Source organism: Patella vulgata, chromosome 4 (genome assembly GCF_932274485.2).
Source record: "Patella vulgata chromosome 4, xgPatVulg1.2, whole genome shotgun sequence".
Classification (NCBI taxonomy): domain Eukaryota; kingdom Metazoa; phylum Mollusca; class Gastropoda; family Patellidae; genus Patella; species Patella vulgata.
In genome coordinates, this window is record NC_065882.2 from 46,168,313 (window position 1) to 46,312,491 (window position 144,179).

Sequence of the window (144,179 nt, forward strand, 5' to 3'; positions counted from 1 at the left end):
AAAGTATTTTTCATCATTATATTATAATTATTTATTAAATTGTCATACTGTCAAATTTTGTTTCAGTAGTTAGCTGTACCACTGACAAGGAGAAATCACGTCGGACCAGGATCAAACCCCGGACTTCCTGGTTAATGAGCCAGCGCATTACTCACCGGGTCACCGCGACCCCTTGAACTCATGAAAAAGGACACTTGCATTGAAAACAGGAATATTAGCTGTACATGCAAAATTTCACACCCAACAGCATAATGCATTGTGTATGATCATCTTCATTATACGAGTCGGTGCGAAATAGTGAGACATTAAACCCCATTTGATTTCTTTTCCCTTCATTACAATATTGTCACTCCCATTATAATATTATTTAGTGTTTGCCACATGGATTTACAAAATGTCCTTTATATTTTGTATAATTGGATACGAATACCCATGTGATCACGCTTCAAGTTTGATTTGTAATTAATAACGCTGTAAAATGACCAATGTAATTACATTGGAAGGTGTATAATGATCAAATAAAGTCTCGTTTGCAATAAAAATGACGGAAAGTGGTAGAACTAGTGAGTATTGTGAGACGATATTATTAGTAATACTAGTCAAGCAGTAGTAAGAAATTTTATTTTAATCCCTTCAAGTGCCTGTGGTTTGCAAATACTATTTCAAATATAAGCTAAACAGCATTTGTTCATTTTTAAAGAAAAGTGTAGGATTTGGATACTTTTGGTCTATATTATTTTACTGCTCTAAAGATATGTCCCTTTACACCATCCGAACGATTGACCACTGTCCGTGTCAGATCCCCGTTCTGTATCAATAACAAGGGAGGGAGAACCACGCCAGAAGATATCTGTTAGAGAGAGAGAGAGAGAGAGAGAGAGAGAGTGTGTGTGTGTTTAACGTCCACTCGACACAAACTAGGTCATTTGGGGACTAACATATGGTTTAATCTTATTTCAATAATTCGCTTGCGCGTAGGGTCTTTAGCAGTGGGAGGAAACCGGAGAACCCGAAGACAACCCACGAGGTTTGACAGGCGACCCTACTCCTTGTCACGTACAACCGGGGATTCGAAACCACGCCAAACCTTATGATACAGCGCCACACGTGCTAACCATTCGGCCATCCAACGCCCCGATATCGGTTATATCATAGAATTTTTTTTCTATGGGTTATATATAACATCGTCAGCTAGTATACATGTACACACTGGCAAAACTAAGCTTTATAATATTTCTGACATTATTAGCTCCGTCCTTGTGATTTGCGAAGGCTGCTGTTATTTTAGGCAGGGGGCAGTGTCTACAGGGCTGGTTGACAGTTAAGAGGGGGGGGGGGCAGAATCCGAAATGCCCGAAAAAAAAAATTGAAAATTTAACTAACGCAAATGCGTTTTTCTGCTTCTCTAGCCCGCGAATTAAGCAACTCTAAAGTTCTTAAATGGTTTTGTAACCGAAATCCCACTCTATGCCGACCTGAATTCCAACCATCCAATCACACTATTGCAGCTGCATTCACAAATAATAATCGATTCCTGAAAAATGTCGCACAAAGTAGTGTGGCTCCAGACAAAATATTTTAATCCACAGTCAATTCAGTACCAATTCGTGGTATTCAATTAAAAGAAAAGTAAAATTAGTGTTTTATTAGATTTCGGACACTTTATTTTGTTTTGTCAACTAGATGAAATAATACTTTTTTTTTCACTTTATCCGTCTTCCCAAAAGTCAGATTTCCGAAAGTTTTAAAACAGGAGTTATCTCCCTTTAGCTGAGAATGAATATCATTAACCCTTTAAACTTGTACATCGGTCTCCATTAAAGGCTGTTTCGTCCCAACAATATTGTATTTCTAAATGTATATCTTTAAACCGTTTCAAGAAAAATTTTATCATTATAAAGTGACAGAAGTAATAGAATACAGATCAACAGCATATAAATATTAATATTGGCTTAACTGTGTAAAAAAAAAAAAAAATGTTGTTTAGCTTATATTTGAAATAGTTTTGCCTACCATATCACGTTCGATGTTGTTTTCCATTTAAGCATCGTTTTCCCGTGACAAGGAGTATGGTCGCCTGTCCATCCTCGTGGGTTTTCTCCGGGTCCTCCGGTTTCCTCCCATTGCTAGAGAATTATTGAAATAAAATTGAACCATAATATGTTAGTCCCGAAATGACCTAGTTTGTGTCAAGTGATCGTTAAAGCATAAGGGAAGAAGACGTTTTTCGTCTAAATAATAGAAATAAGATGAAATAGAATTAAATTTACACTGAACAAATAAAGAAGTTGGACTATATATTGTCTTAATTTAAAAATTACATGAATAGAAGTTAGAAATTTTATGAGTAGAAACTAGGCGATAGCATATTTGAATTTTGAATCTAATATACCGCCATAGTCTTATTAAAATTACATGAACAGAAGTTAGAAATTCGACGATAGCGCGTTAGAGTTTTGAATCTAATACACGCCATATAGGACAACTATTTCAGATAGCAAAACACCAAGTGTTCGAGATTATTCTCAGTGTGTCTCTGCCTTATTTGAATCCGCAGTCTTTGATCAGTTGCAAATGAAGAGTTAGTCTTAGTTTCAGCATACAATGTAGTTAATTTAATATTTGAAATTGGAGTCGACAGCGGAAATAACTGTGGTCTGAAACGCCCTTGAATAAACTAGTAGTTTCCCTTGGACTTGACTCGTCGCATAGAATTAAGTTTATTTTTATACGCCCACATTGAAATGTGGTCGTATATTGACGTCGCTCCCGTCCGTCCGTTGGTCCGTCCGTCCGTCGGTCGGTCCGGCGTCCACAATTGCTTGTGGACGCTCTTGGGGCTAAAACTAATATTCGATTGACTTTGAATTTATACACAGTGTTTAAGGTCATAAGGCGAAGAACCCTATTGATTTTCAGCGATTTCCGATAATTACTGCCAGAGTTATGGCCCTTGATCACTTTGGAAATTTTTGTGGATGCTCTAGAGGCTAAAGTTAATATCCGATTGACTTTAAATTTATACACAGTGTTTAAGGTCATCAGACGAAAATTTCTGATAATTACTTCCAGAGTTATGGCCCTTAATCACTTTGAAAAATCTTGTGGATGCTTTAGATACCATAGTTATCATCCGATTGATTTTATATTTATACACTGTGTTTACGCCTATATATAATCGTTTGACTGACTTTAGATTGATACACAGAGTTTAAGGTCTTGCGACGAACAAGTATATTGATTTTAAATGATTTTTGATAACTTGAACGGCTAAAACCGTGATATCAAGTGTTTTGTATACTAAACGTTAGCATGGGCCAAACAAATTCTAATGATTTTCTGATAATTACTTAATGAGTTGTTACTCTTAATCAGATGTTTCAAGACCAACAAAAGTATGTTTCGTTGCCTGCCAACCTATCTTTCTTATTGCTCCACTCTAGAAGATATATTATTTGATATTATTAAGGAAAAATACATATGATTAACCCAGTACACTTTTAACAAACATCAGACAACATGAACTCTAGCTACATCCAGTATCTGATAGATAATGGGGCCAATTTGGGTGCGCAAGACTCAGCCCCCCCCCCCCCTATGTAGGCCCAATAAGTGAAGTTCCGAACTAGTCCGAGGTGAGACGATGAGCAAACATCACGTTTCCCTCTTGTACTGCATTATCGGGTGAACCTCACGATCAGACTAAATCACGCCATGCCACCCGGGAAAACATGCGTCCTTATTAACTCCTTAAAAACGAAGAGTTGGGATGACCCTGGCCAGCGCAGTTGTGCAGAAATTCTTCATCTTAGGCTGCAGTGTAAACTGACATATAGAGACCAGAGGCCATTTTGTTTTGACTCGTTGACGAGACTTTATTTGATCATTATACACATTCCAATGTAATTAAATTGGTCATTTTACAGCGTTATTTATTACAAATCAAACTTGAAGCGTGATCACTTGGCTATTCGTATCTTCGACGGACCGGAAGTAAGGTCAGGGACCCAAGTGCCCTACCAGATCAGGTTAATTCCGCCCTGATTACATCAAATTATTTCGTTTGGGCATTAATATATCAACGAGATTTGGACAAACATAATTCTTTCAATTTTCTAAATGGATCACCGTGGATTAAGATTACACCTAGGATCAAAGACAGTTAATCGCAGTTATTAAATATAGGGGTTATGAATATTTGTTCTGCAACATAAAACTGCATGTTTTGTATTCTAACCCTTGTTGGCAATTCTTACTGTACGACTGTACAGAGGCACGGGCGAGGGCCACGTAACTAGTGAGAATTCGTGAGTATTGCGACTGCTTAACGAAATGTAGGGCGGGAGACTTTCGACCCCACCTATAGTTGGGCAACTGTTTCTCACCTTAATGCTAGGTTCCCACTATCACGATTCGTGCTACGATTAAAATCGTGGTTTTAATCGTGAGTAATCGTGGTGATCCTATCAGGTCTTACCATATATTGAGGTCAGTCGTAGCAATCGTGTTGATCATATTTGAACGTATCCAAACGTATCTGCACGTACCAGGTCGTGGACTCAATAGGGACAATCCTATCATAACGCATCCACGACAGTTGGAACCCATCCTCGGTTTCCCCAGTGGTCTCATTCCGTTCTACTCCACTATACCCTGGGTTAATCCATAGGGTTTCCACGATTTCAAATTATCTGCCCTGGCCTAGATTGTAGCTACAGTCTACGAACCAATCAGAAAACAGTTTACAAACCAATCGTTTCGCCATCGTTTTTATAAGGGTAGATAACCATATCCATGTCCATTTACTCAATGATTTATGTAAATAATGTATATATTTCTAATTTATTTACATTGAATTGTATTATCAAAATCTGTTGTATGTGTTGCTGATTTCAAATATGTATAACATCTATATGTTTGACTTTTGTTATAAATATTACTATTCGTTCTTTGTCTGAAATATGTCATTCTGTTATTTTCATTATTATTGAACTTATACTTGGCAGTTTGATACACAATAACTTGTCTACGATATCACGTGGACATAAAAGTTACTTCCCTTTGCCAACTTCCTTTTTCAAATAACAATTTATGGGATTGGTCGATAAAAATAGCACAATCATCAAGGGCGGATAACTTGAAAACGTGTCTCCGCCATAGATTAACCCAGGGGTTAGTGGAGTAGAACGGAATGAAACCATTGCGGATGGTGGGAACCTAGCATTATCATTATATATACTGATAGAGAACCGGTTTCAGACGAATTATTTGATAATCAAACTTAAACGAACATGTATGTAAAAGATTTCAGATATTAGAGACTTTTGGCAAGCGTAAATTCCTGGTCCGTATCGCGTATCCGTATCGATTTTGCGTGTAACGTCATCAATGTGTGTGTATTTCTCATACGTGTCACGGCACATGGATACGGCAGCACGTACCGATCAGCTTTCATACGGAAAAGGCCCGTATAACATCGTCGCCTTTTTACCGTATTTTTTGCCACTTTTGTGAATCTATCATTTTAACCATTATTAAGACTGGAATTTAATAATTATTTTTGATGAGTTTTTCTTGGAGTTTTCATATTTTTCCTGTCCGCCTGTCGGCATGCTGGTTGATCTATGTGCTAAGTTTAGGGAGCGCACCTTGCAAATGATAAACGATGTGATTCTATGGTAAAGGGGTATAAACTTTCTGAAATGATACATTAGTGAAACCAAAAATTGATGTCGAGCGACTTCACTCCCTCCAGTAATTTGTAGGCTAGGCACTTGACTAGTACTGATGGTGATCATGCTGTAATAGAACTAAGTGCAGCTCGGTTACTCGTACGTTCGCGGCGCGAAAATCTGCCAAAACTTTAAAACTACATTAACGCAACGTATCACGTGGCGATACGGATACGTGATACGGATGGGAAAAATTCCGCTTGCCAAAAGTCTCTACCGTACTTAGGCACAGCGTAATGTTTTTTTTTGAAAGAGATTTTCTACGTTACAAGCGCCTGTGATTTCATTTGCAACTACAACAATTTAAGTCGGGCATCTGGTATTTGGAAACAAACTCCTAACCCACTGACCCGTTTGTGTACGGTTCACATTATGTACGACTTAACCCAGGGTAAGAATTAATTAGAATCATATCAGGCAAAGTAGCACAATTACAGTAATGAGTGTAATTTTCGTAATGCGTGGTAATAATGAAATAATTAGAAACACTTTTATCAATGGAAATATATATTAATGTTTTCTATTTAAGTTAACTCGTTTAATTAATTTGTTATTTTCCTGAAAATACAATAAAGCGTTACACATATGATCTTTATTAAGTCAATTAGAACGGATAGATAAATTAATTGTGAGAAACGGGACTACATAAGAAATATTAATGCCATGCCATTTTGAAATATTGGACAGCGTTTACCCTATGAACAGTTGGTGTGTCTTGAATATCATTATAAAATTTAGGTTGTTTTTTTTGTTTTGGTTTTTTTTTTCGAACGAAATCACATTATCAAGAACACGTTCCACATAACATTTGTAGCAAATCGTAGCATTTCGAATGTATTATTATTGTTAGTATTATTATTTATTGGGATCGGTGGTGATTGTAAAAGTAACACTATCTACTTGAAAGGGAAGTTTTGTAATTAGTTTTGAAGAAGATTTTTGTAGCTACACACGAAATTTTGATCTTGGAAATCCGCTTGCTTTGTCATGATCATATAATCGCTTAGCCACAACGTAATCATTAAAACGCAGGTAAAAATCTCAGTTTGAGGAAATGTTAATTGTATACACGATTACAAAGGTTTTGGGCCATGTATAATTAACCAAGCCTGTTGAAGAAATATTGAAACCAAATTTTATTTTCCTCCTTAATGTGCACACACGGTTTTCACGACAAAGTCAATCACCCGGGTTTCCATGTGCGCGTTTTTGTGGCGTTTCCGCCCGCATTTTTGCCCTTGAAAAAGTCGGTCAATGTAACCGACGTACAAAGCCGGTCCATGTAACCGACGTAAACGCGCGCCGAAACGCCTCAAAAACGCGTACATGGAAAACTGACTTTATATTATAAAGAATTAAGTGATACCTTTTCACTGTAACAAGTTGTATGGGCTTTGAAACCGGGGTATAAATAATTCGGACCTGGTCTTCTTATTTAATCACTCGTTTTCTGCAACTTTCTTCTTCAACACTTACAAAGTTGAAGAGGCGAGAACAATTGAACCAATTTTCGATGGGATAAATCATTTGTAACTTGCCTCAAACATTAACTTTAGGGGGGTGCACAAGACTACTGGGACAACTCTGTAAATAGGCCTATCCTTATGTTGATACGATTATAGGATGTAAGTTTCGAAAAACTTCATTATGGGGCAAAGTATTATCATGACATCTTTACCTATTTTAAGTACACACCCTTTAATTAACATCAATAGACCTACTATAAACCTGTTTCTGATTATAATAATGAGTAATTTATAAGCTAGGATTATTTATCTGTCAGCTTACAATGTTTATACAGATGTTCATTTTTTCTCTATAAAACTATTAAATTACTTACAAGTATATAGCTTCTGTAATTTCCATTTCTTAATATCTTTGTCGAACAGTAAATTTATTAGTTTAATATTTCGTTAATATAATCATAATATTATTATACATAATTAAAGATTATTATTCTTCAATGACAAACTTCGGTTGGGCGGTTAAAAGGCAAAATCGGATGTAATTCATTCTCTTCGATTCAACAAGCCATTTACGCTATATATCTATATCTATAGGGGGGGGGGGGGGGTTGGATGGCTGAATGGTTAGTGTGCGCGCGCTGTATCATAAAGTCTGTCATTGAGTCGACTGGCGTGGTTTCGAATCCCCGGTTGTACGTGGCAAGGAGTAGGGTCGCCTGTCCAACCTCGTGGGTTTTCTCCGGGTCCTCCGGTTTCCTCCCACTGCTAAAGACCCCTACGCGCAAGCGAATTATGTAAATAAAATTAAACCATATGTTAGTCCCGAAATGACCTAGTTTGTGTCGAGTGGACGTTAAACCCCATTTCTCTCTCTCTCTCTCTATATCTATAGGCTAACATGCTAAATCCCCGATAAAACTTGTGCTTAAAAGAATTCCGATAGTTCTGAAAATTTAACAGGGATGTATTTGAGAAATAAACGGATTTGGCCTAGTACGTTGACCCGGCTACTTTTGACTTCCACTACTAACCCTGACCCTAACCCTAACCCAAATGTACTTATGAGCTCACTTACAGTAAACTGTCATATGTTACATATACACAGTTTTTACCGAATTATTCTGTAGCAATTACATTTATCTCTCATCTCACAAGCAAACGAAAGTGATCTTGTTGTGTTTCTTTTTTTTAATTTAAAACAATTACTATTTTAACTTCTTTAATCTTGTAGAGGACAATTGTCAGATATCCTCTCATCGTCTCATATAACAACTTTTCATCTTCAACGGAATTATCAGTGAAATGAAATTCGATCGTTTGTCTGTTACCGCTCGTTACTTCAGTCAGTTATATAGAAGGACAATTCCTGTTTGTCATGTTTGACGTCACTTCCCGTTTCTTCACGTGCTTGTTACACAACTCCCGTAGCAAAGATCTCTGTGTTAAAATTATATTTGGGATGTATTTAACGAGCTCTATCACATATTTTATAATGACTGACACCAATATTGTCCTTTAAATAATTTATGTTACCAAAAGTTATTAGAACCTTTAAGCGTAGTAACAACTTTGTCAGGCAATTACTACACCCCCAATTATCGAAGAGGTAACAGAAGATTTCAACAAGAATTCTAAGATCCCGACTGACCTTGATATCATTTTCAAGGTTCCAATGACAGGGGCAATAACCCCACTTAAAAATTTATTTGGGGAAAGGGTTCCTCCTTACTTTTTGCTGAAGAAAAGTAGTCAGACATATAGGGGTGTTGAACCCCCACCAGAATAATGTTGGCTATAAATTTTATCCGCCCACCACACACCACACACCACACATGCACACAAAACAACACATGCATACATGCATGTCATATAACCGATCAATATTATTTCTTATATACGAATCCAAACATCCTGTGAATCCTGCAATAATAGACCACCTAAACTAAACTTGGCATGTGCCAAAGGTCTTGTATTTTGATGCCCCAACTAAAGTTCATCTAAATTCATTCACAATTAATTGAGATATCTACACTCAAAATAGTTTATATGGCCTTGATCATAAAAAATTTAAATTTTCCATACTTTATGTCATCACATAATTGTCCTTTAAGTTCGACTAATTTTTAATCCAGGTGCGTTATACAGAACAGAACTGTATGGCGTTAAACCCCATTTCATTTCATTTCATTTTGTAAAGCACCTTAGAGTATCCATGGGCTGGAATTTGTTGCGCTGTATAAACGATTAAATTATTATTATTATTACATAGAATATAAGTATAGCGGTTTTTGTTTAAATTTTATTTAGAACATTATGGATTATATACAAACCTGGTCCACCATTTTTGTAAAGATTCGTTCGTTAGATGTCTATTAAACGACATGGCACTGTGTTCTTTTTCTTCCTTGAAACTTCCACAACTCACAACCACACACGTGGTATTTCTATTAACGCGTTTTTAACTAACAATCAGACAGGCAACAACCAGGAACAACTTAAATAAGTATGACCCTTGACGTTCCATACATTTAGTAATCTTTTTTGTTATTTTTCTATTTAGAACTTTACGCACGCCTTCTCCTTGCGTTTTATTGTAACTGTTTACGAGAATAATGTAGTTCTGTTAATTTCAACGATACATAATATATTAATCATCACCGACTGTTCGGGGCATTAAGATTGTTTAAAATACAGATGTGACGTCACCCTTTGATGTGGCGTACCATTATTTGAAATAATCGTACGGGCAACTTGCCAATCGTACATTATTTATACTAATGAAATATTGGACTCGTGTGACGTATTTCACTGTAAAAGCACGTGCGTGGCGTCTCTATTTTAAGTCGTTTAATGGTCTCGGGCTTAAGACATTGCGTAATATATTGTAAAAACACTCGGGCCTCACGGCCCTCTTGTTGTTACAATATATTACTTAATGTCTCGCTCTCGACCATTGAACAATACTGAATGGATAATAAAGTTCAATCTGTAGATCATCAAGCAAGTGTGTTTAGTGAACCCTGTCAGATTAAAATGAGGTTTATAACTCATAAACATAAACATACTTTATGAAAGAGCTAAATCTGCCTATTGCAGGTCTTTCTTTAGGCCTAAATGTTTTCTAAATGATTAATTAGACATTAATTAACTTATCAACTCTCGATAGCATCGGATTTCTCCGATATTAAATAGATTAGAACAGTTCGGCCATATTTTGATTTAAGCTAAAAGTGGAGGAGCGAGACTTAGCTTCGAACAACGAGTATGGTGGTTGAAATTATTGCACACGTCTTGTCAAACCTGTGAAGGCTAATATCTTCGCTCACAACAGAGTAATTTTAATGAAATTATTCACTGTACATTATCTATTTTCGAACTATTATAGCAACACTGGCTAGCTCTTTGTCTAAATCTTACATAATGTATCTTTAATTGATAGCTATAGGACAGTCAACATTTTATAGAACCGTGGTGTGAATAAACATTGGCCAATTTTATTGGTAATGTATATTAGATGACTATTTGGTTCCATTTGTGTGTGTAGTGATTGTGACGTCACAACCATCTCATGTAGTCGAAACAATAGAAAGTGATTTTTTAGCGTGTAACGCGTAAACGGTATGTCGGATAATTTCAGTCATATTTTTGTGGAATGGGCGTTACATTCCACGTTTATGAGTTGTTTTTATGAGCACACCAAACGTCATTCAAATAATTTGTAAATTAACAAAACATTATTTTTTGTTGACTCTTTGGTCTAGAAGCGAAGACGAGTGTTTGAATTTGCATCTTCTGCCAGGTTTTGATAAATATTCATGATTTGGGGAATGAAGGATTCGGGGTGTTACTACTTAAAGATTCCCTTTACCGAGAGCAGAAAAAGTCGAAATGATCAACCCACTTCAATGATTGTGACATGTTGCGCTCTTTGTGGTTATTATGATTAAGCCATCGGAAAATTAAACCAGCGGCTGTCAGGCAGTATACGCCCACATTTTGCAAGAGATGGATAGAGAACAAGCTAAACAAAAAGCGATTTTTCGTACAACTGGGGCCATAATTCAGGCAGTTACCGTCCAATATGGGCAAATATCGAAAGGAACCAAGATCTATGGGTTATAAACTTACATTTCAAGTTTCATCAAAATCAGAAGAAAATTGTGACCTTGATATACAACCTTGATATACCATATTTTTACGCTATTTGAGTACTCGGGGCGGCCATTTTGTCTGTCAGTTTTGGTCCGATTTTCACGAAATTCAAACTCAACCATCCTTAGGGTGTAAAGATAATATATATAAAAACGTTTTCTTTTAAATTGGATAATAATTGGGATCTCTAGAAGGACCTCAAGCTAAAAACGCGATTTTTCGTACAATCAGGGGCCATAATTTAGGAAGTTACGGTCCGATATGCGCGAATATCGAAAGGAACCGAGATTTTTGGAGATAAACCTATATTTCAAGTGTGGACGGACGGACGGAGGGATGTCCAGACGGACAGGGGCGACGGCAATACACTTCCACATGAAAATGTGGGCGTATAAAAAACTGTGTTATCTGGTATAGAGTGACTTCTATTTAATACTATAACAGTGAAGTCAATGAGGAAAAATGACCAGGGGAGACAAGGTGGATCAGTGAGCAAGGCGCATTAGCAGTTGGAATCGAAATAAGAGTAGGCCATAGCATTATCTCGGTTACTGCGAAAGACGCCCCATTTCATTTAATTTCATTCATTTGTCTGAGACGATAAACACTTCTTAATTGTCTCCCTTTTCACTGGTTAGACGATCACTTGAGTTTTTATGTAATTGATCACACATTAACATGACGTCGACACTGCCAATATGGCGGCTGTCCAAATAGAATTAATTCGGAATTAAGAACACATGGTACTTAACATTGAATTAGCAGATCTATTAATCACAGACAAAATATTTTCACAAAGTGATCGTCAAAGTACAAAACTTGGTGTATTAACTTTTTAAATAAACGCATTCTTTTCACACAGATGCCGTGAATATACGAGTCTCTGTCACATTTATTGAATTATTTGGCAACAATGACGTTATACCCTAACACAGAAGGATTGTCTACTAAATGTTATTGACTGGTCGTACTCGTAATTGGTCAATTTGTCAACCTGTAGAAAATTAATAACTGGAAGGGTTAAAGAATATTTTCGCTAATACATTTTGTTTTTAAACACAGCATAATAATCTAGATAATATTGTTCCGATCTTTTTTCTTGTTTCTAAATATACTGTAATATAAATTATTTTTTAATCGTTTATTCACATTACAAGCCCACAATCAACCCTCTAGACCACCGGATAGCCGAGATATTGAGTCGATTAGAAGACCCGCGTAAATTTTATTGTAATTCAACGTTAAAATGGATTATCGTAGCAATGGTACGTGTACTTGACAATCGATACTAATTACGTTATATTTGTCAAAACTGCAAACACTCATTAATTCGCTCAGAGTAAAGTAGTTTGGCTTTTTGTCTATAAATCAAGGTTTTTGTGTATAAATTAACGTTTTTGTGTGCAAATTAACGTTTTTGTGCTTAAATCGACGTTTTTGCGTGGAGTGTTAATGAAAACATTCATATCGATCATTGTTCATTGTTTATTTTAACATTCATTGGCATTTGAAATATGTGTAGGTGTATGAACAATAAGTTGAAAAGTGAAACGGTATTGTAGCAGTGTAAATTTTCGATAAGACTGGAACTATCCTTGAGACTATTTATTACCGGAAAACATTTAACATCATATATGGAGAACAGCACGTCCGACAAGCAGTGTAACTGTCCTGGGAACGGGATGAAACCCAGATCTATATAAGTAGTAGTAGTAGTATCCTGGTGTTTTACGTCTGCTTCCACATAAGTGATATCGCAGACAAGAAATAGGAGAGCCGAAACTGCTTCCTGTTTTTAGAATATGATTTTCCAATCTTTCCATTTTCGGCCTTAGGCCATGGATTTGGGTTTTGTGGGAAGTTCTTCCCTTTATTTAGTAAAAAAACATATCGTTTGGTAGATGTTTTCTTCTGCTTCTGGATTGGTAGATGTCTTCGTTGTGGGATTAGTGTTTAGGTGTCAGGCCCATCTTATCGTGACCTCCCCCCCCCCTTACTCCACAATCCCACTCTATGGATTTGGTATCTGTTTCTTTTGCGGAATAGTGTTTAGGTCCCGAGTCCGTCTGACCGTAACTCCCCTTACTCCACTATCCTGCTAGCTTGGTAGATGTCGTCTTTGTGGGATTTGTGTTTAGGTGCCAGGCCCGTCTTATCGTGACCTCCCCTTACTCCGCTATCCCACTCTGTAGGATTGATGTCTATTTTTTGCCGGAATAGTGTTTAGATGCCGAGTCCGTCTGATCGTGACTCTCCCTTACTCCACTATCCTGCCAGTTTGGTATAGTGTTTAGTGTTTAGATGCCGAGCCCGTCTAACCGTGGCCCCCTCTTACTTCACTATTCTACTTAGTCCAACTGTGTCCATTAAGGCGTGGGTTTGTTCGAAGATTTGCAGTTTCAGATCTGGTCTCGGGAAGAATAAGTTCTTAGTGTTGAATGGTATGTTGTTAGTCTCCATCATTCTCACTAGTTCCCTTCTCTCCTCCTTGTATACCTCGCAGTCTACCAGGTGACTTGGTGTTTGTAGTCTTGCAGCCGCTCTTTCACCCTTAGTTTCGATATAAGTCTGCATGTATCTCTTCTAGGGTGATTGATCGCTGTCTTCGTGTAGATTTTGTCATCCAGTCGGAATCTGTATGTCAAGTTCAACGAGTTTTAATTCCCAGAATGAATTGACCTGTCTTTTAACCATACTGTAGATTTCCGTGGTGCTGTAGTTTATGGCGCGGAGTGGTGCTGTGTCCTTGAGACCTTCGTTGGCGAGTCGATCTGCCTCCTCGTTTCCTATAATGTTGACATGTGATGGAATCCACACGAGCTGCCTGATTTCCAAAATGACTTCTGGTCTTGAGTCCGAGTTGTCATTTTGGATTGAAATCAGACTGCTCAGAGAGTCGCTTGGAATGACGAACTTACTAGTCTTTTGATGGGAGATCCATGATATAGCGTCACGAATGGCCACAAGCTCTGCAGTGTACACCGAACAGTTATTGGGCAGTTTCCTGCTTATTCCCTGTTCCCCGTTTGGCAGATATATTCCAAACGAGCTTGTGCCCCTTTCAGGGTTGCGTGAGCCATCCGTGTACACATGGTCCCAGTCATCAGACGGCCAGTTGTCTTCCAGGTGTTCTAGAGAGAAAGCACGTGCAGCAGTGGGGTTGTTTTTCTTGTCGGTTTTCTGTAGTAGATCTAGATTGGCCGGCGGTATAGGGAGCGTCCAAGGGGCGATTGCTGGGGGGTCTTGTTCATTTATCACGAGCTCCCCCAGACGCAGTTCCTTGATTGTTTCCCTGATACCCTGGCCGAAGCTTTTCTTTCTAGGATCTCTCACATATCTTGTCTTTTGTAGACTGACAAAAGTAGGGGATCTTTCGCCCAGTTGCGAGATCTTGGCCCAATACCTTGTCGCTAGTTCTTTTCTTCTGAGAGATAGGGGCAACTCCCCGGCTTCCTGTAGTAATGCCTCTCCCCTAGTCCCAAGCCCTACGCCAGTCGCAATACACAGAGCTTTGTATTGGATGGTGTCAAGCTTACTTAAGAGTTTTGGCGCGCAGTTCATGAAGGCCAAAGAACCGTAGTCTAATACAGAGCGTATTAGAGCACGATACACCATCATTAATGTAACTCTATTGGCACCCCACGTGCTACCCGTTATTTTTCTCATTTGGAGCAGCTATCTACAGTCAAGACGATGTGCGGTTTCCAGGTCAGCCTTCGGTCAAAGATTACGCCAAGGAACTTGGTTTGGTCTTTAAACTCGATGGTTTTCAGAGTCATACACAGAGTCATTCTGCTTATCCCACTATCCCTGCTCACAAGCATACCGACCGTTTTCTTCTCTGAGACTTTAAATCCCCAGTCGTTTGCCCATGTCATGAATTTGTCTAAGGCCTTTTGCATGTTCTTTTGAAGTTTGAAAAGCTCCTCCCTTTCCTCCATACGGTACTGTCATCAGCAAATTTAGCTAAGTCAGTTCTGGCATCGAGGTAGGACGATTTCTGTATGTCATTGATCATGATATTGAAGATTGTTTGCTCGGCACTCAGGAATCTGCCAACATTCACCTGTATCCTTCTATCGCTAAGGAAGCTTTTTATCCACCGAAACATTAGGCCCGTTATACCGATACGCCCCAACTTAAAAAGCAGCCCGTCTAACCAAACCAAATCGAAAGCCTTGGTCAGATCTACAAACACGGCACATAACAGGCACCCCGAGAGGAGTGCCTGCGACATAACTTGTTGTAGTCCAGCCAGGTGGTCCATTGTTGATCGTCCTTTCCTGAACCCGCTTTGATTTTCGTCGATCAGTCGGTTACTCTCCAGAGAGGTTTTGCATAGTGTGGATGTCAAGCTTACTGGTCGATAGGACTCTGCCTTTGTCCTCTCTTTTCCCGGTTTCAGTAGAGGGATGGCGTTTGCTTTCCGCCATTCTTTAGGTACCTCTCCTGACAGCCAAAATGTGTTGAAGAAGTTTAGCAGTGTCGTTTTGGCGTTTCTAGGCAGATGTTTGAGCATTGAGTACTTTACTTTATCCTCCCCAGCCGCACTATCCTTCTTGAGGGAAAGAGCCTTATTTAACTCTTCCTCAGAGAAGGGTAGGTTGATTGGGTTAGCCTCTGCATTAGATTCAATTACTAATGAAGGGTGCTGCGAGTAAAAGATTTCCTTCCTCTTCAGAAACTCTGGTGATTGGTTTTCATCTCTGCTTGCGTCTGCAAATGTTTTAGCAAGTAGATCTGCCTTTTCCATGCCGTTGGTAACGTACTGATCTCCATCTTCAAGGTTTGGTATGTTGAATGATCTGCGGTTCCCTTCATGTCGTTCAGCTTCTTCCAGACGACACCCGTTTGCGTGTTTTTATTCAACGTATTACAGAATGTCATCCAGTGCCCACTCTGTGCCTTCTGGATGGTGTCTCTTGCAGCGTATTTCAACTTCAGGTAGTTTTGGTGGTTGACTTCATTGTAGTGGCGTTTCCGTAGGCGAAGTGCCTTCTTTCTTTCGTTAACAGCCTTCTGACATTCTGGTGACCACCAAGGTTTTCTATTCCTTGGTTTTCCACCAGAAGTCTTGGGAATGGAGTCGTTTGTGGCACCTATAATAGAACTCGTGATGTTGGCAGCGTACACGTCAATGTTGGCATCGATGATATCTTCTTCCTTCCAACCAAGGCAGCCTACACAGAAGTTGGCCCAATCGGCTTCTTTCATTTTCCAATTGGGTCTCCCGTTATAGACTTCCCTGGTTGCTTCAGCCTGAATGCAGAGTTCTATCAGTAGATGGTCACTGCCAAGTGTTTCATCTTCGTGTACTTGCCAGTCGCAGCGGTTTGCCATACCAAGCGTACAGAACGTGAGATCTAGGTGCGAAGGTGGGGCATCCGTTGTTCAGTACGCATAGGTCGTTCTCTTCTAATATTGAGCATAGGCTTATCCCCCAACAGTCATTCCTCGGTGACCCCCACAGGACGTGTTTTGCGTTGAAATCCCCGCAAAACACAAATTCGCCCTGCGGAAGCTGGTCGAGAAGTGACTGGAAGTCAACTGGTTTTCTCGTGACATCTGGGGTACATAGACATTCACTATTGCTCAATGTGATGGCTATGCTCATTGCTTCTAGAGGGTCCTCTACGTCCAGCGAAACAGAAATATAATTTAAGTTATCACTGACGTAGATGGCAAGACCGCCGCCACGTGTCGTGCTGCCCGGTCTGTCCCTTCTCTGACAAGTGTATCCGGGCAAGTAGATGTCGTTCTTGGTTGGTAGTAGCTTGGTTTCTTGGAGGCATATTACATCTTTGGGGTTGCGGGTGATGTATTTTCTCAGCTCAGCACATCTGGGGGCCAGTCCATTAACGTTTAGTTGTAGAACTTTTACCTGGCCCGCCATGATGACTGTCCGGATGGATGCCTCTCTGTCTTGTCTATTTATTGGTCAATTGGCGTTTCACATTCCATAGGAGGTACCTCATCAGTGTTCGTCTTTGGTGTTAAAACCGGCAAGCAACTGGGCATATCGCCAGTGCTGTAGTGACGAACATGAGATATCCTTCTACGGAGTGCGAGGTTTGCCGTTTGATCGCCTTTTGTGGTTTCTTCGTCGTCGTCTTCTTCTCTTGATATTTTTTTTACCGTGTTGATTGAATTAATCATGACGCACAGGACATCGGGGTAGTTTGGTCCTCATTGGACACGGCCACCCTGAGGAACTCGATCATGAAGTTCATGAAGCCACTTTCCGTTTTAAATTTAGGAATGAACTGTGATTCATGAACATTCGTTTTCGGTTCCTCTTCCTTCTTGGATTTGGTCTTGTTCTTTGGTGTTGGTTTGTCTTTTTGTTTGGGTGCCGTGGTGGTTTTTTTCGGCGTTGTTTGGGATGTCGATGGAATCGGCTCCGGAGTTGGTTTTGCAACCGGAGCCCTATTCCTGACATCTTTTGTCTTCCCCTCCTTCTTTTTCAGCATCAATGAGGCTTCGTTGAAACTTACTTTCTCTTTTACCTGGATCTTTAGAGTTTCCTTGGTGTTCTGGATTTTCGGGCATTCGGGAGAGTTTGCTGCGTGACCGCCTTTGCTGTTCGAACACATTGTTTTTGAATGCCCGCCCTGCAGTCGGTCGCCGCATGACTCCCTCCACACTGTGTGCCCCAGCTTCTGACAGTTGGCGCACTGCCTTACCCTCTGTACATAGGGGTGAGTACGTCGGTTGAGGTAGACGGTTTTAAGTGCCTCGGGCGCTGTACCTTTCTTGAAGGTTAGGGCGACGCTTCCCTGGTCCTTCCCCTCGGCCACTTTAAACCGATATACCCCGGTTGCTTGGCACCCCCGCTCTATTAGATCCTCCAGAATTTCGGTACAAATCGATATTTATAATAAAAAAGTATCTAAGAAATTGACAATATACACCAACTATACTAATAACCATTAAAGAAGAAGGATTAACATATAACAGACTTTGCGATAAACTTAAACAATAAGGTAGTAGTTAAACTCATTAATATGTCAGCTGTCAACCGTCTGTCAATAGATTAGTAGCTTAACGTCTAATTAAAATGAGGGATTAACAGAAATATAAGAATAATAGAAATGTTTAATTCAATGGATGAAAAATGAACGAAGGAATTATTGAAAGAAACAGTTTATAAATTTATCACTATTATAGTATCCTTGGGCTTTCAACGCATTACCGATGATGCGCCAAGGATGAATGGGGCATTTGAGAAATATGGAAGTCTCTTTAGTGTCAGGTAATCAACACATCGGGCTTTTTAGTGTTTGATGCACGCCCTGTAGAAATAGTAATTTAGTGCTGTGGTTAATACATGAACACATGTCAAAGCTTTACTATAACATACATGGAATGAGGTATAGACTAAATTAGCTACGAAATGAAAGAACCAAATACACAAAATAAGAAAAAATCTTGCTTGTTTATTAACGACACTGCGTTCAAACCCATTATATTGGCATCATACTCGATTGTTGTTTGAAGGGCCGAATTGACGACCTCAATCTAGTTCAAATACTCCAGACTGAGATGGCTGAATTGATCTTTTTCAGGGAAAACAAAATAAAGACGAAAATAACACAGCACGGTTGATATAACTTTTGCCAATTTCCCATCCAAATTCTTGACGTCGAACACACTAGATAAAAATTGTATTATAATTTTTGTAGGGTTTTTCTCGACAAAACGCAGCGCTTATTTAGAGCATAAAAAGCATTAGAATAGTCTTGTTGAAATTCAGAAATGTTTGAAGAGCGTCTTTCAGTCATTAGAAATAGAAGTATATGTCAAACACATGCATAAACGATCATTTTCTTCCGGAACCGAAGAACGATGATATTTGCCTTGAATTATATTACAGACGATGAAATTTATAACTATTTATGTTTCCGAGAAATTTGACGAATATGCACACTTTCCTGTAGTTTTACATTAACTGCTTCTCAAACGTTTTTGTTTTTATAAAACTTTTGTTAATTCTGATACATCTTAAACATCGATTTCTCTGGTAACCCTTTAATGCTTCATTTTGCAACTGTAGTGCTGATTATAATATACGAATATGCACACTTTCCTGTAGTTTTACATTAACTGCTTCTCAAACGTTTTTGTTTTTATAAAACTTTTGTTAATTCTGATACATCTTAAACATCGATTTCTCTGGTAACCCTTTAATGCTTCATTTTGCAACTGTAGTGCTGATTATAATATACAATTCCGATGCCACTTTTGAAAAGATAAAAAAAGAAAAAGGTTAGATTTTATTTGTCATAAACAATATTTTTATTCAGAAAATAGCCCAATTTTTGATGCGATTTAAAACATCGTTGATGGTAGCAGCACTTGCCTCTGGGTCTTCAATTTTTAGGTATAGATCATCAGCAAATAATCTCAGTTTTGAATTTATTGTTCACAATTTTATTTATATATATATTAAATATAATAGAGGTCCTAGTACAGATCCCCGTGCAACACCAGCGGGGATGCTTCAAGGGCCCGGGGAGGTGTGATTTATTATTACACATTGTTGTTTATTTTTTAAATAGGGGGTCACAGTGGCTAAGTGGGTAAGACGCTGGCTCGCTAGCCTGGAGGTCGGGTGTTCGATCCCTGCATTGGCCGAGAAAGTTCATCCAGATTTTTCCGGCGTGGTTCCCCCTTGTCAGTGATGCAGGACGGAGGGCCTGACAAGGACAGCTGTCTAGTCGTTCGGATGGGACGAAAAACCAAGGTCCCGTGTACACATAGGCCTGCACGTAAAAGATCCCTTGACAGTTGGAATTCGATATAAGAGTAGGCCGTAGTGCCGCTGCTCGGGCAGGAGGACGTTAAACTTCATTCCATTTATTTTTTAAATAATCTTCGAACCAGTGCTTCTCCTCGAACCCCAGCAGCATCCAGTTTATGACAGAGTCCGGCATACCAAACCCTTCACAAAAGCCTTGCTGATATCACAGAAGACTATTCTGGTATATGGATGTTGATCAATGGCTCGAAAGAAGAACTGTGTTGGAATATAGTAGAATCACCAGGAAGAAAACCACTCTGGGCTGGTGTTAGTATGGAATTACCTCTAAGGAACTTAAAGACACGTTTATGGATAATTTTTTCTAAATTTTGTGTATTAGGCCTATACTTAAGAGAGAGATTGGTCTATAATTACTACAATCGTTTAAGAGCCTTTTTTATATAAAGTGACCACGTTATTAAATTACCAGAATGTTGGTAAGTGTGTAGAGCTAATAATGGTTTGAAAAGTTGGCGAAGTGGATGGATGACTAATTTCTTCTGAGATATATTTTAAAATTTGGGTATTTATTTCGTCCAGTCCTGAGGCTTTTGTGGTATCTAGGCTATCTATTATGTCTTTAACTTCCTCTCGATTTGGTACAATCCTATCAATGCTGTTAGCGTGGTAGAGATTTATTAGTGTCATCTATATTGTGATTGTTTGATAAAAATTAGATTCAAAAGGTCAAATCGTTAAAAAAAACGCATTCAGGAATATTTATCCATGTTTTTAATTAGATATTGGATACTTATCTTATTTAACACACCAAATGTATGCAATTTAATTTAAAAGCAAAACGCAGATATTTGTAAAATTGTTTTATATTGAAATTTTAAAGAAATTTATATCCAGACGGTTTTATGTAAGATGATAAAGCATGTCGTATCCTATAATTTATGCTATTTATTCTGTAAAGTTATTGAATAAAATATTATTTACATCATATCGCCGACTGTCTATGCTGAAATATTCATGTAGGCTCATTTGTATTATTCCGTGCATAGTGTGTCTCCAGGAAATATTATATATTTATAATTTTGGTCTCTACTAAACCAAATGCATTACCGAAATGAGATTCCAAATAAAATGGAAATTTTATATTATATTAAAATATTACTATTCTATGGGCCCCCATATTTGTATTAATATAAATAAAATCAAAACTAAAGTATCGAACTTAGAAAAAGTGGAATGACAAAACACCATATATTATGTACCTACACCCCCACCCCCGCGCCCCCATGCGTTGCTTTAATATAATGACACTTTTTTTATGATTTAATTTTATATAAATTTTAACAATAATAAATGCCATTATCTTGGGGTATTTTTTGATTTACACAAAAATTGAAAATCGGTGAAAGCATCTTAACTTTAAGGGGAATGGAAGAATGGGCATTTTCTATGGTCCATAATTTAGATAGATTCTTATTTGAAGGGCGCATTAATGGGTTAAGACAAACGTCTTGGCGCGAAAAAGAAAATGAATGCATTGAAAATAGCATGGCAACAACTATATTAAAGATGCAGAATTTAAGATTTTGATAAAGAGCTGGTCTTTCTTGCTATAATATATAGTTCAATAATAGAAAATGAAAAATGAATAGATTGAAAATTTCATTAAAATTGGTTTATTCTGAGCGAAATTATTGGTGTAGGAAGATGTCGCGGAGATTGTTTATTATCGCTAGCAACAACACTGGACAATAGAGACTTGGTCTCGCTTGTTCATTTTATCTTTATTTTTTTTAAATTTCACGGGAGTCCTAATCCATTTAAATCTCTTGTCACCCGATGATCTAGAGAGTTGATTATGGACTTGCCATGTTAATAAATATCTAAATAATAATTTATATAACATTTGAAGTCAAAATAAAGACACGCAATAGGAAGGTATAGCACTTACATAATGCATGGTTAAATATGTGACTCTTTTTGAACATTCTGATGATCTAAGATTAAAATCTTTATAACTACAAAAAGCTTCACGTATCATATATATTAAAGGGGTAGACCGTTTCTAGTTTTTTTTTCTACGCGCTACTGAAGGAATCTTTTGACTGAGACATCTTTTTTTGGAAGGTGATTACCCTAATTCATGTCGATTTCCATCCATATCCTTCCTCCTCAAAATCTTAAATATTCACAAAAAGCTAACAGAAATTTGTGAATGTGAATTCAAACACCCTTCTTCGATTCTAGACATTCTATGATATCTATAGCATTGACGGGTTTCTTATTCGAGATACACATTTCTTCAGGACCATTAATTTTGGTCAAAATTTGCAATATGGCATATAAGTTTTATTCCACCGATTTCATCTGATCAAAGGTCAAATTCCGTAAAAAGGCACCACCACGTGTCCCTTAATCCAACTAACATAAAGATAAAATCAGGGTTAAATTTAGACTTTAGTTAACTGGAGGCATGGGCTAGCCAGAAAGCGAAAGCTGTTTAAGATGCACCGGGAAACAAATTACATGTAAAACTAATCAGTACAATTGCCGTTCTCATTGTTTATAAAAGTAATACACTATCTGATAATTTAAATATTTCTGAAAGACATCAATTATTACTGTATTTCGTTTCGTTTTTATGGTGCGGATTTTCTACACTGCATAAGACGCGAAGAACGCTAGATCATATATTCAAAGAGTCTGTATTATGCGCTAGACTGCAGTGAGTTTACAAATAGAACATTAAGTACAATAATTAATATTTTCTTTTCAAGATGATATATTTGGACTAAAAACATAGTCGAACTTATTTTCAAATCCCTCTCAGAATTTAATCGGAAGAAAACTATCCCATGCCGCGAGAGTCTTTTTTTTATTAGCTATTGTTTATCACGTGACTAGATTAAGGGATAACCCATTTTAGAATTTTCTTCTGCCAACTTCTTTTTCCGTCGTTTAATCGCAGAGTCAACTAGGCCATTGTGAGTTATTTACGGTTAAATGACGGTAAACATTTTGATTCCAGCCAGTATTAATATTACAGAAACCAGTCTCGGAAAATACTATTTATTTGCGCATAGAAAAATAGCTATAATCGTCCTTCAATGGACTTGATCGACAAGGCGCGACCTCGTAGCCTTGGTTTATGTTGTGGCATTAGTACAAGATTTGTAATTATTGTAATTATGTAAATCATCACGACCAATGTTAGAGAACTATTGTCACACCATTAACAAGTATAATGGTTTCCAGTATAAAACCGTTTTGAGTACTCAAGGAATAATGGCCACGATTCCGACGTCAGATTGTTCCGCCTGAAACTCGTCCGTTTTATATCTGCATAAAATAGAAAGATACATTTATTACACCTAGTTTAATCCACGGTCCGTGAAGTTAAATCTTATCGGGCAATATTTGGTATATATCCTCAAGGCGTGTATAAGCCCTAAATTTAAATCAAGGATAAATGGAAGCCTCTCAAATTTAGACACAACCTGTCATGAAATGAAATGGAGTTTAAGGTGCACTGCTCTGTTCCGACGGGGCTAACGAAGACGGTCATACGCCATGCGTTGTGGTATGAGGAAAATTTTGCCCGGACAGCGGCGCTATGGCCTACTCTTACATCGAATTCCAACGTCTAAGGGTTCTTTTACGTGCACGCCAATGTGTGTGTACACGGGACCTCGGTTTTTCGTCCCATCCTAACGACTCCAGGTTAGCAAGCCAACGCCCTACTCATTGAGCCACCGTGGCTCCCAATAACCTGTCATGAAATAAACGAAATTGTTGAAACTCTTAAAAATGCAACCCTATATGTACTGTCGTCCTAAGTTAGCAATACGTAGTTCAGCATATTGTGCAAGAGGTTGGGTATGCGTCTTTGTAGATCATCGAATATCACTTCCGGTTTCAATATTCAATACATTCTCCTTCAGAATGTTTAATTTGTATTGTCTATGCAGTATTCCCGTACTATTTACTAATGTTCAGTCGTTTTCATGCAAAGCCTATTAATTATGTTTTATTATGATTCCATTGCAAATTCGTCATTCATACTTATTGAACAAGAAGAAAAATAAACATTGAGATTGAATATGTATTCCATTCAAAATATTTAACTGTTTTCATTTAATAATCAGCAATTAAAGATCATATGTTTCTGTTTCGCGTCCAACGATTTTGATGATATCCCTGCACTAATTTCACCGGCAATTACAAAAACTAAGATCTGGAATTCTACTTCATCTTAATTAGTGAGTCTCAATATATCAAGCATAGTTCAAAACACTTTTGCCACCCTCTTACGTTCAAAGCAAAAAGCTCTTAAGATATATTTTCATTGAAGATCTAATTACGTCATGAAAGATAGTCGCTACGTACTGTAAGCAGGAGTTTAATCAAAAAGGTGGAATCCACGGGTACTGAAGTTTAATGTTACCGTAGTCACAAGTTATGTTATTTATTATTTTATCGTAATTGATAACCTTGTGAAATGTTAAAATAGTGTCTGTTTATATACACATAATGTTATACAACTCTACACCCGAGATGTTCTATGACAAAAATAATATTATAATACCCTTTTTTATTATTGGCCTATGTTTGTAAGTTTTTTTTTAAAAATTTTGTTGTGTCCGAATAAAGGTTTAGCCATCACGATTGGCATAACTAATCGAGTTTGCAAGATGACCATAGACTATTCAGCAAACCTCAACAGCTTACAAGTTCGACATCCCACGCCCAATTGAATAACGTCAGACGTTTCTTAATTGATCTCATTCAAGCTAAAACGTGCTTGTTCTTTCCGTATACTCTGCGACTCCGCACCTCATCATTAAGGTGTACACCATGCAAAATAATAATTACTGCTTATGTGTTTCTGGTTGGATGTTTCACACGTATGCAATTTTAAAGGGTTCTCTGGTTTTGTTGTAACACATGAAACTTGATGTTTGGAGTTGTATGGACCTTCCGAATGGACACCGTCTCGGTTCTAAGCTTGACTATACTGATATTGACGGCATTTGTACCACACCGATAATATTTCGTGCCGGGACAGTGGCTACTGGTGAATTAAACGATATCATTATATTGCTGAAACCAAATGGCGTTATTTTTTGTAAATACAAAAATATAAAACTGAAATTGGTCATGCTACTAAGCACAAGGGTCAGTAAGACTGAGAAAGCATATCAATGAAATAGGCTCATTATAGGTTCAACTGATCACACACAATAGTATGCTTACAATAGAACATATTATTATACATACCCTACGATTCTTAGAGTAATGACTTTCAATTCAAAAAGTCGGTTGTCGTTCTTTGAGAAGCTAAATTTCCAAAAACTCATGGAATGTCAGGATGCTTCCACGCCAAAATCACCATACATCATACATGTGTTTTTGTAGACGAATGATTGGTACTCTATTAGGGGTTATAGAAACATTACACAGTGTATGCATACATCATCTGGCTAAACGATAAATACCATTCATGAAAAAATGATGATGATATTTATTCTCAATTAAGAGTTTGTACAGACAATGCTCATGGTGCTATAGAGTGCAAAGTAATAGAGAACCATTCTGTTAACTTTGACATCATGTTATTGTTATCATAAAAGTCAGAGCGTGAAACGGCAGATTTTTGCGTCTGCTTTACAATAAAATACCGACAGTAACGAAATTGTATACGCAAGATATACGCAACTTATCCTTAAAAGTTATGGCTTATCATTTTAAGAAACACCAGATGAAATATAATTTTAATATTGGATATGGTTTAAAAGACAGTGGGCAGTAGGTATGAAAAAGACTTGCCTTGCATTAAAGCAGGGGGTCCAAGAATGAAACCGGTTAATTTTGTATTTAAACACTCCGGAACGTGCAACTGTCGTTTTCGTGTATTTCAAGAATAACGAATAACCAATTTTCGGGAGTTTGGTGGAACGTTTTCAATGTGGCAGCTGTAGTAGTGTCTGGATAATCTTTTCTATAAACTCGCCATAGTGTTGTTTTCCCTAATTTTCGTTGGGTAGAACGCTTTCTACCACAGATGGAGCCACATGTGACAACCTCTTGCCCAAAAGCACGTACGAGGTTCTTCATGAAAAACTTGATATACACAAGCTGGAAGTAGAGACAAGTAAGCATGCAATTTTCGGCCCTACATTTCAACCTAACCAACCTCTCAACTCTTGTATCCTTCCGCCTCAAAATTATGAATATTCACCAAAACCTGGCAGAAAATGTATTTTCAAACCCTTTTCTTCGATTCTACACCAAAAACTCAACAAAAATCGCCGAAAAGGTAGAGAAAGCTTGAATTTGAGCACAATCGCTACTTTCACTCCAGAGTTATGGCTCTTTAATTAGCGTAATTGTGGTTGTCCGCTCTCTGGGGAGCACATTTTTTGACGAATCTTTTTTTAAACCTTAGGATAATGATTCTTATAGGTAGACGACAATTGGAATTGAATTTGAGCGCAATTGCTATTTTCGTTCGGAGTTATGGCCCTTCAATTTAATCTTGGTTGTCCCTCTCCAGATGTCACAATTTTTTACGAATCTTCTTCAAACCTTAGTGTCTCTGAATATACACGAAGGATGCCATTGGTGTCAAATTGTGTCCAGAAAATGCTTTATTCGCCTTTTAGTTCATACAATATTATCTGTCTGCTTTGCAATATCTGCAATGAGTATCGTAACACTATATGCACAACATGCCTGTTAGCTAGTATGAGTGCCATGCTAGATCGTTCAGGCAGCTGGTTTGGCAATATCTACAACCAGGTATGAGCTTTACAGCTTGCTGATATTAGCATGTCAAATTAATCCTGTCTTAGTTAGGTACATAATGTTATTTGGTACCTACATGCTATATATATGTAATAGAGCATGGTTAAACAACGTGTTAATTACATATAGGTAATTGATTATAGTTTGACCATAATTATATCAAAAAAATCCTAAAATGTGATAGTGCGTACGTGTAGGAATACACTGTATGTTTAGTGTATTGGGTGTCATCACCTACATAATTCCATAAGGCTAAACTTGGCATGGTGATGATATAATGCTATACATATAGACAATTATTGCTCTCATGCATTTGGAAGGTCTGCCTGGCTCGCAAATGAAATTTTGGTTTAATTAGGTATCCTAAAAATAAACTGGCTCTGTGACGTCAAATGCCTGGAAATCTGCCCTCCCATCCCATCTAATCCTTATAGAAATGAGCGCGCAGTTTTCATGTTTGTACATTATGTTTGCAGAGTGACCAATCAGTGGGCTCCTATTCCTCAGACGCCATTTCGCTAAAAGCTTGGACAGACATCATATTGCGTTTCAGAAGTCAGGTCTGAGTTCAAGACTATAATTTGGAAGACCTTAGGTTGAATCTTGCCAATTTAAGCGGGTGACCGTAACAATGTAGATGGCTAATGTTTAGACTTAAAAGCTTTCAAGTGTGTTTAACTAGTAAAAAACATGTATTGAACATCCAACATTACGGGTTTCCATAGCCTCATTACATTAAAAGTCCATAGTGAAGTCAATCATTTGGCTGTCGGGTAACAAGATAGTCTTATTATAAATATTTTATTATAACCACAGCAAAAGTTGTTTAGTTATCTCGATATCTAGTGTCGTGGTCTGACACTGGATGGATATCTATGCAACATCGGCTATCATCAAGGGCGTGGATTTGTCAAAACTTTTTTTCGGGGGGGGGGGGGGCGGACGAACCCTGACCCTGGAACATTCCATTTCCAAACGAAATAAATAATTACGAACAGTTTACTGTACCAGTGGTATTTCGATGAAGGCTGTAATAGGGGTAATATGACGACAATATGGAAAAATTGACTACCTACATCAAAGCTGCATAAATATTAATTGTTCATGAAATTAAGTGAATCGTCCAAAGACGTTCGTTTTACGATCAGGACTGTTCTCTTTGAATATCTTGGCGACATGAAGGGGGCCATTATGCACCGCACACGCCATCAAGCGGTTCAGTCGGTTTTGCGTCATGCGCAGCCAAGTTTTGATACGGCGCAGAGTGCTGAAGGATCGCTCGCTGAGCAGGAACTAGCATGGGTTCAGCAGTGTGAGATGAGAAGAGCTTCGACAGAAGGGAACATCTGCCTCACTTCAGGTGACATAATGAGGAACGCTTCGTGCACAAGTGAAATAGATTTGGCCGAAAACTGGCACTTGAAGAATGGCAATTCTTGTTCCAAGTCCCTATACAGTTCCAGATACGTAGAAACAAGCTCACCATCATGTGGATATAAACCTGAAAATCTGTCCTGGCGATCAAAATCATCGGGGGGGGGGGGGCAGAAACCTATTCGTCCCCCCCCCCTCTTCCGATTCTAAGGGGGGGGGGACGTGCCCCCGCCCCCCCTAAATCCACGCCCATGGCTATCATTACCCTTTTACAATAAAGAGGCCACGTCACACCCCGTCCCCATTCATTGTGAACAAGTAAAAAAAATCGAGATTTCACAGGGGCGGCTCCAGCCATTTCAAAATGTGTGTGTTTATATTTAATACATGAAGAATATATGCATGAATGATTGAATGGATGGATGAATGACATTGCGCGGTTAACGTTTTACTTTTCTGCACCAAGCGGGCTAATGAAGACTGGCATTTTGCTGTCAAGGGTTCTATTATGTGCAAGCCAACGTTTTGTGTGGTTATTGGCATAAATCTTGTCACTGATGTTTATATTTTGTTCGAACTGGTTAAAATTGTTTGGTATATATAATAATGATGAACCATCTTGCATTGCATGTCAACCGCTGGTTTCACATTTTAATGCATTCTGTGGTTTTATTGTAAAACGTGGACATGGATTTTTGAGGTTGTAAGAACCTTTCATATGGAAACATTGACTTCTTTAGCGAAAGCTTTAGTCCCAACCTCAGATTATTGAAAGTCGGATCCGTCGCGCTGGTGTAATAAGCGATATCAGCATTACTGCTTAAACCAACCGGCGTTAATGTTTATATAAACTATAAAACTATATAGATACATGTACACAGCTGAAAGACTAATAACTGGGAAAGCTTATCAAGAAAAGAAAAAATATTGCTTCGGTGGTTAAAAAGCTGGGTCAGTTAATTTTGACGCATTTTGTTTAAAACTTGCTCTAATAGCCATGGGAATAAAACCTATTGAAATTACGAGTCGAGCATCAGTTCATCCTGAAATTAACATTCCTATCACTGATTACAATTTTCTACAGGTCATGAGATGCTTGATTTCTTCTGAAATTCTGATTCGTTCGGGTTTCTATTATTTGCCCCGTTTTTATTATCCTTTAACAAGTTATTTACTTATAATTAAATTAGCATGGTCATGGGTGATGTTTGTTTTAGAGCCATTTCATGAAAGCCCATAATGTTTAAGATGAATATGTTAACACTTTCTAATTATATCAAGAGATGTCTAGCCAACTTATTATTATATACATTCATCAACACTTATCTTAACACCAGTCTAATTAACTTCATCTCAAAACAGTTAAACAATCTTATATATTTCACTTATTAGCATTCTCATCAATTCGTTGTTTTGGCAAATTTTAATCGCAGTAGTGATACGACAGACATGGGTGAAAAATGAAAGTGTCGATTAAATAAATTTAGTTTTAATTTGTTTTAAAATTAAATTAAGCTAATTGTTTGTTTAATGTTTGACAGTTCATTTGAAAAACGAAATTTAGTAAATTGATATACACGTATTCCGTTTATTCTGCTGAAATGAAAATGTAACCGAATGGCGTGTTCTCCATAATAACTGACTGGAACACAATTACTGCTAGAACGTGCAAACTTAATGTAGCTAGATGTTCTTCGCAGGATAAACAAAGGTAAATCATTTGATTTGGAATACCATAACTTTGATCTAACTGAGTGACACAATAGCTTCATTACATTGAAGATACATTTTGGGGGATTATAAAGAGCTGATAGTTCTCAATATAAAAGATAAAAACTAGATAATGTAAAGGGAATTTGCTCAAAATTTCAGTAAATTCGATCCACTAAAGAACCGAGAACTTAGGGATTGAATTTTAGGCCTAGCCTCGATCATCATTACTAAAGTCGGTACGATAAAAAAACATAGTCTCGATTATCCATTTTTTGATTTAATCATCAATGAGCGTTGAGCAGCAGATCGGATTCCAATCCAGTAAATATTGTAGGCTAGCGATGACATGGAGAGTTGATTATGGTCTGGATAAGTTAATTAATGTCTAATTAATAATTTAGGTAACATTCCAGACCTAAAGAAAGACCTGCAAATGTGGATTTAGCTCATGCATAATGTATGTTTAATAGCATGACTAAGTATAATTATGTGCATGATAAACACTTTCTGCTTAAGGTAAAGAGAGATACACAGATTTGTCGATGCTTTTGTACACTAAAACGTTGATTCTGCGAGTGATGAAACATCAGTACCATAACTATGTTCGATGATAAGCAAGTAGATTGGGCAAGACTTTGGAACAAAATATCTTTGATTCTAATTGAGCGATAGTCGCGAAACGTGGTGCAATGTCTCATTACATCAATACCTGAACATTTCCTAAAAAAGGTTAAGTAGCGTGATGAGCTATTAGATTGGTGAAGACTTTGGAACAACATATCATTGATTCTAATAGAGTGAGAATCGACTTCGTTTGATGATGAGTATTGTTTGCATAGGGTTAAATAAGTTAGTTGGCCTAGAAGTTGGAAAACAATAACCTTGCTTCTAATTGTGATAGAATGTTCAAACTTGGTGTAGATGTCTATTATGAGAATATCTTGACCGAATTTGATGATTTGCATTTTCCGCTACGACTATAAGCAGAGATATGCAATTTGATTGTAAATATCTGCTATTGTTAAAACTATATACACGCATTTGATTATACTTTAATCAACTTTTTTACATCCCTTTTGTATACATATGTTTGTTTTCTGTACTACTGTATAATGTATTGCCGTGTTATATTATCCAAGTCCTTATTATTATGTTACACGTGTGAGTGTCTGAGTGAATAAACTTACTTATATACGATTATTAAAATGGACAGACTAGAAAAAATAGTAATCATGATAAATTAAATCAAGCTATGCTAGTAAGAATGATTAAAACTCTTAAACACGATTGACGGTTAATAATTTAATTAAAAAAATGAATAACCGAGACTATAAACTAAGATTATTTATTTGATTCTTTTTATTTTCTCGAATGTATTTTAACAATTCTACTGAATAAAACTATATATATGTACTAGATGCGTCTTTATTTATTAAAGATGCAGTATGTAAGATTTAGAGATGACAGTTCTCGCTATAAAAAAAATAGATAACGAAAAGGGAATATGTTAAAAATTTCAGTGAAATTACTTCATTCTGGGCGGAGTTATAGTCGTTTGAAGAACAGTTTAGTCTAGATTTTCATTGCTACCGTTGTTACGATAATAAACAGTCTCGGTTATTCATTTTTTTAATTAAATTATTAACCGTCAATCGTGTTTAAGAGTTTTAATCATTCTTACTAGCATAGCTTGATTTAATTTATCATGATTACTATTTTTTCTAGTCTGTCCATTTTAATAATCGTATATAAGTAAGTTTATTCACTCAGACACTCACACGTGTAACATAATAATAAGGACTTGGATAATATAACACGGCAATACATTATACAGTAGTACAGAAAGCTATTAACGATTAAAGTTACAATTTCATATTTTCTAAGAAAATCAAAACATAATTATTTTTATGTCTTTTGCTCAATAGGTTGTCAACTCACTATTATACGATCATAGGTGTCATTCTCACACTTAAAACTCATTTACACCGGAAATAATAACACAATTACCTCCCAATTACCTCCCTTGTTTTCTATTCTCCACCATGGAGTAGCTTTCTTCAAACGTTTCAATTTGAAGAGGAAAATGATATTTTTGCCAATTTCTCAACTGGCAATAGTGAATTATAGGATTAATAGGATTGTTCTTTAACAAGGTAGGACTGTTTATAGATACCATCTATTTTAAGGCTTTTATTTAATAAATTTTAAAAATATAACTTAAAAATATGAAATTGCAACATTAAAATTAACGACTTGGCAACAGTGTTAAAACTTAAAAAATGTCACTATGGATGATCTATGAAATCAGTCAATCCAGGGACCGAACAGAATGCTCTTCAGTCCACGAAAGATGAGCTAGTAGTTTACTTCAGAATCCCGGTGATTTTAAACTATGAGAGAGTAGCGTTCACATGGGGAATACTTTATTTAATGATGGGTTTCCACCTGTGACACGGAACGTAGATCAAGTAATTAGATAATTTATCCGAACATTATCCCACATTATCCATCGCCCAAGTTGGTGCAGAACTTGTTTCCAAGATGTAGACATCGAAAACTTTTAACCAGTCTAAAAAATTTATTCCTTTGAGAAACATAAAGTTGGTATGATTTGTTTTCTATTGTTACAAATATATCATAATTGTTTCTTGCCCGATTATAATCTCACCTGTTGTAGTTCAACTTGTATCATTATTTTACCAAATGTGAAGGTTTCTGGAATATTGAAATTACAAAGGGAGATAATATAATAGAAGGGATTGTTTTCCAAAGTTAAATTCTGTTACCTTTGCATTTGTGGATAATTCTTACGCACAAGCTCACTCGACTGTTTTTGTCTATAAACAAAGCCAAACAGGGCTAGACTATTTTTCTTTTTATGTGCCACAGTGTATATTTCAATATTAACGCATAACAGATCAGCCATTTTGATAATATCACCCCCGATCTAGAAATGAGCAATGCACATGATTTAATATCGTTCTGGAGTAATATTCAGGGATAACTCTCCTAACGAATAATTATCGTTCTGTTTGTAAATATGATATAATTAATTATGCGTACATATAATTTATCGGTACATATATTTTCACCCGATGATAAAAAGCGCACACAAGTTGACAATTTTTAAGACAACTCATTCAAAAGCTACCCCGGGAGCCAGTTTAGCTGGGGTTTTAAAACTAAATTAACTATAGAGCAATGGTTTGACAGAGTCATGGCAGCTGTTTAATGTAGATCTCAGTAACTTGGTTTAAAACAAGGTATCAGCTGACGTCTGCTAAGGAACGGCATAACCAATGATATAATAAAATGATTGGAATAATTACGCCATTGCCCTCCGAGCTTACCTTTTATCCATTTTCTTGAAATACTTTAAATAAAGTGAGATATTGACGGATAAATATGTTACAGAAATACGTTGGTAATGGGGCTAAACACCCGTGAACTTGGCACAAGATTCAGTCTGTAAAATGTCATTGATGGAAATGATGTACCTGTATATAATGCACTTATACGAGATAATTTAATGTCTGATTAACAGCGTTTAACACTCCTGACAAACGTCTGTCTGTTTCTTAAATTTACCATGGTGTTTAGCTCTTTAGTGAGTGTTTAATGTCTCTTCTATGACTCTTTATGCTTATCGGCGATATAATAGCCAATAAAGTATTTTTGCACGATAAATGAACTGAATAAATGGTGTACATGTTTCACTCCTTCAAGAAGAATATTCAGGGATTTCCGCTCATATGGAAGGGTATCGCTGCCAATATTAAATGCTCTGCTACAATGTCTTTTCCATTGATTATATGTAAAAAGTACAATGTACAAAGTCCTAATACCGGTAATGATAAACGCAAAATACCCCTAAGGCAAGAGCTAAATGTAAAACATCAAATGTTAAGTGTTAAATGACAAATGTTTTGTGGGAAAATGCTTTTTTTGAAGTATCTACATTTTACATTTCTCTCATTACATTTTCCATTTGCGCTCTGCCACATCCCATTTGTCCTTGACGCTTTCTACATAGCATCTTTCGCACAGCATCATCTTTCATATGCAAATGTAGGATATCACGTGACTCATTAACATATACGGAAACCTGGCACACTATAAGCCAGAACAAGGATATTCACGACACTATAACAGGAAATCAGCCTAGCGCACAATAAGAAGTTTACTTACCTTGACACTTTGGATGGTACTTTACCATGATTACGGGGGGTGGGGGTGGGGGCTATGCAATGTCCAAATACGAAAATCCAGGTATCATGTTACATATTAGTGAAAAGCACGCTCATTTCTATTTGTAAATATGTAAATAGTTTTCTGGTATAATCGTGCTTTCATAATTCAAATCCAAAAAATATCACACTATTAAAGGGGTATTCAAGAAAAAAAAATACTGGCCTAAATACGAAATTCCAGATACCATGTTGCGTATCACTGATTGCTCTTTTCAAATACGCAAATAATTTTCTGGCACATTCATATTTGCTGAACTTTACAAAATAAGATTAAAGTTGAAGTGAGGGGCGGGGGTGCGGTGGCTAAACTAAACTAGAATAAAGATACGGGGCTTTAAAATGTGAAAATGGGCGTAAAAAATGGTTGTACAGAGTCCCCAAAATTTTAAAATAACTTTAAACCATGAAATACAGAAACAAAAAAGACTTCCCATTCTAGTTGATTGATGCTTTTAAAAATAAATTTGAAGAAAATGATTTGAAACCCTGCCTTTAATTCTCTTTCCTATAATATTTGTCCGTTAAAATTTTCCCTGAGTAGATTAAATAAATGCAATACTCAATTTCGTCTCATCCAATTTTCAGAATATTTATTAAAAATATATTGAGATTATATTTAGTGAAGCCATTAAATGTTTCTCTAATCAAAATTAAAGTAACGACCCTTTAATTGTACTTCATTAAATTACGCCATCATGTCGAATAGAAGTGGATGAACTATTCTTAGATAAACAATTTTATAATAAGATGTTCTATCATTAAAATTTACATACCACATTATCTTCAAGTGCTATACAATCATAAACATCTCTAAAATTAGAATTAGCAGCATTGAAGGTTCTACGATGGACCTACAATTTTGGGCCCCTAAACGGGATTTAGGAAACCACTGTTATCTTCCTTCTCCAATGAGGTTAATCCATGACAGAAGAAGAAAAAAAACCTCTTGAAATTGATACAAAATCCTATACACTTGTCCAGTAGCTATTCACAACTAACCATCACTATTCTGTATAGTAACGCCCCCCCCCCCCCCCACTACAAAATGATTTTAAGCAATGTAGATTCGGGATCAAGTGTACTAAAGCTAGAGATATTAGTCCCATCCATCCCTGTGTGTTTACAGTTATTTGTTCGGGGAGGTCGAATGAGAATCGAGGTAGTATTTTAATTAATTATCAACTGCAAAAATACAAACAAAATTTCACATATCTGTTTTTTTCTACCAGAAGTTGAAGAACTTGAATTTTGCCATTTATATGAAAATGACATTCAGTAAAATGTTCCGTCTGCACAGATATGGTTGTGTCAAACTCGTGAATTCAGTTTCATATATTTTTGTGGCCCTCACAAGATGGTATGGTGTAAATATTTTGAACTATTGATATCTTTTATTAATCTGATTAAATACAGATCTATATTTCGTTTTGTTTTTTTATACTTTCGATGGCCCTCATTACATGAAGATCTGCCGGGTTGTAGTGGGAGGCCGCGTCAAGTGTCATACGAGTACTCGGCTGTTGCAAGTTCTGTTTTCTCTATCGTGTTGTGATGTCTACAAACATTTCCGCATTCCAGGCAACAAGAACTCGAATCGACAGACCATTTGATTGGGTAATCCCTCATATCAACTAGAACACGGGTTGTTTAATAACTCTTCCAGCTCCCGGTGTATTGAAGCCAAGTAAATTGAAATTTTAAACTATAAAAAAACAAAACGAAATAGGATCTATGTTTTAATCAGATTGATCTGTTATAGATTAAAAATGTTTTACGCCTTTAGAGGGGCTAATTTATAAACGATCTACTTCGATTTCCCCAAACGCTCCATTGATTACACAGTTGTTAATGAACAGAATTTAGAAACAAGATACCATCATTAAACATTAAACTTTATCGGAGAGTGGGGGTTGGATGGCCGAATGGTTAACACGTGCGCGCTGAATCATAGGGTCTGTCATTGAGTCGCCTGTCCAACCTCGTGGGTTTTCTCCGGGCCCCCCGGTTTCCTCCCACTGCTAAAGACCCCTAGGCGCAAGCGAATTATTGAAATAAAATAGCCCGAAATGACCTAGTTTGTGTTGAGTAGATGTTAAACCCCATTTCTCTCCCTCTCTCTATGTCGGAGAGCGAAACTAATAAATCAAATATAAAAAAATAAAAAGAAGTTATATTTGTAATGCCACAGCTGTAAATATGCCTGGTCTTAAATTAGAACTAGAATTTTTTTTATCCAGTTTCAATAAATTATCAACATTCCTTGAAGTCTAAAAGGCTACGCGGCTTTATTTACACATCAGTGTCCGTATTCAAAAGATATCTTAAGTCTAAGATAGTCACTTAACTACTAAATTTCGCTTAAATATACGGAATTTCCTGTAAGTTAAAGCTAAGTTGTATTCAAAGGCAATGTTAAGTATAAGATTTTCCCTTAAGTTAAGCTGGCTTAACTTTTAAGTGTTTAGTATTTTAGTGGTATTCAAAGGCCAGTTTAAGTGAGAAAAATCCACTTAACTTTAAGTGACCTATGGGGGTACCTTAAAGTTAAGTGAGAATATAAAGACTTATTTTAACTGGAGTACACAGTGTAGTAGCAGACCTGTAATGACGATTTAAAAAAATTAGGGAATTGATATTGAAACAAAGACAATGTCGACGAGCGTAGCTGGCCTCGGATTTTTTTTTTCATCGTCAGCTTTGATGTTGTAATGCCATAATATTGTATAAGATTACTACCACCGAGATGGTCAAGGATTTGTTGCTATTTCGATCAGTTTTGTCCTTTTCGTATTGCTTATTCATGTTTTCCACGACTATCTTATAATAACGTAAACTGTGTTAAATTCATTTGTAAAATTTGACACTGTTGATATTCCATTGTAGATTTCGACAAACATCTATACTACCATGAGAAACAAGGCATGATTTATTTTTTTTGCAATTTATTCCCCAGTGGTATTTTTTGTAACATGTTCTTGTCTTTGTATATAAATTTACAAATATATGATGATGATTGGTGGCCGCAGGGGCAACCAATGTTTTACAATTATTTTTTTGTATTACTTATTGCGTTTTAAACATACGTTATGCAAGAGCTAAATCTGCCTATTGCAAGTCTTTATTTGGGTTTCAGATGTTATAGAAATTATTAATTAGACCTTTATTTACACAACAAGCTCAAAATCAACTCTGTAGACCCACGGATGGCTTGGATACAGTTTGGATTTAAACAGTCGCCCATTTAACATTAAATCAATAAAAATGGCGGACCAAGCTAACGTTTACCGTTAGTCGCTGATGTCAGTACCGGAAACTGGTGATAAAAGGCCTGCCAAGCGAGGCTAACATAGTCATTGAGCATGTTACTGGATAATCGAGAATATGTGGGTGGAGTTATCGCCTGTCAATCAACCGATCGCAAATTCTCATAGACGGTGAGGACACAATTGATGCCTATTTCTAGTCCAAACTTCGAACAGTGCCAATCCCGTTCAGTACTAAGTAATTTGACTGAAATTTTCAACATTTTCTTTTTTTATCATCTATTTTTGATTTATTATAGCAAGAATGGCCAACTCTTTATAAAACTCTTAACTAATGTATCTTTAATTGGTAGTGTAGAAAATAACGTCACGTGCATCTTTCATATACACAGGATGCGTACATGATTTTCTATAAAAATCTACGAAAACAACAGGATGCATACTATTATAATTTATAGTCATACTATTTTCATATAGTATTTCGACAAACATTTTCCTAGTAATAACAACTATGATTTTAATAGATTATAGTCCATTCTGCACACAGACAACTATCTTCGTCGAGAATAGCTCTGTCTACTAAATTGCCGCCCTGTCCCAAACCGTTTCATATCTGCCATGCACACAATGACTAACCAAACCTTTTCAATGATATTAAATTGAAGCGGAATAAATATTTCTTAAAATTATTGAAGTATACTTCGAGTTTTCGACTAAAATCGTCCATGTAGGAATTAAAATGTCGGCCAACTAGCTTAGTGTCTAGCGGGAACTAATTGTAGACAAACGCTAGTTAAGTACGAGTATAGTGGTGTTCTTAAGGGGACATAACTTGAGTGCGAAGCTAGAAATTCGTGATTTTGGCAATGACGGATATTCCATAATTATTCAAGTATACACTGTAACAAAAAAATCCGTGAAAAAATGTAAAAAAAATCCGGAAACAAAAATTTACCAGGACAATTTTATCCGTATTTGTTTTTCCTGTAATTTACAGAAATTCCTTCAATTAAGACAACGGAATATCCTAATCGGGATACCAGAGCAAGGTATCACAAACCGCTACTGGACCGTTAGAGGCTTTCAGAGATAATTTGCGGTACTATCAATTTGCAGGTATGTAAACTCTGCCATAGAGACAAACCGGCTTACACTGGCCAATCGGTTATACTATCCGGATTTAAGCGTGTTTGATTATAACCAGTTAATACATCCTATACACACAGAGCGTTAAAACATATTTTTATACATTTATAAAAATACTTACAATCTGAATAACGTATGATGAATAGCAATACACTTTATAGATCTTATAAATAATGGAAATTAGATATACATGACATGTTATATACCAAAGTTTACAAAATATGATTTTTCATATTATGGTTAATAAATCCTATAACATGATAATTACTAGGAATGATTATATATGTATACGATTACTTATCGTTGCATTTGCAAACAGAAATAATCCGTAAATTCCTGGTCATTCCACCGTTCATCCCGTAAAATAACAGAATTAAGTCCATTATAGAATGGAATAAAATATTTTATCCTTAAATTTCACGGAAATTCCCGGTTATTCCACCGTTTATTCCGTAAAATAACAGAATTAAGTCCATTATAGAAGGGAATAAAACATTTTATTCCAAAATTTCACGGAAATTTCCTGTTTGATACTGAATATTCCATAGAAATACATAAAACACGTAATTTCAAGAAATAATTCACACTTTTAACACAATTTCTCCCCCAAAAAAGGCCATCGATTAACAGAAAAAAATTGTTAAACTACGGAATTCGGCCACATGAAAATTGGATATTTTTACAGTGTACAGCCAAGTGTATGTAAAATAGAGCCTTTGAATACCGATTTAAGGTAAGACACTTAGTTAAGCGGAAAAATTAAGTATTTTTACTCAACTTTAAGGAAACCTTTGAATACGGACCCTATTTATACAAAGACACTACTCACTGAGTTACCGGCCCTTGCCGTAAGAGACAAATGTCCCAACTGTTACTTTGTCTGAACACTTGAGTAGTCAAGTCAAGTTCGCGCACAAGTTCACGATCTGTTGAAATGTCGCAAACAGCGTGGAACGGGAAAGTAAACCCTTTGCAAATACATTTCTGAAGGGGTTAAGAGGAAATGGTTCATCTCGAAGATATTGACCAATATTGTACCTGGTGTAAATAACGAAACTTTTAATGCAATACATGTAGATCGAAAAAGGTTTGCGACTGACATAAACTTTGATAATGAACGGGCCAGAGAAAATCTTGGATGCTAGAATGGAGGATTATCTGGCATTAGTCCTCGGCTATTAAAGTGTTCGACATGAAAGTATCTGAATCTGAATCTAGAAGGTATAGTAATAGCATATTATATGTATATCAGTATTTGAAGAAAAACGTTGATATGGGTCACACACGTGCATGCGTCACGCGTGACTTGTGTTTAGCTGTGGTCGATTGATTAGGATGTATTAAATGTCTGTTTGTCTTTATTAATAATTTTGGGTGAGCCTGTTCGGCTTTGTTGTTCCGCAATATAATTATAACATAGAGCATCCACCAAAGGTTGTCTTATTTATTTCTACTGTGCAGACAAAGTAATGAATGTTTTCTTCAATAATTTGGGCGAGTCGTGCTCAACCTTGTTGTTTCGCGATCTAACATGGAGCACAAAATAAGGTTGTCTTAATTTATTTCAACTGTGTCGGCAAGAAGTAAAGCAAATGTTTTCTTTAATAATTAGGGTGAAACTGTTCAGCCTTGTTGTTCCGCAGTCTAACATGGGACATACAATAAGATTGTTTTAATTTATTTCTACTGTGTCGGCAAGAAGTAAACTGAATGTTTTTCTTTAATAATTTTAGGAGAGACTGTTCAGCCTTGTTGTTCCCCAATCTAACAGGGAACATACGCTAAGGTTGACCTCTTTTTTAGTATTTAAAAGGGCTTTACCTGTGTGCAGGCAAGTAGTAAAGCTAATGTTTTCTTGAATAATTTTGGGTGAACCTGTTCAGCCTTGTTGTTTCGCAATCTAACATGGACAGAAACTAAGGTTGTTTTAATTTAATTTAGAGTGAAACTGTTCAACCTTGTTGTTCCGCAATCTAACATAGGAATACACTAAGGTTGTTTTAATTTATTTATACTGTGTCCACAAGTAGTAAAGTGAATGTTTTTCTTTAATAACTTTGAGTGAGGCTGTTCAGCCTTATTATTCCACAATCTAACATGGAACATACGCTAAGAGGGCTTATCTCTGCGCAAGCAAAGTTAAGAGGTATACCTGTGTGGAAGCAAATTAAGGGGGCTTACCTGTGTGAAAGCAAATTAAGGGGGCTTACCTGTGTGGAAGAAAATTAAAGGGGGCTTACCTGTGTGAAAGTTGTGGAAACAAAGTTTAGATGGCTTGAGTGGAAGCAATTTAAGGGGAGCATTGTTTAGATGGCTGACCTGTGTGGAAGCAAATTAAATGGGGCTTACCTGTGTGGAAGCGAATTAAAAGGCTTATCTGTGTGGAAGCATAGTTTAGATGGCTTCCCTGTCACGTTGAGGCAAAGTAAGTGGGCTTACCTGTGTGGAAGCATAGTTTAGTTGGCTTACCTGTGTGGAAGCAAAAGGAGGCTTTGTGTGGAAGCAAAAGGAGGCTTACCTGTATGGAAGCAAAATTAGGCTTACCTGTGTGGAAGCAGATTGGAAGTATAGATTAGTTGGCTTACTTGTGTGGGAGGGGGCTTACCTGTGTAGAAGCAGATTAAGGGGCTTACCTGTGTGGAAGCATAGTTTTTAAGGGGGCTTACCTGTGTGAAATAAAAGAAAGGTTGCAAAGCAATTTGGGATTTGGGTAGCCATGTATAATAGCCATTATAACCTTTTTAATCTGGGGCATTAAATTTAGCTAGAATCATAGGGGTTAAATTATCGGGACTGAAACCACGAAGATATTCAAAAAAGGGAACAGAATGTATAAAAGTTCAAAGCCTTATGTACGGAATAATTGACCGAGATTACCAAAAATGGGTTAAACGGGAAAAATATGTGGTGGGATGGAGTGTGTTGTGGGGCGAAGTGTGTTGTGGGGTGAAGTGTGTTATGGGGCGAAGTGAGTTGTGAGTTGAGTTAGTATTGGATGTTCATATTGTTTTTATTGTCTTAGTTTTGATATTCGTAAAATGATTCCGGAGCAGAAGCACTGTGCCTGCAATACTTAAATCTATAGGCAAGACGGTAATTCAGTGGAAAGTATATTAATCTAAGTATTAAACTATTAAGAGTATAACATATATTTTATAATCTAAATGCTTGATAATAAAAACATTGTAGAGGATGATGACCTCTTGTATATTACTTGGAAATGAAGCCATTTGATGACTTTAAAAGGAAACGGATAAGTTTTATCAGAAAAGTTTTCAATTTTCAGTATGGATATGAATATCAAGAACAGTTGCCTTTTGGATTGTATTAGAAATTGTAATTAAGCTTAAAGCGCGACATTTCGTACACTCAGAGGTAATAACCCATGAAGTAACTGTCAGATACTTGCAATATCGACAAGATCTTTGGGATATAAACATGTATTTTAAGTTTCGTCACAATCTGATAATAATTAATGTGACCCGGGGCGGACAGACGCGACGACATAATATGTAAATATATACATGTTACAGTCAATGTCTACAATCAGGCAATGTGTACAATGCCTTTGTAACCCTAACCCCCCACCCCTACCCTTACCCTAAGCCTAACCCGGCAATGTACACATTGACTGGTATATTTCAGGCATTGTACACATTGCCTGATTGTAGACATTAACTGTCACATACACAAGCATAAAAGATTCCCCTTTCTTGTTGGACACAGTGTTTTTAAAGGTTATCCGATTGACATTTTGAAATATCAAGCTATGCCCGAGTTACGGAGTGGTATTGTAAGGACATCACACATAATTTAGCAGAAAATTGCAGATTTCTTTTCTCCGAGCTTAAACCACACATTTATAACCTACATCCCAGTAACAAACAATATTCCCGTTACCCTGCCCCCCCCCACCCCGGTGAGTGTATTGTTATTAAGATTACGCGCCACAGTGTAAGAAGCGCTTCCTGATATAACAAGCATCGGAAACGCTTGGTTAATAGTCCCAATCAATTTAAAAAAACCCCCCAAAAACGCGAAAACCCAAAGCAGAAAAAAAAACAGTCTTTGGCAACATTTTTAAAATAAATGTTTTTTGAAGTTGCTCTGGAGATATTGATGAAAATATCAATTATGTGAAATCGAACTCGAAATGTGCAATGATATACAATTACTATTTTCGCTGCATTAATATAAAACTTAAATGATTTATTCCAATCGCGTTGCTCACAGCTGTTGCTAGTTTTTCTTTCAACGTATTCTGTAAGCGATAATAGATTCCGGGTTAATTACATTAGAATTAGACTCAAGGATTGTTATATTTATCGTTTAATGGTTCTACTTGTATTTTCAGCTTTAACTGCAGTAGGTCCAGATAGTAATCTATACAATCTACGCTTTATACACATGTTATTGATAAATTCCTGTCTATTTTTTGGGTTCCGAGCAATATATCAATTCTGTAATGTGTGTTGTTTGGTTTTATAGTTTGTAAGCTTTTGTGAGAAGCAATTTATCAACGAGTCCAATAATTGTACGAACGATCGTTCTGTTATACGATCGTATACTAGCATATATATATATATACACATGCGTTATTGTAAATCAACGAGTCAGGTCTGGAGTTACTGTTAATATTGGCCAACTGGTAGCTGGCAGTGAAGAAATTGCCGCTAGTATTGTCATCGAGCACTCAAGTGTAGTATAGGAGAGCCATTGAGCATCGAGTGCCGCGTCGGTTAACATCCGAGACTCACTACTGTTTGATTATGGAGTCAGTTGTCGCAGCACAGGATTTCTTTTACAACAAATTTATGATAATTAACGATAATTTGTACACAGAAAACCTTTCGCCAATTGTCTGATGAAAATGTCACACTTCGAATTTCAAATGATCGGTAGCCCAAGCCGTCTTTGTGCGTAATCCCTAAGTAGAATATTACCAGAGACAAAAAAATCGCAGTGGATTACGCTACGTGAGAGTCGTTGGCAATGGTTATTAATAATATTATATAAATTACACCAGTAGAATTGATACATGATGAAAATCAGGAAGAAACGTCTACTTCTAAACATAGTTTTTTTTTCAAGTGATAGGAGGTTTTCTTATTTAGTCGCAAAATAATTTTCCATAAAATGTTGATATTAAATCGAACTAATCTTCAATCGGATTAAGATTAATGAAATAGACGTTATCTTGGATCATAATGCACAGTTAAAAGTGGATACTACTTTATTATTATTGTGATATATAGGGCCTAGTGAACAGAACGTTACTAAAATGGAATTACCTCAATATATGAAATTAAGTTTTCAAAGTTTATCGACACTTGCCATATTCATATTTACATTACGAACGGGTAAGTTTATGTTTTTTATGCTTGCTTTATATTTATCTGTAAATTGTTCATAAAAATATGCAATTATCCCAATTTATGCATATATTCAAATTATATAATTAGAACATACATTCATTAGTCTACATTTCATGGTTTATTCTAAGCGTATTGCCCTACATAATATTTGGTGTCACAAACGACTTATTTCTTTAAATTCTAAGTCTAAAAAGGACAGTAGTAATAAATTGTGTATAAAAAGGTACAACGAACAAAAAGCAGCAAACTTTCCTAAGCAGGTGAAAAAATTGATTTCAATGATAATGAATGATTTAATCGAGACACCAAACTTCGAAAAACAAGTTTAAACTATAGTTTAATTGTATTCAAATACACAAAAAGAAATGGTGTTTAATTTTATACACCTTGTAAACGAAACGAAAAATTGTCCTATCCGTACCAATTGGTCGAGAATTTATAACTCAACTCCCAAAACCTTCTAGATTTCTCCTCCATAGAGTTTATAGGAATTCATTGTCATGACATTACAGTGGAATGGGGCAGACGAATGTCCATGCTTTTTAAAAGTTTGATTCAAGATACGAAGTGGTTCTAACGAGTGTATTTTATTTTCTCTGAGTGAAATTATGCTTGCCACTCGCCTCGAATAATTTGCACAATATCTTTCTAGATCAAAATGCGATATTCATTTTTAAGTCTATCTATATATGTACGATATAAAATATGGTAAGTATATGGATTTTGATGTGGACAGAACTCAAGAAAAGAAAAAGCAAGCAAAAGAAAGTGTAAGGACGCTTTTGGTTGTCAATGATCCGAATCTAGGATCTTTATCCAGTATCGGATCATAATCAAGCAGTGTCACGAATCTGGATTTGATTATATGGAAGCCTGTGAATATCAACCATTTTAAAGAGTCCTTAAATAACAAAGTGGATTCTGAATCTGTAAACAATTTAGATCCGGATTCGTGGCAATGAAACACGCCCGTAAAGAAACAAGTACACAGTTGTCCATAAATCTGGAAAAAAGTCGTGACAGCATAATATTTTAATTTTCAATTTTGAAATATACATTCTTTTCTTAAAATGTAACTGGATTAAGCGGGTTCTTTGAGAGGTGGAACTCAGAGATTTGCTCTGAATGAAAGCCTTACGTATTATTGCAAGTAAATACATAAAAAAACCCCAACAAGTATAGATTTCCATTCAATGTAAAGAAAGCAAACAGAAAAACAAATTGTATATATAAATTAGTATAGATTTTAGATATAAGTAAATCACAACACCGGATATTCGTGTATTAAAGTGACACTGGTTGATTATAGATATACATGTCAAACAATAGGTAAATTGAACATTCTCTATTATGTATACATTGACAAAATTAATGTCGCCACTCCTGACCGGTTCACATCTGCTAATGAACTCTCTTCAAGATTAAATTTGTCCAATGACGCCACTAAATTTGTAACGCGATAGATTTTTAAAAATAGATATGATATCCTTTTCATCCCTGTCGACAATTCTGAAGATCCAATACTGTGATATTCTAGTGTCGTCTCTTTGAATTTTCCCCCGCATGCTCGATGTCCAATTGTTTTAGGCAGCAAAGAATTTATACCATTTAGAGGATAATAAAATAGAAATTGACATCGTAATAGTGAAGTGGTACCATGTGTTAAATCATAGGTGTAGAAGTGTCGTTGACTGGAATAAAGTTGGTATAATCCTCTCCAATTTGTTGAGATTCGTGTTTATTTATTATGACTTACAGTATTTGAGATCTTTCTCAACCCTTTTTGTACGAAATGATTTTGTTCTTTCCGTCTTTGAGATATTGAGGTTACTATGTTATTATATTCAGTACAAAACACCATAAAATACTTTATAAATGAACTACACTAACATATGAGAAGTTGCATTAAATATTCTGGAAGAGATAGGTATAAAACGATGCTTCAAACGACTACAGTCACTGCTTATAACTACATGGTAACCTCAAGATAGTGATAATCACCCAAATTCACCAGATGAGTGGTTTAGGTACAAAAGCACAGCATAGTGCTCAGTCACATATACCACATTCTAAACTCCCACTTTATCATACCACAGTAATAACTGTACCGTTTGTACAATGGTGGGATTTACCGTCAATATTTAGTCGAAATTATGCCGTTGGTTGTTATTGCAAGTCGCTTTTCAATGGCTTGAATCAATAGGTCAGGTCAGTAAGTGACTTGTTTAAGATGTCAATCATTTTGGAAAATTCAGCCAAAGATTCAATTTCTGCTTTTGGGTACAGTCTATGAACAAAATTCGATCAAATGTGTATATTATTATGAGACAATTGGTATATTCTACCAGCCATTAATGAAAAAATATCTGAATGGGTTGTAGTAATAACCAAACTTTATACATTCATGTATTAATACACTTTCAACAACTGGGAGTGGATAATTAAATGCGTTCACCTGAAACATTTTAATTAAAAACACTGGTATAGATATATACAACGGCTCATTTCATATAAAATTCTCGGAATTTGGCCGTCCTAAATTGAGTACGCTTATTAATTAAGACACAACAGTGTGTCCTAGAGTAAGTTTTTACCGTGCTTTCATCATCCCATTCCAGAATAGATTGACACGACGGGATTTCCATCGGGGTCTACGATTATTCTTTGCCATCTGTAGGCGGATTTCTGGTCGTCATTTTTCTGTTAGATATTTTAAGAAACCTACTGTGATGGGTTTATGCAAAATAATAAAAGCTCCCATTTAAAATCTACTAATATACATTCCTCTATTTTGTCGAATTTTGACACTGCTTAAGATCGACCGTCCTTGATCATAGCTATAAATTTATATTTGCCGAATTCGTCCATTGGACATTATTAACTTCTGACCATTGGTTAGGGTCGATTTTTTTTATTATATCTATCACACCAATCAATATGAACCTTTGTTTAGGTCGAGATACCCTGTTAGCGACAAATTCATGATCTTTATCTGAAAATGAATTTGACTTTCTAACACATGACTGGCGGAATAAACGTGGACTCTCTGTGGTGAGAAGGGTGTTTCTACCAATACGTGCAAAGTTTTATCAAAAATATTCCCCACCCTAGCCTATCCTTATCGGATACTTGTCCCATCCACACAACATACCAGGATTGATTTTTATGTTTAGATAAATCTGGTAATTGATAGTATCAGGCAGATATATATATATATATATACGTGAAGATTCTGAACGATCGCCCATTTTCTGCCTAGTATTTAAATGGCTAAGCTGTGACTAACAGCACATCTCTGTGTAATACTTCATGGAATAAAATAGCACTTATAGACGCGCAATTAAAGAATATCATTTATATCAATTTATCTGAACCGCGAAATCCTCTGTTGAGTAAGATCTGTCACGATTTCTTGAGTCGTCTTTTGAAACGTTTATCGTTTTTTAAAAATTATATAACGTTTATCGAGGACTTTAGAAATGCACTATTCACAAATTTCACCCCGAAAATTTTGGGATTTATTTTTCTTCTACAGTATGTTTCGATCTTCAATATCCTGGAGTCCAGCCACACCAAATATAATTATATTACTACGCGCATATAGATGATATATAATAACGGTATACTACTTCCTTTCATCTGCGTAGTACTATTGTAGCCAGGCTCGTAACTAAGGGGGGGGGGGGGCACAGGGAGGGCGAAGTCTACCCTACTGACAATCTTTTTATGATGAAAATAGTGTTTAATTCATTTCTGTTGGATTCCTGTGCATCTGTGCATATAGCAGAAAACATTATATTAAATGATAACAATTGAAAATGTCAATTAAGTGATCTGTTATTGATACAGTACACATTGTTACATCAAGACTTATTAGATATTGTACATTGCATTCCATTTTTTCAAAAAAAAAAAATAAAAAAAATAAATAAAATGCATTTCATTCCCATTATGTATTTTCATTGACTTTATACAATACATTCAAATGTGGCATTCATTTTATTGATCACAATTCAATTTCTGCATGTCATGCATTTTATTGCATTTCTACCTATGGTGTAGTTTATTGATATTTCTGGCTCCTATTCTGATTCTGGTGTAGTCTATCCTTATGTTAATTCTGACCGTGATGCAGTTTATTCTGATTGTGGTGCAGCTTATTCTTTGCAATATGACTGCCTGCCCCCATACTCCAGGCAGTGTTTCGTTTGATTAGAACTAATCCCACTAAACACTGCTTTAATGGAAGCAAATTTCTGCTCCATATTATGACTAGTCAATAGTCCGATTAACAACCAATAGCTAACTGCGTAACAATTGGATTACGCTTTAAAGCTAGAATTTCATATTTTCTAAGAAAGTCAAAACATAATTATTTCTATGTCTTTTGCTCAATAGGTTATCAACTCACTATTATACGATCATAGGTGTCATTCTCACACTTAAAACTCATTTACACACGAAATAACAACACAATTACCTCCCTTGTTTTCCTATTGAAAACAATGGTCAGCCATTTCCTCAACGTTGGAATTTGAAGTTGAAAATGATATTTTTGCCAATTTCTCAGCTGGCAATAGTAAATTATAGGATTAATAGGATTATTCTTTAACAAGGTAGGACTGTTTATGGATACCATCTATTTTAAGGCTTTACTTTAATAAATTTTAAAAATATAACTTAAAAATTTGAAATTTCCGCTTTAAATATAGCTCCACATTGGACCAAATATGTTTACATAACGTTACGTCATGACTCACGATATTATTATGCCCAATTAACCAGTGCATAGCAGAATACTGCAAAAAAATTAATTCCGTGACAAACGAGGCTATCAACATTGATACAATGTACACAATACTGTATGGAGACGAACAAGACTTTCACCGTTTTTAATCACTGCCCAAAGTTTAGGGAAGACCCCAGATAAAACGAAGAGGTGTCATGTTGCTGTACTTGGGATAGATTTGATTGAACGGGAAGAATAGACACACTCCCTCAAAAGCTCAAGTATCAGAAGCCAATCCAGCAATGGCCAGAGAGGGATTTCTCGGGCCATTGCTTCAGGAATATGGCCTGTCCCATGCAGTACAAGATTCATAGTCGTGTAATTCCTAGTCACCCCCCCCCCCACCACCACCACCACACACGCACACAAATTGAAAAATGTAAACCGCATCCCCTTTCCTGTAATTTGGTTATATGCTCATGTTGGCTGACGATGTCCTTTAAGATTGGTTACATCCGATATGTGTGTTTATAGACAAATCATAAATATTAACCCCCCCCCCACTCCCAATTTTATATTGGGTAGAAAACATGCCTATTATACGATCATAGGTGTCATTCTCACACTTAAAACTCATTTACACACGAAATAACAACACAATTACCTCCCTTGTTTTCCTATTGAAAACAATGGTCAGCCATTTCCTCAACGTTGGAATTTGAAGTTGAAAATGATATTTTTGCCAATTTCTCAGCTGGCAATAGTAAATTATAGGATTAATAGGATTATTCTTTAACAAGGTAGGACTGTTTATGGATACCATCTATTTTAAGGCTTTACTTTAATAAATTTTAAAAATATAACTTAAAAATTTGAAATTTCCGCTTTAAATATAGCTCCACATTGGACCAAATATGTTTACATAACGTTACGTCATGACTCACGATATTATTATGCCCAATTAACCAGTGCATAGCAGAATACTGCAGAAAAATTAATTCCGTGACAAACGAGGCTATCAACATTGATACAATGTACACAATACTGTATGGAGACGAACAAGACTTTCACCGTTTTTAATCACTGCCCAAAGTTTAGGGAAGACCCCAGATAAAACGAAGAGGTGTCATGTTGCTGTACTTGGGATAGATTTGATTGAACGGGAAGAATAGACACACTCCCTCAAAAGCTCAAGTATCAGAAGCCAATCCAGCAATGGCCAGAGAGGGATTTCTCGGGCCATTGCTTCAGGAATATGGCCTGTCCCATGCAGTACAAGATTCATAGTCGTGTAATTCCTAGTCACCCCCCCCCCCACCACCACCACCACACACGCACACAAATTGAAAAATGTAAACCGCACCCCCTTTCCTGTAATTTGGTTATATGCTCATGTTGGCTGACGATGTCCTTTAAGATTGGTTACATCCGATATGTGTGTTTATAGACAAATCATAAATATTATACCCCCCCCCACTCCCAATTTTATATTGGGTAGAAAACATGCCTTACAGCGATATCACAATAGCCAAAGCAGTAGTAGTAGTAGTAGAAATCCAGACAAATTTAACAGCTTTCATTTGATATGTTTGAAGTATAAGTCTGTACACTCCTTTTTTTGGGTATCTTTTCAACTTCTTTAATGAGTATATTAAATCAATAACATGTGATTAATAAAACACAACCTGTTATGTTGAATTACACGGTTACAGTTGTGTCTGTAAGGGAATAATATTCCCAGGTGGTCCCAAGCGTGTATCCGAACATAATTATAAGTGTTAATAATTGAACATTAGAGCTATTGAGTGTAAGTGTGTAATAAATCTTTATATTGATTTTACTGTTATCTTTATTTGATAGGCTGATTCATCTGTCTTTTAATATTGTTTATGATATTTATATCAGTGAACTTTAGGTATTTATTGATTTTCATAATTGTTGTTTGTAAAATATATAAATAAGAAAGATGTCTCTAAAGATTAACATTATAAAAAAGTCCTTAATACAAACATGTATAATTAATGGCAGTTCTTTGTTTGAAATTCTTGAGGTGCTCACAGCTACATGGTTTTGATACCATTATGAAGGAAAGTAAAAACCTATACATTGCTTTGACTTCTATAATTGCCCATAGACAGATATGTTAAAATTTTATTAATAAAAACAAGGAGAAAAGCTTTCTAATAATAGCAGAAAAACTTATTTAGTAAAATAACTGACAATATATCTGAAATTATTCTGGAGGAAGGCTCAATTTTTTTTCGAATTTCAAAGGAAGCAAAATAACCAGGAATAAATATAGTGGCAACAGCCCTTTTAACCATAGATTACACAGACATATTAAAATGTTATTAAAAGAGCGAAATCTCTTTTTTTGGCACCTAGAAATAGGCACAGTTATGTTCGGCGAAATAAGCGAAGAGTCCAAATTGAGTGGCAGTCTTTAGCGTCTGGTTATTCCAGTCTACACCGGCAGTATTCTCCTGTGGGATATGTGTAGCCTCGTTCATCGAGTTGCATCATTACAAATGGCGCTCGAAAGCATTCTGGCACCCGATTCGTGTGCCAATTTTGAATTTTTCAATTTGTCTTAAATATTGCATATAAGAAATCTATCTTTCACGGTAAGATAACAACATCAATGTTGATTTAAATTGACCAATAAGTCGTGTTTGCCTTGTTTAAGACTGTGGATGATATTGAGTTAGCAACTTGTGATCTTTAACGTACTGTCAATAGTATAAACGGGGCCTCGGTTTTTCGTGCCACCCGAATGACCGATTGTTGCTCCTTGCAAGATCCTCTTTCCGGCACAACTGACAAAGGGCAAGTCAGTCAGGGAAGGGACTTTGTGCACCAATACCCATTCTCGCGAATCCAAGATGGCCCAGCCAGTTACCAGCTGCTTCGTAGGACACACGATGCCACATTAATTGATAGTATATATATTAAATTCAGACTCGCCCTTCAATTTTATGCGGAATTATTACCCCGGACCGTACTCTTGCCACCTTTTAAATTGCATTTGGCGGGTGTTTATTTGTTGCTTATAACTCTTTATTATTTATACAAATGTTACAAACGCTGTGTTTAAAAGTTGGCAATTTGTAAAGTGTCAGTCATTATACCCCTTATTGGTTTCTCTGAGATGTGCGCCAAGATATTGCCTGTTTAATCGTTGAATGAAGGAACATGTTTCACCGAGAAATGATAGAATTAAATATATCAAGGAAATACATCGAGAAGAACATTTGTACACGTTGGCAAGATTATCATGTAATCGAGATATATTTCTAATAGCAGAAGGTCTATCAACGAGTCAGACGGGTATTCTTTATGGAATTTAAATTCAATATTGATTAATCAATAAGGAAATTTTAGATATTATTAGAATATAAACAGATTTTAGTCTATTGGTGTTGTAATTTGAGTTAATATGTCGACATTGATTCCAGTTTTGACGAATACGTGAAGTCTGTGGGGATAAAAAGCAGTTGGGTTTGTATTATCAAATTTCTTCCACACAGACAGGGATATCGATTTAACCGATATTTGAGAGTTTTAAAATGTGCAAATGAGAGTATATGCTATCCTTTCTAAATTTTACGCATGATGCCTTTGCAACCTCTTTTTTTCGGCACTTTATGGCAATGTAAACAGATATACATATTTAGTTTCTAGATTGATAAATATCGCCAAAGACACGCGTTTATTTAACTCAGAATTAGTTCTGACATATTGGTATGGTGGATTCAAATCCTGTCTTGTATCTCTTGATTAACCTAAATTACAACTATCTTTTGGCTTTAGCAGTTTTGTAAAAACTATTTTATTCAGATAACTGTTCTTATTCCAGGACATACTTTATAGTCTACATAAAACATCTTATCCGGTAAAATTAAACTTTACCAAACATTGCAATGGAAATATATGTCTGGTGCTGCTTACAAAAGTTCGGAACATCACCTTCCATTCATTTATCTCTTCACGTAAGAGTTATTTCTTTCCTCATGTATGTTCTTCAAAAGACAAATTTTGCAAGTCCAGTTCCATTGGGGAACACAGAGGAAAATAACCCATGACGGAGAGTAGGCTGAACAATTCTCCTCCTTCACATTGCACACGTGACCATAAACGAAATAAAACCCATATGTTAGTCTCAAAATGACTGAAGTATTGTGTTCACGAGACGTTCCTTAACTGTCAAAACTAAACTTAAAATCCATTTTGACCTTGAGAACGGCAGAACCTATTCTTCTAATGAGCATGTGTATACGGTGTTTTGAAAAACACGTTTACCTAATGACCCATTAGATGGTTTACTTCCAGAAAGCAAGATTTTATATTGGCCCGAATATGTATGTACATTATGAAGATATGTTTAAATGAACGAACGTTACAAGTTAATTCAATTAAGTCTGTATGATAAACTAGTTACTAAGAAATGAAGAAAAAGATTTACCAGCTGTTAAATACGGGATGTTTAAGTATTTAAGTGGCAATGACTTTAAAATCTTAATAGTAAAATAGGCATAATCTTTATTACGATTTAGCTAATATGCAGTTTGTAGCGACAACTTCGGCTTTTTAGCGATTTGGTGTTTAAACCATAACATAAATATATGCTTCCGCCACTTCTTGTATAATATAAAATCAAAAAGGCATTCATTGGTTAGAACAAAATGCCGATATGAATGAATACCTTTGACCTATGGCCAGTAGCTACCTTCTGTCTAAAAGTATCAATGACTTCCTAAAGTAGTCAATGTCGTGACAGTACGTCTTTATCCAATGAGCTCTCAGATCAATATTGTGTAGCCTTGACTTATGACCTGGCGCAAATCAGCAGAGAGGAGCAGAACATAATAAATCCCTATATTCGTGTACCGAAAATCCGAGGAATCACAAATAGCATCGGTACCTGTAGGATTCAACATCGAACTGTGAAACCTTAAAATTGTACACACATACACATTTCTATACCTAAATCAATCGTCCACAAATTTTAGCCGGTGGCTAAAGAACAATTTTTAGTTATCTATATATATAGTATTGCGTTTCGTTCTTTTTCCGCGTCGTATTTTAGCGGAAATTGAATCAATTATTAGATAGGTATCTGAATCCGACTGATGTATAATCCGTTTGAGTGAGATCATCTCAAAATAAATGATGGCAATCAGGCTTGTTTACGGTGGGCTTCCTGCGTACGGTCTATTATTGACACGCACATATACTTACTTAGTTCTTTATTGACATTTGTTTATTTATTGGTTTATTTATAGGTATCAACATGTACTTATTTATGTGAATAATACATGAAACATACATATTTCATAATGATTTTACATGCCAGAAGCTATATTCTTACTATCACGGAGGCATGTACATTTTTTTACCCACAAAATTTTCCGTATGTGAATTTGATTCAGTAACTCAGTAACTGTGTTAGCGCCTACATTTTAATTAATATGGTTGTATATTGTAATTGCCCTGTCCATCGGTGCCTACATACGCTAGTTCATACCTTGTGAACAATGTTCGGGGTACTAAATCATGAGATTTTTTCGATTTTGTTTTATAAGGTGATCAGCTATTGACAAGGAAGACCCCTATTGATTTGGAGCTAGAGATACCCCTCCTCACAATATACACACACTCCCTAAGGGGTACTTCCTAATGCTCTAACGAATAATCTCTGCACAATCTAAATATCTGATGGCTAACTGTCCAGTATTGCGATCACCAGATTATATGAATTTAAACGTAAACGGGAACGTCCGAGATGTGGGGGTGGGAATTCGGCGAAAAACTGTCGGTGGGTGTGTGTGTTAGGGGGGGGGGGGTACAACATAAGATTAAATTTTATTGTATCATTTCATCCACCAAGGACAGCATACAAAGTTTACAGTTGAAACAAAAGTTGATCATGCAATTATAAGACAACATTTGGGGTGATCATTAAATGTTCGCATTATATATGGTCGCATAAAAACGTGTACATTCTGCAAGTTTGTATATTTTGAACAGTAATTAGAATCGAAAGAGGTAGAGGAGCCAATTTGTCATTTTACAGGACTTTGGATCTGCAAGGTCACAATAGCAATAGACTAAGAAAGAAATAATATATTCCGCTTATTGCATTATTTTGTTAGCGGTATGTTTATTTATATACATTTGTCTACAGGTCAGAAAAATACATTCTACGTTTATCCAGATGTAGAAATGGACGTACATCATACTAAATGACAGTACCCGACAAAGAATCAACAGACGGATGTCGTTTCTGATATTGGATGAGGCTGAAATTACTACACGAATCGCTTCCAAGTCCAAAATAGCCATCATAAATATGATATGGCAATATTTCAGATCACATTTCAAAAGGTTTAAAGAGCATGGATTAATAATTTTTATTACCACCTACACAGAAAGCTCTTTAAGACGTGTAGTTAATTGCTGTGAGAAGTCGTAAATCGCTAATTGCTTAGTTTGCGTTCTGTTTTTCTATTCTATATGGGTATGTTATATCTACATTATATATATATATATATATATATATATATATATATATGTTTTTCCGTTGGGAATACATAGCAACATGTAGGCATTCATCATAACGGTTTCTGATTAACTTAATGAAGACGGAAATGGATGATGTCCAAGTCAGTATTGAGTCACGTGGTTGCATTTTCGATCCATGTGTTTGGGGAAAAATCTAGCCAATGTATATGTAACAGTTGTAAATCGCAAAATATTTATTTAGTATACGACAAAAATAACAGTATAGCAAAGATTTGTTAGACATATCACAGGAATCAGGAGTGTAAACCCATGTTTCGTGTAAATAGTTTCTGACGACATTTAGTTCAATAATAATAAAAAATGGAATCATAAAATCTGCTGTATTGTATGTAGAACTGCAGTTCAATGTCGTCCACAATAATCTCTCAAACGTGTATAGTCGACATTTGTAATTAATTGAACATAGTCGTCAGAAAATTGAAATGAATGAAAGTTGAGAAATTAGTTTAATAATCCGGTTATTGAAAGTTGAGAAATTAGTTTAATAATCCGGTTATTACACAAAGAATGGCCAGGATACGACTAAATTCACAGGACTCTTTTGATTCCAGCCTATGGTTATCAGTGTTTTTTTTTTGTTGTTTGGCGGTCTTGTCGCCTTGTGGTAACCCTTGGTCTACCAGTTCGGGGGCGATCATTCGTGGTGTTGGTGGCCCGAAAGCGTTGTTGAAGCCTGTAGATGGTCTGAACATTGACCTGGAAGTAATTGGCAACGGCTTGGGCAGTGTGGCCAGCGTCGAGTCTTCCAAGTGCCTGGTTCCTTTGAGGTGTCGTGAGTCGTGGCATGCTGCTGACGTTGTAGTGTGAATGATTCAACCAGGTATGGATGTGCATTTTATAGGGCTGGTCCCGGTGAACAGCACGTGCAGAATGAGTTACATGAATATCATGGAGAACACATTACCATCTCAGAAGTCGGGTTACGTTTTTGAGAACATTTCCTGGGTTCAATTATATGTTTGGGAAGGAGCCTTTATTGCTCAGGTAAAGTTGGAGATGTGGGCACAAATATACAATAAAACATTTGGCAAGTTTTATGCAATGCGTCTATTCAGAGTAACATACCAACCTGGCGTTTCTTTTGCTGCTTAGTATATTTATTTTTATAACACGGGGTCAAACTCAAACTTTCTTGATACGGGCAGAACGTTGAAATTCTTGTGAACAAATGATATTAAATATTAAGGACAACAGTTGATGACGGTGTACAACTGACACAGATAGTAATTATGAGACTGGATTTAGGACTGTATACTAAAGTAATATCAGGATATATAAATGCCAAAAGATATATTGTTTTTGCCCAACATGTTTGGAATCTGAGAGCAATATAAATCTCTACTCTTATCTATTTTTTGAGTAAAAAAAAGAGTACGAAAGATCCTTAGTTTTGATAACGAAGGGACTACGTATATTGTTTAAAGAATGATGGCATATTAAAAATGTCTAATGTCTATAGATTCTGATTTAATCATTTGAGAATTATTTCCTGCAAATTTTTCAACATCTGGGTGGCAGATTCTACAAATATGCTACTATCGTAAAGTCCAATTTCAGTAGTGAATTAACCTTGCAAAACATAACCATTCCCGAAATCCATCAGATGGACCAACACACTTAATCATAATCAATTTACGACAAAGCGTACCACTACCGGAAGCTCACTCCCAACCAGCCCAGTTCTTATACTAGAACCCCATGAAATTCCCGATTGGCCATCCATAGATACATGAATAAATTACAAATGCGGACGTAGTTGCGTGTTTATCTCGTGTTCATACCATAAATTGTACTAGAAATGAAATGGGGTTAACGTCCTACTTCTTTGCACTAGAGCCCTGTGCACTAGAACCCTATGGAATTCTTTATGGGCCAAACTTTATTTATTTCGGGCATAATTTCGTTTTTCTCTCGTGTAAATTGTATAATCGGATGTATTTGATTTACCTTTTAGTTTGTATAAATAATTAGAAAGATTCACCGTCAATATAGACGAATTACCTTTAATTAATGTTTTCTTTGCTTTAGCTGGTACTTCCTCTTTAAGATAGTTATTGGGTATGCTTACAAGTATGATTATTTTGCACCCGTCTTGATTACTTCTGATAGTCTTGAAGTCTTGTTAGAAGGCGTGGGGCTCAGGAATAATGTAAGCTTGGCATTATTTAGTTTAGGTTTTCAGCTCTCTTGATATTTTCTTATCGTGCACCTTATGTATTTTAAAGCTATGGGCTAATATTATACCAGACTCAAGCATCTAATTTGAAATTGATCGCTATAACCGAGATAGTCTGATACATATCTACTGATGTTGCCCAGCTGTAATGGAGAATGGAACGAATGCAGTCAGGCCTACGACTGTTCATTTCAATTTAAATACAAAACACACCTCGTTCAAATGTATTTTTTTTTAGCTTTTAATCAAGGTACGACCAGGCCTGTATTTGAATTAGTTTCTAAACCTCACAGATTATTATCATTTTGCAGAAACCATTTCATCTGATACGATTTCTTTGAAACTTTACAGTTAGAGTTATACAGACTATAAAAGAATTTAGCAATACATTTCTTTGACTTCGAAGTCTGTTTCCTGTGGTAGATAAGTCAATAAAATAGTTATCCATTACATAATAAATTATCTGATACGTCAGCCATTAATTCTGGTAATAAAAATGAATGAATGAAATATTGTTTAATGGCACGTCACCTCAAACCGGGCTATATTGCGTCAAACATATGGGGATGTTACTCGAGACAAACTATAAACAAATAATCACAATAAATATCTATATATACATAAATAAAAACAAATATCACAGCAAATATCAAATAAAAACAAATATCACAGTATATCAAATAAAAATAAATATTACAAACTTTGTGTATATATATTTAAAATATGAAATAGAAAATAAAATATATACAATTAGCGCTTTACAATATAATAATAATAATAATAATAATTTATTCTTATATAGCGCATTACAATATACAAATAATATATCAACGCGCTGTACAGTGTTGTGGATAGAAGTTGAAGTAAATTATTTCAACATTACTAAACATTTAGAACTGATTGTAATATTCTTTAAACAAGAATGCTTTTAACGACGATTTAAAGGAGTCACATTTTTCAATATTTCTAATTGTAACAGGTAATTCATTCCAAGCCTTTGGCGCACTCTGCATAAATGCTCTATCCCCATATGTTTTGTTGGACTTCATAGTTGGCAAGTTGAGTCAGATAGCTTCTGAAGATCTTGTTAAACGTTTCGGTGTTTGTATGCAGATAAGTTCTTTTAAATACACAGGTGCGGAAGGATCGAAAATTAATTTAAAGGTTAAACATAGAATTTTAAAGCGACATCTTTGTACAATGGGAAGCCAATGAAGGTCTCGAAGAATGGGGTTGATATGTTCACGGAGACGTGTCCGAGTCACAAGCCGGGCTGCAGAATTTTGAATTCTTTGTAGTTTCTTCAGTGTTGTGTTAGGGAGGCCATGTAATAGACTATTGCAGAAATCTAACTTAGAGGTCACGAAAGCATGAACCAATTTCTCAGCAGTAGACTGATCCAATAGTTTTCGAATTCTCCCTATTCGCCATAAACCAAACGAGGCCGCACTACACATACTGGAAACTTGTGACGCCATCATTCCATCTGTATCAAACATCACTCCTAGGTCACGCACGGAGTCTGAGGGACTGACCTCTGTTGCACCAATTCGTAGTCGTACATCTGTATTCGCTCGCATCCAACCCCGAATTTCGTCTACACAGGTCTCAATAGAAGCTTGAACAGTGTGATCCACCCTAGTTTCACAGCAGATGTACAATTGGGTGTCATTGGCAAACATCATGGTACCAAGACCATGCCTGACAATTATATCCTCGAGTGGGGAATCATACAATGAGAACAGCTCAGGCCCGAGAACTGAACCTTGGGGTACACCGTAGTCCAGACTTGCCTCATCGGATAGATTCAGATTTATACTATCTCTCTGTGTGCGACCCCGAATGAACGAGTTTATCCAATCCAGAACTGCTCCCCCAAATCCAAAACGTGTTTGCAAACGTTGGCTAAAAATATCATGATCAATTGTGTCTAACGCCGCTGACAGATCTAACAGCACAAGAATGACGTCACGTTGATTATTGAGCGCTAGCATAACGTCGTTTTGCACTCGTAAGAGGGCAGTTTCAACACTATGTCCACGCCTGTACGCAGACTGAAATTTACCAAACAGACAGTTTTCTGAAAGATAGTCATTGAACTGTGCTGAAGCTGCTTTTTCTAAAAGCTTATCCAGAAATGAACAGTTTAATACCGGTCTATAATTTTTCATAATATTTCTATCAAGACAAGGGTTTTTTAACAATGGGCGTACAATTGCAGCCTTGCAAGCGCCTGGGAAAATACCATCATTGAAGGACGAATTGATTATGTTTGTAAGAGTAGATGCCAATTCGCCAATACATTCTTTCACTAAAGATTTGGGTAAAGTATCTAGAGAACATGTCACTGCCCCAGCATCACCACAAAGCTCATCACGAATTTTTTGGATCTTACTGCCGAAAAACCCAATGAACATATTTGGTAGGGATTCCAATTCAAAAATCTGGAAGGACATTTGCAATTGACCTTATGGAACCAGCTATTTCATCTATAATGGCAAATAGTTGTTTAGAATCAGAGTGTTGAATACGATTCCTAAAAAACAACTTCTTTGTGAAAGCCAGATTATTCTGATACCCAGATTTTGCCGAAACAAAAATTTGATGATCAATTTCTAGACCGGAAATTAGCCATTTTCTTTCTAGCCTCCTGAGTTGTTTACGCTTCTCTAGCAATTCCGGTGAATACCATTCTGCGCGAACCTTGACCACCATTGATTTCATGCGAACTGGTGCAAGTTCAAGTGTATTACTGAGTGACGAATTGTAGGCATCAGCCAGTTCATCCACTGTTCCTATTGAGTTCAATGGACCAAGGGCTTCGGACAATTTGGCTTTCAATTCATCTTTGTCGATTTTTGAAATAGATCCGGTTGGGCAAACAACTAACGTAGTGACTGTGACTGGTAACAGTAATATTTCGATCTCATGCACTCAATTAAAATGCGTTTAACCGTCAAAGGAACACGACCGGTAGAGGCTCTGGCTTTAAGATGAAAATATGAGTTAAGAAGGTATGACCTATGCCAGAGCGACACAAAACAACACCATGGCCGAGTGGTTAGCACGTGCGCGCTGTATCATAAGGTCTGTCTGTATCATAAGGTGGCTTCGATTGCCCGGTTGTACGTGATAAGTAGTAGGGTCGCCTGTCCAACCTCGTGGGTTTTCTCTGGGTCCTCCGGTTTAATCCCTCTGCTAAAGCCCCTATGCGCAAGTGAATTATTTAAATAAAACTCAACGATATGTTAGTCCCGCAATGACCTAGTTTGTGTCGAGTGGACGTTAAACCCCATTTCTCTCTCTCCTGTTGGTTCTATAGGAGTTTGGCCAGTCTACTAAGAGAGGCTTAATGTGATGAAGTTTGTTTGTGCCTACATGATCCCAAGACTGTTGCCAGCGGACATACATTAATGTATTTTTAATTGACTTAAAATCCTTAAAAGGAATGTAAAAATCGTATATGGCAGCTGAGTCTGCTTGATCAATCCCTTTGATATCCATATGAATGGGGAGCCAGCAAAGAACAATGTCCTTTCCTAGTCTGGTAATAACACGAAAGGTTTGTGGAGGAACAAATGTTGCGGAATGTTGTATTAATGAATTTACTATGGAAACTGTTATGGGACGCGAATGGGAAATATTTTATTTATAAAATGATTTCTTCTGTTCATCAATATTATTACGCAGCTGAAGAAGAGGCGTCAAAACTAATACTATGAAGACGAGTGTGTTTTGTTCTAAAAAACAACTGACCTTTATAAAATAAATATGTTAAATCTGGCAGTTATCATCAGTGTAACAGTCGGCCGATTAGAGATATCGACTAGAATGTCATGGTTTCGAATCCCGTCGTGGGCCCAGAAGAACCTATGCTCATTCTTTTGAACTAACGAAAACTCTGTTTTTCGGAATTCGTGTTTAGTATGTTAGTCTCAAAATGACTGAAGTATTGTGTTGACAAGGCGGTAAAGTTAGAAACCATTTGATATTTCGTTAAACTCTGTTATAGTATTTGTGTAATTCCCCCGTCTTCATTAGCTCGGTTGGTGCAGAAATATAGGACGTTAACCCCCTTTTCATATCATTCCGTGTATATCCTAAACTTCTTACTAAATTTGCTATTCAAACAAATGCGCTAAAAACATGCACCTCAATTGAAAGTATTCAAACGAATACACAATTTGCTTTTAAAAAGATTTCTTAATCTGAAAAAAAACCCCAAAACAACCCAGCACTGGTGGTATCTATGTATTTCAGAATTTATTTCTGCTTACCACCTGCAAAATGGATGAATATATCACTGACACTCTGTTTTTGGATTCCAGATTGACACTCGACACTTGGATTCTTATTATAGCTTTAATATCCATTAGTTCTAGTATTTAGAACAAACATTATGTGCATGTGATAACAGGCGCGTGTTGGACTCATTTTACAAATAAGCGTTTAGGTTGTATAAAAATATCATGGTAATGAGCAATTCTTTGATTATTTTGAATCCCTGAAGCCAGATAGCATTTTTAGTACCGTGCAGATTCGCTATCATACTCTCATAGCAGATAATTTCAGATATCTCGTTTGAACGAATTAATTATCTCGCTTGAACGAATTAATTATCTCGTTTGAACGAATTAATTATCACGTGCGAACGAGTTACTATATCGTTTGTACAAGTTACTATCTCGTTTGAACGATTTGGTATCTCGTTTGAACGAGTTGGTATCTCGTTTGAACGAATTAATATCTCGTTTGAACGAATTAATTATCTCGTTTGAACAAGTTAGTATCTCATTTGAACGAGTTAGTATCTCGTTTGAACGAATTAATTATCTCGTTTGAACGAATTAATTATCTCATTTGAACGAATTAGGGTCCCATGTGGCAAAGCGACGCTGCTGTTGGTCGACTTGCTCGAGAAAACAGGGGACGTGAAACTGAGAGCCGCAGAGGGGAACGATGGCTTAAGGTGAACCAAGAGGGGAAGGCCTCCGTCTCGGCTTTCACCGGTAATCAAACGTAGGGCGGCCAGAACAGCCGTTCCTCGCTTGAGCCAGCGTTTCCCACTTCAACCCTCGGCTTCAAGTCCTCTGTCCTATCGAGGAAGTCGGCCAACGGCAGCGTCGCTTCTCCGCGCGGTTCCCTAGTGGGAGGGATGCGACGTGCAATGCGATAAATTTTGCGGTACTACTACTCTTGCTTCGTTTTGCATGCTGCATGCGCAAATTGGTTATTTCTTTTAACACTCCCACCCCCACCCCTCTATCTTAGAAACTCATCCAAATCCTCTTCCAAGGCAATCAACACTGGAAATAAGTTCATCTGGCAACAATAACATTAATCCTTAATGTGTAAATATAGCTGACAAGCAATCGTATACATCTACCTGTAGTTCTGTTCACTGAGCTAGTGGAAGTTTAGCTAAGGCACAATCTACCATTTTATTTCTTAGTTGGGTGCATTTCAAATCCACGTCATACATATACCTGTCCTAATGCCTGTTTAAGCATATACATGTCATAAAACAGTGACTTCAATACAATGTTGTGGTTAACCCAGGCTAACATTAAATAAATTGGATAATTTCCAAGGTATTCTATACTAATTCCTTTTTTCACAATCCAACCTCGTGGGTTTTCTCCGGATCCTCCGGTTTCCTCCCATTGCTAAAGACCCCTATGCGCAAGCGAATTATTGAAATGAAATTGAACCATGTCGAGTAGACGTTAAACCCAATTTCTCTCTCTCTCTCTCGCCCCCTTTTCACAAGTGTAGTTTCTTTCTACTGACGCTAACGCTAGAAATAGTAAAGAACCTACGCGATTTTAAATCATATTATCTTTACTTGAAACACAATTTCTGCATGTCCCTTCCATGCTTCTGTACAATCGAAATCTTAATTCGTTCCAACAAGATAATTAATTCGTTCCAACGAGATACTAATTCGTTCAAACGAGATACTAATTCGTTCAAACGAGATACTAACTCGTTCAAACGGATTAATATATTTTTTTTTGGCACTAATGGGCCTTCGTACTGGTCTGACTGGCGAAGAATCAGTTCTTAAATGAATGAGATATTGGACTATTTTTTCTAAGAATAAATACTGAAACCATTCATAAGATCACGCCTTAAAATTTATTCTGATATTGAAAAGATCCTAGAATAAACTCGAAAGGAACATGAACGCAATCAATAACAAACGTATTGTCGTTTGGCAAGTGAGCCTTCTGTCGTTCATTTTTCAAGACAATTTTTATGTTTTCTTTGTTCTGGGATGTTTTCGTAATCTATCTGACGAGGGTGCAATATTGACGGTTTATTTAGCCTCAGGCTTTCTTCGAACGTTTTTACTTCTCTCCGGTATACAAATACTCCAGAGTTGAAGTAGTTCTGTAATCGATTATTATCAAACATAGACATAATGTGTTTATTAATGCATTATATGTATATAATTGCATGCATATATATTATTTTGAGGTGAGCTTTTATCTATGCACATCAAAGAGTCTTAATTAACAGCATAGCAGACGAACAGGAGAAGACCTAGTTAAGCTCTTCGAATTGTTTCTCAGTATTAGTGGGATCCGGAAATACGTTTTGTAAACGTCTTTAATTGATTTTATGGTATAATAAGTAATCGTTATTCAATTTTTGCTCTGAACGAAAGCACAAAACATGGCGACTGTGCTGCATATGGTGGCCATTGAATCCGAAATTATCTTTTGTCCAGTAGTGTTGGCTTCTGAAATCCAGGTCCAAACTATGGTTCAATTTTGTACACGAGAAGGATGTGCTTACCCTCCTAGAAAATCTGATACCGATTCCCATTTGACGCCACTTTCCATTTGTAATTAAAATTTAATAAGTAAATACATTAAGTGTAAATCTATATCGATATTCAGCATCCGGTGAGCTTTCGTTTGGAGTTTTTGCTCATTTTCGAGAAAAAATTGTGAACGCGATAGAGGCTATAGATTTTAACGATTTTTTCAAATTTGGTACGAAGCATTCGGGCCATGAGAGGACGAACCTTGTCGATATTCAGCGTTGCACAATCTTCCGTTCCCGAGTTAACGTCATGACAGGCGATAGGGTCTACAGGTTTTTAAAAGATTTTTTTTTCAAGCTTGTCAGATTTCTTGAAAGCATTTTTATCACGTTTTCTTTGGATAAACTGCTATCTATGAATATATTTTTTTCGAGACATAGCCAAATAAGGCCAAGAAATTTAACAAATTTCTTACCAATTTGCATAGAAAAGATAACATACATCAAATAACCTTGTTGAACACACTTTGAAAATATTGCTGTTTATAAGTCAAATTTAGGCATACAAGTAGGTCTTATTAAAGTGTGATTAATTCAATACATTACTCCGTAGGAAGCATTTAACGTGTATAGTATCATCCCTGTGGCACATGCATAGTATTGGATTATTTTCTAGGGATATTCAACAGATTGAGCCCGTCACTTCGAAATTAACATGAAACTTTAATCGAATTCCAATTGACAAAGTTGCTTTCAAGTGCATTACCAGTCTGTATAATTGCTGTTTATAAGTCAAATTTAGGCATACAAGTAGGTCTTATTAAAGTGTGATTAATTCAATACATTACTCCGTAGGAAGCATTTAACGTGTATAGTATCATCCCTGTGGCACATGCATAGTATTGGATTATTTTCTAGGGATATTCAACAGATTGAGCCCGTCACTTCGAAATTAACATGAAACTTTAATCGAATTCCAATTGACAAAGTTGCTTTCAAGTGCATTACCAGTCTGTATAATGCGACACAAATAAGTTAAATACATAATCAACATAATTATATTTTAATGTATATATACACATTTAAGTTCATAAAATAGAATAAATTCTACCCTTTGATCAATAATCATGTTTTTGGGGTGTAATTTTTTTTTTCTGGTGGTAATCATAAACAAATTGCTTATATGTTAATGGCAAAACAAACCGCAACAAATTTATTATATTAAATAATTTCTATAAAGAAACGAAAGCAAAAAAAAAATGACTGTATAATAAAACGTACCGTTTAACTCAAGATACTGCCTACACAAACTATTTGGTGTATTCTGTTAATGGCATAAAATACACACGGACGTACGTATATTATAATATGTGCATTATTTTCCAGAAATTGTTTAAATTGGCCACGGGCGCAGTACAAATTTAAACAAATGTAATTAGGGTTTTGAGATCCATAGTCTAAAACGAAGAGTTGCAATTTGTAACCATGGCAAACTCACCCCACCCCCAAATGTTTCATACATGTATTTATTTTTTTACTTATTTATTTAATGTAATCACTCAACCAAAGACTAGTATTAGTATCTTATATATGTGTGCTGTATATTATTTATTGAAATTAGGTCAAATATTGTATGGGTTTATGATAATTAATCTTATAGCTGATAATGGCTATTGTGTTTTTTATTTATCTATAGTCACATATGTTGTTATATACCGTAATTTAAATGTATAACCAGAATTTATCGAACATATTTATTACAATTTAATCCCAACAGAATGTGTAATAATCAATACTAGTATGTGAATATGAATATATTAACGCCAAAATGTATAACTGTTAGCCACTAGGACCTTCGTCGCCCTGTGGATGTTGGTCTAGAAATGGCCAGCAGGAACCAGGCGCAAGTGACGCAAAAACAGGCTTTGGCGATTTTTTATGCCCTTCTCTTGAGTTTTTGACAATAACTTTCATCGGATCGCCATTACTTCATAATTATATTACTCAAACATACACCGTGGTTATATTCCACAAATTGACCCTTTTCCGCAAAGCCCAAAATTCCAAGGCGCCAGTGGGAGAAATCCGCTGGTATCTTGTCCCTCATACCAAATCAATGATCACCACGGCCCTGATGGCCAGTGTTACCGAGGTCCCGTGTACACATTGGCGTGCATGTAAACGATCCCCTTGACAGCTGGAATTCGATTTAAGAGTAGGCCGTAGTGCCGCTGTCCGGGCAATATTTCCCTCATAGCAAACACTATGGCGTATGCCCGTCTTCATTAGCCCAGTTCGGAGCAGAACAGAAGGACGTTAAACCCCATTTCATTTCATTTTGTGGATGCAACAATTCTCCAAAAGGGATAAGTGTATAAAAATTTACGCGTAGATTTAAAGAGAAAACGCAAATCATAGAGTTATATTTCCACAAGAACACTGTACATCATTGGGACCACTAATCATGTTTAAAGGGCAATGCGGTGCAACTTTCATCAATTTCCAAACTTAATGGGTTCTTCAAACGATTCGTCGTTGATTGATGAAATGCCAACAGATCCATAAAGAATGAAGCCTCATATATGAATAATAATATTTTACTCCATTGATAATTTTCTACATGCTGGTTATTTTAATGTAAATGTGCAACGCTCTGTCTATCATGTTGTTTCATCGTTAATTCATGAAATGTTATATTGCCGCTTACACTAGGTATGGACTGTTTTCTGTGTTTATTTTATCGTCTATAAATAACATTGCTAAGAAATAATAGACAGGGGGGGGGGGGCAGGTTCCAGCAGATTTTCAGAGCTGAACTTACAATAGAAAGCTTTTTATAATATAAACCTTGCACGATCAAAAGTAATTGAAACCCAAAAATTTCGTTGTATAGAAAAGTGCAATCACTCAAAAGGGCAGGAGCAATTTGATAGAATGATAATTTTGTTATAACACAATTAAAACTTATGCCCATATTAATCATGTCTACCAAAGATTTCTATTTATCTTCTTAATTTTCTAACCCAACTAATGGGCTAATAAAGACGGACATACGTATGCAGTGTGCTATTAGAGAAGTTTTTCCCGGACAGCGGCATTTCCCCACACTCATCGAATCGAATTCAATCTATCTGTTGGGTTAACGTCTGCTTCCACAAGTATGATAGATCGGACAACCAAATTTTAGCTTCCAAGGTTTTTTTTTACCTGAATACAATCAAACGGCGTTCCTTGCGAAGCCCGCCGTCCTGGACCACTGGCAAGGGGAAATAAGATATAGGAAAATACTGAGGAACTTTTTTGGCCAATACCCGTACCGAACCCGTCTTCAATAGTCCGGTTGTTGCAGAAACGGGGAATGTTCATCATATTTGCAGCGATTAGTTTATAAATACTAAAATCTGCCTATTGCAGGTGGTTCTTTTGACTTGAAATTTTATACAAATTATTAAGTAGACACTAACCTACCAAGACCATAAAATGGATAATCGTAAAGTAGTAATGCCAATCGAGGATAGACTATAATTGCATCTAGGCTCAGAGTGAAGTAATTTGACTGAACTTTTTAGCTTATACTCTTTTCATTATTATAGCGAGAACTGTCAGCTCTTTTTTTTTTTATCTAATCTCACCTAATTGACCTGTAATTGACAAGAATGTATACGTCCGGCATTATAAGATACACAAAATATATATTTCCGGTGTGACCTGCACTCTCCATTCGCATAAATCGAGAAAATAAATGTTATTTTACGTTTGACTGACTGTGTATAATGACACGTCTGAACAAATCTATTAACTTGTTGCTGTGTGATTTAATTTAAGGATGGGATTCGCAGACGTTTATTTAGTACTGTTATATACACAAGCGAAAACCAACTGTCTTCAGTTATATGATGCGATCCATACATCTTTCTGCAAGTCTTTATATTTTCTTTCAACAAGCTCAGTGTTACGAATGGCTGGGCTGACAAGACAAGCATTAGATAAGTCAAAGATAGTAATATACGTAGAGAATAATAACACCCTACTTGAAAGGTTTAAGCCTCATATACGTTGAGTGATGGCAGGTTTATAGTTCAATTATTGACGATTTGGCTATTTTCGGAATACATTTAATACTGAGAGGTGCATATCAAATAAATAATGAATAGGTCTTTTGCCAAAAATCGTTTATTTATCTTCCATGACAGGCATACGTCAATCACGCATCCTCATATAAATATCATTGATCAAAAGGTCGTAAGCTTGCATTTAATAATACACTTTCTGATGGACAATTTAAAGTTAACGATTTTACGTTTTTCGCTTCAGGTGCTGGCATCCCGAATCCAGAAATCAGGGTCATTGAACCCGAGTTCCGTCCTGTTCCTGAAAATGTAACCCACAAAGGAGGTGATATGGCCAGGTTATTCTGTACGGTAGATAACCTTGGTGATAGAACGGTTAGTAGATAGTATAATGTATAACATCCTTCATTACCCATAACAAGTGCTGAAATTCTCTGTTGGTTTAAACCTTTACATTATAAGTATTGGCGTAAGTTATACATGACCCTTGCACTAGGACTGACGAAATAATTTAAGAAATAGACAGGGACAATGAAATTTGTACAGTCAGTGGCCCTGTAAGTACTGGACTTTTATACTATCATCGCGCCTAAAGGACAATCGCAATTCAAAATCCATAAATTAAAATGAGATATTTTTGTAATAGTGCGTCAACATTTCAACACGCCAAAACGTTTGACGGCCAGATAGCCAAGTGTGCAGTGAACGACAATTAACATTCTTAAGATTTATAAATGTGGGCTCGATCTTTAATTATCTAAAATATTATCATTTGAGACATAGGTATCAATTAGAAGATTGGTGATGTCACAATTATTCGCAATGTAACAACATTGCAAACGAAAATTGGGGTTGAGCCTAATTGGACATTTAACGTCTAAATTCGCTGTTTGGGTGTTGTCTGTCAAATTTAAATGGCATATAACGACCAGTCTGTCCGTCCGCATTGTCCGCTTTGTGTCTGGAGTACTGCTTGGAGTTAAATGATTGTTCACCAGTTGAAGGTGTGTCGCAAATCATGTTGGAATCTCTAGCTTGAAGGTCAGTGGCATATAATCTTAATTAATTGTGGAAGACCCTAGGTCCAGACTGTTTGCATGAGAGCTCACCACGATGCCCACTACTGTTCGCAATTTAACGGCAAAACAATGGTACATGTAAATGTTGAAAAAAATACTATACGCTGCTGCAAAATAATACGTGTTTTTTTGTGCCGTAGAAGACTACGTAGACGTATCCAGTGTTTATGTAATAAAACTGCCATACTGATTCCTTTTCTACAGAAAAAATGTTATTCCTTTTATAAAGATATTATTGGTGATAATGTTACAAGTCATTCAGTGCAATTCAACATCTCAACATGGATTGTGAATCCCCAATCTCGCCCTCTTCAACGCTACCAATCCCAGGTAGATATTAAAATAATTTCAAATTATCAAAAGTCACAAGCATTACAATAATAGGTTGATGTGTGTATAAAGTTTCATAAGATATGCTCGGAGACTAACTAGGACGGAAGGGTGGGCGGAGAGCCCATTTCAGTCTCGGTGCGAGATAATAGAAAGATAGCGCTGCGACCCAATTAGCAGACGTCGTGCCTTTCCGTGGATTTTGAATTCCACTGCGAACCATTTTTTTTTGATGATGCTGTAAATGCATGAACGCCAAATTACTGTTATATATAACTGATTTACGCGAAGAGAGCCAGATTAAATGCAGTAGTACATTCCTGCTCTATTTAATTGATGTTTTCTGAACCCTTCACACGTCCCTGTAAGGAAGTTAATATTTAAAATTGAAATATGTGAGAATGACATTAGTGAATAACATTAAAGCCAAAAGCTAACGGATGTACATCATTGTAATAATTACTTTAAAACATGTTCTATAAGGTTAAACTAGTATTATTATGTGATTGCCGACCATATCAATTCCGTAACATCATTGACGTCTTTAAATATGACCACAATTGTCAAACGTTACTGGTAATGAAAGGTAACGTAACAAATTGTGACGAGCGGCCTTGGTATTTATTGTAACATGAAATCTAATTAATGTTCTCGAAGAGTGGTGACCCAACTTCTTGTTTTCTAAACGTGTAGGCTACACCTTTTGACGAGGATGAAGTCGATTAAACAAACAATTATATTGGGAGTCAGTCCTTGTTTTCTTACTCATCAGACAAAAGACACTTACAACATTTTAATGATGCTGAAACTGTCCTGTATATGGTCCACATTATATTGACTTAGGTTTTTGATGGCTGTAAGTAATAAAAGTCAAGGATAATTCACACATGAAAGAGTGACAGTGATCAGACATAAAGGATATATTTGCAAACAATATGTCTGTAGACACCATCATCTCATATTATCAGTCTTCTAGAAATGGCTGAAAAAGAAAACTAAATGACAATATTATGGATGTGTAAAACGTTAACGGTAATTTTAATAGCAATTAATCGATAAATCTGTAATAATTCTCAAGACAATATGACTCTTAACTAAGTTAGTGATTCCAATAACTTTTAATTTTCTCAAGTTGAGCACAAGATTTGATTATTAAACTAGAATATGGAATACTGCACCACTGACGAGGTGGGACCCATATCAAACTAGAATTGCAGAAAGATTGCAGATTTGTATAATAAGTTTTCATTACAATATTAAATAACCAAAAAACATTTCTTAAGGACTAGTCTCGTTAAATGATGAACTAGCTGATTGGGTCTAAAACTGTAACGTCTTTCAAGATTCCTAATATGAAGAGTTGATAATAAAAGTCGATTGTTTTAACTCTAAAGTTTTATATTTTCTTTTGATCTATGGCAATAATGTAAAGTTGCAGTGTTGTGTCTGTCAATATTGCAACAGTTCCCACATGCATGAAAAGGATGTCACTAGATTCGACTTTTAAAAAGAATTATGAAAGGAGAAATAAATTTGAATCAGGAATTGCGATCTTGTCATTTTTATCTAGCGATGGTCGATAAATATGGACAATAATTAATTTCTACTTACATATCGGAAATAATCATAACGAAAATATACTAATATATATTATTGAATTCTCTAGTGCAATCAAAATGCGTGTAACAGCCCATTAAACATGGATGGAGAGCTGTGGGGACTATATAGAAATCATCTTTCTAATTACACTTCAGAGATATTATGTTGCTTTCGTTGAAACCTAACAAGGCATGTTATAGCCTCACACAGTTTCCATTAAGGGAGAACTGAAACGATGAGGGATTTTTTTCTCTTAGCTTAATTACCACTAACGTAATAATACAAATGTGTAACGAAACAATTTTCCGTTGATTACTTTTGCAGTTAGACCCCGAGGTTTGGCAATACAAAGAAGAAATAAACACTATTTTGTTTTGCCAAGTTTACAGTTGTATAAATAAAAGAGCTTTTATGATGCTATTTACTAAAGAGTATTATAATAATTGACGTTAGGAATTCGAGCAGCACAGAAAATACTACTAAAAGCATATAGCAGTAACTACCATATGTTATTGGTGAGAAAAATACACTTTTGTGTGTATTGGTGAATATTTTTGGGAATAGTTGATGAAAGACTCATTTGTAATTCTGTTAATACTAAGTATTGCGTCAACATCAGACAATCCTATTAGAAATAACAGATTTTCACCCACTCAAAGTACAGCTTTCACGTTAAACACACCATATTATGCTAACCACCAGACAGTATATTACATCCCAGACTACCGATCCTCACCAGTGCTGAAAATGAATGAACAATTTCTCCTACAATCAGATATCATGAATGGTATAATTGGTGTTCCAGATAAATTATGCCCCCCCCCCCCGCCCCGCCCCGCCCCGCCCCATGCCACTGGAACTTTCAGGGGGTATTATTTGTTTGTTTTTTTCGTTATCCATTATAAAAGAAACAAGCCAACAGTGATGCTGATGCCCCCCGCCGAAATCCTGGAATAAATAGAGACAATTAATTAATTGCACATTTCTCTTTTCAAAAGTATCGAGAAAACTGATTATCAACTATACGCGAAGTTTCATCACTCTCTATACTCGGAGTTTCATAGCTCTCATTTAATTATAACCACAGATATCGTGCCCAAAAGCATCAACTAATCAAATTGCGCATCTCTGCACCGTAAGGTGACAACTCCATCAAAGCATTCGTCTAATGAACGCCTACACCAAATTTGAACATTCTACCTCAATTAGAAGGAGAATTATTGTGTTTCAAGGTCTCGACCAATCAAATTGCTTATCGCTCTGCTTACCCTGAACAGAAAATGTTCATTATCGAACTTAGTCAAGGTATTCATACCTCAAGAATACATCACTGCGCTAAATGCCGTCCATTTAAAACGCTCACGTGATCATTTTGGGACGGGACTTATCGACTTTACGGCCAATGACTTATATATACTGCTTTTTATAACCGACTTCTGCTATTCCAGTAAAAGCGATATATTATAATATATGCCAATGGGTGATATTGCAATACAGTCTTTATCATTGTAAACTGCCTTTAGAGTTTCAATCTGTTTATCTTTCAAAAGAACGTTACATACTCCTAAATTTGTCTTCGCAAACAAAGTCGCTTCTGTGAACGTATCTTTCATGGGCGCCGCCATATTGAATAATTAGTGGACTACTTCGTGCTTCCGCTCTAATCCGTTTGACATCTTTCATACACACAACGGCTAAATAAACATATTAAATTTCATTCAATATGAAAATAGAAGAGAAAAAAATACTTCTAAAAATTTCTAATGGCATAATCAATGTTTTGACTAAAATCGTCGATGTAGGAATTAAAATGTCGGTTAATTAGGTTAGGTCCTGTTCTCAGGCGGAGCTAACTGTAGACAGGCAGTCTAAGTTTGGGATGCTTTCTTAATCAGCACCAGGATCATTGTAAATAAACATACTATATATTGAGAAGATGATGGCCGACATCACGACATTTTAACCCGACATTGCAACATTTTAAATGTCGTGGTGTCGGGTGATATGTCATGGTGTCGGGTTAAAATGTCGTGATGTCGGTTTGTTGGGTTGTCGCCTTATGAAGGGCGACATCACGACATGATACCAATCAGCCACCATATGTATATTTTTCTTATAGCGGCGGACTAGTATACCCGCGGACCAGTCAGCATCCCCCAGATAGACAAACTGGAACTAGAGACAAGTAAACATGCAACTTTCTGCCCTACATTTCAACCTAACCAACCTCTTAACTCTCGGATCCTTCCGCCTCAAAATCATGAGTATTCACCAAAACCTGGCTGAAAATGTATATTCAAACCCATTTCCTCGATTCTACACCAAAATGACAACAGAGATCGCCATGCAAAAGTGGGAAAGGGAGAGAAAGACTAAAAATAACTTTGGCCCTTGTTTTGTTGGTTACCAGCGTAGGAATAATTGGTGACCCGTGTCAGTATAATGTGTCTCAATGAATTACTCCAAGTTTTAGAAAATTCCACTAAGAACTTTATCATGTTTCGCATTCATAAGCTTTACAGGTCAAAATCTGACAGGAAAGACGATTCCAAAAAACGCGTTCGAAATTTAAAGTTTGATCAGTGAAAATGTAAATGAAAATAACTAGAATGGTATGCTCCAGTAAACAACACGGGCTATTTAAATGTCCAATCAAGAATGTTGGCTTGTATCGCATTCAAGATATTACGGCAAAGATAACTTCGAAATTTACGAATCGAAAATTTTGAAATTCGATAGAATTGTACCTTACGATCAAGCTCACTAACCCACTAAAAAACAACTACTACTTAAAAAAACGTCTATCGTGGACTTTGACCTACTGAATGTATATAGGCGTATACACCTTTAATTAAATTCGTATCTTGATTCCTAATAAAATAGGCTATAAATATTTTCAAATTTCTGATAACATAGGGATTAATTATCTGACATGAACACAAAAACCTGGTTATTGTTTATATGAAATTGAAAGCCAGCTCATTTGTTAGGAGAATGAATTGCGTCATTATAAAATGTTTTCATATTACATTATTATTTGTCTTTGGTAAGAGAAAACAATATAAAATGCACTTACACAGGACATAATGTGGTCTGAAATTTTATTTATATTGCTAATATTAGGTGTATAGATAAATAATTTTGGTTAGACAAAATAAAATGTTTAATATATTATCATCACAGAAAATCGTACCATTTCCATTAAAACAGCAACGAAGTGGCGATGAAAGTAAAATAGGTAAAAAATGAGCACATTCCTTTCGTTATTTAGAAAAATTGTTCTGCCATGCTAAGCCAAAATATGGCAAATAGTTAAAGGTGTAAATTAATGATACGCCTCAATTTAAGAAAACGGTTAAACAACAACATCATCATAGCTGGAAGTGTGTCTATTTGGTTTGACGATATTGGGTTATTTCCAGTTTGACTCAATTTTTGATGGCCCAGGGTCTTCATTCTGACAAGTTCTTCTATTTGGATAAGTGTAGAATTGTAGCTTGTAGCAATATACACAGTGATGATAGTTTATTGTTAAAACAAAGTCATCTATCAGTGAAGTACCAATAACCATAACATCTGGAACAAATAGACATAGTAACAACATTTCACTTCAATTATGTCAATACTTAATTAATGCCAGCTCAGCTAATGGTAGTCCTGATATTAAAAATCCAATGTACTAATTACTTACTGTAATAAAATGACTGTAAAAATATTTGTTGGAAAAGTCGTCGCCCGTGGCATGGAATAATAAAATACGGTTATATCGTTCTGTTAATCAACTTTTGGTGGTTTATAATCGAGTTCTAAAAAGTAATATTGCACCCGAGAGGTGAGGCCGTGCACTTTACGCGGTGTTTCATCTTTTTCCCCTCTGATCGCATCTGAGCAATTAATCTGTCTATTAACAAATGGCATTTCCGGACCGCTGTATTAAAAGAGCATGACTAGTTTTTATGGTATATATTATATAGACATTAACGATATTTATCGATCGATATTCTTTGATGTTTTTATTATACTTAAACAGACATTATGCAAGAGCTAAATCTGCCTATTGCAGGTCTTTCTTTTGGCCTCAAATGTTTTATAAATTATTAATTAGACATTAATTAACTTACAAAGACCATAATCATCGCTCGATGCCAATCGGATGCCTCCGATATTAAGTAGATTTAAATACGTTTTGACGTTGATGCGGTTACCGTAAAAATGGATAATCGGGACTTTGTTTATTATCGTAAGAACGGTAGCAATACATCTAGGCTAGACTATAATAATGTATCGCCGATAGCTAGGCTCGGAGGGAAGTAATTTGTATCATAAGGTCTGTCATTGAGTCAACTGGCGTAGTTTCGATTCCCCGGTTGTACGTGACAAGGTGTAGGGTCGCCTGTTTAATCTCGTGGGTTTTCTCCGGGTCCTCCGGTTTCCTCATACCGCTAAAGACCCCTACGCGCAAGTGAATTATTGAAATAAAATTGAACCATATGTTAGTCCCGAAATGACCTGGTTTGTGTCGAGTTGACGTTAAACCCCCACAACTGGGTAATAAAAAGAAAGAAAAGTCACATGGTTTCAAATTGGCTGACAGTAAATTTACAGCCCTAGTTTATTTATTTTAGTTTTATACAAGTAACGTCCTTCGGCCCATATGTCAATTATAATTTCCGCAGATGTAGAGGACCAAGGACATTTGACCCAATCAAAAACACCGAGCCCGACCCCGGATCACAGTAAGCACTTACTAGACCGGAAACTTGTTCTGCTAATATGTATTATCACCATGAGTGTTTGAGAGTTTAATCCACGCAAATGTGGTTGTATACATGTATTGTCGTTGCCTCCGTCCGCCCGTCGTCTCCTATTTCTCGTGAACACTCCACAGATTACATTCATTATCCAATCTTTTTGAAATTTGTATAATATATGTTGTTAACATTTAATTTTAAATAGATAGGCATTATTTAAATTAGTAAAACGAAGAATCCTATTGAATTTCAGCAATTTCCGTTAACTACTTCTAGAGTTATGGCCCTTGTTTTACTCTGTTGAACATTGTGAAGGCTCTAACTTATAAACCGATCTGGTATAACCTTTGTTTCATTTTGTTGAACCTTGTGAATGCACTAACGAAAAATGTCCGATCTATATTAAATTTATAAAACGAAATAGCCTATTGAATTTAAGCAACCTCCGACGTCTAGAGTTATGGCATTATTATTTGCCTTTGTTGAACCTTGTTAGATTTCTAACCAAAAAAATTTATTATCCGATCTGTATAAAATTGATATCGGTGCCTTGTGATTACCTACAAAAGAATAAATATGCGACAACCCCTACCGACTGCACGGACTATTTACCTGTTATGTTGCCTGGAATCTATCTTTTTTTTAATTCCGGCGAACTGGGGATTGAAATTAAGTTAGTGACCCGTAGTCTAGACGTCAAAGTTATATTGTAATACTAATTGACCTAATTATCGAAACATAATATTTATAACGAGATTATTTGTTTAAAAATGACCAACAAGACAAAACAATGCTCAGTGTCATAACAAAACAACTAATTAGATGTAACACGAAGTGTAAATATTTTGGCAGACTGAGAAGGATGATACTCCATAGATAATTATCGTAAATTTCCAATGACAATGAGGAACACAAGCTTAAAAACTCATGAAATCTAGTATCGTGGTGGTAATGTGGCGTAAAGTTGTATACATATCATACATGCCTTAAGTGTAATTTTAATCTCATTAAGCCAACTGCAAATACACTTCTACGTTTTAAGAAATATTTAACCAGATGACGATAGTCCCAGTTTAGGATTCGTGACGGAAGTCGTGCCAAGTTAGAATCAATTATTCGACCAATGAATAACACTCTGCGCTTGTGTACACATTGGCGTGCACGTAAAAGATCCCTTGGCAGTTGGAATTCGATATACGAGTAGGCCATAGTGCCGCTGCCCGGGCAAAATTTCCCTCATAGCACACTGTATGGCGTATAGCCCGTCTTCATTAGCCCAGTTTAGGAACAGAACAGTAGGACGTTAAACCCCATTTCATTTCATTTCATTTGTTTTTTGTTTTTTTTGAAAGGTAATATGGAGAAAATTACCGGAAATTAGTCCTTTAACAATAGGAACAGACACATGGGCAGACGATTCCAGAATACATGTCGAGCACGTGACAAAAGATAACCAATGGAATCTTCTTATCGATGACGTAACTCGGCTTGATTCAGGCACATACGAATGTCAAGTCAGTACCCACCAAAGAAAGATGAGAAATCGTGTACGATTAAAAGTTATAGGTAAATTTGCCATTGTCATTTCTCATTAGCATTGCAAGATTGATAGTTTGACATTCTATTTAGCATCAACATAGATCCCTACAAATCTCAATAACAAAGACTCCACTGCTCTATAGACGTTTATTGTCACTTACTTATCACAAACACTGTTTGAAACATACATTGTACAAGAGCTAAATCTGCATATTGCAGGTCTTTCTTTAGGCCTGAAATGTTTTCTAAATTATTAATTAAACATTAATTAACTTGTCCAGGCCATAATCAACTCTCCATGGCATCGGATTTCTCCGATATTAAATAGATTAAAACAGTTCAGCCATATTTTGATTTAAGCTAAAAAATGGAGGAGCGTTTGTACAAAATTTCCCCGTGTATCATGGAGTGCGTGTACAAGGCGCCGCCCTGGCAGTTTGAATTCGATGGACGAAGAGTAGGCGGTAACGCAACTAACTGGGCGACATTCTCGTCCCTAGCACGTGGCCATAGAAAATCAGATCTTAATCTGAAAATGACCGAAGTATTTTATTGACAAGACGTTAAACTCCACCCCATTCTTTTCCTCTGCTAGTTTTTTCTGTATTTTTTTGTATTTATGGAGCTATTCGTCTTCCATACACCATGCTAAAAAAATAGTTTCAAATGTCACATAAATGTACCAATTGTGTGATGGCCACATTATTGATGACCAAACAGTATTATGGCTATTTTTATTTATTTATGTTGTCAAAGGGTATCTTTAAATCTTATTTAAAAAAGGTGAAATTTTGTTGGCATTTGAGCTATGGCTTTATAATAGTGTTTCAATGTTTTCGAATATATTTTTGTAGTTCATGGTATTGAATGCGTGATGTAATATATATCATGCCAACTATGCTAATCTCTTACGCATTTATATTTTTATTTTCAACGAATTCTTTTTATTTGAGTGAAGTTTGTGTAGACAGAATTTTCGTGTGGGTTGATGTATTTATAACTGAAAAAAGAATCCCAACAACTAATGTTAATAAATGAAACTTAGTATGAAAAGAAACCATATGTTTTTATCTTTCCTTCTCTATTCTTCAGATGACCCAGTGAAAAGAAATCCAGGTAAGACGTGTTTCCTTTTCACTCATTGTACTGGTTTTTACTTTCAACCTTCTCCATAGCAGTTTTCTTCTTTGAACAATTATCCAATTAGGTGAGCGCCGAAGGGAACGGAGAAGTATGGCGCCTCTTACAAGAATTACAATCATAGTCAAATGTTTTATGCAATTCGTTTGCATTATTTAGCGACACGTTTACACTGGCACAGATTTATCTTTGAAGCTAATTGCCTTCGGGGTAGTTGCCCAAACTCCCGAATTTAAATTTCCCGCAGCTGTTAGCACAAATCCAAAAATCGAAGGGTTATCATACGTCCAGAAAGGAAACATACCCTACATTGTGTACCCTAAAGGCGCAAAATTGAAACATGAAGAAAAATGGACTGAAATATAATCTTTCCAACTGATGTAAGTGTTTCTGTTTTAATTTTACAGTTATGCAAGTCAGTGGTACGCAGTTTTTGGAAAAATATTCAAATATGCAAATTTACTGTAAAACGTCAACTATATATAACGGACAATCTAACGTCGTTTGGTTTAAAGATGGCGATACATTATCCCCGGCTTCGGACAATAGAATAAAAATAGAAACTTATTCTTCCATACAAGATAATACAGTTACCAGTTTATTAAAGATAGACCAAGTAACGCAAAGTGATAGTGGTCTTTATGTTTGTCGTAATTCTAACAGAAAGGATATGACAACAGTTCAAGTATTTGTTATCAATGGTAAGTATTTTTCGATAGTTGTTGACCCCCGAAGTGTCATAGGATACATTTGCTCAACCAGTATTCAAAACCTTTAATCAATTATCAAAGTATGCCATGTAATATTTTGTTATGTCGTTCAAAAGGAGTGTAAGATATGGTTTCATTTTGACTATAAGATCCCAAGATTCCTCTAGGCAATTAAGAAGGTCGGCAAGGGAAGAACACTGGTTGGTCAGAGTGAAACATTATAAATCATTATCCAATGTCCATCTAAAGAGGTTATTAATATTAAAATAACAGTGAACACTTTCTTTTTCTAACCACTTTAACGTAAAATATACACGCACTATAGAATTAAATTAATAGCTTTGAAGGATTATAGGGCAAGCGCTCAATCTAGTTTGTGGGGATGCACCTCCACGTAGCATAGCGTTGCGTTGGCTAGGTAGATTGAAATTGTACTCCATGCATAACACATGTATTTCTTATCTATATTTATTGTTGGATTTTTTTGTCTTTTAGAAAAACGGTTATTTCATTTATATAAATATATAAATATTATTTTATTCTGCTTATTAACTAAACATACCTTTCTTCTTATTTAAGGTGGATCTAATAATGTAAAAAGAGGTAAGAAGAATCTCGCTTATTTGGATTATTATAAGTATGGGGGGAACTTATGTCTATAGTATAAATCTACTATGACATATAATGTAATTTCTACATAAACCACTCTTACTTACTTATTACCAATATCTCTACAGCTAATATACACCCCCCTCTTATATTTACTCATTGGCGCCACTTTTCATTAACCTTTTTTTCTGTCTTGGATTAAAGATACATTATTCAAGAGTTAAATTTGCAGTTCTTTCTATAGGCCTTAAATGTTATATAAATTATTAATTATTAATGTATTACCATAAGAAGGTCATAATCAACCCCATGATGCCATCGGATGCTCGAGATTTTAACTAGATTAAGACGTTTCGGCCATTTTATGATTTGATTTAAAAATTGAGAAGCAAGGCTAAGGCTCGAATATTTTAGTACCGTGGTTACGATAATAAAAATCAATGTACTTATCATGGTTCAGAATAAAGTAATTTGAATGGAATATTCGATATATTCCTTTTGCATTATCTATTTTTGAACTATTACATCAAGAACGACCAACTCTTTATCTAAATCTTACATAAAGTATCTTTAACTCTATCTACATTTCATGTACTTTACTAAAATGAATCACTAAAGAAACGCCGCTGGTTACTTAATGTGCGTGTGTTAGTTGTATTTTACGCCCGTTCCACCGATATCTTTTTATTCAGTTGATTATTACCTCAAAAATGGGCGTGGGATTGACAATCTTGCTTGAGAAATAACGACTTTCTCTCAACTCTATGCGTAGAACTTTAGAAGTATCTTTGCAATTTACACAAACAAGCGATTTGTTATCAGAGTAGAGTATCTGCTAAGGTGCTGATCAATTTGGGGCTCAGATGACGTTTTCTAGTTAGAAAACGGATACAATCCAGATCAACGAATTCTGACACAATACATTGATCAGTTTGGGGCTCAAGTGACCTGTTCTCGCTGGAAAACGAATACTATCCATATCTACGTATTCTAACACTATAATCCGTAATTATTACAAGTGTTGGTAATACCATTATAAATTACCGAAATGGAAGCATTTATGCCATGCTTAATTAGGGGTATCATCTCAGACGACAGCAACGACGCGGCACCATAAAAGATACAACTCATACCCCAATTATCTGAAGCATGAATATAATTCAGATTATGTTAAGAAATTCCAAAAAGTGGAAGCTTTCCTTGTCACCGTACGTTTATTTAGTATTAACCGACACTGTTATGTCTCGGCCAAGTGAGGGAATTTGATTATGTTCTGTAAATGATCGTTTTACTACCACACTGGAGTTTCTGTTAAAGGAAACGGTGTACCATAATTGTAGTATCAACTGTATGATTTGGAGATTGGATATGTCCCAATTAGTTCTTTCATTAAATCATCATTATAATGTTTTATTCGTAAGATAGCAGGGTTTTAGGACAAAATCAATTTGAGAACAATTTTACGTGTTCTGATTTTGATTATTTTTATTACGCGTGTTCTTAATTATCCCGTTTAATCATAAAATTATAAACACTATCCCCAATAAATGTAATGTGCACATTAGCACATTTATGTGTTAGTTGAGCGCTATATAAGTGTGTAATAATTATATTAATCATTATAGAAGTTGTACCACCCTCTTAAAGGACAAACAGGATAGGACCCATTCTCCTGTCCATGCAGTCTAATCTGTTCATACTTAACATCAAAACATAATCGACTACATTAACTCATGCAGCGAGGGAAGCATCGCTTATTCGTGTCTAAACCCAATAAAAACCTTCCCAGAAAGAATAAAATATTTAACAAGATTCCTGCGACAATTTTTAGTCTACAACAACCAATATCAATTGAAAATGACAATACATATAGTTATATTTATTGTTATCGTTTGTTGTACACTAAAAATTGTTGAAGAAATTTTGTCAAATCATAATTGTCAAAACGGTCTTCACCAGGCATGTATACTAAACAGAATTATAGCTTTAGAAACAAGCACTAGATTCGATACAATACATATAGTTATATTTATTGTTATCGTTTGTTGTACACTAAAAATTGTTGCAGAAATTTGTCAAATCATAATTGTCAAAACGGTCTTCACCAGGCATGTATACTAAACAGAATTATAGCTTTAGAAACAAGCACTAGATTCGATCTTCCTTACAGAATGCGTTATATTACACAAACATTCACATAGTGCTATATTTAGGTCATATTTTTTTTCTTCCAAATATTCATTTTACGCCTTTGCTTCAAAAACATATTGTGCCCCATAATAGAATTAATTAGTAAAATGCTGCATACAATAATATCACAATATTTTGAACAGAAAACGGCCCGACGGAGTCAATTAACAGAAGAAAAGCAATTTGTTTTATAATGTGGGAAAACTGATCTTGAATAAAATGTTAAAAAAGTGACGAAATCTAAAAATCTGCTAACTCATCTTATCTAAATCAATATTTTTCTTGGAATCGTTCCATCAGCAATCTTCTGCAGATTTTATCATTTTTTTCTGGCATTTATCTGAAAATTGAAATATGATCTCAGGTATATCCCAACACCCTTATAGGTGAAAGTCTCTAAAACTTCATAGAATTGAAAACAATTGTTGATAAAGAGATATTCCCTGGTATAGTGGGTAAATGTAGCTTTGTTAGTAGTACATTATATTAAAGCCCCATGTAGGCCCAAAGATATAAGCACTTGTTCCACAACGTTTGACAATTTGGGTTCATATTTTCCCCTCACAGCTTTTTTCAGTGATGTTTAAAAGTGTGCAAAAAGTTAACTATTTCATTAAAGTCATAAATTTTCCGTACTTTTATGATTCTTGAATCAAATACCAAAAGAATCATCTCGCTTTAAGCAACAGTTTCTTAATAGACAAAATACCAATTTCGCTTTATCATTAAAAAAACCCGATTCCTGGAGATACATTTATTTCAACTTTGATGATGGACAAATTCTTTATATGAAGTTACTGCTTTTACATTAAAAGATATCTTTTCGCAGATACATGTACATCACAACATCCGATAATTGTCTTCCAGAAGTCGGAATAGCCTCTAATCATTATGAATGGAGTTGATGCCGACGATGGCTGTGTTATCACGGCTAACATAATTGATGTGAATCCAAGTTCAATACGAACGACCCCGGGGTTAATAGAAAGCCTCTTTATTTGAAGTGAGAAAATCAAATAAATGGTAATGTTATATGTCTAGTTCGATGAGTTCTATCAACAACTAATCACACGCATACACCTACCCCATCTCCCGCGCAAATCTTTGAGAATATCACATTGACCATGAACAGAACAATAGTAAACCATACAAGTGTATATTAATGATAATATTCTGGTCTGCAAAAAGGTTCAGGAGCGAATATTATTACGTTCTTTTAATGATATTTGTATACCATTACCGTACTAGATTATATAATGTTTTTCGCTGAAATGTGATTTTATTGTTCCGGTATTACAAACAACAGTGTCTAATTCTCAAGTCCAAATAAAAAATAAATAGGTGGATAATAGGTAGATTTTTTTTCTGCTTGGTCGAAAACCATGAAATACTGGTACTGATATTAGTGAAAATAGATTTACTAATGTACACATTTCTATTTCTTTCGATCTGTTTCCTCCTAAGACGTAAACTTTCTTTTCTTAGGACCATCGCCAATTTAGGATTTAATAACTTTATTTCTATATGTATTACCTTTATATTACAGTGACGAATGTTGACATACAAGAACTGTCGCTATAAGCCATTCAATTGTCTTTCATACAAGTTCAAAGTAACCCCAGATCTACAAAATGCCAAGTATATCATATATCATATTTTATATACATTATTCAATACCATAAGTGTATATAAATAAGTTAGAGCGGGAAATAAGGTCAATAAATAAATGGGTTTATATCTGTATTTGACAACTGATTGAAGTTGTTTCCATATACTGTAAATAATCAATACCGATAGTTTGTCATACGTTATCTCAAAATATATGTCAATATACCGATAGTTTGTCATACGTTATCTCAAAATATATGTCAATTTCCAATTTTGTATATTGGTTGATATATTTGTTACACTAGGTTCTTAACAATACGTAACATGGACCATCACATATATAATTGTCAAATTTCAGATCAAGCCAAATATAATACCCAGTAATTACTTGATCTCTATGGACTATTACACCATCGCTCGAATTCATAGAATTCCGAAATAAGACAAAATGGTGGTCCTTTAGTCAAGAATTTAGGTCAGTGGTTCGAACATTTATGGTGGATTCTCGAATATGGGTTTTAGTTCTGTTTGCCAGCTATAAAGTAGACAATACAGATCACTTTGCAAATCGGATTGGTAAACACCGTCAGGGTAGCTGCTATCTTGCAATGATGTTGTCACTTTATTGTGTGGATGGGTCAAACTAATCGTGGGCGTTGTTAATACGCTCATTCCGTGTAGGAGTTCCACCCTCTCCTTTTCCGAAAACCCTTTGAACACGACAGATGCTACAGTTTTTAACCTTGTTTTTATTTGAGAATATGAAAGCGATATAGATTAGATTTCTTGAAGGCATAATGGATCCTTATGAAATTTGGTCAACATTCAATTTTTCTTGTCGGATAAGCTGCGCTCGAGACATGGATGCTGTGTGTGGGGGTATTTCCACTCTTTGTTTGGCAAAAATTTCATTATGTAATGTCACCCAATGTACAAGAAACTATGCCTTATTTGTAACCAATATGCGGTTGGCGTAGACATTCTATCTATGAACTACAATTCACTTATTAATGACCAACAACAAGTAACAAACACATTCCACCGCCAAGAATCCCTACAAATCGCCACATGAGACATTAATTTGCCTTAGTACTAAATGAGAATAGCCAACAATTACATTATTAATTGGCTAGGCGCGAGTCAAGACTAATATCATTCCCATCGATAGTTGGTGGTCATTAAGTTATGACGTTTCAAATGAGTCTGTTTTATCACGACACTCAGAAATATCTTATTGTGAACTTGCTGTGATTGTCTATTTCTGAACACCATCATATCGTTTCGTTAAGTGTACATGACAGCCGACATTCATCAAGAAAGAGTTATCATCTATCTTAATAGAAATCTTTCTGAAACAAATCCCAGCCAAGTTAAAGGTTATGGACCACATACCGCCAGTTGATCAAAAATAGGAATAACCCTTCACAGTAGGTAATTAACCACATTAAATCACTTGCTAATAAAAACGATCAAGGAAATATACGAACCGAAATCCATCATACACCTCTAAGAAATGTAATTTGAGATTTAGCCAGAGGACTGAACGCAGTTAATTTGATCGCTGTAAGTGGACTCCGACCGATGAAAAACTGAGCAGTTGTTTCCTAATTCTATATTTCTTTCTGTATTTTTTAACTATTTTTTAGAAATCATCTTATTTCAATTATTTTCAGTTAATAATCTAGACATATTTAGAATTACCAAAATAACAAATATTTAATTGAATTTTTCGTCCGACTGCTTTCTGTAAAGATGTGGGTGGCCGAATGGTTTAATGCGTGCGCCTTAGATCATAAGGTCTGTCATTGAGTCAAATAGCGTGGCCGATTCCCTGCATGTACGTGACAAGGAGTGGGTCACTTGTCAAACCTCGTGAATTTTCTCCGGACCCACCGGTTTCCTCCCATTGCTAAAGACCCTTACGCGCAAGCGAATTATTGAAATAAAATTGAACTATATGTTGGTCCTGAAATGACCTAGTTTATACCGAGTGGGCGTTAAACTCTCTCTCACTCCCTCCGATTCTGTAAAAAAGTTTATATCAATCATAAAACATTTGATTAAAAGATCCTATTTTGTTTCGTTTTTTATAGTTCAAAATTTTCGTTTTACTTGTCTTTACTACACTAAGATCTGGAAAAGTTGTTATCATTGAAGTGTTACCTCGAGCTTTTGGCGTGTGGTAATCCACTAGAAACATCAATGCTGATTGATTGATCGTATGAACCCTGCTGCGACCTGTCACTAAAACTGGTCAGATCTATATTTCGTTTTTTTTATACTTTCGATGACCTCTACCACATGAAGATCTGACCAGTTGTAGTGGGGGTCGCGTCAGGGTCATACGCGTGGCTTTTGATCTTTGACGTCAGACATTTGATTAACCAATCAGTGTTGATATTTCTAGTAGGATACCCACAGTTCCGTGCATTGTACGCCAAGAACTCGCTGCAACAGACCGTTTCATTGGCTAATCCCTCACATCAACCAGAACGCGGGTTATATATCAACTCTTTCAGATCCTTGTATAGTAAAGACAGGTAAAACGAAATTTTGAACTACATAAACGAAACGAAATAGGATCTGTGTTTAAATCAGATGGAAGTTTTATATGAAATTTCTGATTCGTATTTACAAATTTTAATAATATAAAGTTCGAGGACTGGCAGATTTTAATTTCGTTTTCTTTTGTAAGATACATTTTCGTGTTTGGTTCAGTTTGAAAATACTGTCATATCAATTTCGTAAAAAAATTTTATTAACTGAAATCAAATTTTACTTTCCTTTTTTTTTCAGCGGGTTCTTTTGATTTACCAAGTTGTGGCGTCGGATTATCACCTATGGATATCAAAGCTGTATGTTTGTCGATATACACGTTAATATTATACTGGTTTGTGACATGATAAATATTTTTAAAATCCTACATTTATTTTCTCGGCAGCAACGTTTTTTAATGGGTTGTGATCTATTTGAATGTATATTGTGTAAAACTGAATGTCCAAGAATGAGATTGAAAATGACAAATCAAGATGACTTCAATGCGACTTAGATGGAGGCGACAGAAGTGGAAGTATATATACAGACATGTAGATAAGAATCTGTGATCAATGCAAATTATTAAAAAATAATTGAAAGCGAATAAAATAACTCACAACTCAAAATAGGAATCTCGTAGCAGCAACATCGCGACAATAGTGAAAGGCAAGTTACGAGTTGTTATTTTTCAATTGAAGACTCGTAAAACCCTCGGATTGAGATAACAGATTAAAGAAAGATCTTCATGGTGCATTTGTGTATTTTATCTGTTAGGGCAATTGTGCTATAGACCCGTCGTAGGTGGTATATGATCCCTGTTCATCTGATATATCAAAAACATGTGTTGGAATTATTTTCTTACGAAACAATCATATTGGCGATGGTTTTCCTAACGAATTAATTGAAAACACACTAGGAGAGCATCGTATCATAAGACGAACATACAAAAAGACTTTTAGTGAAATGTCAATACGAGACGTAACCCTAAGTTAAAGACATATTTCTCAAAATTACCAAACATTTGTACGTATAATATTTAAAGAATTTATGTTATATAGAGTAATTGAAAACATGATGGCGGTCACTTCAAGCAAAGTATTTTATTGCTGTTAAACACCCTGTTTTGTATTAACTATTTAAACATTTGAGCATTTTTATATACATTAAATCTACTGTTTGGTCCGCAGTTAAATCAACTATGTGAATGTGTGTTGTAGTAAAAGGACACCCTAGAAATGTTTTATACGCAACTAACAGAATGGCTTTAAGGATAATACTATAATGATATTAAAGTAACGTAAATAAGTGACCAAAAATTGTGTAAAAATGCTTTCTATTTTCCAGCCTCATCACTACAACTCTTTAGAAACAAATATAAATCGCTATTGCGTTGCTAATTGTGTATTGTTTCTATCTTCGTGCTCTAATTGTGTGCACGTAACAACACATTTTAGCGATGAAGTCATGAACATTTTTGTTGAACTTTGACTTTTTATTGTATTGTAGTATTAAAACAACTATACCTCGGTAGAATTATAATTCACACGTGTATATAAGATGTATAATATTTTCTTTTATTCTTTTGCAGATTTTTGAAATTGTTTATGTATATGCTCAGAGTGTGATACGTAATATACTTTAATGTATCAATTTAGCGCAAAAGATATCCCGATGTTAATATGGTAATATGTCTACATATTGTGTTTGTTGCGATGATTTTATCACTCAAAAGACAGTTTTTGCCGAGTTAATTTTACTAACGCGCTATGTTGTATGTCGCCATTTCGTTTTAAATGCGCACGCTTGCGTTATGACATTGTTCTTTGGAAATTTTAGCTACATACTCCATTATCACCGTGCGTTATGTCGATATATACTACCGCGAAATGAAATATGATGACAATGCTTCAGAATAGTAATATCTTAACGCAAACGTGCACATTCAGGACGAAATGAAGGCACACAACATGGTGCATTGATTCAATTAACTCAGCAAAAATTGTCTTTTCAGGGTTAAATTCATTCCAACAATCACAATATCTTGATATATTACCATATTAATATCGCGGTATCTTTCATTATATTGACACCTATACGCTTCCATAATCAAGCCCCTAATTTGTCAAATGAGGCAGGATTTAGGGAGCTTTTCTTCTTGCGATAGTGTATTTAAGTACAGATCAACAAGAAGAAGCTAATTTAAATAAAAAAACCCAACTAAATTATGTAGCCGATATCACTTTAGTTAATATTAAAGAAGTTGTATTACTGTATTTTTTTTATGTACCGTCCTATCAAAGTCTAATTATTGTTTATGATTGGTGTAATTAGTGTTCGCGACTAAGTAGCACCAGGCCGCACAATTTCCTTTCTTTATATATTATTCTTTGACTTACTACCAAAGTGGATATACTATCTAATAAGGATAGCAGACATTGCTTCCCATTTTTTTTGATATTATTTTTTCTCGCAGTCGCCGAAACATATCTGTTTTAATAAGGGGCACAGATTTGAGTGTATTAACCACCCTGGATGTTAACTATTTTGAATGCATAAAGGAGCTGGGAATCATTATTTTCTTTTGTCGGAGTATGGTGAAACAAGTTGTGCCAAATCTGCCTCTGTTGTTAGATAAGGAAAGACGATAACAGCAAAATTTTACGTACGACTTCTAAGTGTCCTGGAATTATTAAACTTACGCTGGCTATCCATTACGCGATGTTCTATTCAAAGAATACGAAGGACTGACGACTGCAGGAAAATGACACATTGGACGACCGTCTTTAAAAACATATGAAATCGCTATTACAGATAAATTGTTCATATTTTTCCATTTCTTGTTCTTTTTACACAAAATTAATGTTACAATAATTCTCCTCTAACTAAGTTTACAAACTTCGAAAGTATTTGACACCCAGCACTTTATTATAACCTTATACGCTTTCTAACCAAATACTGCTGGATCCGAGCTGAAAGAATACCAGTCTAAATAAAACTAGAACTCCGAATGAGTAATGACTTGTTTCGGCACGTTAGGTCACGTTAGGTCACCCTTGTCAGGTCAACAATCAAGTTACACCATGAATTATTGAGTATAGTAACATCCAATACCTATTAAAGTGGAAAAAACCCTGTCATTTTGAACTCTTAATAAAACCAGAAATTATACCTCAAGATCGAACTTTTGATATTAATTGTTAGTAGATCTCAGGATCATCATATATACAAAGGTCAAGGGTCATTGAAAGGTTAGGTCACCAGCTAGAAGATGAAAAGTCGAACAGAATTCAAAGTGAAACCGGAAGTAAACAAAATGGAAATTCAAAAACCGGCTGCCTAACAACTGTTGCCAATTGGAGTAGGTTCAAAATAAAAAAAGGGTTTTGAAAATCGAAATCAAAATGGTGACTGAATATCGATTTGAACATTTTTTGTAAAATTCAATATGGCGGCCAAAGGGTTGTCGATCACCAGTCGCGAATGGTCGTGTATATGTTGGACGTACACCTTCTTGGAGTGAAAATTACAGGTTCGCTCTACTAGTTCTACCGGGATTTTGTGATGTGTTCAGTTTGAAACCTGTTCTGGAGTAGGAACCCAGGGGATTATTTGTTCTGAAATTGTGTTTTATTTACTTTGGGACATACCCTATGAGCTAAAAAAGGAATCAAAGTTGTCCGTCATATTTGAAATAAATCTACGTACTCGGGTCACTAGCTGGTGTTCTGAAGCTAGAAGTCAGAGGATTTTTTTTTCTGAAGGGCACTTTTAAAGTTTGCCTTAAAGAGACAATAACACTCTTGCTGGCTTGAAAGCTCCAGAAAATAAAAAATATCTCTATCTAAGTACTAGATGTTTAAGTGTCCTACCTGTTGTGTAAATTATCCATTACATCCTATTTTACTTGTCCAGAGGGTTCGAAAATATTTTTAAATCGAAGTTTCATTTGAAAAGGTTTACGTTAGACGTTTCAAACCATTATGTTGAATTTTTCAAAATTTTTAAATAAGGTGTGTTAAGATGAAATTTGTATCATCAATTAATTGAAATATTCTAAAATAGTACAATTTGTTGACCAGAATAAAGATTGGGACATATTATTCAGTTACAATAAGAGTGGTATTGAGCCTTTAACAACGTGAACATATGTAGCGAAGATTTACTTTGTCCGCAAAAATTTGAATTAACCGTCAGTGGGAGCCAATATGGGATTCGTCCAAAGAATCCAAAAATGAAAACCCGAAGAAGATCCGTTGAGAAATAACCGAGATATGGGCAATCTGAGATTATTTTTTGTCCCATCGATAAAACACTTCCTGTTTGTCAATAACGTCCCAATTCATATTTAATAATTAGATCCACGGAGGTCAACCACATCTACGTTGGATGAATGTTTGCACCATGTACAGTTTTGGCTGCAAACTCTGACTAAATTCCACGCCCCCCTAAAAAAATAATAACAAAAATAATTTACAGAAACTAAGTGTTTTGACCGAAGGTCCGAAACACGTGGAGGGGGAGGGGGCGAATGGTTAGCGCGTGCGCGGTGTATCATAAGGTCTGTCATTGAGTCAACTGACGTGGTTTCAATTCCCCGGTTGTACGTGACAAGGAGTGGGGGCGCATGTCCAACCTCGTGGGTTTTCTACGGGTCCTCCGGTTTCCTCCCACTGCTAAAGACCCCTACCCGCAAGCAAATTATTAAAATAAAATTGAACCATATGTTAGTCCCGAAATTACCTAGTTTGTGTCGAGTGACCGTTAAACAGATGTTGTTAGACCTTGCTTTAGTGTAAGTATAAACAAAAAAGGAAAACAATGGAACGTAAGATCTAATTTTTATAAATTCTGACTATTCTAAGTACTAATGTGATTTATTCACACTATTTAAATAAAATTACCGCGAAGCAAATTATTGTTTGTTGTGAAACCCAGAACATGTTTTAATTAAGCCATTAAACTTGCTCAACTCTAAAACACAATCTACTTGTTAACAATATTTGACACTACCATTTAAAAATAGATACAATTGCTCGCCACGTATAAAGCTGGCATGAGTGTAATGCCAATAATTGGAAAAAGAAGAAAACTGTACAAGTTTCTCATATCATTGGAAATGACAAAAACTGTCGACATAATCTCACTTAACGAGTCTACCGCAATTTCAGCTGCGATATGTATATTTGGCAACTATCTTACCTACTCGTATTATGTCTTTGACTAAAAAAAAACTCTGTTTACACAATCCTTTAAAGCTTTAGGCAAAAAATTCTTAGTTTTTGAAAAAAGGAAAAGATAAAAAGAAGATTCAAATAGTCAAGGTACTAGTGATTGTTATTTGAATAAACTCATTGTGGCTTATTTTAGGTGCAAGTTGATTGATGAGTGTGAACAGGTAATCTGCCTCGGGTAATATCACTGACAAAAGACAAATCTTACGATTGCTATCTAAATAGAAATAAACAGATAAAATAATAGAGATATTATGGAAAAGTCTTGCCTAAGAAGTCGATAAACAAAAGGATATAATGGTATATGGTAAGGCCCCTTTCCCGTGGGTTGATATCTTTTCTTCCGGTTTAAGAATACGATTGTATTAATACTTCCGATTTACCTAATGCTAGTGTTTATGCCCTCTCATGACGACTTTACTAGTTGCAATGTAAACAGCGACATGGCGTGTTTGTTATTGTTAGTTTATTATCTTACATATACATGTAACTGCCAAGTCTGATTCTTTGTTACTGAATAGAATTGTCCATCGAATTTACATACACTATAATAGATTAAAGGTCAGCCCTAATCCTTCAGGACAGTAGGATCTGGAAAGAATTTTAGGTGAGCTGTGAATTGATTTATGGGACACATCTATAGGGCAATAGAGCACAAAACAGTTTTAATGAACGAATGAAGGAGATGGGGTTTAACTTTTGCCTTTTTGCTGCAGCCGGGCTAATGAATACAGCAGTCCAAAACAAAACAAACGTCCGGTCAGATTTATATGTTGCGTTATGTTTTTTTTTTATATTAGACAAATCAATCTTTAAATAAAATAACTTCTATCAAATCTGGAAATTGTTGTTTATGGTATGACATCTCGGAGTGAAATGTACACTGATAAGTAATTTCCCGTTAAAAGAAAATCATTGATGTTTTTCCCCTATAAAATGAATATTTGTAAATTTGGATGGAACTAGCTAATTTCCAATCTATATTTAGAAGAAGGATAATTGAATCAGTTTGTATAATTAGAAATTTGTGTGGTAGAATATAGATATTGAGCAGCCTGAATCGCCATATTGATCACCGCCAAATCCCAAGAACTGAATTTGAATACCAAATTGGCCATGATGAAAATCAACCGATGTAAGAATTAAATCTCTCGTCTGAAACAACATGAACACAACCCCATTTTGTCTGTCTAACCATGGTCTAACGAACGATAAAGCGATAAGTATTGACCGATATGTATTAATTGTTCATGGTAACTAGAATTCCTAGATTTAGACAATTAGATTGCGTCTATTCAAGAGAGGCTTTTGCATACAATTGTACTTTAGATATTGCCCTTAAAACATTAAAAGACCTATCAAGGATTCAAATTAGGCCATCATAACTTTATCTTGGTTGGGAGACATTCGCTCGATAGGAGTCGTTAATACACGCACGCCCAACGATCAAACCAGTTCATCTAAACTTCTGGTGGAGCGAATTTGATGTGACCTGTCCAATCAACCACTAATGTTCCCCATGTAATAGTTTTGTACCCCGTATTTCGAAGAAAGCAAGGGGCTATTAAAATTGGGTTCGTCCGCCCGTCTGTTCGTCACAGTGTTTTGGACATAATAATTCTATTTGAGCTATAATGTTCAAACTGGGTGTAGATCTTTCTTAGTTGAATGCCTTGATGTAGTTGATGGTCAGCATTGCCCGCTTAGGCTAAGCAGAGGTACAGCTTGATTAGTCGATACTTTAATTCTTATTGCGTGAGAGTGGTGAAAGTTGGAGTCGAACTAGGCCATGGACAGAAAAGGAATAGAAAAACCTCTTACCCCGTGGGGCTAACAGACAAACAGATGACAAATAAATATGCTGACAACGATATACTCATGCCATTCATAGGCCTTTAACATTCTGGTGATCTTGATCTTTATAACAACAAAAGCCAAACATGTCACAATCCTTTGATAAATCTCGATTTTTTACTACCTGATCCTTCCGCCTCAAAATCATTACTGTTCACCCAAACCTGACAGAATATAAATTTAAACACTCTTCTTCGATTCTAGACCAAAAAGGCAACAAAAAAACCCATGCAAAAGCCGTGGGGAGAAGGTGGGGTTGTTGTTCTTCTTAGTGTTTAACGTCCGCTTCCACCGAAGGTCATATCGCAGACAAGTTGTCTTATTTTCAGTATCTTAGCGCACACGCAGGGGGCAGGGGTCTTTCCTGTAGGAGGAAACCCACAAGGTCGAAAAGGCGCCCATATCTCCAAGCCACATACGCTCACACCAGGCATCGAAACCACAACCGCAAGCCATGCAGAGGTGACCGGACAGCTAGAGGTTGAAGCGCGGCACTCTAGACCACTAGGCCATCCCAACCCCCAGGTGGTGGGGTGTGAGGTGTGTGATATAAATAGACAAACTACAATCAGGGAAAGCAATTACAAGTCTTTGTCCGGAGGCAGACCACCATGGTGGGATTTACTGGTAGTCTGTTTCGAGATGGTGGATATGGTTTTAAAAGTTGCTTCCCCGGAGTGTATTTTGTCTACTTATAGCAATCCCCCCCCCCCCAACGCCTTTAGCATGGCGTTTTTGTTGACATTTTGGTCTAGAATCGAAGAAAAGGTTTGAATTTACATTCCGTCAGGTTTTGGTGAATAATCATGATTTTGAGGCGGAAGAATCAGGAAGTAATAACACATGAATCAGATCAATGTGACATGTTGGACTCTTTGTGGTTATAACGATTAAGTTCACCGGAATGCTCAAACCATTGAAGTGTGAGACCATATGAGTTGAACGGATAGTACCGTGTCTGTAGCCATCAAGGCGAGACAACTCCATTTAAAATTGTCGGTTCTTGACGTATAGCTGTTAATTCTTTCCCCCCACAAGACTTCAATATTAATTTCACACTATTGGACCCGTAATTGTGTTTTAAACATTCTGTGAAGACAACCCTTTCTACCAAAGGTAATCAGAAAAATACGGAAGTAAAACGGATAACTGGCAGAAGAGGTTGGATAAAAATCATCTAAAATTGTACGGGAACTAACTGTGCTTGATTTCTTCTCCCATGGATTGTCAGGAATATTTCCAATAGAATTGTCTAACCATTTCTTCAGATATTGGGATAAGGAACTGGGTCTTAAGCGCCACTTAACTGTTGGGTGGGTTGGGGTGGGGTGGGATGGAATGGTTAACGCGTGCGCTTTGCATCTAAAGGTCTGTCATTGAGTTAAATGGCGTGGTTTCGATTCCCCAATTGTACGTGACAAGGAGTAGGGTCGCCTGTCCAACCGCGTGGGTTTTCTCCGGGTCTTCCGGTTGGTTTCCTCCCACTACTAAAAACCCCTACGCACATGCGAATTATGGATATAAATTTGAACCATGTGTTAGTCCCGAAATGACCTAGTTTGTGTCGAGTAAACGTTACCCCCCCTCTCTCTCTCTCTCTCTCTGGACAATAATGTGGATTGACTTCGATTTTTGATATAACGTCATAATTCGTACTTTTTTAAAAACTTTATTTATCATTCACATTTTTATTATTGACATGTGATTATATTGATATTTACATAATAATTATATACATTAGAATAAAGGATAAATAAAAATTCATGGAGAATGTGAAAATTAACAGCTAATCTGACTTTACCATCTTTGGGTGGACTGCGAGTGATTTAGGTTCGGGGGTCCCTAAAGAAGTTAATGTTCCCACTTGAATTTACGTCGTTTTTAATGAATTGGTAAGCAAAACAGTCTCCGGAGGTTTTTTACTCAAGATATACCGTAGAAAGCACCATTTACAGTCAGTTGTCACCCCCCACCCACCATACCCCCAGTCCGTCCCTGGCTATAACTAGAATTTTATATAGTTAGATACAATATTATGTCTAATTACTAATAATTTACAAACCAATTTGATAATACTGAACAGTTAATTAATTATTGATTTTTATACATTAACTATATTACACTATTTACAAGAAAAAAGGAAAAAGATAAGAAGAAAAGAGTGATGTTATTAACTGTTAATTTGTTAAACATATAAATAAATGAATAACTAAGTTTATTAGACAAACATGTATGGAATTTAAACAAAAGATATATCTCCGCCTTAGATTAGTCGCATATTTCCTTTTTACGCCGCAGCCCCCCCCCCCCCCAACTCACCCCCAGAAGAAAGACAGCCGATTCTTTACTATATAATACAATATATACAGATTGTTAATATACACGAGATCATGAATTCTACAATTTTAAGCGAATAGTTATTCTTAAAAAATAATTCATAGCAAAGCGTAGCAGCGACGGAGCCAGCCAAGGACCATTTGTCGGAGATTCTTGGCTTAGTTAACGAGAAGGCAGGAGGGGGTGAATGAGTACGTATCGGCAACCATACTTGCCCCATCGATTATTAAAATAACACATCAGATCAACCCAACCAACTACTTTTTGGGGTCTAAATCAAAGTTAGTCCGCGGGGTAAAGTCTTGTTCAACTTAATGACTTTGTTACAGTCTATATCACCTGATACCGCTTCTCTCTGAGGAGTTTTTTATAAGTAACAAACGTTTGTTGTGCGTTTACATGTAAACAACCTGTGGCCTTAGGCCGCTAGGTTATTTTAAAGCTAGTAGCCTTTGGCTTCTGAATATCGATGCTCCAGCTAGGTACAAGTAATGTTGTTCTTCCTTCGCTCCACATCAATTTCCAGTAGATTAAGTAGAATATACGTGTAAAGACCTCATCGCGTAATGTTCACCGACATACAAGATTAATATCCACATTAGCCTTGTATGTGGAACATATGATGCAATAAGTGTTTTATATGGTTTTTGGCTAAAGATTATGCGCCCATGCAGTGGGGTGGGGGTGAGTTTGGCCGGAGATCAGAGATCTGGTCTACCCCATCTATAAATCCTGACAGGAATTGAATGGAGTTCAACATTTCGTCCACACAAAACATTTTCTATGGTTTAGTTTACGAGGCGAAATAGGCGAATTTTGACAGGAACGTTTCCAACGTGAGTTCCTTCACTTGTAAATCGATATGTATCCAGTGAGCTCCAGTTTTCGTTTTATTCGAACGACTAGACACACATTTTGTCATATCCACAGATTCATCCATGACAAGCGCAATCCGACCTTGAAAAATCTCAAAGGCTCTTCGAACCAGATATATTCTAGGTAGAGAATCCAGTGCTCAGATCGTTCGACTACTACGGTCATCCAATCCGGAGATGAAAACTCCCAACCGAGTCCCTTATCGCATCGCCTATACACGTAAGGTATTACGATCAATAATCCAATCAGATATAATGACTGTATTGATTAAAATCGGAGAACACTAGTTTCTGTAATCATCTCTTATGTCGTGATTATAACGATTTGTTAATCTATGGTGGGTATCTTGAAACTAATGCAAGTGGTCCGACATTTTGTGTTTACTGGTTAGTGACCACTTTCACGAAATGTAGTTGGTTTCATTATTTGCGTAAATCAATTAAATATTGACCGTCATCTGCGTACAGGGATTTGTAAATAACACAAAGAAAATAAACGAAACTTACTGAAATCGACTAAGGCAAACTATGAACAGTGCTAGACAAAGAACGCAACCCTGTAGCAAACCCCGCGGTTTGTTATACTGAAATAATCAATATGCTGAAATTAGTATATTGTATTATATGAAATGTTTTCCTAAATTTTGAAATAATAGATATTGTATTCTATATTGTTAGACAGGTCAAAATAATTACGATATGTAGTGGTCATTGAAATAACAATTTCATCAACACCATATTAAACCATTTCAAAGTTTCACATATTTTGTGAAGATGTGAAGAATTTCGTCCTATATGACACACAGAATAAACCCAGCCAATGTCGTATTCGTTTGTCATTTATATGTATCCAGATGCAATTTTGAGATGTTTAAATAACGTATAACCTGCATGCAAAAAAATAAATGGTTAAGTGTGCCCCTTGCATCTCGCTACTTTAAGTACATTAATTGAAGTATTTGCCTACAATATATTGAGTTACAAAAATAGATAAGAAGCTACATAGATTTAAAAAGAAGAGGAAGAAAATTAACCATTCAACCACACAATTAAACAAAATAATATTTGTTTCCTGAAAAAACAAATTAAAATTAGTGCCAAGCATATAATATCTATCACATCAATGTATTTTGTTAGTGCATCATTAAAGAAACCCGTTTTGATTTACGTCATCCCCCCCCCCCCCAATCCACCAATTGTGTAGTTGGAACATACAATGAAAACATCGTGGTACAAAGAATATTTTACTTTGGTCTGTTGGTGTTTCCACCACTTAGCTATTGACCATTTTTCTTACACAAGAGATTAATGTTTTTACTTATTTTAGAAAATATTTTATCATAATATTTAAAATTTTGACAGAAAATATAATTTAATCACATTTTTCAGTTTTTAAGAATGATAATTAAAACATGCATCTATACCTAGAGGATTTTATAAAATAAATTACATTACTAACAACAACATAAACATAGCACAACCTTTTTAAACAAAGAAAAGGACATTGTCAGTATATATTTAAACCGTGCTGTTGGAAAATAGTTTGACACAAGATAAATACATATACGTAAGCTAACACATTCTATTTACCCATGAAACGGTATAAAACTCTAAAAAATTTCGGACAAATCAAGATTTGTCTTTACTGTTGGTTATATCCTTTTCAGCGTTCATTATGTACCGTTTCTTGTGTAAATTTACACCAGTATCTCTACCACAGCAGTGATAAATTATATAAAACAACAATCATTGACAAATCGCATTAGCTATAACAATGCAAGTTATGTTTAGTACCCACTATACACTTAAATCCAATCATGATCTTTGACGCTTCAATTGTGGTATAGTCATCAAATGGGACAATTTAAATTAATTAACGTATCATTACTGATGTTACAGATATGACTGTTTCGTTATAATTAGAAAGGATGTGTTGCTTAGTGTTTTTTTTTTACATATTTAAAAAGTCAGAATTGATAACCATATCATCATTTACACCATTGTACTTCTACATTCTAGGTAACTTAGTATGACTAATAAACATGCTTATATTAGCTATAGAATGAAAGAACTCGGGGGATGCAACGTACGTGGACTCAGCACTGTTGGTGTACCCATGTACAGAGTGTCTGAGGTTATAAGATGTAAATAGATTCTTCTCCATTACTGCTACCATCTGGTCTCAGTCGTAAAAATCATCTTCTTCCATTGCTTCATTATACTATTGTTACATGCACATTTGATGTTAATAAATGTTGTACATAACTAAGCATCATAGGCAATATCTGCATATTTGTATCCACACAAACCGTGAACGATTGCACATCAACAATGAAAATGTTAAGCCCATCACAAACTAACAGCAAGTAATAATTGGAAGCTGAAAATTTCACAATATAAACTGTATCTAAACAAACCCATTTTCAGGTTCGTCCCATTTTCCAATGCAAGTAAACGTTTTCTGCATGCAAAAGTAATGATCCAGCAAATATTTTTATTTAATAAAAAAAACAACAAACAAACAAATTAGGGGCAGGGTAGACATGTTAAAATTATAACCAGATCACAACTAACAGGGTTACAGCAAGTCCACCATAACATGCACCTTTCCACCACACCCGACCTTACCTAGAGTTCTCTTTATTTAACTGGTTATAGAACTGCTCGAAACTGCTATGCAAGTTCGTAACTGGCTACCCATCTTTCGTCATTAGATCTGGTCGACGAATCTGTTTTACATTTTCTACTGAATAGACTGTAACAGACGCTTTCAAAGCAAATAAGCGCTATTATATCCATCGTTCGACTTTCTGTGTATCAGCTTGAAGTATTTACATATTATACAAGTAGTATAAAAGCGGTATATACAAAAACCTGAATTATAATGATAACTTGAAAGATCTTTTCATTCATATACTAAAATAACAGTAATGTCTTCTCATCGGTACCATTCTCCGCATGTTAACTGATTGCAAGGGTACTGAAGAAGAAAATAAAGACATTTTATTAGAAATTAAAAGAATTGATCTAGGATAATTAAAGCCGCGGTCACATCTTAGTCACGCACGTAGTTGACCATATAGGGGGATGACCGTAGTTGACCTTCGTTTTACGTATTAAACGTAGTTAGACGTAGTTAACCGTAACTCAACGAAATTATACACATAGTTTGAACTTCAATAAACCCATGATTTGAACGTGGTTAGCTCAAAATTGTTCAACATGTTCAAAATATCTCTACGATGATCTTGGATGTGAAGACCCTACGTGGCCGTAGTTTGAACGTATTTGACCCTACTTGACCGTAGTGCTTATCGTAGTTGACCGTAGTAACATGGCACAACGCTTAACACTACGGTCAAGAAGAGTCAACTAGGGAGAACTACTAGGGTTGGACTACATTTGAAGTACGTTTACAGCACTGTCAAGTACGGTTAACTACGTCTAGCAACGTTTAACTAAAGGTCAACTATGGTCTACTTGGAACCATCTTCAACCTAGTTAACCGTTGTGGCACTACGGTGGACTTCGGTCAACTACGTGCGTGGCCGTAAGATGTGACCGCGGCTTAAACCCTTATATAGCAATCAAGTTTGACATTTTTCAGTCAAGATTTTCTAAACGACCGTATTTCCACGGATGCTTAATATTCAATAAGATAAAAATATAAAAGAGAGCAGTGTACCGATATGGGATTACCTCTTAGAAGCGTGAACTGGTTAGTGGACATTGCACATTCCAAAATACTTTGTTTGTGAATTTCTTGACAAGCTTATGCTAACATTTGCCCCTTTCCTTTCACATATACATAACCGGCTCATTGCATGAACTAATCTAAACAGCAGTGTAACAGATCCATAAAGCCTGTGTACTGTCCTAATACAAAATGATATTTGCTGTTGAACCTGCCATTAAAAACCTCACGTACGCAGTTCTCGGTAATTAGCAAAACTGCGTATTTTGATCAAGTACATGTCTATAGAACCTTTTTTTATTGTATAGAATATATGTTTTCACGGTTTTAAATCAATAAATACATACCCATTGCGCAGGATTGCCAAAGATTCATTGGTTTCATTTCTTGATTAACTTAATTCAACCGAATTCGCACGGCCACATCAATGAAAATGACCAGGCGGTGGAAGTTTCCGTTTGTGAATACTAAACTTTTTTTACCAACTATACCAACATTAAGTTATAGAACAAAACCATGCTAACATTTAACTTCTACACTTCTACAAAGTGATCATTTAATCGAAAGGAAAAGGCGTAAAAAATTTAGTCGATTTGCTGCATAAGATATCAGTTGGTCAGACGGATCTGAATGTTTAATTTCATTGACTTTATAGCCGTCATCACACAAAGTCTATAAATACGATCGGACTGTTTTTCAACACACATATTTATTTTAAACTAATGTTAACCTGTCTTTAATCTTACGGTCATATGTAACGCATTTACTTCAGTTGAAAGTCAAAGCTTTAAACTATACGAAGCTTTGAATAGAGAAATTCAAAAGAGTGGTGCTTCAGACAGAATCTATAATAGATTATATTCCATAGAATTGTGACCTGTATATTCCAGTTCAATTACTAAATGCCATTGAAACAATTTTTTTTATTAAACTGCTCGGGTCATTACCATTTTGGTGATTCGCCATCATATCTGATGGTAATGGTACGCCTATAGATACCACCATGACATGTTTTATAGTATAACAATAATGAGTACTACTTACCAATTGCTAACCCGAGTTCCACAGTTTCCACATATATTTAAGGGGAAATCACACTCCTGCGTTGTGGGATTAAAATAAAACCCTCCTTTATCGTAACTACATTTTTCATAACCAATAAATTGTTCCTGCTGACATACAAAGTAATATTCACAACCCTTAAGAGGTGCTGAATATCTACCATTAGGTTTTCCCTGACAACTTGGGGCAAGTCCACAGGGTGCGGGTGTATCATTGACGTCTTCACATTTATGCGTTTGTTCATTAAATACGAACCCTGTTTTACAGCTCTGAATTTTAATGACGAATCGCTGCTTGCAGGTGAAAGATGACAGGCAATTATTTGCAATATCGGCATAGACTCCATCTGACCGAGACATACAGGGGTTGGGAAGATCACCACACGGTTGGGGCGAGTTCGGAGTGACTTCACATCTTTCGGTGTATGGATTGTAGGAACCAAATGGACACTTTAGATAACCAAGCAAACTTCGTGTTTTACAGTGGAAATATAAAGGACACCTTCCGTATGGATCTGAATAATAACCGTCGTCTAGGTCCGTACAAATGTTATTGGTGATATTACCACAAGGAGGTTCCACATCGCCAAATGTGCATCGACCCTGACCTGCGCTGTAAACAGTTTCTCCGATGCACTTGCTGTATTCGGTGAACTTTGACTGGAAACATTCGAAATAAACGTCGCAACGCCCAGATTCATCGGGATAGAATCCATCTCGACGACCATTACAAACCGGCCTCAGCCCACCATAGCTCTTTGGTACGTTCTTCAGATGCTCACATTTTTTAGTTTCGGGTGAGAAAATTGGCCTTGGATCTCGACACTGTAGTTGTTGGGAGCTGCGTTCATCTCTACAGATGATGTAATTAGGAGTCCACTCCTTAGATGGAAATGGATGATAACCGTCTTCCAATCCTTCACAATTTCCATAGCGGAGAGTACATGGCCGACAGTGGGATGTTCGACATAAATTTTCTCGGTATAGACCTACAACGAATACAGGCTATTTTAGTAAGTTGTGAAGGATAATATATATATATAATCATAGAGTAATAATTCCGTAAGCGGATAGCAAATCTGATTAAAACACAGAACCTATTTTGTTTCGTTTTTTATAGTTCAAAATTTCGTTTTACTTGTCTTCACAACACTACGATCTGAAAGAGTTGTTATATAAGCCGCGTTCTGGTTAATTTGAGAGATTAGCCAATGAAACTGTCTGTTACGGCGAGTTCTTGGGTAAACTGTGGGTAAGATTTAGATAAAGAGCTGACCATTCTTGCTATAATATCTCAAAAATAGATAATATGTTACTTCATTCTGAGCCAAATTATCACTGTTTTGACAAGATGTGTACATAGTGGTAACCAGATCACTGGTAAATTCGAGACTTAGCCTGGCTTTCCCCATTTTTAAATAAAAATTTCAAATGCCGAACCGTTCTAATCTAGCTAAAATCTCGAGTATCCGATGCCATTGAGAGTTGATTATGGTCTTGTTTTGTTAATAAATGTCTAATTACTAGTTTATATAACATTTCAGGCCCAAAGAAAGACCTGAAATAGGCAGATTTAGCTCTTGCATAATGTATGTTTAATCAATGTCTGGCCAAAAGCCGCTCGTATGACCTCTGACGCGACCTCCTGCTTCAACCGGTCAGATCATCTTCATGTAGTGTAGGCCACCGAAAGCATAAAAAAAGAAACGAAATATAGATCTGTATTTTAATCAGATTGTTTTGGACTTTTTAGTGGGGGGGGGGGGGGTAGATGGCCAAATAGATAGCGCGTGCGCGTTGTATTATAAGGTCTGCCATTAGGTCAAATGGTGTGGTTTCGATTCCCCGGTTGTACGTCACAAGGAGTAGGGTCGCCTGTCCAACCTCATGGGTTATTTTCCGGGTTCTCCGGTTTTCTCCCACGGCTAAAGACCCCTACGCGGAATCGAATTAGAAATAAAATGGAACCATGTTAGTCCCAAAATGACCTAGTTTGTGTCCAGTGGACATTAGACCCTATTTTTTTCTCTCTCTCTCTTGGGCTTAAATTTATCAATGGCATATCGTTCGTTCAATATCAATAATTCTTTATTGGATGGCATTTTATGAAACGGAAAAATGAAAATTTTTCACTTGACGCACTCACCCAAGTACATACTAAGGAGTAATTTGCCTTGTTTTTTTTTTACGAATGTGCTCGTTGTGAAATGTCACTGTTGAACCGATTTATAGTTCATTACTTAAGCGGTGGACACACTAGATGAACGATTCGTCCGAATCGTTCTGCCGAATCAATCGGCGTCGAAATTCTCCTAGTGTGTCCACTGTCATTCGACCGAATTTCTATTCGCCCGAATCAAACAGGTTTGATATATTCGGCCGAATTATATTCGTCTGGTGTGTCCGCTTCGCCGAAGCATTCGGCCGAATATAGAATTCATTAGCCAATCACCACTCATATCGAGAAGTCACGTGATAGATTGAAGATATAGACGCCGCCATGTTTAATCATGTGACGTGAAAGGCGATGCAACCGACAGGTTGAATCGGGCGAAGCATTCGGCTAGTGTGTCCACCCATTCGGCCGAATGATTCGGCTAATGTGTCCACTGAGAAAACAATGTTTGGGGGAGGAATTAAAATCTTTTCTGATTAACCGCAAATATCCAATGCTTTTAACTAGGGAATGACTTTCTCTCAAATAAATTTACGAACCGTACAACCCAAAACAAATGAGAGTCCTAACTTATGTTTCAACACATAATCCATTTCAGAACTAATAATCACTAGTTAATTATACGTGTTAGTTTCCAGTGGCTAAATACCACAATCCATTAAATCACCCCAAAAGCCCCAAAAATGAACGCAAAATCAGAAAAAGAAAGCATCCCCTCACGTGCAAAATTTTAATCGGAAACAGTGTTTTATTCAGTGACAAAATGTGGCAGAGACAATTTGAGCACAATATCGTTAATGCACCAATTTAATTATATATTAAGTGGTAGTTTCAATGAACTTTACATCGGTTCAACAGTACGCTTGACACTCCACGGACAACACTTCCTAAGATTTATTAAGTTGCACCTTTTTGTCTGCCGTCGCTGCATTAATTCGACCATTACATTGAAATCCTACGGCTACTTGGATACATCCGAATGTTTCGGGTTCAATTCGTGGGCCGAGAAGAATCTTTGAGAATATTCCAGTCCAGTTCTAAATTGTCATGAGTGCCGCTTTTGGTGCTGACAAGAAGGTACCTAGTTAATGCAGTTGGGCATAGGACAAATTGTTAGTGCACTTAAACGACGCAATGATATATTGAATTTGAAGAAAAGTAAGTTGAAACGCCGCAGTCTGGACAAAATTCTCATCTCATTGCATCCGTAACGAAATGAGTTTTGGGATAGCAATAACAATAAACCACATAGGAATTGCTTTACTGCTCACATTTTGTTGCTGGCTAAATACAGGATTTTACCTCACCCGGCGCCACAAGATCACCGATGGTCCGTGTAAAAATTGTTAGTGAACGTAAACGGGTCCATAGCCACCCCTGACACAAGTTGTTGTTGTTAGTTAGTTGTATTTTACGTCCGCTTCCACACAAGCTCACCACAGAAAATATATATCAACAAACATACAAAATGCTGAGAGTGTGTCGTTAGGTGATATACAAACCCATCCGTATTTGCCATATTTGATTTTAATTAGCTCTTCTTTCCGTTTGTTTTTCTGTCTAATCGAAACATTGATTAGAGGGTGTAGCGCGGCACATGACTGAGATAGACGGGGGCAGGCTATAGAATCTCTTATAAATATAATTAACGTTAACTATAAAGCAGACCTAAAATGTAACGCTTTTCCGTCTAAATTACGTTTAAAAGCATGAACCAATACTTTAGAACAAATTATACGTAAAAACAATGAGTTATCAAATCGTATGAGTAGAAAAGTTATATTAGTACTTACATGGATTCTTAGATAATTTACGATATCCACACTCAACTTCACTATAATCTTCGCATGTTCTCGAACTTAAGGAGAATAACTTTGGATATGGACATTCGCTAGTCATGGGTTCGTTGTATTTCCATTCAGCTAAATCCACAGATAAGGAACAGTTGTAGTACCAGTGGCATTTCTCAGCATGAGGTAAAATTAATTCAGTGGTTGAAAAAGCACACGGGTGATTCGGGAACGTGCCTGTAATAAAACAATGACAATATTGAACATAACTGCCTCAAAAGCATCCGATTTGGCTACATAAATGTTTATACAGTTTCTTATATTCAATTAAAACATAGCTATGGTGTCATACTTTGATCTTTTAATCCATTATAATGAGAAGTGGATTCTAGTCTTAAAAACAAGTCCCTTATTGATGAAAAAAATCTATTATTAATGGAAACAGTCCATTATTTTCACAAACTGTTAAGTATTTTTAAAAACTGTCCATTATTAATGAAATATATATTAATAATGAAGAGTGGTCATTATAAAGAAAGCTGCAAACAAATCAAAACAACCTGACAATTTATTACTAATTTCTCTTTTAAACATAATCAATGTTCATTTTCCTGGAATCAATGGACACTTTTGAATTATTTTGTTTTCGACTTGAAGTCCGATAGTTGGATGTCGCTTGTTCTTGAACGATGTCTAGTTTTTTCACAATGAGCTATTAAGGCGTAAATTATGGTGTTAAGTAGCTTCTGTGGAATATTTTCGCCTAAAAATCCCTCATCCCAAAAAATATATTCTTGCTCTTAGGTTACTATATCAGCTTGGTTCTTTTGTAAGCTATGGCCTTTTCTGGGCAAGTCTTTCATCTTTCATCTAAGACATTGCTTAGACCACAAAATTCATTGTTTTAAATAATGGTGTATAGAGACCAAAATTTCATAAAGAGTGTTTGGTCTATATTCCCCTCCAGATACATTCCAAAAATCAACAATAAAATATGTTAATTTCTTTCTTGGCAGGATTATTTCTCTGGTCAATCCATTTTTCAAAGAATTTTACAGCCCACATAATTCATTGTTAATTTACTTTTGTAGCTCCGGTTGTTTCAACGGCTCAGCAAATCTGTAACTACTAGGATTATTATCGACTTTAGATTTTACTTTAGACTCAGGTTTTGTATCCACATCTGATATATCAGAATATGCCTTTCTCCCGATATGGCGTAAGGATTTCAAGTCTTGAACGATTATATTTTTGGGGGTAAATTTGAAAATTCGTGCATTCTTAGATTGCGCCAGACTATTAAAAGAATATCTCATATGACATCAAATAATATTTTAATATTTATTTATATTAGCCAAGTCGGAGCAGAACAAACAGTAAGGCGTTAAACATCATTTCATTTTATATTAATCAATACCATTTTAAATCATCATTGATAAACATGATTTCATACTAACTTTTAACATCATATGATGTATATAGATCTAATTGTTTGACAACATTCTGTAGTGACAAATGAACATTTATTGAAATGGGTATGAACACACCTTTCAAAGTAGAGGTACTTACGTTTTATTAGAGTTATTCTTTGAAATAGTGGACTCCCTTTCTTGATTCTAGCTGCCATTTTATCTGTTGAAGTAGAAGATGTAATATGAACCTCATCACTGAGAAGTGTATTGGTAAATCTCTTCTCGTGCACTGCTTTCCGAGTAACTATGGTTGCTGCAATTTGACTAAAAGAGCAATCGTCCCATCTAGAACCTTTAGGAACACAATTTCTTCCTCGTTGAGACCAAATATGAGTATCCGGACAGGCTGGCATCCTAATAGGCTGACCTGCAGCGCAGACTATGTAACGGTTGCATGTATTCGGTTCTCGTACCCAGTGTAACGTTATTGTGCCTTTACATGGGTTGCTTAACGGTTTTAACAATGGTGCCCTTTCGGAATCGGTATTCCTGGCACAAATTCCAAGACAAAACAAGAAGAGGAGTACGACTTGAAAACGCAACATTTTACTTCTTGTAAAGATGTCCCAAGAGCTAGATACCGGAATATTCTGTTATAAATTCCGAAAATTCAGACTGTTGTAACTCCAAGAGCTTCCCTTTTCATGTATGCGTGTTTTATGTGAGTTTTCTTTGAGTACCCGTGTTTATATACCCGAGACGCCAAACAGAACGCTAATATTGTTCAACGTTATGTTTTCGCAAGGAATCCTGGGAGAGATACGGAACAAATGCTTGGTCCATAGCAGTGGAATTAGTTATCTTGTTTACTGGGGCAGAAATTACAAATTTGTTGAGACGGGTGAGGGAATGTGTGTTAACAGTTAGGTGATGTTTGAGGACTTGGTTATTTTAATTGATCTGTACACAATCTCTAGAATATTTGATCAAACTAAATTCATTAAACATGATTGTTGATTGATGTGAACACCTTATCAAAAAATTTAAATCTGTTTTATGTTGTCCATGAAACCTAGTATAAGTATATAGACAGAGATTCCTATATACATATCAGTAGAATTTTTATTCGTATGTACGCAGTTCATTACATTCCAAACCAAAAATTCAGCCTGTAATATTTCCCAGGATTTATTTTGATCCAAGATTTTTTTGCTGACAATCGTTCCTCCCAATTCCCTTCAATATTTCGAACTGAGTCAAAAAGAAGACATAAATATCCATCTAAATTTAACAGGATATAGTTAAACGTGTATTTCGCCTACATCTACAGTAAAACTAGAGAATTATTCTTATTGATATATAAACCAGGATATATTACTAATATAGCGTTTCGAAGCCACACTGCAACACAGGTTCCCTTTTTGAAATTAAATGTTTAATTTTTGAAGTCTACAGTGGCGCCATCCACATATTTTTGCATTACTGTGGAAACAATTTTTTTTGTTTACTTTAAATAAATTGAATACGAAACCGGAGTGGCGAATTCATAATTTTTTGGAAAAATCAATTTACACAGCTAGATCTGTAATTGAGAGCTGCATGCTATAATTTGAAATATTTGTGTACAACGATAGTTTAATACGTTGGGCATGCTCTACTGCTTGAACAAGAATTAGATAGGACGGTGGAGAGTTATTTTTATTTCGATGATAAATTACACCAAAGATCTATCTAATTGGCTATTCTGGAATGTTACCCCGCAAGTAATGTTGAAAATCCAGTTTCAAATAGAATGATGGAATTTTAGAATTTATTATATATTTAAAGGTAACACAAAATCATGACTTTGATAAATTGCGGCAAAATTTTAGTTTTTGTCATATATTTATTCGTATCTTGCTGTATTTCTTTCTTTTTTTTATCAAAAAATGGAAATTTGATTTATAAATATTGTATTGTGGAGTTAGAGTTATTTTACTAAGTGTGCCATGTTTTTCTTCGGTTTTCTAAATACAATCGATAGTGAAATGTTACATTGTAAATATTATCTGTTTTAGTTTGTTTTCTTGGCTTCAAATCAAAACACGTTTTACGTGTAACTTATAAGGCAATAGAAATTATGTCAGTATTTGGCATACCGCAAACTCCCTAACATTAATCTGGCACACCAGTATTTTTATTTCTTATATAGTTGTATATTACAAGAATGGAATTGCTATAGCTTGAATGGTAGTTCGTATATCATTATTTGTCGAACGGTTGGATCTGGCTTCAAATTACTGTAAGTTTGATTGGGTTTCTACAAGGATTTGTCATCACCGTACCCTTTCTGCTGTGTTATAAACCTATAACAGTAAATCTCTTTGATCTTTGGGGTATATTCAATGTGGTCCGAAAGTCAGGGGAGGCTTTGGATATATACAGGGGAATTGGGGGTTATTCTTCTGAAAGTTTTACTTTATTCTTCCAGGGTAGGCTTTTTTCCATAAGAAAACATGATATAAGGGTTTTCTTACGGGAATTCTGGGATATTCTCATCTTGCTTTATCCCACACGGAATGCTAACCTAAGGAATTTGACTTTGTATTTGACTACTAGTTAGAATCGAAAGTAATTAATTATCGATGATATAAAACAATTCACACACATGGTAAGTTCTTCCATTCAAGAAAATTTCTTACAAAATACGAAATAACAAGTACGTTCGTACTATGGACCAGGAACTGACCATGTTGTTGGATAAACTTCAAAAATCTAATTCGCCAAATCGATTCAGAATAATATTGTTCAAAGAACAAGCATGCCAATTTTCAAGTCGATTGGATTTGAATTGACGAAGTCTTAGGCTTTTTCGAAGAGCGTCACCCCAAGAACAAGCAAAAGGAGAACAAGATCAGTAACATTTAGCGACTAGTTCCTGGTCCAAAAATGCATAAAAAGCATGGAACAAAGTTGGTAGACTGTCCCCTTGACTAGCGTGAACCGAGAAGAAGCGTTGGTATTTTTCCAGCCCGGCCTTCATTTGTCAGGGGTTGTGCCAGAATATAACATTGTCCTTCCAAGTTAAACCCTCTTCCAGGGAGTGAGAGAGAGAGAAAGAGAGTTTAACGTTCACTCGACACAAACTAACATTTGTGTTAGGGGACTAACATTTAAAAATGTGTTTTCAATAATTCGGTTACGCGTAAGGGTCTTTAGCAGTGGGAGGTTGGACAGGCGACCATACTCCTTGTCACATACAAGCGGGGAATCGAAACCATACCACTTGACTCAATGACAGACCTTATGATACAACGCGCACGCGTTAACCATTTGACGATCCAACCCCCTTATGTCTTTAAGACCTTCTATGGCAATAAATGTATGTGAGAAATGATCATGTTTGTGAAACGGATATAACTAACTGGGCTAGTGTCAGTGGCTTTCACTTACCATCACCACAATTGTGCATGTTGCGCACAATTTTGTATTGTTTGCGATATCACCTCGGCGGAAGCGGACGTTAAATAAAGCTATTTCACACACACACACACACAATTTTGTACACCGTGACTCACATAGCCCATGATTCTCATTGCATAGGAAGATGTCCAACCCTACATTTGAGTCTATTTGACACTCATTTCCTTTCTTTTTTGTTATGTTATCATGTTTGCCTTTTGACGTTACACGAAAGGTGATGTTTACATGCAAGTCGGCAAAGCTGTAATTTGCTAGAAATTAGGAGTGATTTTTTTCAATTTTTTGTTAAGGTTTTCATTGAAATTATTTTTCCTTTCGGCTCTGCAGAAGCCAAATAGGTCGGTAGATGAAATCATTGACAGACTCGATGACTCGAACCCTGACATTTCTGATGACAGTAAGTTTATTGCTTAAAAACTCCCACGGGGAGTAACATACAATTACACAATTGTACATCTTGGGGGTGCGGGGTAAATAGATTAAAGGAAGAGAACTGTGCGTCATTTTTGGAGAGAATTGAATAGACAATTTGCTTCCGAAGTTTTCGTACTTTGTCCATTCAAGTTGGGAGTGTTTTTCATCTTCGACGACAGAAAGGGTACACTGGTTACATAACCTTTGTGGAACAAGTATATTTTTGTTAGGTTTATCAATCTCGACACCCGCCTTAAGTGTTGCAACGAGGAGAGGGTGGGTGGTGTCAATGGTGAGAACTCGTTTATAGTAGAACAGCATGCTTTTTATAGATGTCGAGCTGGAGTTGAAACAAGCCTACTTCAGATAGACACCATATATAGTGGTTCTTGGTGGTTGTGATAATATAGATTTACATGCATTTGTGGTGAGTTTATTGTGCTCAACTTTGCTCCATTTAGACACATTAAATGTTTTGCTATGTACATGTTCATTTCCTGATATCTCGCTCCCATAGATACTAATCGGTTTCACAACCACGCCATAGAGTTTTATTAATACCTGAATGGGGATATGGCGACTCCTTAAACTTAACCAAGCCCGTTTAGCTTTCTTTACAAGGTCCGAAACTGCTATATAGTTTGAAGGATGAGTTATTGCATATCTTGAATCCTAGGTAGATATAAGACTTCAACTTCAAGTTTGAAATCACGGAAAAGGTTAAGGTTATTGATAAATAACATAATTTTAGATTTGTCTGTATTAAGGTTCAATTTCCAGACCGTGTTGTGAGTGCTGTTAGAAAGGTGTGTGTCAGCCTTCCTCGTGAGAAGTATTCTGCTGTTGGTGAACAGATGATCCCGTTCATTGGCAGAATGCCTGCGAACCAAGTGAAGAAAGCGAAACCTAACCCAGTGGCACTCAAAAACTGGGTCACGTGTGGTAAGTCTGGATGAGCTTTGGATTTCGAACTGTACCAGGGTGCGGGCACTGGCATCCCCCTCCCACACACACACACGCGAATATAAAGCATTTGGGCTTGATGCGGCAGTTGTCCTGAGACTCGCAGATACTCTCCCGAAAAATAAGAACTACAAACTCTGCTTTGCCGTTTGACAATTACTATACAGGAATGGCTTTTTTGAGAGAGCTAAAGTTAAAAGGGATACTCTTCCTAGGTACTCTTCGTGGCACCGAATGATGGGTTGAAAACAGAAAAAACAACTTGAGAAAACTGGCCATGACTCGATTGACTCCAAAGTATCATCTGAGAGAGACATTTGTTTTGTCCGTTGGCTTGATAATGAAGTAGTTACAAAAAGCCTATTGCTTCTCAGATAAAGGCCCATCTAGATCATAACTGTTTGTATGAACCATTTCAAAGTGCTTATAAACAATTTCACAGTACCGAAACAGCTTTAACCCGGGTTTCAAATTTTATTAGATTTATCTGCTGCTTTTGACACGGTGGATCCTTCTATTCTTTGACATTCTAAATTCGGTATTTGTGTCTCTGCGTTAAATCTTTTAGAAAACCATCTTGTGCGTAGAAAACAGTGTATTTTAGTTAATTGTAAATCGTTGTCTGAATCTGTTTTGTCATCTGGGGTTCCTCAAGGTTCTGTTCTTGGTCCCATTTTATTTAGCCTTTATATGTCACCATTAGGTGATATTGTCAGAAAATGTGGGCTCAACTTTCAATTGTATGCCGATGATACTCAATTATATATTTCATTTACACCTAATTGATCATCTTTCATTATTTCAAAATCGCAACTTGAGAACTGTATTAGTGAAATTAGAAAATGGATGTCAAAGAACTTTCTAAAATTGAATGATGATAAAATCGAATATTTGTTATTAGGCTCAATGCATCAATTAAGTAAATTTGCACTTGATAACCCCCTGTTGTAATTGTGATATATTTTCATCTTATTCTGTCTGTAATATTGGCGCAATCTAGGATAGTTTTATGCTTATGGGAGCTCAAGTAAATAATATTTGTAAATTTTGCTATTTTAATATCAGAAATATAGGTAAAATACGTATAAGACCACTAAGTCATTTGTTAATTCTCTGATCATTTCTCGATTAGATAACTTTATGTCACTTTTAACTGGTTTATCTTTAAAGCTTATAGATAAATTACAAAAAGTACAGAATAATACAGCTAGACTTCTTACTAATAAGTGCGATCAGAAAAATTCTACATAACTGGAATGTGATCTGGATAATTAAGTGTGTGGACTTGGGATCCCCCCCCCCATCCACATTTTAGGGACCTGGACCCTCACAACATGGATACCTGGAAGCATATAAAAGAAAGGACACTGAAGGTAAATGTTATCAGTCGGAAAAAATTATAAATGTGAAATGTTATATTCTCCATATACTATTGTTTCGTTTATGAATATTCTGATTCACGTCGAAGATGAGATTATACTACAGAAAGTAGAATCACATGGGGTAGAAATAGCTGGTCCAGTTATCCGTCACTTCTATGATAAGTTTCAAACTTAAAACGGTACCAGGCATGTGAAATGAAAGTTTCCACCCCACATTACATGCTTACCGTGGGCGATGAATTTCGACACAGACGAGGCAATAAGAAGTTTTAAGGTTCTGCATAATAACCAGAGTAAGGTCCGCTTTAAATGTTTTTCCCCGCACCATTTAATTTCTAGGTGCCCCAAAATTAGGTGTAATAAGTGTAGACATTTTGGTCACATGGCGTATTGGTGTCCCGAATCCTTTTGTGATACGTGTAATAATGTTTCAAATAAGTGTCAGTGCTATATGGAAGAAGAATTTGATCATGATATGTCGAGTGAAAACACAGAGCCTAAAGATACCGACTTAATTGTCAACCCTACTCACTGTATAGAAACAGAGCAAGCACAGAACGCGGGAAAATGCGATGAAATAAATGTGCGTGATGACGACCATTTAGAAAGTGATGAACAAACTCACAACGCGAGTGAAGATGAGTCTCCCCCCAAACCTGTGTCGAAACGAACAAAGTATTACAAACAAGAGAAAGCTATGAATAATAACCAGACAATGGATGTGTGTGATTTTATAACCCCAACCGAATCAACTAGATATGAACACAACGGAACAAAAATTTCTGATATTGGTGTGAATAACTACTCGATTATATCGGCAGTGAATGCAACTCAAAGCGTCCGATTGTATACACTGAAGAAACTAATAGATAATGAAAGTGAACGAAGTGGACAAGAAACATAAAATTTAGCTACTGTTTACCTTTTATACTTTTCATAATGGCCCTGCTAGTAACATCATGGAACGTAAACGGTTTAAGAGACTTTAAAAAAATAAATAAAATATTTTCTTTATTACTGGAATCAAATTCAAACATCATTTTGTCTTCAGGAAACCTTTTGGGATAAAGACTTTCTCGGGTCTATTGTGCACCTGCATGGGTTTATATATTGTAGTTTTTCGGGAAACAGGAGAAGGGGTAGCTATACTTTTAAAAAAAATAATCTAAATGTATAATTGCATAATTGAATCGTCAGCATACGAAGAGGGTCGCGTTGTTAAAGTTGAACTAGAAATTGATGATAAAATGATATCTGTATTATCTGTTTATGCACCAAATGATTATTTAGAAAGAATTGAGTTTTGAAAGACATTAGATTTATTTGCAACTGGTGATTTAAATGAGGTCTTAGACCCATTTATGACCGAAGTAAAGGCATGATTACAAATAAAGCAAGCAGTATAGATCTTAGACAATATATCGAGCGAAATACCCAGATAAAATCCAATTTACAAGATGTCAAACTATAGAATATAATTACAAAATGAGCAGAATAGATTATTTTCCTATAAAACGATCATTGATATGTAATGTTTTAAATGTATCAATTATTCACAGTCAGTTATCAGATCATAGCCAAATTAATCTAAAGATAGATTTGTCCGAGTGTGAACGTGGGAAGGGATTTTATATATTTAATTATAATTTACTCTTGGATGAAATATTTTGTACAGAGATTAGAAATATTAAACATGTACACACAGAGTTAAAATAAAACAACCTATTTACACATCTGAACCACTGGTACGGTGGGACAGTTTTAACTATAAATGTAAAGCAGCCGCACAGAGATTTTCGAAGGCTTAAATTCAAAAGGAGAAAACCTTTTTCTTTTTTGAAGTATTCAAAATAAACTGCAATGGGAATACAGTTTAATAGCACGTGGTGTTAAGACAGATTATACTGTGATAACTGAATTAGAAATCGACCTCGAAACATTTGAAAATCAACGGTGTGGGGGCTGCTGTTTTAAGGTCAAAGGTCAAATATGCGACAGGAATACACAATACTTCATGAATCCAGTAGACGTGGTACAAGGGTTAATCAGCGAACTGGATGTATGAGATGTGTTGTTGACGTTTGGGAAAGTAGGACGAGGGGAAATGTGTAGGGAGTGAAGTGCTGTAAAGGGATAGTTAGATGTATTATGAATGGTTAGAGTGGCTGTGGTGTTACGGTGAAATACTATGCCGCCACCGTAACACCACAGCTTTATGATTTGTTAGACAGGAGTGATGTAATGGGTGTCAACAACTGGGTATGCTGGTACCGTCGCAACGTAGCCGTGAAATATATATTGTGGGGGGGAGGGCGGAAACGGAAAAATATACAATGTTGACAGTATGTGCCAGGCATGAGGCTGCGCAGACCGAGCGGCAGCTCGATAGGGAGTGTGTGGGAGGGTCACCCTCATAAAAAAATTTTTTTTTAAATTTCAGTTTTCTGTAAGCAGTGAAAACACTATTTTGGCATTGTTTGCGGGGTTAAACCTAAAAATCACATTAATACACCTATTGCACGATATTGTGAAACTAGCTGACGAAGACAGCTCGGGCGGCGATTGTTCGACTCGGGGCTGCTCTGTCAGTATCTAACAAACGCATTTAGTTCGCGTACAACTTTTAAAAACCGAATGTCAGTATGGTATTTCTCACATAATTGGTTATCGCAAAAACAGAGTAAACTGAAAGCGAGTAATCTCGACTCAAACCTATAGTCTATAGCCTACTTACTACACTCGTCACTAGGCTTCCTATATTATTGTTTGTGGACGGTTTACTACTCAGTGATAATCCTTCGCCGCAAAAAGAGGTCTCGCCTTTTATTATTAGTATAATGACTTCCTCATGTGCGGCAGGTTAGTTTGCTTCTAAAAACACTGTTTTCCGTTCCAAAAAATACAAAAGTAATTTTCTACCAGATGACCATGGTTCTTTTCACCGAGACTAGATAATTTCTCTCGGTGTAAGGATATAGCTATGGATAAGTTCATACAAGGTCAATAAATCCGCGGTCACTTCGGGTCACACTGTTGAGAAAATAAACCGATGGGTTTGTTTAGTAGCAAATCGAGCGTGAATCAACTGAGTTTGTACTGAAAAATTTTTGAGTGATATGTATGAACTGTCTTCACACATTCGGTTTATAATTAGCGATACACAGGTACAGTGGCAAGTGTTGTACTTCACAGACTGTTTACCTCCGAACTACCTCCGCACGAAATCCCCGATTTGGGTACTTGTTAAAAGAAAAAGAAATAGTACCTGTGCGCATGCCAGTAAAAAAAACCCTAAGAGTTCGCGCATAAAAATGCCCGAACGTACCAGGCGCCAGGTCATCCAGTAGACGTGGTACAAGGGTTAATCAGCGAACTGGATGTATGAGATGTGTTGTTGACGTTTGGGAAAGTAGGACGAGGGGAAATGTGTAGGGAGTGAAGTGCTGTAAAGGGATAGTTAGATGTATTATGAATGGTTAGAGTGGCTGTTGTGTTACGGTGAAATACTATGCCGCCACCGTAACACCACAGCTTTATGATTTGTTAGACAGGAGTGATGTAATGGGTGTCAACAACTGGGTATGCTGAAACCGTCGCAACGTAGCCGTGAAATATATACTGTGGGGGGGGGGGGGGCGGAAACGGAAAAATATACAATGTTGACAGTATGTGCCAGGCATGAGGCTGCGCAGACCGAGCGGCAGCTCGATAGGGAGTGTGTGGGAGGGTCACCCTCATAAAAAAATTTTTTTTTAAATTTCAGTTTTCTGTAAGCAGTGAAAACACTATTTTGGCATTGTTTGCGGGGTTAAACCTAAAAATCACATTAATACACCAATTGCACGATATTGTGAAACTAGCTGACGAAAACAGCTCTAGCGGCGATTGTTCGACTCGGGGCTGCTCTGTCAGTATCTAACAAACGCATTTAGTTCGCGTACAACTTTTAAAAACCGAATGTCAGTATGGTATTTCTCACATAATTGGTTATCGCAAAAACAGAGTAAACTGAAAGCGAGTAATCTCGACTCAAACCTATAGTCTATAGCCTACTTACTACACTCGTCACTGAGCTTCCTATATTATTGTTTGTGGACGGTTTACTACTCAGTGATAAGCCTGCGCCGCAAAAAGAGGTCACGCCTTTTATTATTAGTATAATGACTTCCTCATGTGCGGCAGGTTAGTTTGCTTCTAAAAACACTGTTTTCCGTTCCAAGTAATTTTCTACCAGATGACCATGGTTCTTTTCACCGAGACTAGATAATTTCTCTCGGTGTAAGGATATAGCTATGGATAAGTTCATACAAGGTCAATAAATCCGCGGTCACTTCGGGTCACACTGTTGAGAAAATAAACCGATGGGTTTGTTTAGTAGCAAATCGAGCGTGAATCAACTGAGTTTGTACTGAAAATATTTTGAGTGATATGTATGAGCTGTCTTCACACATTCGGTTTATAATTAGCGATACACAGGTACAGTAGCAAGTGTTGTACTTCACAGACTGTTTACCTCCGAACTACCTCCGCACGAAATCCCCGATTTGGGTACTTGTTAAAAGAAAAAGAAATAGTACCTGTGCGCATGCCAGTAAAAAAAACTAAGAGTTCGCGCATAAAAATGCCCGAACGTACCAGGCGCCAGGTCATCTAGAAAAGCAACGACAAAATAAAAGTTACATTAAAGAACTAATAGATAGTAAAGGAGAAATACTAACAGATAGTTGCTCAACTATTCATGAAGGCGAAGCTTTTTATAAATCACTATTATTCAAAAGATGTAAATGAAAATATAGATGAAATTAATAATGTACGCAAAACTATTAATAGAACCTTTCAGAGTCAGATAGAGATTTTTGTGACAGAAATATTATCCAAGCCCTAAAACCAATGTCTAAAGGGAAGAGCCCGGGCATGAGAACAAATTTTTACATAACCTTTTGGGACCTTTTAGGTCCTGTATATTTCTTAATTTATGTTTTATGAAAGGGAGCTTGTCCCGATCAATGCGTAAATGTATGATACGTGTAATTTATAAGGATAAGGGAGATAAGCTACAGGTGGATTATAAGGCTACGAATAGTAATCCATAAACTTGTTTCTGAAGAGCAAACTTGTGGCGTGCCCGAGCGGTATATTGTTGAAAATATAATCGACTATGTTGACTACGAAAACCAAGATGGATTTGTCATGAAACTTGAGGCAGAAAAAGCCTTTGATAGAGTAAGTCACAACTATCTTTTTACTGTATTGAAGTATTTTGGGTTCGGGGACATTTTTATATCATGGATTAATATTCTATTTAGTAACGCAATAAGTACTATAAAGTGTGATAGTCATTTGTCTCCCTTCTTTGATTTTTCAAGGAGAATAAAACAGAGATGTCCGATATCGGCCACTAAATATTATCATAAAACAATCTCCTTTTAAAAGTATTAGTATTATAGGCTGTGAGGCGATTTCACTGATATACCAACATGCAGATGATACGACTTTAACTCTCTCGGATGAAAAATCAGTAAATAATGTTTTTGAAATTATTGAACCCTATTGTATAGCATCAGGAGCCAAAATGACAGTTGAAAAGTCCGAAATATTGCCTGTTGGTAAATCGGTCAATACCATATATAGCTTTAATATACCAGTTTAAAATATTGCTACGGGGTGCATGTTAATTCTAGGTGTATATCTTGGATCGAATAAGCAGTATTGTGGAAATATGAACTGGGATACTAAAGTTACAAAAATCAAACAAATTCTTAATTTATGGGGAAAACGAAATCTAACCTTACATGACAAATCCATTGTTGTACAGTCTCTAGTTTTAACTACATTATATTTTATGGTTAATTAAATTTGGCGACGAACAGTATATTTATATATGGAAATATACAATAGTGTATTTTATTAACACGTACAGTAATTTTAATCTTGGTATAAAGATGTCTTACGTTTTATATACCAAAAGGTTATTGAAGAATTTACTCGATTTTCATAAAAACTTACTAGAATCTTGGGATGATTTAAACAAAGGCACAAGACCCTTCCCAGATTCAATAGTAGATATAGCTATACAACCATTGTTTAACAATAAATATATTAAGTATAATTCATTATTTAGGGCATTAGACAAATAGCTGATATTTTAGATAATACTAAGCCTGGGTTTTTATCTACAAAAAATATATTGCCAATTTAATTCAAGCTTACCACCCTAAACGCAGGTATAACACAATTGTTAGAAATTACGAATTAATTAAGTCAAGTATCCCCCGATCATGGTTGAGATTCACACTAACGTGTATGTAACAACAATGTTATCTCCCAACACGAGTCGCGTGATAGATGATGAATTGGTAACACCAAATAAATTAACATCTAAATTCTGTTATCAGAAGCTACTCAGCTATAAATTTGTTCAACCTATTTGTTTAAATAATTAGGAGAAGAAGGGTTTCGTGTGTAATTTTCCTATCGTATGGAAAAGCGTGTTTTGTACTTACAAAAATCCTAAATTCTGTATTGACTTAGATTTCAAAATTGTACATAATATATTATGGACAAAGGAAAAGCTATCTAAGATAGGTAAAGTAAGTGACGAATATTGCCCTGTCTGTAAATCAATGCACGAAGATATTGAACATTTATTCATTAAATGCCAACATTTGACAAAATTTAAACTTTTGATTAAAGATATACTACTTGACATATTGAAAATGAATTTGAATATTAATGAATTAGGTACTGTTATATTATTTGGTCTTCAACAGTCATTTAAAACCCTTTCAATTTCAATGTTTGATATCATTAACCAAATATGGACAGTTGCTTGTCTTTCTTCTAATTTCCAAAACCCCAGTTCTTAATGCGGAAATGGCCGAATGAATGGATAAAGAAAACGATTGTAATTTATGTCATAAATTCGTCGTATATAATGGGAAAGATTTAAGCTGTTTCGTTTTGATTATTTTAATTCAATGATACATTTGTTTATATTTATGGTTTTCAATATATGGTTTATATTTAAAAAGTCCAAAAATGACAATCAAAATAAATTATGTCTATTCAGATTTCTTTGCATGACACCAGTTTATACCAGTGAGTGCCAGCTGACCCTGGACTTGACAATAGTATTCGCTATCAACCTTTAATTTGATGTCATCTGACTCCCTGTCTTTCGCAAATAAAATCCTGGATCTGAAAGAGCTTGTTCTAAAGTTTCATTTCGTTTACTATATGGACATTTCATTTCTAGAAGCCCATAAGGGTCTGCTGCAGTTGGATCGAAAAATTTTCCGTCAGGGCTTGCTGCAAGATATGGATATGTTGGCCTTATACACAAACCGGCATCGAATATTAAAAATCCTGTCTTCTGCATCTTATATTTGGCATAAATATCTTTTGCCGTACTTTAAGTTCGTTTGCCATGTGAAATAGCTTTTACATAACTAAAGTCTTTAGCTCCAAAAATGGACAATAACAATGCCTCTGTGGGTATTTTTGTTCGCTTGAATAACTTAACAAAATTAGACCCAGTCAATCTAACTTTATGTTGATTAACCCACTCTAAACATTCACTTTGTAAAACTGTTTTCTTTTCCAAACTAATAGCAGTCTCGGCAGAAATCAAAATATTATTAAGGAAAAATTCCCTGCAAACATCTGGAACACGAAATACCCCTAAATCTGTGGAAGGATAACATTGCCAATATTATTTGAATGTTCACGATGCAAAATGCACATGTCAGCAGTTCAAAATACGTATTTTAGTTTTTAATTTGCAATTTTCATTGCTCCACAATATCATTGTCACAGTGTTAAAATACAGAATACACTTTTCAGTAATACAAAATACAGTATAATAGTTATTTTGCACAGTACACCTCTCCATTCTGCATTTTGAATAATAGACAAATGCATAATAGAACTTATAGCATATTAGAACATATTCCTTATATGGGATCTACGACGAAGCTCATTTGCATACGGAAAAAGTCCGGACTAAGACGGAAATTAATAATTTAAGCGATCGACCTTGTCAGTAGAAGGGGGCGGTACTCATATTTACAGACCTTCGGAAAACGATCAATGAAATAAAATTAAATGGGGTTTAGCGCCCTACTGTTCTGCTCCGACTGGGCTAATGAAAACTGGCATACGCCATGCAGTGTGCTGTGAGAGAAAATTTGTCCGAACAGCGGCGCTGTTTACGGCCTACTCTTGTATTGAATTCTAACTTCCAAGGGATCTTTTACGCGCACGCTAATGTGTCCCACCCGAACGATTAGACACTGACAAGGGGGGAAAACGGTCATTGTCAGGTGGTACGAAACTATCAAACGGGGGTGGGGGTATTTAAAGTAAACATACCTGTCTTAATACGAATTCCAGATATCATGTTACTTATCACTCAAAAGCACGTTCATTTCTCTTTTCAAATATTTAAATAATTTTCTTGCACATTTATATTTACATGCTTTGAAAAAATGAAATGAAATGAAATAGTGTTAACAACTTACTGTTGTGCTTCGATCGGGCTAATGAAGACGGGCATACGCCATACAGTGTGCTTTGAGGGAAATATTGCCCGGGCAGTGACACTATGTATGGCCTACTCTTATATCGAATTCCAGCTGCCATACACGGGACCTCGGTGTTTCGTTCCAACCGAAAGACTAGACAGCTGTTCTGGTCAGCCCCTGGTGTAACCACGTCTAAAAATCCCGATGAACTTTCTCGGCTAATGCAGGGATCGAACACGCGACCTCCTGGGTAGCGAGCCAATGTCTTACCCACGTAGCCACCGTAGCTAGGCGGGGGTTATGAAGTAAAAATGTGAGGCTTATCGAAGGCTCGGATTAGCTATACCGAGCGCATGATTTCACATAAGTCATGGTCATCTAGCGAATTCCTAATTGCATGCTAGCTTGATTCGCCCTTATTGCTTGGTAAGCCGACTTATTACAAGGTGACTTATGCTTGCGCTTTTTCTACTGACGTTGACCTTGTAGATTAATCGTATAAATTATTAATTTCCGTCCAAGTCCGGATTTTTTTCTGGAGGCTCGGTGCGGAGGGGTGTCCATCAAAATGGGCACAAAACCAAACCAGTGTGCGTAGAATATAATGCCGAGTAGTAATTAGTCCGCCGTTGGGGCGTTTTCGAGATATTCGGGGTCAAAGGTCAAATGAGGTCATTTGTACTGAAAGTGAATGCGCAGCCATTCTTATATCATGAAAATATTCTGAAAATGATCGAAAGTAATCAAACTTTCAATAAAAATGTTAACTTGCTAAATTCACCTTTGTTCTTAATTGTGACCCCGGAGACCAAAAGGTCAAATTTTACGTTTTTGCACTAGGAAGATTTAAAACAATAAAATTATGTCAGCGAAAAATATTAAAACTAAAGCGAAACTTGTTCTAATTACTTAAAGGAACATTTAAAACTTATCTTTAGGCGGTCTTAGCACCATATATTTACTCTGGAACGTCGAAAAAGATCTTGCATAACAGAACCATGGTTGGACTCCAGCCTGCAGGCCGCGTGGATTTCCGGGAATCCCAATCTGGGAAAACCGACGTTAATCTGTGACAGGAAAACACGTATCAGACGACGTGATTAAAGGTTTGCAAGGTGAATTTTGTACGGTGGCTGATTTAGGACACGCAAAAAAAAAAAAAAATATCTCGAGAGCTTGAGATACTAAGTCGAGCGTTCGAGATAGTTAAGTCGAGCGCTCGTTATAATTAAGTCGAGCGCTCGAGATAATTAAGTCGAGCGCTCGAGATAATACAATCGAACACGTCTCAACCGATGTTTTAAGCTGTATAATTGTGTGCATTATTTAATGATAAACTTGCAGATTTTGATTTGACAGTTTTTACGTATTTTTGAAACAGGTTTCGAAGTGTTTTGGTTCTGTTATGCAGGATCTTTTTCAACGTTCCAAAGTACATGTCAATGTATGGTGCTAAAACCACCTAAAGATAAGTTTTAAATGTTCCTTTTATTAATTAGAACATGACTAGTATACATGACACGTTATTTAAGGGAATATCTTTCGTTAAGCTGGTACAAACATGAGGGCAAAAATATGATTGCAGTGTCCACCACTGCCTCCTTTACACGAACAGTGCGGTACAAACCTCGGCAAATTTATCATTATCAGAGTCCAAACAACTAGACTCTTTTAAAGTTAGAAATTAATGGCAAGACTCTTCGTTTTTGTTCACTGAACAGTAACATCTAGCTTTAACATGATTGCTAAGACTCTTCGTTTTTGTGCATTGAACGGTAGCATCTAGCTTTAACATGATTGCTAAGACTCTTCGTTTTTGTTCATTGAACGGTAACATCTAGCTTTAACATGATTGCTAAAAGCTTTCACAGAACCGATGCAGACATCGTAAACGTAGTTTTCACGGCTAAATTTGTAGCTCTTTTCTCCGACCTTTTTTTTTACCCCCCACCCTTCTTTAAACGGCTATCCCACGTAACCGGATTTTCTTAGGGATTTGGTCCAAATTATATGGTCCTTCTTTAGAATACATTGGCAACATCGGACATGCCATTTACAACAGGAGCATGTAGATGCGGACTGTAAATTAGCAAATTGTATTAGGCCTACCCCTGGATCTGTTGACGTTGACGGCGTCTCCATCAACGTATAGTGGGAAATCATATAGTAGGCTATAACAGGTAGTTAAATAAATGAAGTCAAATTACACTCAAGATGAAGAAATAAACGTTATTTGTTCACACTAAATAGTTATTAAACAGTATCGATACTGATCAAATCAATAAGTCACGTGACTTCTTAGCTGAATCGGTCTATGGGCTCTATATTATCAGGTATTGATCCAAAAGATCAGGTGAGTGGGTCTGCCAAAGCCAATATTGTTATAATTCGCCCCCATGCAGTGATGGTGTATAATGACTACAAGGGTGGTGTTGATATGATAGATTTTCTAATTTCACTGTATAAGATCCGAGATAAAAAAAAAAGTAACGAAGTGGCCAGCGAGAATGATTTTGCTGTGGGCAAATACTCTGTAGAGCTCTTGAACCAAGGATAGATATAGCAGAAATTCTATAGTGCCTCTTATCCCCGATGCCACAATATGTTAGTGACACAATATTAAATACTCCCAAATTTACATTAACAAAAGGACTTGAAAACAACATTCTTTCAATTTAACTTTTGAACTAAACCGCATCATAGTTGATGGCCTGATTTTTCTATATTTAAAAATGGAACGTGATTTTTATTAGGCAAATACTCTGTATAGCTCTTGAACGAAGGATAGATATACTGAAGTACCTCTTAACCCCAAAGCCACAATATGTAGATGACACAATATTAAATACTCCCAAATTTACATTAATAAAAAAACTTGAAAACAACAGTTCTTTCAATTTACCTTCCGAAATAAACCGCATCTGTTGATGGCCTGATTTTTCTATATTCTTTGGTGGAGTATCAAGATGCAATTTTGTACGCCCGCAAGTTAATATAAAATATAAGGCGCTGAAATTGTCATATACCCCAGCAATATTTATTTTAGTTGTAGAGAAGAGACCTATGCTTATAGACAGTTCCAGCCATATAACTGATGGCCATATTTTAGCCCTATGGTCGTAGAGTGCAATTTAAGTCAGTGCCGGCTATATACCCCAAAAGAGCAGTGACTGATCAAATGCTGAGGGATCAAACCTTTAGTAAATGATGACCAAATTATTTGGTCATTATCTCCTAGACCATGCATCACTATGAGAGCCGAAAGTACCTCTACTGGGTGAAGTGTCGACTAGAAACTAAACCTCATTAAACTGAATATGAGCTAATATAAAGGTTAACATTTTTAGCGAGTTCACCTTGGCTTGTACATCAAAGGAGATTTAATTAAATATCAAATAATTGCGTTTCCTCCCACTGCTAAAGACCCATGTGTTAAACCACATTTCTCTCTCCCTCTATCTCTGAAATAATTGCTTCATTGTGTTTTATTTTGTTCAAAAATAAAATTTAATGATAATATTTTAACAAGTGAAAGAATGTCATCTAAATTAAAACAAAGAGTGTTGATTTATTGACTGGCAATCTCCTGAGAAATAAGACGAAAACAAACAACTTCAAAAATTAAATGTTGACCTGTTTTCAGTTGTTTTTTTGTCCACACATTTAACAAAAAACAACCGAGGTCTCTGTGTGAAGCCACTTGCAAAATACAAATCAGATTGTTTTTAATGAAGTTGTCAATTTTTATCAGTTACCTCAAGTATCAACATGCCCACATGTACATAACACCCGGCAGATACACAAATCTGCTAGTTAAAACACAAACAACATCAAAACAGCTAACAAGCAAACCAACAACCATGCACTTAAATTCTCAGATTATCAATTATTTTGCCCCCCCCCCCCACCTCCTTTCAGCCGAAATTGGCCCTAGTTGCTTTCGCCGATTAATTCACTTTTTGTTCTATATTTTTCGGTTTGCTTCCACTTAACGCAAATAATGTAAGTAACCCAATGGTACATCTTTACGTCAATAATTCACTTCCGCGTAGGAGTCTTTACTAGCAGTAGGTGAGGATCAGAGAACCTGACGAAATTAAACAAGGTTAGACAGGAGACATTACTGGTCAAAAAATGACACTTGATTCTCTGGCAGACCTCCTTATGTTCTATTTCTAAATACATGTAGTTGCCACCCAACAGTTTTGTTAAAGGGCACAATTGTTATGTTACAGGGCACAATTAAACTCTTGGACGATTTTTCAGGAACGAACAATAAAATATATTAAGATCCTGGAATCAGATAACAAATTGTGCATGAAGATATTGTGGACGGTTTTTTAAAAAAAAAAAAAAAGTAATTATGTATAAATTTATTAACATGTCTAAAGGCGTTATACAATAAATTCGGATGATAGGCCATGATTTGATGGCTACCGAAACGTTCGTTGAAAAAACATGACATCGACGTGATGAGAAAATTACAGTGACGCGTTGCTTTCTGGTAGACGTTGCTATTGGGCGGTTTGTCGCTGCCTGTTTAGATTCAAAACAGATAACCATTATGGTCGGCATACTATTATTTATTAGATGTTTTATTATGAATATGAAACAATATTTAATAGAAAGAGAAATGTCGTACCGCGACTTACAAATTTGTTGATTTAGGCATCAATGGATGATGTTGTCAGGTCTAAGTTAAAGCAAATAACTGGGTTCACTTAGTATATGATACTTGTATAGTATGATAATATTTAATCTGTCAACTTTCTTGTCTCGGTGTTCATAATGTCAATATATTTGCCAGTGTATGACAGAACACACCCACTTTACAGTAATTCAATATGTATCTGGTAACACAGGATATTGATACAAAATTCATAAGTAACTATCATTAAAAATACTGCCGTTTCCAAAGACTTTCGCTGAAAGATTATATTTGAAGAAATCTGAATAGAGATGAGGGACACCTTCAAGGGTCAAATTCAGATTTAGGCTTTTCCAACACCACTTGTAGACATGTTTCTTGGGAGAGAACTTGTACCGATTTATATGCAATGGGTCAGCTCTATAAGCAAGGGACAGTTTTATATATATTTGACAATTTCGATGTCTTGTCCTAAACTATTTGAAGAGTTTCAAATAAAATGTGTTGGCATGTTGCCTGGATGGTGCTTATTCTGACATAATCCCTTTTCACGGTTGGGCTATCAAGGACGGTGGCATTCACCATCTTATCATTCAATCTTCAAATTCTTACTCTTTACGGGGAACCACACCCTCTTTCACGCTCATTCTTGTAATATCACTATTAAGCCGATTTGGGATAGTCTTACGTTGGCTTTCCAGAAAATCATGTAGCATAGGGGTATTAAGGTTCCCAGTGTACCAGCTTTGGCAAATAATGTCTAATTTTTGTAATCGTTTCATAGATTATTTTATCCCCGCTGTGATAGCAGAGGTAATTGGGAAACAGATTGCAAAAATATGTCGCGGTATGACAGGTGGGTAGGCCTACTTATTTTAATTTTTTCTCTAATTTACATCAATGCTTGTATTTAAAATGTATGTCCCGTTTGCTACTATTGACTGTGGAATTTGAATCACAACCGTAGCTGTAAGGGTTCAACTATTTTAAAACAGGGCTCCCAATGCACCAAGATACATTGGCACTTTTGACTAAACATTCGACACTGTTGTGCTATATTTATCAAGAAGAGAAATGTCAAAACCACGGGTAACACGGTACATTAAGACAACCAAGCCGTCCTTCTGCCTCACAGCGGATGAACTCGGATGAATCCTCTCTTGCTTCTCTCTCTTCCTCCCGTCTCTCCGTCTCTCGTCTGCACCTGCTCCTCGTCTCTGTTCGTCACTAATTGTCAGCAAACTCCTGGTTATATAGCCTCCGACAATAGAGAAAATAGATAAGACTCACGATTACATATAAAATGATGACTGCCCAGTGTGTATTCCTTTGAAGTCATGCAGAGCTTGTACATAGACCATATGTTCGTTCCATTAGAACGACTATACGTTGTCCTTTGCCAGGCCCTCCCTCCTACGTCACTGACAAGGGGGAACTACGCCGGAAAATCACGAGGTCAGAATAGTTAAACTGGTTTGGCTTTTAGTACGTGTGAACGCAACACGATGCTGTCTTAAAACCCCCAGCGATTATGAACTGGTTTAAAAATAAGCGTCTGAACGGGCTATAGGTTATATGTAGCCCACACTATAAATAGTGCTTTATCTTCATTTTGTTATTTTTCTGTCTTTATCTTGTTTCGTGACAGTCCCAACTTGTTATGAATAGAAACAGTTCTTTGATTTCAACGGAATTATCAGTGCTCTGAAAATCGACTATGTATCTGTTATCGATATATCCACTTAATCCATTAAGGATAACTCAATTCCCGAATATTCAAATCTTAGTTAAGTTCAGTCGTATCTATGTGAGCATTTTGATTACACTGACTTTTGTAATTGCAATGTAGGGCTACATATACTCAGCCAAATTAAAAAATTGACACTCGTGATTTTTGGGACTAGATTTTTAATATTTGGTTTAAGGCAACTATTTTAGTGTTATGTTGTGCACAGACGACCTTGACATCAACAGAAAGCAAGAATACGTCTCGCTGAAAGTCCTTGACATTGATAACGTTCGTGATGTCACAGTAAACCCCAAAATGAAATTCACAGACTTGGAGAACAATCGGAATAAAGTGTTTAGTGACGGTTGTGGCCTCCTCTAGCGTCTCGTACTGACACACAACGTCTTCTCATGGATCTCAGAACATTAGTAAACACTACCCGATGAAGACGTCGCCACTGCTCAGCAAGAGCATGTTGAAGGTCCTGCAACGTCAGCGGTGGATTCACATGCTGACGAACACGTCGACCCAGTTCGTCCCAGATGTGTTCAATAGGATTAAGGTCGGGGCTAAGCGACGGCCAATCCAGGACTTGGACACCGGCATTTTTTTAAAAATTCTGGGTAGCAATTGCTGTATGGGGTCGAGCATTGTCTTGTTGAAACGTTAGTCCAGGCCCATGTCTCTGCATAAACGGAAGAAGAACAGGTTGCAAAATCTGATCCATGTACTGGACAGCATTTAAGTTCCCTTGGACAACAACAAGAGAACGTTGATGTGCACAAAAAGAACCCCGAACCATGACGCTGCCGCCACCAAATCGGTCAACTTCTCTGACGCATACTTGAGCGTAACGTTCACCTCGTCTGCGGTACACTCGGACCCTGCCATCGGCAAATCTCAAAGTGAATCGAGATTCGTCACTAAAGACAACCGAATTCCACTGTCTTTGAGTAAATCTTATGTGTCTTGTGGCCCACACAAGTCGGTTACGGCGATGAAGAGGTGTTAATATTGGTCCATTATAGGGCCTCCGAGCTCGAAGACTAGCAGTCTGCAAGCGATTTCGAACAGTTTGTGCAGTTACTCTTCCACCAAACATCTCTCTACTTGTGGAGGTTGCAGTGACAAATCTGTTTCTAAGATGACGTAATCGTATTGCTTGATCTTCCTGGAGTGACGTCACACGTGGCGCTCCCGCCCCTGGGCGGTCGGCAATAGTTCCAGTTTGAAGCACTCTCATTCTAAGATTAATTATTGTCTGGCGTGAACAATTAAAGGCTCTTGCAACAGTGACCACAGATTGACCAGCATAGAGCCTACCTATAGCACGTAGACGTTCTACATTTGAAAGGCGCGGCATTTTCTAACAAAGATGAAAATAACAATTTTAATTTGTTTTTCCAGTTCAAGTTACGTGTGCGTCTTCAGTTTAAGAAAACTTGCATCGATTGACCTCACAAGTTTGTGTTTGCACGTGTTTTTCAGGTTTTTCATCTTTATATGCTCAAAAGTCACGTGATCCACGTGACTTTACAATTTTATGAAATTAAAGGCTTCTTACTACTTACTACCGTTAGAAACACTTTAAAATTTATTTGACTTACCAGAAAAAATTTTTTTGTTGAAATTCATCAGTGTCAAGTTTTTAATTTGGCTGAGTATATTTTAATATATTTTAGTTACTTCACCTCGCGCTAAATTCCATCCAGCCTATGGTCAGTCATGGCGTTGGTATTAGGGCACGATTTCGAAGCAGAATGCTTGACTTATTTCGAAACTTCCAATTCATATCCAGGACGGAAGTTCCAGAACATAGGCATATTCGATAAATCAGTATAAGTAACACCATATAATTCTTTGGGAATCTTAACAATATCTTGTGTGTAACAAAATGGGGATCTTTCTCTGTGTCCAGAATTAACGTTTCAATTTTACAGGGGATTTGTAATTTATAATCCGATAAAAATAGTTCATATTTGCAATCGTTTGGTAGCTTATCTTAATTTGGGGTTAAAAGTAAATCTAGACAATTATATAGTTAAAAAAGTGATTTATTACCATATGATTCTTTCACAAATGCAAATAAAGACATTCATTTAAAGGAATTAAACCTTCTTGTGCTCTCTTTAATAGCACTATAAGATATAGGCCTGCAGCCAGAATTTCTTGCTCAGAAACACAATGCCGATTATTGCATCTCCCATCTTATAACATCAGGAACTAAAATCAAAGAGTTCCAAGAAAAATGTTTGCCCAAACTTGATTTAGGGCCAAATGAAAATCGTCATAATTGTCAAGTAAATGCTATAGTTCTACTAACCATTCTAAAGTTGACATAAAATCAAATAATTAAATAGGACGGAGGGCCTGACAAGGGGGCGTAAACCGCTGGAATTCGAAGTAAGTGTAGGCGGTAACGTCGCTGCTTGGGCAAATTTTTCTTTACACACACGCCTAGTGCGGAACAGTAAAATACTGAATAAAAATATTATTTAAACTAAATACTGTTATCAATAAATGCTGACATTTGACATAAAGGAAGATAACTCCTTGTAACGTTAATGGATTTCCAAAATTCCTTGTATAGCTATGTCCTTTATGTTTTGGGTATTCTTGTTTACATCAAAATCTAACCAATGCACTAGTCTTGGCCAATGATGAAAGCAATAGGTATGTATTTTCGCAAATATTTAATTTATGCCAACTTCAGAATTCCTTGTATAACTATAGCATTTACTTAATGATACCTTGCCACGTATAAACTGGTTGACTTGATGATACATTTGGACTAAAAATATATTCAAACTAATTAATCTATCAAAATTTGCTTCAAATCCTTCTCAAAAGATTGTATACGCGAGGGAATATCCCTGCTATAAAAAATATATTAAAATAGGTCTAAGCCATGTCTGAGTCACGGGACTTGGCTTACGTGGTACCTAGCAACGGGTGCGAAGCCGAGGAAGAATTTATTGCACATACGAGACGATGTTGTCTTTAATCGCTGTCCATTTATCATAAATATCGAACTTATTGTAAATACATTTTCACTTGTACATTACTTGCCTACTTCTAAAATGTAAATCGATTCCAGAGACAGCTATAACACAATCACTGTAATCATAATTTCACGTGTACATTGATTATTTATTTCTAAAATGTAAATACATAGGCTATGCCTGTTCCCCAATCCCTATTCAGATACAAATCTGAAATATTGCTTAAAAAAAATATATATATCGAAGCCTAATTAATTCTCTGATTATCAACTGCCCACGTCTTTTTCCGTGATTTTTATCTCAGAAACTGTTTTACGTTTAAGCTCACCATCACGTTTATCAACATATACATCAAGATTAGACAATCTTCGCGTGCAAACTCTGACGTCACTCGAGCAGACATCCCTAATCGTCGGGTTGCCGGTTACGGAAACCCTTACATTTTTGTACTGTATGCGCACCATGGGTGTTTTTCAGGGAATCCAGTATTTTTCTAGTAAGATTGGATGTTTCTACTTTCCATATAAGCCTATACCAAAATTGAAACACTTTTATTGGAAATAACCACCCGATATATACTTTTGTGGGAAAGTATCTTTAACAATTATGACGATTATCTTCTGGCCCTAAATCGAGTTGGTGCAAAAATTTTGTTTGGAACTAAGCTTAATTTGTTTTAAAATATGCTCATGTATTTTATACTGGTTGTAGTTGGGGGGGGGGGGGCATGTAGCAAAACTTCACGCTAGAAATTATGGCTGCTGTGAACCGACGGCATATAATTTCAATCTTCAAAGGAACTAACCCGTATATTACTGGACACAAACATGTCACGAAAAAGAATCCATGAAATGTCAATTCCATGCTGTATTCATTCATACATCACATTCATAAATAACATGGAAAGGTGTCGCTGATAATATAAAATGTATTTTCGATTACATGTAAATAGTACAATGTAAAAGTCCTAATACCGGTGGCCATTGTGTTTATAATTTCAAAAAAAATAATACGAAATTCGCCTTATGGTGGAAGTGGGGGGGGGGGACTAAAGATGCGGAGCTTAATCCAGAATTCCGTGTGGCGAGTGTGTGTGGGTGTGTGTGTGTGTGTGTGTGTGTGTGGGGGGGGGGGGGTGAGAGTTAAGAATGTCAAAATAATACGAAATTCCAGTTATCGTGGTATACATCACTGGAAAGTATTCTTTTTTTTTTTAATGTATCAGTTATTTCCTGGCACATTCATGATTACGTGCAAATAATATTTTCATACAGAGACTGAAGTTGAAGTTGAATGTAGCGGTGAGGGGGACTGAAGATGAAGATCTTAATCCAAAATTCCGTATATCTACATTAGAAATGTATAGAGAGAGAAGAGAGAGAAGGGGGAGGGGTGGGCGTTAGCGAGTTCTTAAAATGTCAAAGTAATACGAAATTTCAGTTATCGTGTTATACATCACTGGAAAGTATGCTCTTTTTTTTTTTTAAATCTATCAGTTATTTCCTGGCACAATCATGATTATGTGCTTTAGAAGAGGGAGAAAAATCCTCGCTGTTTTGTCGAAATAAATGTGTCGTTGTCAAACATTAACCTAATTGCTAAAAATAAACTATACTTTCAATTTATCTTATTTGTCGAAGGCTCGGATTAGCCATACCAATCACGAAATTTCGTTGCAATCGCGGTCATCCAGCAAATTTCTTATAGTGTGCCAGTTTGATTTCCTCTTATTGTGTGGTGAATACCCTTATAGTATACTGGCTTAGATTGTTCCAGGTTTATCTCGGCGTCGTTTCCGTTTATGTTAATAAGTCACGTGAAATCATACATTTGCATAATATCAAAGATAGTGCTGTGCGTAAGATGCTATGTAGAAAGCGTGAAGGGCAAAGAAAGAGAGAGAAATGGGGTTTAACGTCCACTCAACACAAACTAGGTCATTTCGGGACTAACACATAGTTTAATTTTATTTCAATAATTCGCTTGCGCGTAGGGGTCTTTAGCAGTGGAATGAAACAAGAGGACCCGGAGAAAATCCACGAGGTTGGACAGGCGACCCTACTCCTTGTCACGTACAACCGAGGATTCGAAACCCCACCAGTAGACTCAATGATAGACCTTATGATACACCGCGTATGTGCTAACCATTCGGCCATAGGGGTATTAAAACTTTGTACAGTGTACTGTTTACATATTCTAATCAATCGAAAAGACATTTTAGAAGAGTATTTTATATTGGCAGAGATACTCTTCCATAAAATAAGTCACATTAATTCAGTTATCAGAAGTTGAACATAAAATAAATTATAATAAACAAAATCGGGAACAAGACTACAAACGTATTCTCTAGCACTGTACATCGGCTCTTTATCGATATAGAACGTAAACTGTAATAGGTAGGGTGGTTTCCTGCCTCAAATATTTGTGCTGAAAAAACTGAAGCTACTTGTGAGAATGATGCATCTCTAGAATGAAAACTATTCAGTCACGTACTTGCTCGTGCACTGCAGGAAGCAAACAATCACCCATAATAGACATTCACATGACAATATTTATTCACTTATTTATCAATGAAGCCATGAAAAAAAATTTTCTTTACGCGTTTGAGCTTAAAATTACTTAGTTACGAAATTTATCAAAACTCGGCGATTTTATTTTTAATTTAGTTGATTGTAACGGTTCTCGGTTCAGATTACCGCATGTAGTTCCGTACTTTTTCTACTTTTTGCATAAACTCGGGATCTACTGACCGTATTTTGGATCTAACTAAACATGCAAGTTTTTACTTCGTAAAACCTGCTAAAGAACAGAATAAAAGCAACCCGAAAAGTTGTTAAATCGCACGGATTGTTGTTTTTAGAAGCTCAGACAGACAAAGTTGTTGATTTATAAAATGCTGTTGTCATAGAAAACAGAAGTTAATATTGATTCGCGTGGGTACAACAGGACGAAAACAAAAATGGATCACAATCCAAAGTCTTATACCACAATTGCCTAGGCTATTTAAAAACAGATCACCTAAAAAAAACCTATTGTCTTTTTTTACTCTTAGTATTATTATTATTGTTAGCGTTACGTTTGCTGTTGTTTTTTATATAGTTTTGATAGTAAAAGTTTCCAAACAAGACTGCCACAATGCTCGTGATAATGATGCAGTAAACCATTACAAATTTAGGGAATCTGCAACTTGGGCGAAGCAAATTATAGCCCGTGTGTATAATAATCATAGCAAACTGGGTCTGAAAAAAAAAGAAAAGATATCCAATTAAGCTTGGTATTTCAAATTTCAAACAGTCCCAGTTTTCGATGAAGAGAGGCATTCTGCTATTCCACATATGAGAACCCTACCAATCCCCCATCCCATCCCATGACTAGAGAGGAATATGAAATTGTGTTTAAACAAAGCTTGGCAAAGCCGACAATCGCATGAACACTACTTTCCCTTTGATTGGTGCCAGTACCACAGGCGCGTGTAAAGTGGAAAATCTTTCAAAAACTAACATTAAGATGTGACTCTAAGTAAGCAAGAGTATAAATCAGTTGGTCTGAAGCTGATTCTCTAATTCAGGGGAAATAACCCATCTGGGACCTCTAATGATTTCCCCATTGACGTTAATGTTAATTCTCGTCACTTAGACAAGGTCTAACTTTTTCCCAAATTTTCGTTTGGTAGAACGCTTTCTATCACAGATGGAGGAACATGTGGCAACCTCTTGCCCAAAAGCACGTATGAGGTTCACTATGGAAAACTTGAGATACACAAGCTGGAAGTAGAGAAAAGTAAACATGCAATTTTTGACCCTACATTTCAACCTAACCAACCTCTCAAGTCTTGTATCCTTCCGCCTCAAAATCATGAATATTCACCAAAAAAATGGCAGAAAATATATTTTCAAACCCTTTTCTGCGATTCTACACCAAAATGGCAACAAAAATCGCCATGCAAAAGGGAGGAAAAGGGTGAGAAAGACTAAAAATAACTTTCGCCCTACATTCTAACTACGGTAGGTAAAGCCCATATTATACTCATTAAGAAATTAAAACTATATACTAACCATTTGTATTTTTGTTAAATATTTTTTCCACCATAGGTATGGCTGAATCGCAGGGCCCAGAGCAGACAAGCAATAATATCCATACATTAATATGTGTACAAAACTGTTTATCATTGGTAAGAAAAATACTGAAAATAAAAAAAATGTCAGTCTTTACTATTACCAATGATTACATTACTGGGGTACCGGTTTAAAGTGCTCTTTGTGGGGTTGCCAAAGTACGCGGCTAGTTGGTGTCGAGGTCGATTTCGGTGATTGATTCAGTACCGGTTTGGCTGGGTCCAAGGAGACTAGAATGAAAAAGCATAGATTAGTGTCTATTTGGTTTCCCCATTTTTATTAGTACCCATTTTATAACATCCAGGACTTGATTTATCTAATTGATTATTTTCTTTTCATTGACTTTATGTAACTCTCTACTAGAGTGTTATCCAATCATCTAACTGTTTATTATAGTATAAACCGGTATGTAACTCTCTACTAAAATGTTCTCCAACCATCAAACTGTTTACTCTCTACTAGAATGTTCTCCAACCACCCAACTTTATTATAGTATTAACCCGTATGTAACTCTACTGCAACGGTTTATTACAGTATAAACCTGTGGGCAACTCTCTACTAGAGTGTTCTCCAACAACCCTGGCCAGGCCTTTCATCTAAACTAAGACCTCAAAGCGAACAGAGAATTGATAAGTAAGAATTGCAAGGTAACAGAACATACGACCACAGCAGTTACTTGTCTGGAGCGTTCACAATATTTTTCAAATTATATTTTGAACCTGTTTAACCAATTCCATCAAATATGTTAAATCTGTGAACGCAGGTATTGTGTTTTAATAGAAAATCGTTTTAAATTTTTATTTCATGGTCTTATAGTAAAATAAAGCAAGTGAAACTCACCACTACCACCACCCAAATATCTCACAATAAAATGCCAACTAAATGGCATAATTAAATGGTGAAATACATGTAATGTTGATATTTGATTATTCTTCTTTCTCAGAACAAAAAAAATCTGAAATGAAAAATACAAACATAGAGTTACAGATATCAAGACAATGTCATTTGGTAACAATGTTTCATTCAATTCAATCACTGAAGTGGCAATCTGTGAAAAATTGAGATGTTTAATTCAATTAGTTGTCGAGATATCTCCATCTAAAAAAACAATTTGGAAAAAAGACGAATCTAACCCTTAAAAGGTAAACATCAAATGATGTTTTGCTGCCAAATGGTTATTAAGTGGAAGAAACAGATTTCATAGGACAGCATAAGAAGGAATGGGACTGTAAGTAATCCATAATGTTTTATGGGATTTTAAGTAATCCATAATGTAATCTACAATATTATCCCTATATTCAAAACAGCACATTAGTATTGTGCATAATATTTAAAACATTTTTCATAAAAAAAATATTTTAAAAAGTATGTTACCAAAGTTTTCTGTTTCCTCCCTCGGTAGAATTTTATGTGGCGCATGCCATAATTTAATTGATGTGTCATTTTTGGTTTTATTGGGTCCTATATTGTAGCACTGGCAGGGGAAACCATGCTGGAAAATCCTCTCTTAGCCAACACCGGAATCGACCCCCTTACCTCCTGGTTAGAGAGTCAGCGCCTTACTCGCTGAGTCACATTGGCTCTAAATCTCCTTTGGGAGATACACTATAATCTTGCAATTCTAAATATAACAATATCAGATCACGATGATAACATGTGAGAATGATGTTGTCACGATGTGTAAATTTACAACAGATCAATTTTCGCAAACAGAAAAGTTAGCTACAACAAGCCTGGAAATACGCTCACACAGCATGTTATCCAAAAGGAAAAGCTGGATTTTGACCTAATGTAACTGATAACGAAAGTAGCCTTCAAGAAATCTGACCTCTATGGTGTTCACAAGCTTGACAAAAGCTGTTAAAAAAATTGAAACATCTATCAAGTACGTAGCATCTACTGTGCATGATAGGGTTCGTCATCTCATGGCCCAAATGATTCATAGGAAACAAATTTCTGCCCAAAATGGTAACGGGGGGGGGGGGGTGTTAAAAACAGTAGACTATTCTCGTTCACAAGGTTTTTGTCAAGGGGAAATGTGATAACTGTTTGTAGTTTACATTACTTTATTTTGCTTTCCTGCCGCCATCTTTACCTGTCTTAGATAAATAAAATACTGATAATTCCGATATTTCATTGTACAAGGCAAGTCTTTGTGAAGTTCTCTTTAAAACCCCGGATGTTTATATTAAAACAGTACACAATATTTAGTTTTGAGATACAATCTGGCTTGTTGACCTATAATATTGGCCTATCATTAATTTTGTTTTTAATAAAAGTATATTTCCACACCTACCGTATCTAGTAATTCTATTAATTTGGTTATAAAATACAGCCAATGTCCCCGAGCCATCTGAAATAATAAGATCAGATTTCACAAATTTTAATACAACTCTAAAATATATTTTTCGTCGAATTCCAACTGTCAAGTAAGTGTTCTTTAATGTACACGCCAACGTGTACACGGGATATCCGTTTTCCGAATGACTAAATACTACCCCTTTCTAGGTACCTCTCCTTGCATCATTGGAAAGAACTTTCTCGGCCAACACTGTGGTCGTACCAGGGACCTCCTGATATAACTACATTACTCTTATTTAGAACGTATAATTCTTATTTTTCATGTATTTTTAAAATCTACTATTGCCCGCTCTGTCCATAAAATCAATGTATAGATAATGTGCGTATTGAAGTAGCTAAATCTCTAACTCAATATTATCCAAAACCACGAATAATAATTTTAAAATAGTGTTCCATTTCAATCAATATCGATGTTATCTTACCATGAAAATATTGGATCCTAATATCCAATATTTAAGACACAATGAACATTTTAGTACACGACGTCGTGTACTCTATGGTTTCGAGTGCCATTTGTAATGAACGAAGAAAAAATACCACATAAAACAATGCGGAAGTATTTAAAAATGTCCGATTCACAAATAACATAATAATAATTTAAACAAGCCAACAGTGAGGCTGATGTCCCCCGCCGAAATAGGAAAATAATTAGAGGACACATATAAATTTATCACAAATTATCTTTTACAAAGTATTGAACAATCAAACAGTATATCTTTACTTATAGTCTAACAATCAAAGTAGGAGAGTTATTGTTTTCCAAAGTCTCGACCAATCAAATTGCGTATCGCTCTGCTTACCCTGAGCAGAAAATGCTCATTATCAAACTTAGTCAAGGTATTACTGTAATGAAACTATACACCAAGTTTCATCAATCTCACTTAATTAGAACTAAAGTTATCGTGTCCCAAAGCATCAACCAATCAAATTGCTTATCTCTGCTTACCCTAAGCGGAAAATGCTCATCTTCGAACTCCATCAAGGCATTGACCTAATCAACACATACACCAAGTTTGAACATTCTAGCTCAATTAGGAAGAGAGTTATCGTGCCCCAAAGTATCAACCAATCAAATTGCTTATCTCTGCTTACCCTAAGCGGAAAATGCTCATCTTCGAACTCCATCAAGGCATTGACCTAATAAACACATACACCAAGTTTGAACATTCTAGCTCAATTAAAAGTTATCGTGTCCCAAAGCATCAACCAATCAAATTGCTTATCTCTGCTTACCCTAAGCGGAAAATGCTCATCTTCGAACTCCATCAAGGCATTGACCTAATCAACACATACACCAAGTTTGAACATTCTAGCCCAATTAGGAAGAGAGTTATCGTGTCCCAAAGCATCAACCAATCAAATTGCTTATCTCTGCTTACCCTAAGCGGAAAATGCTCATCTTCGAACTCCATCAAGGCATTGACCTAATCAACACATACACCAAGTTTGAACATTCTAGCCCAATTAGGAAGAGAGTTATTGTGTCCCAAAAAGTGTGACGGACAGACAGACGGACAGACAGAAGGACAGACAGACGGACAGACAGACAGACAGACAGACAGACAGACGGACGAACCCATTTTAATAGTCCCCTGCTTTCTTCGAAAGGCGGGGGACAAAAAAAACAACACAACAAAACCTGTAGAATGGACTATGCAGGCGTAAACGACTGTCGTTCACTTTAGACTGTTCACTAATTTCACCGAACATAATTGATTAGAAATTGCAATAAAATGAAATTTAAATCAGAATATATACATTCATATTACATTAATATATATTTAACTTACCCGTATAGCAAAGGGATTATCGGAATAATCTGGTAATTGGCAGTCTAAATTATAACCTCCCTGTATAGATACTATTAAAAGCTACAACAAAAATGGTTTCAGTTCAATAATAAAGGCAAGATAGATTGGAGAAGCTCAATAAAATAAAGTCTGAATATAAATGATTAATATTTCGGAATATTAGATGAAAGTCATTGTCTACTACTTTTTCACTCTTGTCCTAGGGATGAGAGGAACATAGTTTTTGCTCATTGTTATCAAGGTGGGTTCTTTCTTGTGTCTTTTATAGATGAACGGATCATCCCCGTTTCTATCGATATTCGGCGATATTTATCATATTTTTTAAAAACAATTCCACGATCTCCAAGTCTACGTTAAAATTTTTAACGTTTTAACTTAATAATGTTTATCAAGATAGGCTCTTTCTTGGGTGTTTTAAAAGCCCCCGCCCCCTCCACCTCGATAGTCGGCGACATACCTTTATACGGTCGAATGGCGTGCACAACTATAAATAACTCAATGATCTCCAGGTCTACATTAAATCCACAAATAAAATAAATAAAAGGACTCACTTCAAAGAATAAATATGTAGAGAGGATAATCATTGCTATATTATACAATAATAATACAGCCTTTAAATTAAATGGTTTTCTATTTTCCATAAACTTGGGTCCATAGATTATGCAGAAGTAATACGTTGTTAATATTGATAAAGTTGGAAAAACTGATTCCATGAATAACCAGTTTTTTACACGCGAATCTAGAAATAGAAAGAAAAGAAATCATATTATCATGGAAATTGTAGCATTTCAAAAGTTAGATGGTCCTCAAGATAGTGTTGATCGGTATAACATTCAATGAAAACTGTAGATACATGAAACGAATCACTGTGAGGAGTATGTTCTGTTTGCTATAGTGATCAGTTTGTTCACTTTTAACTTTGGCAGCGACGTACAAGAGCACACTTCCTGTCCACTTGCTGCAGTTTATAGATCTTTCTGAATTCGTACGTTTGATTTATTTTTATTTCATAGAAACACTATCTTATTTCAAACGGATAAACTCGGAATTGGTAACAGCTTGTATGACAGGTGTACATATTAGTCAGATAAAGAAAATAAATTGTATGCACAGCAGAGGTGATATTTTGTAACTAAATTTAACCAAAATGATCAGACAAAAGAAAGACTTAGATTATATTGAAACGACTTGTGACATCAAAGTATTTATAAATGTAATATTTAAAAGTATTCAATGTAGCTTGATTATTTATACCAAATAAAAGCGATTTAGTTAATTGGTGATGCAGAGGTAAATGATTTATTGTCTGGTTTCGTGCATCGATCTTCACATCGATGTAAGATGGAGGGGGTTGGGTGGCCGAATGGTTAGCGCGTCGTACGTTGCATCATAAGGTATATGATTAAGTCAAGGGGCGTGGTTTGAATTGGCCACTTGTACGTGCCAGGGAATAGGGTCGCCTGTCCAACCTCGTGGGATTTCTCCGGGTTCTCCGGTTTCCTCCAACTGCTAAAGACCCCTACCCCTATGTCAAAAACTTTGCTAATGATACAGAACATTGATCGGTGGCTTGACAAAACGCGTGTTTTAGATCAGTAAGACAGTGTGTCCCCATGCTGACGCGTCGTTAAACATCATTTAATTTGTGTTCCACGAGTGCAAAATTAGGCCAACTTGAAATGAACCATTGTATAATGATGGTAGAATTGTAGGTTATTATAAGATCTATCTATGTCGCTTGATCTATGGGCGTTAAGATTTATAGCAAGCAAAATACCTGTCGTCTGGATAATCTGGTCGTTTATACCATAAATATACTCCATTTTGTTATCTGAAAAAAAGAAAGAAGCCTATTCCGTATTTACGATTCCACAAAAATACCACAAAATTTATTGTTATCATTGTTGAATCATCAAATGACAAGTTATACCAGGTTAGCATATCCTGATAAAAGGGTCGACACCCATTTCTAGAAGTTAAAGAGACAAGAAATACAAGACAATTTTACTTCAGCGTTATCAACCAACCTTTCAATATGCCCACTAACGCCTGGATAAATTCCAATGTTTTCAATCGTCGACCTCAATACCACAATAAATATATGCCACTCATTAATTACTTGCATTAGTTTATCACCCTGCTTAACCTGAGCTGAAAATGCTCAGTATCGAACTTAGTCAAGGTATGGATAACTATACACCAAGTTTACCTCACTTGAAAATGTCACCATGATTGATTCTCAAATAGAAACAAGCCAACAGTGAGGCTGATGTCCCCCGCCGAAATCCTCAAATAAATAGATGCAACCTATTAATTAATCGCACATCTATTTTTTTCAAAAGTATCGAGCAATCAAACTGATTATCAACTATACACTAAGTTTCATCACTCTCTATCAGATAGAATCAAAGTTATCTTGTCCCAAAGCATCGACCAAGGAAATTGCTTATCTCTGCTTTGCTTTAGCTCGATATGTTAATCATTGAACTCAGTCAAGACGAACATCTACATCAAATTTAAACATTCTACCCCAATTAGAAGCAGAGTTGTTATGTTTCAAAGTGATGACCAATCAAAATGCTTATTGCTCCTTAGCCTAAGCAGATAATTTTCAACATTGAACTTAGTCAAGGTATTGATGAAATGAAACTATACACCAAGTTTCATCACTCTCACTTAATAATAACTAAAGTTATCGTGTCCCAAAGCATCAACCAATCAAATTGCTTATCTCTACTTACCCTAAACAAAAAATGCTCATCTTCACACTCCATCAAGGCATTGACCTAATAAACACTTACGCCAAGTTTGAATATTTTAGCACAATTAGAAGGAGAGTTATTGAGTTCCAAAGTCTCGGCGAATCAAATTGCTTATTGCTCTGCTTACCCTGAGCAGAAAATGCTCATTATCGAACTTAGTCAAGGTATTGATGTGATGAAACTATACACCAAGTTTCATCACTCTCACTTAATTAGAACTATAGTTATCGTGTCCCAAAGCATCAACCAATCAAATTGCTTATCTCTGCTTACCCTAAGCAGAAAATGCTCATCTTCGAACTCCTTCAAGGCATTGACCTAATAAACACCTACACCAAGTCTGCACATTCTCGGTCAATTAGAAGAATTATTGTGTCCCAAAAAGTGTGACGGACAGACAGACGGACGGACGGACCAACAGGCAGACGGACTGACAGACAGACGGACGAACCCATTTTAATAGTCCCCTGCTTTCTTCGAAAGGCGGGGGACAAAAAGTCTTAGTTCTATTGAACACAAGAAAAGCGTTTTATACCGTTATTATGTGCAAATGATTTAGTCAGTGATACATAGGACACTCCCTAACAGATCATAATGAAATAGAAATACCATAGTCTAGCCTGAATTAAAAAATAGTGAATTGTAGTATTGAGTTGCCCTGGTCACTGATGTCAGTAAATATTAAATTATCCCGAGATACAGCTCATTAATCTCAAATTCACGGAACGGCGACCTTTGGACTCATTGAAGTGTATAAAACATTACAGTATAATGTATATAAATAGTAGTATCGCATAAAGCCTACTACCATACCGGGTATTATTTTCTTTTAATCGACACCCTTAATTACTTTCGACTAAGAAATGGGAACTTTTATCTGCAAATATTCAAAATAACAACAGAGAAAATAACAGACGGTCGCTCACTATTTGTCCTGTTTCTGTGACTGACTGTAGTGTCATATGAAGTTCACCTGACTATAATAAAGTGAGGTCTTAAAATAGTAGTCGACATATTCGACATACATCCATGTCGTTGACACGATACACTTTACGCTAGGCCTACACAAACATATACCACATATATGTATATATCACACAAAATTTAAACTCAGAATTCCCTGAAGTTACATCGTCGTCCTATGTTATTAAAAAAGTATAATCTTTGCATAATTGTGTCATATTTTTTCGTGTATTTATTTACTTATTTTCATTCACGGCGTTTAAAAAGACACACAAAAAAAAAATGCATATTTTACCCCTAATGATACACTTCAGTATGATTTATACCGCTATATCCTCCTTTCTTCTACGTATGGTGTTATCTCCATCAATTAACCGAAAATATACTAGGTCACGTGACATTCATAGTAAACAACGCCCTCGCACATATTTGCTCTTGGTGGTTTCTGTTTCCGAATCACTCCACATGCTCCTTTATGGAGGCAGACCACCATTAATTTCCACATTGACTTCAATGTTAATTCTGGCCTCTTTGCCCACCTCCATCTTTTCCCCAAATTTTGGTTGGGCTGAATGCTTTTCACTACAGACAGAGGAACAAATAGTCATGTCTTTGCACTAAAATTTGTATTTTGAGATACACAAACTTGAAGAAGCATACTACAAACATGTAACTAGTTGCCGTACATATCACCGTAGCCAACCTGATAACCCCGTTATCCTTCCGCCTCCAAATCATGAATATTTACCTGGCAGAAAATGTTAATTCAAACCCTCTTCATCCATTCCAGACCAAAAATCAACAGAAATGAGCATGCAAAGGGGGAGAAAAGAGACACAGAGAGAATTGGTATAAATAGACGAACTACATACAATTCAAGGGGGTAAATGCGGGGGTGGGGGTGGGGGTGGGGGTATTTCCCCCAGGAAATGAAATAATTAAGTGCAGTCGGCCGCAAAATTATGCATCAGCGACTAAATGAAAGAATGCCAAAATATATTAAACAGCAAAAAAAAAAAAGCAACAACAAAAAAAAAACCAAAACAAAAAGCAACAAATAAAACAAAACAAATCGTCAGTACGGTTTCAAAATCAGAGAGGCACTTCAATCAAATTATTCTAGAAAACGACTTACTAAATAGATCAAAGCAATTTTTTGTGAAC

The 144,179-nt window shown here is 36.1% G+C and overlaps 3 protein-coding genes across 5 annotated transcripts in view; 1 reads left to right on the forward strand and 2 right to left on the reverse strand.

Annotated features, from left to right (window-relative positions):
* Positions 1-43,157: 43,157 nt before the first annotated feature.
* Positions 43,158-88,724, forward strand: LOC126817538 (myopalladin). The gene is made up of 7 exons (XM_050544591.2): positions 43,158-44,018; positions 68,606-68,736; positions 77,473-77,686; positions 78,752-78,775; positions 79,207-79,500; positions 80,089-80,112; positions 86,713-88,724. Exons 1-7 carry the CDS (start codon positions 43,940-43,942, stop codon positions 86,817-86,819), a joined length of 873 nt encoding a protein of 290 aa, XP_050400548.1. The 5' UTR covers positions 43,158-43,939; the 3' UTR covers positions 86,820-88,724.
* Positions 88,725-95,189: 6,465 nt separating this feature from the next.
* LOC126817530 (uncharacterized) lies at positions 95,190-107,709 on the reverse strand. Its single transcript, XM_050544576.2, has 4 exons — positions 107,039-107,709; positions 105,473-105,706; positions 101,487-102,492; positions 95,190-99,728 (listed from the first exon to the last, which is right to left on the reverse strand). The coding sequence occupies exons 1-4, from the start codon at positions 107,484-107,486 to the stop codon at positions 99,710-99,712; spliced, it is 1,707 nt and encodes a 568-aa protein (XP_050400533.1). The 5' UTR covers positions 107,487-107,709; the 3' UTR covers positions 95,190-99,709.
* A 23,421-nt stretch (positions 107,710-131,130) lies between these two features.
* Positions 131,131-144,179, reverse strand: part of LOC126817539 (elongation of very long chain fatty acids protein 7) — a 24,559-nt gene continuing 11,510 nt past the window's right edge. For 2 of the 3 annotated variants that reach the window (XM_050544593.1, XM_050544594.1), the window contains 7 exons: positions 141,068-141,121; positions 139,842-140,029; positions 139,270-139,350; positions 137,415-137,471; positions 135,959-136,073; positions 135,059-135,186; positions 131,131-134,242 (listed from right to left, as the gene is read on the reverse strand). In XM_050544593.1, coding sequence (XP_050400550.1) covers positions 134,033-134,242; positions 135,059-135,186; positions 135,959-136,073; positions 137,415-137,471; positions 139,270-139,350; positions 139,842-140,029; positions 141,068-141,113 — 825 coding nt within the window. In that variant the 5' untranslated portion in view covers positions 141,114-141,121 and the 3' untranslated portion in view covers positions 131,131-134,032. Of the gene's footprint in view, positions 134,243-135,058; positions 135,187-135,958; positions 136,074-137,414; positions 137,472-139,269; positions 139,351-139,841; positions 140,030-141,067; positions 141,122-143,310; positions 143,741-144,179 lie in introns of those variants that run through there. The other variant, XM_050544592.2, reaches the window with a different exon arrangement.

Bases quoted from the DNA above. Each gene is read 5' to 3' on its own strand.
- LOC126817530 (XM_050544576.2), bottom strand. From the start codon at position 107,486: ATGTTGCGTTTTCAAGTCGTACTCCTCTTCTTGTTTTGTCTTGGAATT. The intron at 105,707-107,038 runs GTAAGTACCTCT...GTTTTATTACAG, and splicing joins AAGAATAACTCTAATAAAAC to GCACGTTCCCGAATCACCCG. The intron at 102,493-105,472 runs GTAAGTACTAAT...TATTCGTTGTAG, and splicing joins TAAATTATCTAAGAATCCAT to GTCTATACCGAGAAAATTTA.
- LOC126817538 (XM_050544591.2), top strand. From the start codon at position 43,940: ATGGAATTACCTCAATATATGAAATTAAGTTTTCAAAGTTTATCGACA. The intron at 68,737-77,472 runs GTTAGTAGATAG...TTTTTTTGAAAG, and splicing joins ATAACCTTGGTGATAGAACG to GTAATATGGAGAAAATTACC. The intron at 77,687-78,751 runs GTAAATTTGCCA...TCTATTCTTCAG, and splicing joins TGTACGATTAAAAGTTATAG to ATGACCCAGTGAAAAGAAAT.